The sequence below is a fragment of the Suncus etruscus genome, chromosome 4, assembly GCF_024139225.1.
Source record: "Suncus etruscus isolate mSunEtr1 chromosome 4, mSunEtr1.pri.cur, whole genome shotgun sequence".
NCBI classification, from domain to species: Eukaryota; Metazoa; Chordata; class Mammalia; order Eulipotyphla; family Soricidae; genus Suncus; species Suncus etruscus.
In genome coordinates this window covers 154,317,743-154,459,032 of record NC_064851.1, presented here as the reverse complement: position 1 = coordinate 154,459,032, position 141,290 = coordinate 154,317,743, and the positions used below count along the sequence as shown (strand labels likewise).

The following is a 141,290-nucleotide window of genomic DNA, read 5'->3' as shown; positions in this document are numbered from 1 at the left end:
AGGAGGGCCTCCTGAAGCCCCCCTGGGTTCCCCCTACAGTTCTGCCTAAGGGCTGGACACTGTATATATGTGTGTGAGGTTAAGCTCAGGAACATAGCAGTGCCCCCTGCCCACTCTGGCTCTTGCCTAGTGGTCCCTGGCCCTCCCCGACCCCAATTTACTTACCTTTGAGGACAGAAGTGGACCTGGGATTCAGGAGCCGCATGGTGTCCTGCAGAGTTATATGAGAGTCAGGTCCCAGCTGGGCAGAAGCAGCCCAGGCCTTCCAGTTTCTGTCTCGCATGAGGGGCACCCCATCTTTAGCTCTGCCTGCAGTTGGACTGAGCCCACACGCCTCTGGGCCTTGATCTCTCTGTATGTGGCATGTGGGTGGGAGACAGGAGGAAAATGGGGCTCAGAGACCCTCTAGCCTTCAAGACCGGCTCTCTGGATGACAGTCCCAATTCCAAACACTTATCTGCTGGACAAATATTGAGCAAATGTGATGAAAGGCCTGGGGAGGGGGGACAAGCTGGGACCCTGAGAACTCTCACAGACCCACAGGAAGCAGAGTAGGCTGTGGGCGGCTATGGGAAGGGAAGTGGGGAATCAGGGCTGTGGAATGTGGAGGGGGGCAGGTCTGCCCCCCTTGACTCAGTCTGAAGCTGCACAGGGAGGCCCTGGGGAGACCCCACTCAGCATGTGTCCTGAATTCCCTGGAGACTACTAGCCCCAAGCCCCCTGCCCTACCTGCAGTGTCGAGAAGGGTAAACTGAGTCTGAGAGAGAGAGAGAGAGAGAGAGAGAGAGAGAGAGAGAGAGAGAGAGAGAGAGAGAGAGAGATTTGACCAAGGTTACACAACAATTTTTCTAAGAGAGAGACAGATCTGGATAGAGGGAGACAGAGAGGCCAATACTTAGGATTAAGGTACTTGCCTAGCAAGGCAGCCCCATGGTTTGAATCCCCAGCACTGCAGATGGTCCTCAGGATGCCCCCTGGATCTCTCCTCAGCACTGCTAGATTCATAGACCCCTCCAAAATTGAGACAGAGGCAGAGAGTAGAGAGAGACTGACTGATACCACAGAGGGGCTGGTATGAAGCCAGAGCCCAGCTGAGGAGAGACAGGTGATTGTAGGGTCTCTACCCTGTTCCTACCCTTGGCTCCACCCCAGATTCCCACAGCAGTGGATGGTGGGAGATAAGGGTTCCAGAGCAGGAAATGAGGGAAGTGACCTGGTGTTTAGGTCACCAGGACCCCCACGGAGCTGTGTCTCTATTAATTTTCCTAAGGCGCAGTCTACACCTCACAGTGTGGTGTGCACCACGCCAGGACAGGGGCTACCTTTAAGTTCCGACAGGGTCACTTTGGTGACCTGAGGAGGGAGACGAAGAGACTGATGCAGACACTCTGGTGGTGAAGAGACACTGGCTCCTTGAACCCCCTGTCAGCTCTGCCAGTCCCCTCTAGTAACTCCACTTTTCCCCTCATCTCTTCAGATCAGCCTTTAAGAGGACCCTGTTTCCTTCCTTTCTGTTCCCCAGCTCCGCCTTCTGGCACACGCCAAGCACAGACAAGACCCCAACTCCATACTTCCACCTCGGGCCCTAGCAGCTGAATGTCAGGCGTCCCCCACCCACAAAGGAGCCAGCAGCCCTCACTGAGGCCTCTTTGCCCCTCAGTGGGTGCCCCTCTGACTCCCCCTCCCCCTTCCTGTCACAGATCTCAGCCAAAGAAAATCATTTGCAGCCAGGGGACTGGAGGAGGGGTCATGTGGGCCTCAAGACTCCCTCCCCTCCCAGCCACACTGTTTATTATTCTAAGGGAGGAATTCAGTCCGCTGGCTGCTGAGGGAGGTCACTGGGCCCAGGTTGGCCCAGCTCTGGAAGACTGACCGTTGTGGGCTGGGCTCCCTGGCTGAGGGCAGGCAGGCAGCCCTCCAGACTTCACTCACTGGGATTGGGGTCAGACTAGAGCCTGGGGACTGAACAGGAAGTTGGAGGAGACAGAGCAGAGTCACAGCCTAACTGCCTCTCACCCACTGAAGGGGCTTAGGATGGCAGATATGCTCAGAGTCTTAGGATGCCCAAGCCTTAGCATGCTCCAGGATGCCAGGGGAAATGCATGTGATGGCTCCCCCACAAAATAGTGTCTCACACCCCAGCTGCAGGGATGTAGCTCTTATTCCCACTAGGTCCATTTGGAGAGGGGGTGTTGGTGAGATTACCCTCAAGACTTGAAGCGGGGCAGGAGAGATAGCACAGCAGTGTTTGCCTTGCAAGCAGCCGATCCAGGACCTAAGGTGGTTGGCTCAAATCCCCGGCATCCCATGTGGTCCCCCGTGCCTGCCAGGAGCTATTTCTGAGCAGATAGCCAGGAGTAATCCCTGAGCACAGCTGGGTGTGGCCCAAAAAACAAACTCCCCCCCCCCAAAAAAAAAGACTTGAAGCAAGTCTTTTTTTTGTTTTTGTTTTTGGGTCACACCCGGCAGTACTCCCGTACTCCTGGCTCTACACTCAGAAATCACTCCTGGCAGGCTTGGGAGTTCATATGGAATGCCGGGATTCAAACCTCTGTCCTTCTGCATGCAAGGCAAACGCCTTACCTCCATGCTATCTCTCAGGCCCCAAAGCAAGGCTTCTTATATCCTATACCTTGACAAACAGATGAGCTGTGGTTCTTTCTGTCTCTTTTGGATTTTGGTTTTTAAGTCACACTCAGCTGTGCTTAGGGTTCTCTTCTGGTGGACTTGGGAGATTATATACAGTGCCAAGGATGGAACCTGGCTCAACCACTTGATGGGCAAGCATCTTGCCCCCTGTATGATCTCTCCAGCCCTTCTCTATTTTGGAACCCCTTCTCTGTCCTTAGATGACTTCCAGACTAATGGACCATCCCTGCTCTGTGGATGTAGAAGTCTGGGGAAGCAGGGAAGGATGATGTGCATGGATGAGAGTCTCAATGGGCCTCCAGATATTGCCTTCCGGATGTCTTGGCTTCTTGACACTCAGCATGGCATCAAGGATTTGGCAAACTCCTGTGATGGTCCTAGAGCACTGATAGGTCAGGCACCAGGTTTGGGGACTTTTCTTTAATAACGCCAGCACAAGGCAGAGACCCCAGAGACAGAGTGGGTGTAACAGAAATCTGGCACCCCTACATGCATATCCTCCTGTCTGGATAGACCCTGGGAGGTTAGGGCCCCTCAGAAATCTCCCCTGGCCCATGACGACAGTGCTATGAGCAAGTAAGTTTTCAAAACTGCGAAAGGTATTGCAAAGATGGGTTAATAGCTCAGCTCCAGACAGCAGAAAGGGTCCTGACCTTAGAGGGGCTCTTGGCAGAGCCAAAGGTGAACTGAAGCCCAAGGGACAGCATGCTTGGAGAGCCATTCTCCAAACCCAGCCTCCCCTCCTCTCAGTACATCTGAGCCTCCAGACTTTTCCCACCGCTGTAATATAAATAAGTTCAGTCCATCTTGGCCACATCCGCCAGCAGCGGCTTCCCTCCCGCGGGGTCCCAAGGCTCCCACGACACAGGCAGGCTAAGGAGGGGGGCTTGTATGGCTGCCAACAGGGAGAGGCCTACACTATGAGCACATGTATCCCAGCACACGCTCCTGCCCCCGCATTGGCTCCCACACGGCCCACACAGCCGCCGTATCCATGGGCCATATGCATGCTGAGTCCCCATTAAGGCATGCCACGTGTGCTTGTCTACACACACACACACACACACACACACACACACACACACAAATGCACAGGGCTTCTCTGAACTTGCCCACATGTCCATGACAATGCCTTTGTGGCACAGTCAGATCTGGCACAGCTCCACTTAGATTCGGTACAGAGAAATCCGTGCACACATGGCATATGCACATGGATCCCACACACACCAGAACACATGTTAGCCTGTGAGTATAAGTCAGGCATGTGCTTTTCTCTAGAGCACCAGGTGCTACTCTGACACTGGCCATACCCAGGTTCCCCCGCCAACTCCATTTAGATGGAGAAACTGAGGCAGGAGCACTTGTGAAACTTGCCTAGGCATTCAGAGAAGTGATGGAGCTTGGAGGTTCGGGAGGAAGGTCTGGAACGATTGTATAGGGGGTTTGTCTTGTACATAGCCAATCCCGTTCAATCCCCAGCACATATATGGTATGATTCCTGAGCACAGAGCCAGATGTCATCCCTGGGAGCAACACGTGTGTGCCCCCAAAACAAAATAATAAAAGAGATCTTGAGTTTGGGGGATGCTCTGCATCCGAGCCCAGGTCCTCACCCTCTTGCCCCACTTCTCTACATCTCTGCTTGATGAGGAAATGTCAATGGGAACAGGGAAAAACAGTGGTGTGAGATTGAGGTTTCAGTGATTAGATGTTAGAATATGGAGAAAGAATGTAATACATGAATCCCCAACTCTGCTTCTGACTTGGAGCATGGGGCTTGGGGGTGGTGGGCAGGAAAACACATGCAGCTGTCTGAAGCTGGTTTCTGAGGTGGGGCACAGGACTGTTCTCCGGGACAGAGCTGGCTTAGGATATGGTAAGGTTGTGGTTAGCAGCACACAAGGGAAACAGACTAGGAAAAAATGGCAGCGAGATGGAAAGAGATCTTCTGTGGAGAGGAAGGGGTGCCTGGAGCAGGCTTCTGGCCAGGGATGCTCTGAATAAACAAGATGCCAGAGAGAGGAGGAGGCTTGGCCTTGGGTCACAGAGTTAGAGCCTTGGAATGTCTGAACGCCAGTGGCCATCAGGACCATTTGCTGTCCTTACCCCCATTGTATAGGTGAGAAAACCAAGGCTCCAAAAAAGACAAAGACAAGAGCCAGTGTTTTGACCTTGGCGAACCCCTAGGATCGCCCTGAATGAGCATACTGCCTCAAATAGGAAGCACATGTCCCTATGCCCCTGTCCCCTCCACAGGCCCTCATTTCATCACAATGCTTTCCATGTACTCCTGAGTGGGCAGGGAGGCCCCAGACAGGGACTTATTGAGGAAAGTGAGACCAAGACCTCCCCTCCACTCTAGGGCCCTTTCCAAGACTTGGTGGCAGTCAGCATGTATGGTTTTGAACTCAAAGTGCAGTCCTTCCCTCTAATGCCTCAGTTTCCCTGTGCACACACAGGGTAGGTGAGCTCTGAGCTCTGGGACCCCGAGCCCTGCTCCTCTGGAAGGTAGCTATGCTGAGTTGGAAGCAGGGTGTGGGGCAGGCCCTGGCCTGAGTGAGAGTCATGACTCAGCTCTGAGAGGCCAAGGGCTCCAGGCCAGAGAGCGTGGGGGCAGGAGGCAGCCACGGTCAGTACAAGGCCTCCCACCCATTGGGCCGTCTGCTGCACCACTGGTCCGGACTCAGCCTGGCACTAAGTGGTTTGGGTGGCCTTGTCCTGCATGGTAGGCTGATTAGATGTCATCCCTTTCCAAATGTGTGTGTGGAGGCCATCTTGGAAGTCAGGGTGGACCGCAGGGTCAGTTAGGTGAGGACAGTTCTGGGTGGGGAGTAGAAATCTGGAAGGGGCTGAGCTCTGGGGTTCCCACCTGCTGCCCTAAATTCTGTACCTAGCTTCAATCTGTGTGCAAAGGCTCAGCTCCTTAGCTTGACAGCAGGTTTTCCATTTATTTTGCCTCTGCCCACAACACCCCAAGTTCACGTCTGTCCCAGGTTGTGCCCAGAGGCTTCCTTGCCACAGGCTCCTCCAGGGCCCCCAAACAAAGTGGCAGAAGAAAGTTGAGGTTTAGCATGGGTTTGGCTTGTTCAGAAAGGCCAAGGGGGCAGAAGGCAGTGCCAGTTCCCTGAATGTAATTCAGGGGACTTTTGCCCCTACTTCTCAAAACAGGCATCACCCAGCTTCCCTTCCTTCACTCTCCCTCCTCACTTCCTGTCTCCTCATCTGCAGTCCAAGGACCCTTTTCTTGGTTCCTGGTGGTTTCCATCCCCCCAAAGGAAGTAGCGATGTAGCTGGGACCCCCCCACCTCCCAGCAGCACAGAGCAACAAGCTCTCTGAGTCAGTCACTCTGTGTTCCTTTCCCCCCAAGAACCTCCCCAAAGGCAACATGGAAAGAAAAATTCTTTTTTCTGGAAGTTCAAGATAAAACAAAACATCTGGCTGGCTAGGAGCCAAGCTGATAAGAGAAGGATCCCCCTGCCTGCCTGCACCCCTCACTCATGGCATGTGCCTGTGATGGGCCGCGGGGGGGGGGGGGGTCCCTAGTTCCAAGGACTGGGTTGTGGAAAAGCATTGTGTGTGTGCCTCATTTCTGCTGTGGACTGAGGGGAGGGGAGGGACTGGTGCCCCCCACAGGCTGGGAACTGTGAGAAGCAGGTGGGGGAGGGAGGCCCACTCCCTGCTAGCCACTTCCTGACTGCCTTGGGCAGGCGCCTCCCTGCCTCCTACATACACCTCCCAGGCTCCATTGGGCCATATGGCTTCACTCTACCCAGTCAGAGGTCTCAGACTGGAGTCCCCTGAATTCCATCTAGTTCTGCATCAGGGACTCGGGCCTTAAGAAGTACAGTTGAGTGACTGCCCTGTACTTCTGTGTTCAGATTTACCCACTGCCTGTGCTAAGCCCTTCTCCAAATGATCTCCATGAGTCAATGCCACTCTCCCATTTCTCAGACAGGGAAATTGAGGCAGGAGGGATGATGTCATCCTGAAAGATAGTTCCTGATAACTGTCCTCCTCTTAGGAGGAGGCCATGCCTCCTCTCCTACGCTGTGTCTGAGCTGTGATCTCTGTCCTGTAAATAGGAGAGTAGACACTCATGACAATCCCCTGTTCACACCTTCCCTACCTTCTGTGCAGCCTATCATTGCTTACCTGTCTTGATGGGGTTCTCACCACCACCTGACAATCTGCTCCAGCCTGGAGAGCAGCAGAGTTTGGGCCATCAACAGTTATACTGCACTGAATATGATCTACTCTTTGTTTGTGTGTGCGGTTTTATTTTGTATTTGGAAGTGGGCACACCCGGTGATGCTCAGGGGTTACTCCTGGCTATGTGCTCAGAAATCACTTCTGGCTTGGGGGACTATATAGGACGCCGGGGAATCGAACCGCAGTTTGTCCCAGGTTTGCACATGCAAGGTAGATGCCCTACCATTTGCGCCACCGCTCTGGGCCCCAATCTGCCTTTTTGTCTCCTCAGCCAACTGGTCCTGTACCCCAAGTGTCCCAGGGCCCCACCCCAGCCCAGGACATCTTTCTTCCTATTCTTCATTCAAATACCCGAGCAGACAAGAACCCCAGCTAGCTTGAAGCCAAGCAGTGGGATAGTCTGGGGGGTTCATTTTCTAGGAGGGAGTGGTTTATATAGTCCCACTGCACAGAGAAGTAAACTGAGTCTCCAAGGGACTCACCCAATGTCACACACCAGCACTGGGACCCTGCTGAGACCAGTCTGACTCCAAACCCACTTTCAAAGCATTGTACCAAAAGGACCTCCACAGTCAGCCTACCCACTCCTCACCTCCAGGCCTGCTCTGTTCCTGCAGAGACCAGAAGTCAAGCTTGGGCTAGAACTCAGAAACTTCTGGAGATTGCAGCACCCTACTCCCACTCTGCAAGACTAACTGAATGAAGAGAGAGTCCCTGCAGAACTACCCAGGGCTGCGGGGAGGGACCCATACATGGGGTGGAAGGCTGCTGGCCAGCCTTGCTACCTTTTTCCAGGGCTTCTAAAGACTTTCAGGTCGCAGCTATGTGGTGAGCTGGGTTCAAGTGGAGGCGACCCTGCCAGGCCCCCAACACCAATCCCTGATTGCAGAGTCTCTCTGCTTCCCCATGCCTGGCTGCTCCCGCAGTCCCCATGGGCTAGTGCCATGGCAACAAACAACACCAACTCCTGGCAGCCAGCGGAGCCCCTGAGGGGTCCTAGGCTGTAGCTGAGTATAGGGGTACAGCAGGCGCAGACAAGTGAACCTTCTGTTCCCTGTGCTGCTGCCAGCCTGGGATCAGCCCTGGGCTGGGTGGGGGCCATACAGAATGGGTTCTCAGAGCCAAGGCGGCAGGGGGCAGGGAGGCTGGGCCTGTCCACTGACCCCCAGTTCTTGCCTTCCCAGGCTCTAGCTTGAGCCTGCAATCTCATGGAGGGGCCAGCTGAGGAAAAAACCTGCCATTCACTGCTGCCAACCCAGGAACATTGAGATTCCCCTTGGGGGCTTCTGGAAGACCTGAGTACGTCAAGGTCCACTTCCTATTTGCCTCTCTCAGCATTTGCTCTCTTACCTGTCTTCCACCTCTGACTCTTCCATTACTGTCTTACAGTTTCCCATACCTCAGTTTCCCATCTGTAATTCAGGGCTTGTAATTGAGTTGCCAAGTCCGCTGAAAGGCTGCCTATAAATCAAAGGCTTGGAGCAGGGGTTGGCATGGAGTGGGGGTCACGTTCTATCTGAGTCACTCACAGGGTGAGGGTTGTGGTGAAGTTATTTTCCTCAGCCCGGGTCCGGGTGTGCATGTGACCAAGTGTGACAACATTCCCCAGACACCTGGGAACTATTACTGATCCACAGACTTGGCATGGGGGGATGTCCCACCCCAGACTCCTCAGACATAGGGACCAACCTAGGACTGTCTCCAGTAACTCCAGGCCCTGGTCTACTCTGCCAACCAGGGTTCTCTCCTGCACCTTTCTTTTAGACACTTTGATTCCCTTGAATGGGAAAACCCACCTCACAATTTGCGGGTTCACTCCTTAAACTAAAAATAAATCGGGTTTACAGTAGATGAGTATGAAGCACAATACAAAAGGCTGTATAGGGTCAGCTCTTCTGGCTTTCAGTTGTCCCCTCATAACTTAAATTCACTCGATGTCACATATCCCTAATGACTCTAATATGCTAGAAAGGTAGTGGCAAAACACTCTGGGGAGGAGGCAGAAAAGGCACAGAAACTCTGATACCAGCAAGCTGCATCAGTGCCACATGGGCAGCAAAACACAGGTAGGCTAGGGCAGAATTCAGTCTGAAGCTACTTCATGGGGCCTGCAGTTCCAGTTCTGGTCTCAGACCCATGGAACTGAGTCTAATTCCTAGAAAGCGATTCACCCTTTTTCCTCTCAGAGAGTTAGGTAAAATGCACTGACAGATACCTCACAGGGACTCAGAAAATGGGAACTTCTACAATTACACATCATCCCTGCAGCTAGTTTAGTTGGTTTACCGTATTTGCCGGCGTATAAGACGACCCATAAAAAAACTTCCTAAAAGTCGGGAGTCATATTATATGCTGGTATACGGCATGCTGAAACTTGTTCCAGCTTCAGGGACGAGTGATCCGCACCCCTCTGACTTTTAAGAAGTAACTTACTTTTAAGACTTTTAGGAAGTTTTTCATGGGTTGAAGGGTCGTCTTATACACCGGCAAATACAGTAGTTGGGTTATGGGTGGATAGTGCCAGGGATGGAGGTTCTCAAGAGTTTGTGAGACTTAGGCAGTGGATATCTCAAGGCTTTGGAGTGTAAGAGCAAGGAAAGACCTCATCAACCAGAGACCAGGACTCTTCAGAAGGAGAGGAGAACAGCCTTGTTTTGCAAAAGGTTTGTGCTACTAAGAAAGGATCTAGGTTTGCCGTGGTCATGTGGGGAGGCCAACATGGACTAAGTGTTTCTCTCATTTTTTCCAACCAAAACCCCTTCTGATCTGGTTTCTTTTCTGTGTCTCCCTGTCCTATTAGTTGGCCCCTTCCTACATGTTTCACCTCTGGCTCTCTTGGAATACCTTGTAGGCCCACAGCTGACCATACACACACACTCTGTTGAGAAATGTTGGGCTTGAGGACAGTTTCAGGAAGAAGCCATCTCAAACCAGCCTGAATCCCTAGCTAGACTAGCTACATAGCTGTGAGAATGACCGCTTGTTAAAAAATAAACAGGAGGGCAGGAGAGATAGCACAGTGGTAGGTTGTTTGCCTTAGATGCAGAAGGATGGTGGTTCAAATCCCAGAATCCCCTATGGTCCCCTGAGCCTGCCAGGGACGATTTCTGAGCGTAGAGCCAGGAGGAACCCCTGAGTGCTGCCAGGTGTGACCCAAAAACCAAAAAAAAAAAAAAAAAAAAAAAAAAGATCAGGAACTTCAAGAACTTCAAGGGCCTCCATGACTTCAAGAGGATGAATACTTGTGAAGTTATTCCTGGTTTAACTAAAAGAGAGACTGTTCATCTATCTGGCTGTCCATCCATCCATACATCTATCAGTCATGCATCCATCAATTACTTCATCCACTTCTACATACATCATCCATTCTCCACTAACCTGTTTTTTCCACTTTGTGTGCACATATTTGTTATTATTACACTACCAATCAGCAGACAAAATCCAGCCTGGAGACCAATAGGTTCATAAATACACTTAATTGGGGAGTAGCCAAGTGTTCTGGGTCACATCTAAGGCTTTGCCTGAAAGCTAATGCTTTGGACAAGAAGATTTCTCTAACTCCTTTCCTCTGGGACTGATGTCCACTTGGATACAGCCTTGGGAGGGGAAAAGTGGGCAAAATTATGGGCCCCATGATTTGTCATCCCAGAGGTAATCAGGGCAGCAATAGGGCATGATTTGTCAGGTGCTCCTGGAGACTGAAACAGGCTGGAGTGAACCCCTACAAAAAAATACTACCCCTGTCCCTATCCCACACTTTCTATATAAAGAAATTGTGGCCACATGGAGAAAAGATCCAACCACAGTCTCCTGGTTCATAATACTGTCCAGAGAGGACTGGGACTGAGCCCTGGGAAGGATGTGAAGCATGAAGATAGTGCTTGGAACCAGGCCTGCAGGCTGCTCCTGAGCTTGGTACTGTCTACAATCCACCTACACCCCATTCTTTGCACCCTAACCCTAGATTTATACCCATGTATACAGAGGTTAAACAATTTCACCTGAGAAGTCACCCTCAGGTCACAGAGGTAGTATGGTGTGTAGGACCTTTGCCTTGCATATGGCCAACCCAGATTTGATCCCTGGCAACCCATATGGTTCTCCCAAGTCAAATAGCCCTGCCCTGAGGAGGGGAAGGGAAGAAGGGCGTTGAGGAGCAAGAGCAATACACTTAATGTTCAAGCACAAAGTTGGGAATGGGATATGCCAGAAAACATCTGGAAAGGGTGCTGGGGCCAGGACCAAGGAGTCCAGAAATCCTTTGGCTGTGGGTTCTTGACACCTGGAGTAAGTAACAGAAGGGATGTACTGTCATTCCACACTGGAAGGAACCAGGGTGAGTAGTAGTGAATGACCCTTTCAGAGGTGGGGTGCCTATGCCTGCATCCCTTATCTGTGCATCCCTCTGTGCTGAGTGAGATCTGGTAACCAGATCACACAAGGCTCCAAAATACCACAGTTGTGAGGAATCGAAGGGCCAGTGTCCACACATACTCTAACAAGCACCCCACTTGGTCCTTCTTCCTTAGAGAAATGGAGATAGATGGACATTTGGTTGCAGCAAGGGTCAGTCTGGCAGCCGGAGCACCCTAGTAACTAGAGTGCATTAACACTGTCAGAATGCTCCCCTCATTGTTCTCCATTAGTGATCATCGATTCTGGCCTTTCCTCATAACGTGTGGGAATGGGCAAGAAAAACCCTTTCATTGTGAAGTTAAATATGCATGATTGCTGAGTACACAACAGGGCTTGCATGGCTGCCAATCCGGGCTTGAATCTGAAATTGTTTTAGGACGAGAAGCAGTTTGGAGTTCACACAGTTCAATCTTCTGGTTTTGCTGAAGGGAAAACATTGCTCAAGGAAAAGGACTGGCTTGGCGGGTGTCACACAGGACGGACTCTGAAATACCCTTCAAATAACACACAGAGAGTGCTCAGAATTGAGGCCAAACCCTCTGGGTGGCTTCAGTACCCACAGAGCTCTCTGGAGTACACGACACAGGGTGCGAATTGCAGTTCCCCCCAGCCTCACTATGGGATTTTGGGCAACTGACTTAACCTCTCTGGTCATTTCCTCAACCATAAATGGGAGAGTGTTTATAGCTACTCTCAAGGTTGTTGTGATGATTAAATTAGCTCAGCAAATATTGATGAAGCACTTATTGAAGGCCAGCCTGTTCTTGGGTCAAGCTCCATGGGCCTGGAGGTACATGCAATGGAAGCACTCAGAGAGCGCTGGACTTACTGCTCTGTAAGATGTTCAACAATCTTTGACCCTTTGATTGGGGAAATATCCTAATCTCTCCTCCTCCCTGCCCAGACTGGCCCAGGCTAGGCTATACACAGAAGTGGGCAAAGATTTCCCCCACTGAGATCTACAGCCTCAAGGTTCTGACAGGGAGGTAGTTCAGAATGTCAGGGGACATTCTCATTCTTTACTCCTTACTCACCATGCTCAACAACCCATCATGAGCAAAACACTACAGATCTCCTCCTTTGGACTCAGAGATAGCTGATCTCAGAGCAAGCCTATGCCTGGTTGTTTATTTTTATTTTTTATCATTTTAAAGTAAAAATAGATTTTATTTGGAAACTCTGACGAAGGGGAAGGAGAGGAGAAGAGAGAGTAACATGTTCAAGAGAGAGTGCAAAGGCTGAGACAGAGTGTACACATTCCCGAGTTAAGGTAGGAAAGTAACATATCTTAGTAGGGGAAATGCAGGCAACATGTGTATGCAGGTGCTACATGCATGGATCAAGGGAGCACATGTGTGCAGCCTTCTCCAATGGCAGAGTATTAAAGTATGTATCTCAAGAGGAAAGATGTGGGTGACATGTGCATGTGGGTACCATGTTCATTGGCCCAGGGAGCAAGGCTCTGCCCTGCTGTGATCATGGTCCTTTTAGGGGGGGAAAGGGGAAAACCACAACTGGCAATGCTCAAGGCTCCCCTCTAGCTCTGTGCTCAGGGATCACTGCTGGTGGGCTTAGGGTACCATAAGGGGTACTAGGATAGAACCTGGGTATGCTGTGTGCACGTTAAGTTCCCTACCCACTGTACTATTGCTCCAGCCCTACAATCTTGACCTTTGAAGGTTACATACCAAGCTCACAGTCAAGTTATACCATGCAGGAGGCAAGAAGAGTGTCAACTCTCTTGGTTAAAGGCATTAATTTTAGCCTGGAGCCAAGTGTTTGACATACCCTGTGTCCTCACCATTATTACCAGTGCTAGCTGGTAATAATGAGTGCTAACCCAGACCATTCAGCAAGTGTGATTGCAGCAAAACTAAAATGCAACTAAAATAAAAACTAAAATCAAATCAGGTATTTATGCATAGCCCCCGATGCCTCAGACTGTGATGCTTACTTTCAATGCAGAGGCTCCCCAGAAAGGATCAGGAACCTGAAAACTCTTGAATCCTCCATGCTTTCTGTTGCCTCCACAGCTGTGGGCAATTCTGTCCCTATGTTTCCCCACAAGATAAGGTGTCCTTTGAGAGAGGATTCCTTCCTTATTCAGGGTCCAGCCAGGTGGGAGCCCCAAGTTTGCCTAAATCTGAAATTTGCTTAGCACAGTGCTAGAGTCAAGGCATGGACTCTAAGGAAGTGAATGGAAACTTTGCCCTCTTGTCAGGGCTCCTAACAGCAAGAATAGACATTACAAATACCCTCTACTGGGAGATCGAAGGGAAGTAACTTAGCCTTGCTGATCCTTAGTCTCCCTGTCTATAAAATGGGTCACAGCAATGCAGGGTCCAAAGACCTGTGGAGGGGACAAGTGTGCCAAATGCAGGGGGAGCAACCAAGCATGGTGCATGGCCAGAGGACACCTGACTTTACAGGAGGGCACTTGAGGCTGCTAGGTGCTTTGGGCAGCCACTCACTGTCTGGACTGGAGTGATGTCCGGAGCCGTGTGGTGCTCTGGATGGGCGCCCAGCTGCTGGAAGGCTAGAGTATTGGGTGTTGGTCTTGTTCTTGGGTGTGGAAGCTCTTCATGGAGCCCTCCTTCTTTTCACTAGCACGTTCTCTCTGCCCCACTGTCTGCCTGGGGTTCCTTGGAACCAGCACAGAGATGAAGGCTAGAGGATAACAATGCAAGCAAACTACACACAGAAAAGAAGGGCCCAGTTACAGACTCTGGTACCCAAAGCAAGGCAAATAAAAGATGGAAATAACCAGGAAGGTTTTTTGGAGGAGGTGGAGTGAGGCAGATCCTTGAGAATAGAGTAGAAATATGAAGAATATGGTATTCCAGGGAGAGACAGAGGAGGCTAGTGCAAAGGCTTTCTGGAATTCTGAGCTCTGACTGGCAGGAACTCAATCTCCACCTGGAGTGATCAAACAGGGAGTGGCTTGTTCTTGAGTCCAGTGGCAAAATTTTCAGACTTCTGCGAGTCTGGGATTCCTTAAGCTACAGACGCATATAAAAACCAGCCCTGTTCTACCATGCATCTTACATGAAGTCTCCTGGTGAGGTATCCCCACCTCCACCACCACACAGACACACACACCTCCACCACCAGTAGGAATCAGTGGCAGCCAGAACGAGGAGCTGGATCAGATTTCTGCTCTAGGATGGAGGAGAAAGCTCAGCATCCCCAAGGAGGAACCCTTCCAGGGGGCCTGAGAGAGCAGCCTGGCACAAGCCCTGATCTCCACAGGGTGCCCACAGATGTGAGGGAAACAGAGAGAACCTTGCTCCTGAAAATGTGTCTAAACTAGTCCTGCCCTGAACCCCCACAACCACCCCCAACCCCGGCCACTAGGGGTTTGGAAGGACATCTTAGGAATCTGGAAAATTTGCAAATCCATTTAAACCCTAGAAGGTTGCCTGGCGGCAGTGGCCTAGAGCCAGATTCCTAGGACAGGCTTGGGCTAGGGCTGGGTTGGGGGTTCTAAGCCACCCTGTTCTGTGCTAGGACCCTTCCCCTGTCTGATGCATGCCTCACGCCTCCTGCTCATGCTCAAAGCAGTCCCTCAGAGGGCACCCAGGAACCTCTAGGATTTGATGAGAGCAGCGGCAGCAGGGTTGAGGCGATCTGGCCTTGGGCTCCAAAAGCAGCCTGGGCAAGAGAGGGCTGAACTGGCCCAGCCAGCCCTCAGCCCTGCCATAGCCTCGGGGCCTCCTCCCATCTGGTTTTGTTAAAAATATTTTCCGTTTTGTGGCCTATTAGAAGGTACAGCCTGGGGTGAGAGACAGGAGAAGGGGTCAGGGCTTGCGCCTTTTCCAGCATTTACCTTATCTCCGATGCTTGGCGTTGTGAGCATGGTCCTCAGCGCTGGACTGGACTGTCTGTCACTCCCTCCAGGAAGTCTCCCCGCAGGGAAGACCTCTCCCTTTATGGGGCAGTGGTTAGAGGGCTGGAAGAACTGTGGCCTGAGTCTGGAGCCTTGGGGTAGGGGGAATTGGGGCTTTGGGGGAAAGGAAAGGACTCACTCCCAAAGCATCCCTGGGAGGAGCAGAGGTGCCCTAGGTCGGGCTTGCAGCGTCCAGAGTATGCTGCCAACCACAAGCTGTGCACAAGGGTCTAGGCTCTCTTCTCCTTCCAAGTTGCTAGCAGAGATGCTGGACCCAGACTGGCGGCGGGCGGGCGGGACTGAGCTCTCTCTCCACAGTGGCTTCCCGCCCCACCGGGGGAAAGGCTGCAAGGAGGCCCCTGATTGGCCCAGTTGGGAGAAGGGGGGCAGTAGGGCGGGGAGGGTGGACGCATGTGTCTGTTTTCAATTTCGTTCCCCCCTTTTCCCTTTTTCCCCCAAGTTTCTTGTTTTTCTTCTCTTCCCTCCGCTTGCTCCCTCCCGTTGCCTGCCCTCTCAGGATGTGAGGGATGTTTAGAAATTCCATGGCCCACGCCAGCCAGCCGCTGAGTCGCTTTTCTAAGAGTGGCCCAGCCTGTCTTGGGTGACAGTCCTCCCTGCCCATGGCACCTAGAGGTGGAGGGAAAACAAAAACAAAACGCTCTATGCCTCAGTTTCCCCAACTGTCTGACCAAGTTAATTCAGCCAACATTCACACACTGCACTGAGTATTGGACTGTGGTCCCCAAGAAGGGAAGAAACCAACAATTAATAAAGACAGGGATCCCCCCGCTCAGAAAGCAGGGTCATGAGGGCACCCAGATGAGAAGCTTGAAGGACTCTAGGAGTGCTCCCAAGAGAAGAATTGGGAGTGCTTGAAATACCTTCTAAGACGATCCATCTCTTTTAGGGGACATCGTATATCATTCCCTCATTCAGTGCATATAGGCCTTATCAGGGACCCAACTCTCACGTCACTCTTGCAAGGCAGCACTTTTCTACTGGCCAAAGAAAGGACTTTTGTTTTTCATGGGGGGCGGTCACACTCTTTGGTGCTCAGTAATCACTCCTGGTGGTGCTTGCTCAAGAGGCTAGGGATCAAATAGGTCAATTGTGAGCGAGACAAGCTCCTTACCCGCTGTGCTCTCTGGATCCCCGGGAAAGGGCTCTTCCCCCATTCTCCAGACAAGAAAACTAAGGTCAAGAGCAGAGTTGTGAGTTTCTCCAACTCACACAGCCCTAGCGAAGTCAATGACCTGGCCCCCACTTAACTCACTGACATCTCCATGCTGAGACACTATTTTAGAAGGTCCTAGAAGGGAGGATTGGGGGGGAGAGAGAGGGAGAGAGAGAGAGGGAAAGAGAGGAAGAGAGAGAAAGGGAGAGAGAGGGAGAGAGAGGGAGAGAGAGGGGGAGAGAGAGAGGGAGGGAGAGAGAGGGAGAGAGAGGGAAAGAGAGGGAGAGAGAGAAAGGGAGAGAGAGGGAGAGAGGGAGAGAGAGAGAGAGAGAAAGAGAGAGAGAGAGAGAGAGAGAGAGAGAGAGAGAGAGAGAGAAATCACTCCTGGCTGGTTGGGGGACCACCACCTGGATTCAAACCACCGTCCTTCTGCATGCAAGGCAAATGCACTACCTCCATGCTATCTCTCCGGCTCCATTACAGTACATACTTTGCACACTAAAGTCCAAGGTTCAAACCCTAGCTCCTCATGATTCCCAGTGTGACCCCTGAGTACTGATCTGGGCATGGCCCAGAACATCACTGGCTGTGACCCTCAAATCAAAAATAAGTGAGATAAATAAGTGAAGTCAACCCACTCTCGCCAGATATGCACAGGGAAACTGAGTCTCAGGACAAATAGAACAAATTGTTGGGATCACACAGGGTGCACTCCTTCTGTCCTGCTCTCTATGGCTTCTTTAGCCGTGGCTGTGCCTTAGGGCCTGTTGAGGCGATTCAATGAGTTGACATTGGTCATCTTTTGTCTTATCCTAGTGGAGACTGCTCAGTAGAACATCTGGCAGGGGTGGGAGCCTCCAGGGATATACTGGCTCCCACTGGCCCCAGACCTCAAGATCTGAACGATCTTGTCAATCTGAGACAGAATACAGTGGGGTCCAAGAATGTGAAGGCCTGTGAGGAGCCAGGTCAGGCCTACACGGGGAATTGTGCCAACAGACCCCACCCATCTTCGCAAGACTCCTCCTAGCATTTGCCCCTTTAAGCCTTGACCCAGTCCTAAGGACCAGAACAAACTGGGAGTGGCAAAGAAGCATCTTGAACCTCAGCCCCCCATAAAACTAATCAGGGGGTCAGGAGTCAGCATGAACTGCTATGTGAACTTGTCCTCACTGAACCTTAATTTCCCAATCTGCACATTACAGGATGTGCTGGAAGGGCTTCCTGTCTTCGAGTTTCCTAAAGCTGGGAGCTGGCTAGAGAGGAGGTTGGTGAACCCCAGAGCAAGGGACCGCTGGGGGCCAGAGGTACAACCCAGAGAGGAGGGGGAGACTAGTGGTGGTTCCCCGGGGAAGCTGGCAGCTGGCAGTTTCCGGCCAGCCCAGTCATTCGCTGCCCCATCTGGAACCACTTAGCCCCTACCACCATTAACCCTTGGCAGGCACCAGGGTTCTTCTGCCTCTTGGTTGACATGACAGGGTAGGTAGGCGGCAGAGCCTCTGGGGCACCCAAGGGCACTCGAGGCACTCACAGTTTGACAGGAAGGTCATGATCTCCAGAGCAGGGTCAGAGCAGAGAAGATGCTGGGCTTCATTCCCAGTTTCTGCAAACCCTTGCTAGCCTTGGGCATTACGTAAAGCCTGAGCCTCAGTTTCCCCTTGAGAAAGGTGCTGTCATTTGCAGTGCACTTCCAGGGCACCGCAGGGCATCTAGAGGGTCTCTCACGAAGGACTTCGCCCAGAAGCAGTCTGTTGCTATGATACTCTCCCCACCACCACCATGACCCAAAACGGCCTCTTTGGATCTCCATTCCCCCGTGCCTACTGAAGGTGTGGGCACAGCTCAGAGCACAAAACATGGGGGGGCTCCTGCCTGAGTGAGGATTGCAAATAAAGAGAGATGCCCAGATCTCAAGCTGGGCCACACACTCAGGAATTACGTCTGCTCTAGGGTGTGAGCAATCTTGACCTACCTGTGTGATCTAGATAGGCCCAATCTGATTCCCAGCATGCCCCCAGCTTTCAGTTGTCAAGTGGGGACCTGAGGACCAGCCCCCTAGAGTGTCAGGGGCCTGGGCAAGCGCTATTCAGAGCTGTCCTGCGTGAGGTCAAGAGCCAAAGAAGAGAAAGGCGTGACCTAATCTGCTGTGTGAAGTCTTGCGTCCCCCCTTCACCTCACACATCATTTCTGGGATTGAGGGAAGTTTTTCCAACTGAGGCCAGTGCTGGGAAGCAACTCGAGGGGTTTGTGCAGCTTTAGACCAGGACTGTAACCAAGGCATCTGCCTAAACTCTGAGGCCCATATGCTTCCCTGGAAGAGTGAATCAGGCTGAACTGATCCCCAGACCCCCTCCCACGCAAACTCATCACAGCCGGAAGCCACAGCTGGGGGGGGGGGACTAGAGAGGGACTAGAGAGGGGCGTCCGGAAGGGCTGCTGAGTGGGAGAATTCCCAGTTGGCCTCGGACACACTCGCATCTGGCTCTCCCACGCTCTCAGTGACTTCTCTCCAACTCCCTCAGGCCACAGGGGGAACTGTGTGCGTGTGCATGTGTGCGTGTGTGTGTGTGTGTGTGTGTGTGTGTGTGTGTGTGTGTGTGTGTGTGTGTGTGTGTATGTGTGTACGCGCTCAAGGCATCCCAAGCCAGAGGCTTGGTGTCCCAGGCATCCTCAGGCTCTGGATTATGAGGGTCCATGGTCTCCTCCCCTTCCTGTGCTCCCCACGAACAGGCAGGAAACTCTGTAGCCCAGAGTGTAGAGGGCACATGCCTGAGGCCAGCAGAGAGGGAAAAGAAACTTGGGGAGCCTTTGCTTCTAGAGAGGAAGGCTGCAGGCCGCAGCAGATTCAGAAGAGTCCATAGAAGGTTCTCCTCCTTCCTCCAGGACATAGTGGAGTGTTCTCCGGTTGGGTAGGAGGGCCTGTGGGGACTTTGGGCTCGAATCTTGACTTTATTTCCTAGGGTCCCTCTGTCTCTCCCAGGCCCCTCTGAGCTCAGTCTCAGTGCTTGGAGCTGCAACTGGAGAATCCAAATAGTTCAAGATCTTCAGAACAGAGACCAAGAGAGACCACATGTCCCTCGCTGGGTGTCCCATCTCCTAAGGCCAGAACCTGGCACTATCTAGCCCTGTGACAGAGCACCTACTATATGTCTTGCTTTCTAGATCTCACAAGTACACAATCAGTTACCAATCCCCACTGTCATACTGATAGTGTAAGTCAGGAGACAGTGAGAATAATGGCCAGGGAAGTTCTGTCTTTGGGGATTTTTTTTGTGAGGGGGCAACACTTAGCCGTGTTCAGGGACCAATCATACGGTGCTCTGGAGACCATCTGGGATGCTGGGGACAAAACACATGTTAGCTATGTGCAAGGCAAGTGCCCTATCTCCTGTATTATCTCACCAGCCCCCCTATTGTTGTTTTGTCCACATCAAGTGGCAGTACTGAGGGCTCAGCAGGGCTAAGGATTAAACCCCAGGCCCAGAGAGAGCAGAATGACTGACATAAGTGGGACGCACGCAGAGAGGAGATGTGGAGGGTGTGACCAGAGCAGGCGACTGGAGGCAGATGCCAGATCCTTGTGGGGAAGAGTCTGGTTTCCATCTGTGGACTTCAGGGGGCTGCTGAGATGGAATCATTGTGGTGGGTTAGCTGGAATGAGAGGTGGGCAGGGGCTTGGCAGGATTTTTGCAGACGAATTGTTCCCACCCTGACTTGAGGATGGAGACATCAGAGGGGATGCAGGAACACACCCAAACAAGGAGAGGAACTTCCAGGCCCCAGTCCTTTAGGGACCATTGATGGACAATGTGACCTTTTATTCCTTTTCCTAGCCTTGGTGTCTCCTGGGACAAGGACATTCTGTGCCTGGGTCTCTGGTCTAGTGTGTCCTCTGCTCCCTAAGATGCTTTGTTTGAGGTTCTGCCTTCTATTCCTGCAGGAAATGGGCCTGTATGGAGGGGTTGGGGGTGAGGGCACAGAATAAGAGGCAGCCAGAAGCCTTCCAGTAGTACCCCTTAAGGTCAGTAGAGGGCGCCCCCAGTATCCAGAGGGAACCTAGGAGAGGAACTGGAAATGGAAGGAGGGATGGGGAAGTGGGGTCTGAAAGAAGACCCTCACAGAGGCCCTCACTCAGTATCTGCTGGTCCTGAAAATGTGCAAGGGAAGAGCAGGATTAACAGCCTCACTTTCTGGGACTTTGAGATGGGGAGTTCTGATTCATTCACAGAGAGAAGTGAAGCTTGGGAGGGACCAAACCTGCAAAGCCTTTGGGAGTTTCAAGAAGGCTAAAGGTAGGACCCAGGTGGAGGCCAGCTGCTCTTTCCTTTGTGTGCTCATTTATCGAGCCACACCTGGCAGTGCTCAGGGGCTACTCTGGGCTAAGAAATGGCTCTTGGCATTGCTTGAGGACTGCAAGTATCTTCAGGCCTCCCCCCCCCCACACACACACACACAACCTGTACTACCTTGACCCTTTGAGCTCATTCTCCATAGCCTATTCAGCCAACCCCATTCAGCCCAGCACAAGGACCAGAGTGTTTACTTTGCTGGTTTATGAGCCAAGTTATCACCAAGATCTTTATGAGGCCATTGCCACCAAGCTCCACCTTCTGAGCCTGGTAGGGTGTGTGAGGGTGGACTTCTACAGGGAAGAGGGTTTGGCATAAACAGCTGCTTCCTGAGAGAAGCTACCTTCAGAGGAAGAAGCTGGGAGCTGGGCAAACAAGGAGCTTGCCCCCACTTAAAAGCTCAAAGCCACAGCTGTGGACCCTGAACTCAAGGAGGCAAAGGCATAGGTCCTATCACATACCAGAGACCAGAGTGAGGGAGGGAATCAAAGAGGGGGCTGTGGTTTCAGGGGCCCAGCTCTGAACTCTTAGCCTGGGTTTGAACATCAGCCTTGGTTTTTTTTTTCAACAGGTTGGCTTCAGTCTCTGACAAAGTCCACCAAGGTTGGAGGTCCATGGGAAGATTGAAACACTTTTGCATGAAGAAGTCAGAGGAGGAAGAGAAACCCCAGCTGTTTGTTTAAGAAAAACGAATGTTGGGAGAGGCACGGGGCTCTCTTCCTATCTATACTTTGTCGTCGTCTCCCCCCCCCCCATACACACATATATACACCTCTGAGAATCGGGCTCAGAGGGTGAAGGAAGAGGAACTTTCTCACAGGCTGGCATGAAACTTATTTCAAAAACTCCCAGGACAGCGCCACTCTTGCTGGTGGTGCTGCAGATTAGTTGAGAGACTGAGACCATGGCCCTGGAGACAGCACAAGACACAGAGCTGGCACCAAGTCCAACATAGATAGACTCAGTGCAGACTTTGTTTTGGGTCATACTTGGCTTTGTTCAGGCCTTACTCCTGGCAGTTCTCAGGGAACTATATATGGTGCTGGGATCAAGCCTGGGTCACCAAACCTGCTGTACTTTCTTTTTAGATCCGGACTCAGAAACTACTTCTGGTGGGGCTCAGGGAGAATTAGAGTTGGCAACATGCAAGGCAAATGCCCTACCTGCTGGACACTTGCCCTGTGCTAGTATATATCAAATGACTAAACAGATGAGCAAAGACATTTCTAGAGAAATACATTTCTTTTCTTTTTTTTTTTTTTTTTTTTGTGGTGTTTGGGTCACACCCGACAGTGCTCAGGGGTTATTCCTGGCTCCAGGCTCACAAGTTGCTCCTGGTAGGCACGGGTGACCATATGGGGTGTCGGGATTTGAACCGATGACCTCCTGCATGAAAGGCAAAAGCCTTACCTCCATGCTGTCTCTCTGGCCCCAGAAATACATTTCTTTAGATTTTCCACCTGGATCTGATTTGGTGTCTTCTTGGAATCAGAAGACACCAAGCTTCCCAACACCCTCACAGAACAGGCAACCCTTTTGCAGAATCTCTGACAGCAAGGTGCCACTTGTGTGGTATCACTCCTGTGATGGTAAGCTCATTACCTCTTTAGTATCAGCCCAGTTTATGCTGGGAAGCCTAATAGAGAATTGATTTTGTACCTACAGATCTCTCAGGTACCATTTTTTATTTCCTCCATTTTGAGCAAACCCAACGGATGGACTCAAGAAGAGAGCCAGCACTTGGGGTTTCTTCCATTGCCCATGTGCCTCTCAGTGAGAGTGAGGCATTTAAAAGGCTAGTCCTGCAGGGCAGATCGCTCTGCATTTAATGGTATGCTGAAACTAGAGGATGCTCCACATCAGCCTGACATCGATGAATCCAGAGTCTTTAAATATAAGAATCTGATACCAACAATAGCTAAAGTGTGAAAAAGTTTCACCGGGACCTTGAGAATGACTGGAGTTGGATGAACTGGTATGCCTGGAACCCAGAGTCTGTCTTATGCCAATAAACTTCTAGGGTGATGAGGCCTTTTTGTAATCAGGTCAAGGAGTTTTTCTCCATTTTCCCATTTTTCTGGACCTATGCAAACAATGGCGATTCCCACTATCACGCCTTTAATATTTTTTTTTACTCTTATCCTTTAAGGAAAAAAAAATACAACTTACTGAACTTAAAAACAAATAACTATAGTAGAATGCCTGTCTCGAATACAGGCAGGGGATGGGAAGGGGGAGGGGGTAATGTTACACTGGTGAAGGGAGGTGTTCTGGTTATGACTGTAACCCAAATATGATCATGTTACTTAAATAAAAATATATTTAAAAAAAAAGGCTAGTCCTGGATGCAAAATTCCTGATGGTTTCTATGGGGAGCGCTCAAAACAGCCCTGAGGACGGAGATAGTATGGAGGTAGGGTATTTGCCTTGCATGCAGAAAGAGGGTGGTTCAAATCCCAGCATTCCATATGGTCCCCTGAGCCTGCCAGGAGTAACCCCTGAGTGCTGCCGGGTGTGACACCCCCCCCCAAAAAAAAAAAACAGAACAGCCCTGAGCTAGGGAAGAGGCATCCCCTGCTGAGACAGTCATGTGTTTGCCATGTCCAAGACCACCCATGTAGCCTCTTCCCCCTCCCCCCTTGCAATCAACCCCTCTTTTTGGGCTTCAGTTCTTCCACCTGTCCAAAGGAAAGAGTCCCTCTGAGCAGGAGGTGGGTGGGGAGGCTGGGTTATCTGTGTCAGCTCTGTCCCTCTTCAAGCTTCCCTACCATTCAGTTCTGGAGCAGTGACACTGGGCCACACTTCACTGAAGCCTCTTCTCGCACCATTGTGAAATCCTGGGTAACTTCTATTTCTCTTTTTTAGGGATTCACACCCAACAGTGCTCTGAGGTTGCTCCTGCCTTGATGCTCAGGGATTGCTCCTTATGCTCAAGAGCCATGCAGGGCCCTGGTGCCTTGAATGCAAATGATAGACTCAGCCGGTTGCACTGTCTCTCTAGCTCTTTGAATCTTTTTTTTTTTTTTTTTTTTTTTTTTTGGTTTTTGGGCCACACCCGGTGGTGCTCAGGAGTTACTCCTGGCTATCTGCTCAGAAATAGTTCCTGGCAGGCACCAGGGACCATATGGGATGCTGAGATTCGAACCAACCACCTTAGGTCCTGAGTTGGCTGCTTGCAAGGCAAACGCGGCTGTGCTATCTCTCCGGCCCCCTCTTTGAATCTTAATACAGATCTCAGTAGGCCCAAATCATTGTGTCAAACTCTGAGATGATGTTGATCTGCCTTTGCTCATGTATGACCCCAGGGAGGGAAAGATTAAATAGATAAGACCCTAATTGTACCCACTTTCCCCCTGGAAAATGTCAGAGGCTCAATTCCCATGAGGGAATTAATACTTAATACTGTGGGCTGGGAAGATGCTAGCCTTGCTATGTGCATCCTTCTCCTGAAGCCCCAATTTGGATTCCTACTCCTAGCTTACTGATGGCCTCTCACCTGTATCTTCCACCCCCAACCTGGGGACTCTGCGTGGTGCACTGACATTTGCTAGAGCAAAGGACCCCAGAGAAAGGGGTTGGGGCTGTGGATCTGATCCATCCAAACCAAGAGAAAAAAAAAAGGCATCTTGAGTTGAACAAAGTTTGACTTTGAACTGAGATAATAGATAGGAACTTGTGTTAATTTTGTTGCAGTAATAAGGTCATATGATGTAAGAATATGTCCAACTGCTTAAGAGATGTACTATAGGTGTACTATGCAGGGGGATAAGACAACATGATGTTTGGATTCTATTATAAAATGCAAAAGAGAAAGAGGTCAGCGAATGAATGAAATACAGTGGGCAACCAACTTGAATCAATACTTGGAAGCTGCGTGGAGGTTGGAACTCGAGAGCCTACCGTTGTACCTTGGTGTTTGAAGTTCTCATGAGCTTTCGGGGGGGTCCCCGAAGGGAGAGAGTTTCCTAGAATGTCCCCGCAAATAACACCCCTATCCTCGTCTTGGCTTTCTCCAGAGAGCCAATTCCCCAGCCGCGTGTAGACTGGTGGTTGGTTGAGCATCCTTGCATTTATTTCCAGAGGAAAACATCCCGGGGCTTTCGCGGCTACCCGAGGGGTCGTGACCTGTCCCGTCCTGTCCGCCAGCCCACCCCCTGCGCACCCCCTCCGCCAAAGACTCGGGTTCGAAGCCCCGTGTGCGCGCGTCGTGGCCCAACGGCATCGCACCGGTCCTGATGCCCAGCCGGTGCCCAGGCCCAGGGGCTCACCTGCAGCATGCGCTCCCGGGGCGCCCCGCACTGCGCCTACCTGCGGGCCCGGGCGCAGGGCTGCCCCTCGCCCTCACCCCTCGGCCCACCTCCCACTTGGGGCGGCAATTTGTCTCCTTTTGAACCCCCGCCCCGGACGAGGCTCCCGTCTTTGATTCCCGCCGGCCGGGAGGCTCCCCGGCTTTGAAATGCAAAGCCGCCCGGGCCGGGGCCTCGGGGCCCGGGGCCATAAAAGGCCGGGGTGGGGCGGCGCGGGCCGGCCCGGCGGGTGCAGGTGAGCCGGGCTGGCTCGTCGGGGCGTCCAGCATGCGCGGGGGGCCCCCGCCGCCACCATGTACGTGGGCTATGTGCTGGACAAGGACTCGCCCGGCTACCCCGGGCCCGCCCGGCCCGCGGGGCTCGGCCTGAGCCCGCAGGCCTACAGCCCCGCGCCCCCCGCGCCCCCGCAGTACCCCGACTTCACCGGCTACTCGCACGTGGAGCCGCTGCCCGCGCCCTCGGCGGCCTGGAGCGCGCCCTTCCCCGCGCCCAAGGACGACTGGGCCGCCTACGGCCCGGGCCCCGCCGCCCCCGCCGGCAGCCCGGCGCCCCTGGCCTTCGGGCCGCCCCCGGACTTGAGCGCCGGGCCCGCGCCCCCGGGGCCCGGCCCCGGCCTCCTGCTGCAGCCCCTCGGCGGCCCGGGCGCGCCGTCGTCCCCCGGAGCGCCCAGGCGGACGCCCTACGAGTGGATGCGGCGCAGTGTGGCTGCTGGAGGCGCTGGTGCCGGCAGCGGTAAGGACCCTTCCTCGCCCCAGTTTCTTTCCTCCAGGATGCCCGGGGTCCTCCCTGCAGGTGCCAGGGCGGGAGGCCCTGGGTGTCCCCGGTCTGACCTTTGCCCTGGCAAACTTGCTTGGTTCCAGCTTGGGGCCCTCTGCCTCTATCCCACTGGGGCTGTTCTCTCCATCTATCTATCTCCCAGCCTGAACCCCTCTTCTGGTGCCCTCATCTCATCATGGCTTGCTGTCCGACTTGCTCCACCATCTTTCTCCCAGCCTGAACCCCCTTTCTGGTGCCTTCATCTCATCATGGCTTGCTGTCTGACTTGCTCCAACATCTATCTCCCAGCCTGAACCCCTCTTCTGGTGTCTTCATCTCATCATGGCTTGCTGTCTGACTTGCTCCGCCAACTATCTCCCAACTTGAACCCCCTTTCTGGTGCCTTCATCTCATCATGGCTCGCTGTCTGACTTGCTCCACCATCTATCTCCCAGCCTGAATGCCCTTTTTGGTGCCCTCATCTCATCATGGCTTGCTGTCTGACTTGCTCCACCAACTATCTCCCAGCCTGAACCCCCTTTCTTGTGCCCTCATCTCATCGTGGCTTGCTGTCTGACTTGCTCCACCAACTATCTCCCAGCCTGAACCCCCTTTCTGGTGCCCTCATTTCATCATGGCTTGCTGCCTGACTTGCTCCACCATCCATCTCCCAGCCTGAACCCCCTCTTCTGGTGCCTTCATCTCATCATGGCTCGCTGTCTGACTGACTTGCTCCACACACTGGAACACAGGCCCGCAGGGGTGGAGAGTTGCCCCCTTGGGTTAGAACACAGACTGTAGCAGCATGCAGCGCAGCGCACCAGCCTTTTATTCCGGGGCTTCCAAAGTCCTGCAGGCCCCGGTGGGGTGGGTCATCCTTCGACACCAGGCTAACTTGACTAAGCCTCCCCTGGAAGGCCTCGCCCACCCGTGTGTGAAGCTGGGGTCACTTTCTCCCAGCCCCCATTCCCTAACGGTGCCTGGAGAGGAGCTGGCTTCTCGGGGAGGAAAGCAAGCCCTCTTCGCTAGACTAGGAGAGGGTTTCTATCTTGCCATCACCCCCCCTGAACTCTTGACCCTGGGGGAGGGGAAGTAGCACTTGGGAAGGTGGCTGCCCGGTTTGGCTCCTGCCTGCAGGCAGAGCTCTCTGATCCTCACTCTTCAAAGGCAGGGGAGGGGACTGACAAAGACCCGGCTCTCATAAGGGGTGGCATGACCCCCCTCTTTATAGGTGTCCCCTTTGTCATGCAACTGGCTGTGCCTGGGCTCGATAGTGACCCCTGATGGTCAAAAAGTGAACAGGATGTGCCATTGCCTGGGTTGACAAAGGCCACCTGGCTGTGGGGCGGGAAATTGGCCTTCCTACTCTTTTATGTTGGTCCTCCCTCTGCTTTCTGCAGCTGGGAGCACCCAGGAATCCTTCACCTCCTACCTACCCTGTCCGTTCTGCACACACCTATCTGGCTCCTGCTCAGTCAGCAGCTCTCCATTTTCTAGCTGGGAAACACCAGTTGTTATGGAAGACCCCCAGGACACAGAGCTTCAGAGGACTGGCCAGGGCTTAGTCCCATTCTGACACTCACTTCTGACATAGTGTCCAAATAGTCTCAAGCCACGGTTATGGACCACAGAGACCCACCCAGCCCACACACTTCCATTTGTTGAATCCATAGCCTGGCATAGACTCTGTGGCACAAAGAGTGTCAGTCGTTCCTTGTGCAAAGCTGTGCAAGCAGCAATAAGGGACTCGGGTTTGAATCTCGGCAGATTGTTCACCCAGACCTGTCTAGGCTTCAGTCCTGGAAACATTGACTTCCTTTAAATCTGTGGCACGAGTGGGAAGGTTCTGGTACCTTTGTTTTCATGACTAAGGACCCCTTTGAAAAATCTGCTAGTAGTATAAATCTTTCCTCTAGAAAAGACTGTGCACTGGGTTCTGGAAATGCTCTAAGTTTTACCCACATAGATTAGTTAAGAATCTAGCACTAGGTGCTATGAGAGAGGTGTGTGGATATAGCATCCTGGGGATCCCATACTATTGTCTGGGGGTACCCAGACAAGAACATAGTTCTGCTCCTTAGTTTCAGTTGCTGCTTTGGATGGAGAAGGTGATTTGGGGAATCCCTGGGGAGGTTTCCCATGGGGGACATTTGGAGAGTAGCCATCGCCATGCGGGTGTGGGCTAAGGGGCCTTCAGAACCACTAAGAGACAGAGGGGGACATCTGATTCTCTCATATTTGAGGACATGATCTGTAAAACCTGTCCACCTCTAGTCATTAAGGTCAGTTGAAAGCCCTCAGAGAGCAGGACCCTGTCCCCAAGCAAAAACCTCTCCCCCTTTCCTCTCAGAAAAATAGAAAGAAATTAAGAGAGGCGTGGGGGTCCCCAAACTCCAGGAAAGATGCCAGATTGGACCCACACTGTGGAGGATTAGGGGACTGAGCTCCTGAAAGCTGCTGCCTGTTTGCTACAGTCTGTCTGGTCAGGCTGACCTCCAGGGATGGGGCAGAATGGGGAGTGAGTCCCCAAGCCTCTTCCCTCTTTGGTCTTGATTTTATTTTTCTGAGCAATGAAAATACTGGGTGTCCAGAGCTTATCTTGTGTTCTGCTGTTGCCCAGAATGACAGAGGGAAGACTACAGCAAGCCAGCCCCCAAAAGGTGTTGACTCCTACGTCATATGATTCCCCTCATGGCCTGCCCCTTCTTCCCCACTAGCTGCCCTAGCATTCTAGAATATCAAAACTGGACAGTTAAGAGGCCAGGCATAGAAATGAGAACCGAAGCTCTGAGAGCTTAGGAATGTTCTAGTTCACACAAATAGAAAGGAGAGATGTGGGATGAGTCAGTTTCATATTTTCCAGTGGTTTTCCTTTTGGCTGAAGCACCATTGACTCCCCTCCCGAGATATGCAGACTGCATACTCAGCACCTTGCCCTGTTCCAGCTCCTGCACCCCAACTTTCTTTCACTCTCTTAGACCTGCTGTGGCCACTGCAGGCTCCATGCACATGTAGCTTCCTCTTGGCAGGAAACTTACCTGGACTTTTGGTTGGGCCTAATTCTTTCCCACCTCAGTCTTTCTTGTTTGTTTGTTTTGGGGACACACCTGTCAGTGCTCAGGGGTTACTCCTGGCTCTGTGCTCAGAAATCGCTCCTGGCAGGCTCAGGGGACCATATGGGATGCCAGGAATCAACCCCACGCCATCTCAGATCACATGTCGGCTACATGCAAGGCAAACACCCTAACACTGTGCTATTGCTCTGCTCCCCACCCCTCAGTCTTAACTCCATGTTCATCTCTTCAGAGAGGTCTCCATGAGTTTGTAGAATAGGCTCCTCTGTGTCCAAACATAGTTTCCATCATGCCTCCTGGGTTTCACTCATCGGGTCTGTCTGTATGTTGCTTGTAACCACCAGTTGCACCAAAGCAGACTTGCAAGGAGCCCAGACATCTGCTTGTTCCATCACTGTGTCTCAGACACTACTAGATCCTTCTTAAAGGTCATTTAGTGTGCTTTGTTGAATGAATGAACAGGGCACATCGCAGGACAGTAGGACAACCCTAGAGGAATAAAATCTTGGCTTTGACTCAGGTTTCAGGGCTTCAGACTACCTGAAGTGAGGATCTATCATTATGTAGCCAAGTTTTTCGTGCCAGTGGGGCAGGTCTGGTCAACCCTCTGCACCCAGGCTCCTCTATCTTGGGAAGTGGACAGTGAAATTGGTAAAGAGGAGGGGAAGCCACTATGCTCCTCTCCATCCCCAAGGATGGCTGGGCTTGAGAGAAGCAGCAGAGAGGATGGCACAAGAAATCCCAATGTTCTGCCTTTCCCTTGTGGCTATGGATATTGCTGCTTCAGTAGGGACATCATTAGGCTGGGTCATAAACTTCTCCAGTGACCATACAGCCTGTTTTCCTCATGAATGGTTCAGTAATTGGCTGAGGTCCTTCCATGAGGGATATTAACCTAGATGACTGTTGCTGCAGGGTTGTTTATCCATGAAGAAACTAAGGCTCAAAGAGGAAAGGGGCCCTTCACCCCTTCACATTCCAGACCTTCCCTAGCCTTTGCTTCTTCTACAGCTTCTCCTGGCTCAAGAGAGACATATCTCTCCTCTAGAGGATCCCATTGCCAGGAGATGACCACTGCATCCAGTTTATTTCTGTGGCATGCAAAGGCTTCTTGAGAACTGGGCATCATCTTCTCCCCTTATTTGCAAGGTACAGAGTTGCCTACTGGGAACTGTTAGGAGCCAAGCAGAGCAGTTCCAATCTGTGATGTATTTCTGTTAGAGACTTCATAGAAACTGCACCTCCTTTTTTTCTACTGTGACAAGAAGCTTATAGTTGGGTTGTACCTCAAGGTGATGGTGACTGGAGGTCATGCCCCTGAGTCAGACACAGAGAAATTGTTCTGTGTGCCCATGACTATGGCTCTGTTAGGTTTTGGAAGTTTATGAGCACACACCCCACTCCTCTATATCTCCTATCTGACTTCCCCAAGCTGAGCTGCTCTCCTGCCTCTCTCCTACAGGCTACCTGATTCAAATGTTTCCCTTTTCCCAAGGCCACCTCCTCTAAAAAGTTCTCCTTGGTTTCTTCCCTTCCAATCCCTTTATGAGGTCCCATCCCAGAGGCAATTGTTTAGCTCTGCCAGCTACAGTCCATTAGCCTTTAAGGTGAAGCCCTAATTCCTTCCAACTTTCTCTCGGAGGATGCATATTATGGGAGCTTGTTGGCAGGCTGGTAACTACGCTGACCAATGCCATGTCCTGTGCCAGGCACAGTTGGGTGATCTCAGTAAATCACAGCGTTTCTAAGCAGTGTGAGGCCCTGTGATCAAACTCATTGTACAGATGAAGGTACGGAAGCTCAGAGGGGCTGAGCTGCTGGCCTGTCTGCCATACCCCAACGCACAAAGATCAGACAGAGTGAAGTGGAGACCCCATCCCAGGAGGGAACAGGGCGGCTCAGCGGCTCAGCTCAGGATGCTTGAAGCTGGTTTCAAGGCAGAAACTTGTGTGACACCTCCTCTCTCAGCTGCTGCAGGAAGGAGTGACCCAGTTAGAAGGTAGCATGAGGCTTTTTTTGGCTGGTCCTTCCCCTCCTCCATTCCCCCACCCCACCCCGCATTGACAGATATTGCTGCTGCAAGCTTGGGGCTCACTTTAAAGGTCCCAGCTGCTAGGTGAGCCTCAAGGAAGATTTTTTTTTAATGGGTCTCTCTTGAGCTCTGTCCTGGGCACCTGGGAATTGGGAATAAGGCTTTGATCCTAAATCAGGTCCATAGTCATGTGAAATGTCAAGATTCACCCCTTGTGCTTGTAGGGGGCACCCTGTGTGGAAGGAACCTTCTGCACAAAGAGAGAAAGAGGAACTGCTAGAGAAAACACACGCTCCAGGATTACCCCAGACTGCCCTTTGCTTCTAAAATCAAATCCTCCCTTCCCTCTGTACTTAGAGCTGGACTACTCCCACCTGCCTCCTGCCTTTCCTTCATGGATGCTGTGCCTCTGTGATGCCATTCTTCTAGTTTCTAGAGAATCTGTCCAGAACCAAGTAAACAGGCTACTTCAGGTCACTGGCTCTGTCCACAGCTCTGCTACCTTGTGCTCCCGTGCCCACATTATTCTCTTTGCCGGGCATAGTTTCCCCATTCAGGACTCAGAAACCTTCTCAACTTCAGGCCTTGGCTTAAGTGTTACATTCTCTGGGAGAGCTCCCCAGATAAATACATTTCCCTTCTGCCTCCCCATAATTCAGTCTTCTCTCATTCTATGCTTGCTTCACTTTATATGAATCAGCATCTGGGACTTCATTCTCACCTGGTTTTCAATCTCACCTGCCCTCCACCCTCAACCCCCCATCTGCCCTCCAGTCCCTACCAATGAAAAGTGAATAGATGAGTTATCCAGCCAGCCCAGAATCTTTACTTTAGCAATATTGTTGGGTTTGGGCTCACTATTGTTTCCAAATACAGGTATTTATGACCAATACACAATCCCATTAGACTAGTGGTCTTACCCAAGGCTTGGCAGCAATGGGTCTGGACAGATGTTAATGGACCACAGAATGGGTACCAGGCCTCTGGCTGGAGCCAGGATACCCACTCATAGAGATAAGGAAGAGTTTTCAACATGGAATCCGTAGGGTTTTTGGTGTGTGGGTGGGTGGTAAGATGACATGGATCCCACTTTCACAAGTCATGCAACAGCCAGGAGCTGAGAGAGGGGACTTATCTGCCAGTGTCTTCAGGGATAAGACCAAAGTCCAGACCCTCTGCCTGCCACCGGGGGTAGGACTCTATGTGCAAGCCTGCATACCGGTGCCCTGACGCTTGCTTTCCACACTCCCAGAGCAGCATGACCAGAGGCTGGAGTGGTCATGCTGACAGGAAATTGTTGAATTTAGACAAGACTTGCAGAAAGTAGGCCTCTGAGAGGCTGTTTTGGGTCAGGGCAAGGAAACCCCTTATTTGGGCGTCCTCTGAGAAGGAAACCAGGAAGATATGGTGAATGCATTAGAAAACGTAAGTGTGGTCTGTGGGCACTGCCCTCTGGGTGCTCAGTCTATTGGGGTCAGGCATTGTCAGGGATGATGGCAATGTCAGTGTTCATGTTGTCCAGCCTCAGTCAATGGGACCTTACACATATCAGTATGACTTAAAATCCAATTTACAATCTTCCTGAACTAGTTCAAATTGAATTAAATAGTCACTCATGACTAATAGCTGTCACAGTGGGAAGGCAGGGAAGTTCCACTCAAGAACTGCTGAAAAGGTTGGTCCCTCTGGAAGCCTCTTCATTTCCAGAATGAACTTCTTACAGCAGCTTCCTTGTCTCTGTTGATACCTTCATGTTCTTCATCCTCAAGGTCACTATTAGCTCTCACAAACAGTGGTCTTACTTGGTGATCACAGGAATTTGTCCAGTTCTCAGCGAAAAAAAAGACGGCTTCTTGTCCTAGTTTTGCCTATGAATAAACTGGAACATTCACATCCTGTGAGTTGCCTGAGTCCATGCATAGGCCAGGCAGGACTGGCTTAAGGAGTGGCCCTGCTGTGTCTGATATCCCTGCCTCCAGAGCCACATCAGAGTGGGGAGCCCCAGGAAGAATATGTTGCAGAGTTGGCCTGGGGATATAATGAAGTCAGAGAACTTGCCCCAGTGTGACAGTGGGTCTAGAGGTCTACCTAAACCTATGGGTTCCTGTGAGTAGCTAGCTCAGCCTTTCTCCCTAAGCCTCACCCCACATTAGCCACACTCCAGCTCAAGAGTGGATTGAGGACTGGACTGGTGATTCACCACAATAGAATCGAGCTATAAACCAACAAAATTCCTCCTAGGCTAGGGAGAATATCCACAAGCACCCAGCCAGCCATTACAGAAAGTGCCCGCCCATCACAGCACAGAGATGCAGACAGACACGAAGTCAGAACATCACATGTCCCCAGCTGTGGCTCTGGGTGATCATTCCTCTGCTGGCCAGCGTCCTTTGTCCCATGGCTCCTATCAAGCGACATTCCTTTTTCTCCCAAGAGATTCCACCAAATTCCACTTCTGCAAATAGCCCACTTCTTCAAGTTGTTTCCATGGTTGCTTTCCGCAAACCTTGTCACACCCAAAATTCAGAGAAGTACAGTTATTTGTCACGTCCTTCAGCTGAGGAACACATGGGTCTTGTGGGAGGGCTCATACCTGCTCACATAGTTCAAAGTTTTGGGGTGCTTATAGCTAGCTCTCCTCTAATGCACAGGAGCAAGGAAATGAGTTAGAAAGAACTATGGCTGGCACACAGGGTGTATGCCACAATCAGATCATAGATTAGCTGGTATTTCCAAGTTTCATGGTGCACTCAGCATGCATAGACAAGGTAGAGCTTAGAAACAGATGTTTTTATCAAACTTCTGCATGTAGATACATGTGTAATTTACCTGTGTGTTCTGGGGCAGAGTTTCAATCCATAGCCAAGATGATTAGATCACATGGGATCTCTGCTGAATTAGCACCCCAGGGGGCTCTGAGGGCCACAGAGTCAACAGGAAGAGGGTAAAGGAGATGCCCTATTGATTTTTCTTGAAGCCACCCACCGAATCCTGGAAGCAGAGGTTGGATTCTGTACTTGCCAGACTGGCTAAGGGAAGGCCCACTGCAGGCAGTTGACCTCTCTTCTCCAGTAGGACAAGCCTCTAGAGACTCTCAGGGAAATTGCTCTTAAAATTCTTTTTTTGTGCAATAATAAACATAAGCAAAGAATCAACAAACAAGTGGGTGCATCATATTTCCAAACTGGAAGGAATCTTATAAACAAACAGTTTCATCCAACAGATCACATGGCCAGACTCACTCCCAGCCTTCTTGCCTGCCATGCTCAGAAGTGGAAAAGTTCCCTTTCCCTGAGCACCCACCATGTCCCAGGCATCTCCTTAACTGGCACTTGTAATGCAATTTCTGAAGCTGGCAGACAGGGCTGAGAGTCCTACTGCCACTTTCTTGTGTGGGCCTTCTGGCCTGTACTTTCTCATCTGAAACACAGGTCAAGCTGAGCCACATCAGAAGTTGCAGAGGGTGGGTGGGATTGTTGGCCTTTACTAGAATAACACAATCCTCATCTTATAGATACTGAACATGAGCCCATGTGGGTCCCCCTGAGTCTGAAGTTCTAGACTAGAATATGTCCCTTCTAGGCCTTGGCTGTGCAGATTTGGGAAGTGGAAGTTTGTGTCTCCAAAACAGCCTGACTCTGTGAGTCCCCAAAGTAGAGCAGAGAGAAATTCTGTCCTTTGGGTGAGTTATACAGAATATTTTCTTTCTGTGCTCTCCCTGGAAAAGTTGGGGACTCCCACAGTCTCTTCTATCCTACCTCCCATCAGTGGGCCCTGGGATGGGCCCTGAATGTTAGTCATTAGATGACTGGGAGTGTCCTCACTGTACACCTGTTACAGGGGCCTGGCCTTCCCGCTTTAGACCTGTCCCAAGACCTGTCAGTCAGGCATCTGGGTGTCCTTCCTAGGTGAGCTCAGTCACTCACTCATTGGCTCTCATGCACTTCTTTTCTCTCCCTCCTGGGATCCCTAAGTGACCAGTTGCTCACAGGGAAGGGAGAATCCCCACACTCCTGAATGTCCTTAAAAATACAAACTCTCACTGCACTAGGTACATTAGGCTTCCTACACAACTTCCCAACTTCCGGCTCCTCTCTGGAGGTGGCCCCTGTTGGCTTCCTCTACCAGCTCTCAGGCCAAGCATTAAGGGTTAACAAATAGCTGTGGGTTCACAGTATTGAAGCACTTGCTTTCCCCCCCCCCCTTCACAGCATATTAGAAATTGCTTCACATTGCTTATAGTGCTTGTGCATGTTTGTTTATTTGATTTTAGTCCGTACCTGGCAATGCCTAGGGGTTATTCTTGGTTCTCTACTCAGGAATTTCTCCTATTGGTTCCTGGGGGAACATATGGGATGCCAGGGATCAAACCTGGGTCTGCTGTGTGCAAGGCAATTGCCTTAAATGTTGTGCCACCATTCCTGCCCCAAGTCCTTGAAGTCTGTGCCATCCTTAGTGAACCAGCTCTTGCCTGTGAACATGTACTCATATGTAAAATAAGTCCATGAGTTGTGAGAACACCCCAGTTATTTTATTTCTAAATCCCATGCAGCCAGATCTGAAGAAATGGTAGGCTCGAAGAAATAATCAACCAAGCCATCTAGGAAAGAGTGATCATGACATTCATGGCCTTTTTTTTTTTTAATGCTCTTTGCCTCAGGCAAAAGCCAGAACTGCTCTTTCTTTATTAATACCAATTCTCAATACCAGGAGGGGGGGAAACTGAGAGAGAGAGAGACAGACAGACAGACAGACAGACAGACAGAGACAGAGACACAGAGAGAGGGAAAGAGAGAAAGAAGAGAGAGAGAGAAAGAGAGAGGGAAAGAGAGAAAGAAGAGAGAGAGAGAGAGAGAGAGAAATACTTTCCAGTGGGCTTTTACATATCAAAGGAAGAGGTTTAAGAAAGAAGAAAGTTGGGATAACAATGTGTTTGGGATTGATAGCTTGGTATCATCTTACATTTTCACCCTTTCTGTTTATAACAAAACAAAAAAAATGAGAAAAGCTACAAAAGTTTTATTCTACTTTTCTCACCAGAGATGGGGACCCCAGATCAGAACTTGTAAAAATGTTATTTTGCATAGACACAGTAAAAATTGGCTGTAATAGCATCAAAGTTTAAATTGTATATATCATTGTCAAAACAATCAGCTTTTTCCATATCTTTTCATCTCTTATACATATCACAAAATTTTTTCATAGACTTCTCTGAACATAAACATTAGAACCTTTCAGCAGATACACTTAATTTGAAAATTCTTAAACATTCTTACACTGAGCACTGTAATATGAGTCTAGAACATCCAAGTTTCTTTTCATAAACTTCCATAAATCACAAGAACATTTCTGCGTCTATATAGATCTATATGTATACAATTTGAAAATAAGTTTGCTAAAAAACATTCTTTTAATGAGCACTGTAATAAGAGTCTATAACATCCAAGTTCATTTTCCATTGACTTCTGTAGACAGACAGCACATATTTGCTGACATAATTTGAGAATAAGTTGCTAAATATTTGCTGACATAATTTGAGAATAAGTTGCTAAATAATATACACTATCAAACATCAGAGCAATGGGAAACCTTCATTAGGATGGCTGAGAACTTTTAAAATCTAACAATATTATGCATTTCCCCAGAACTGAACAAACTAACATTGAGCCACTAAAATTCACTACAAAGTTTTCTGTTTGCAGTAGAGCATAAAATAAAACGGTAGCTATAAAATCTAATACAGGTAGAACATACAGTTTTACCAGCAATATAATGACCAATGCAAATAGAATCAATAGCTTAATATAGATTGCAGGAGGTTCTGAAAGTAGCTTCTTCTTTATGGAGCTTCTGCTGGGCTTGGATCCTCCATGGATCTTTCATCTTCTCCATTTTCTCCTTCTATATTAGGCTGCTTAGGCCATCTAGGACAGAAAAACCTTAGGTTCCTGACCTGAAATCTGTGGGGTGGACTCGCTTACCTTTTTGCTGTTGGAACCCCTCCAAAGGAGCTTTCTCTTTGGCTTCTACTCCATCAGTGACCTCAATAAATTGTTGCAGGTTGGGGGGTGGGGGGAAGGTCCTTGCACAGAGCACCTTTGGTAGAAGAAAGGCAGTGGTCCTTGGCCTCTGGGATGATGCTCAGTCTCTTCAGCTCTCTCCCCTTCACTGCTTGCTTCTGTCCCACCTAAGGGGGCCTCTACCACATTCAGAACAGGGGTCCTTGTGCACCAATGTTTCAGTGAAGGGCACTGCACACTCAGTCCAGTTTAAGGAGACCGTGATGGTGATTATCTACTGGAAGGTCAAAGAGTCACCATCATTGGGGTCTTCTTGGGTCTTCTTCTCTGGGTCTCAGGTCCCTGTTTGGGTGCCAGTTGTAAAATAAATCCATGAGTTGTGAGATCACCTCCAGGCACCGTATTTCTAAACCCCATGCAGCCAGGTCTGAAGAAGCAGAGTAGCAGTGAAGAAATAAATAATCAACCACGCCAATCAGGAAAGGATGATTGTGGCATCTGAGACTTTTTTTTTTATGTTCTCTGCCTCAGCCAAAAGCCAGAACTGCCTTTTATTTATTAAACCAATTCCCAATACCAGGAAGGTTGAGAGAGAGAGAGAGAGAGAGAGAGAGAGAGAGAGAGAGAGAGAGAGAGAGAGAGAGAGAGAGAATTACTATCCAGTGGCATTTGTGGCATTTACATATCAAAGGAAGAGGGTTTTTTTTTTTTTTTGGTTTTTGGTTTTTGGGTCACACCTGGCGGTGCTCAGGGGTTACTCCTGGCTGTCTGCTCAGAAATAGCTCCTGGCAGGCACGGGGGACCATATGGGACACCGGGATTCGAACCAACCACCTTTGGTCCTGGATCGGCTGCTTGCAAGGCAAACACCGCTGTGCTATCTCTCCGGGCCCAAAGGAAGAGGTTTAAGGCAGGAGAAAGTTGGGGGAACAATTTGTTTGGGGTTGATAGCTGGGTATCATCTTACTCTGGTAGGCTTGTACCATTCAAAAGAGCTTCAGCTTTGGGCATTTGTATATGCATCAGTTCCTGGAAATGAGATTTGTGGGTAAAAGCTAGAGGTCACAAAGTTGGGCTCTAAAGAGGTTATTTTAGGTACCCTTTCCTGGACTACACATGGGGCTCCTCATCCCTAGACCACGTAGTATGGTACTCAAACATTTAGTCTTTTCCCTAAGCCCTTTTCTTAGTAATGAAGTCATGTGCTTTGAGCAGCTCCACTAGATAGAGGTTGACTAAGGGCTTCCTGCATTTGCTCATACTTTTCATGTGCCGGGTAGGGGGTAGTAGGGCCCTTGGCAAGGTCATCTCTGACAGCCATCCCAGAAGGAGAGGGACAATTGTGCAGTTAGAGCCTTCCTCACCATTCCCATGCTCAGCTCTGAGAAGAGCCTGGGCAGGAGGCAGCCATGGGGTAGTGTTCATGCCTACCCAGTCAGGTTCCCCGTATGCTCAAAGACTGGGAGCAGGGTGTCTAGGGAAAGGCTGTCTTCAACTCACTACTTCTACCTCTGGGCTGAACAGTGGGTGGACTCCTTCTAGGCCCACTTGTGGCCATCCAAACCCACCTGCACCATGGTCTGGCCCCTTTCCCTCCCAGTCAGAACTGGAAGAAGAGGTTCGCTCTGCTGTTTTTTCGTTTTTTGGTTGTTGTTTTGTTTTTTGTTTTTTTGTTTTTGGGTCACATCCGGTGATGCTCAGGGTTTACTCCTGGCTCTGTGATCAGAAATCGCTCTTGGCAGGCTTGGGGAACCATATGGGATGCTGGGATTTGAACCAGGTGGCTGTGTGCAAGGCAAATGCCTTACCACTGTACTACCTCTCTGGCCCCTCACTCTGCTGTTTGAGTTTCTGTTATGTACGCTTTGGAGTCTGTGGTGGACTTTGGACCATAAACAAGGAGGCCTGAAGATTTGTACAGGAACAGAGTGACCCCTCCTGTGCTGGGCTCTGTCTGCAGTCTGAAGCTCCCTGAGCCCCCTTGTAGGAGGAGCCGTGGAAGGACCATTAACTGTCTGGCTTTGATCTCTTCATCAAAACTTTGATCTCTTCATCAAAACAATAGATATGCTCCCATGTTCCCTGCTGACTCTGGCACAGTGAAGTCACAGGGCTGAGGGCTCAGAGTCTTTGAGACTAACTTGTATTTTTTAGGCCAAAAAGGGGCCACATCTGGAGCCAAGGTCTCAGCAGCCACTCCCTGTCTCTCAGCTGGGCCAGGCCTGGCCGAGGGCCGCGGCTGCGCTGGGCAGTGGGCTGAGGTCAGTTTATGTGGAAGTGTCCATGGCAGGAATCCCCGGGAATCAGGCCCAGGAAAAGCTGCTGTGTCCTGCCCAGCACAGACTTGGGCTCTCAGGAGCCCGGTGGCTGTCCTGGTATGCTGTGTGGGCTTGAAGATGGGGCTAGTGAGAGCAAAAGGCTCCTGAGGGACAGACAGGACCAGAGCTGTCCTCTCCGGACTGTTGTGGGGGGGCTGTTGGCTGAGGCAATATTAGTACAGAGACATCTATGCCTGATGTGTTACATGTGTGCGGCTGAGTGCTTGCGTAGCCTCCTATTTATAGCCCATGTCCAACATCTTACTCAGGAAAAGTGCTTAGCCCACCCCTTCGCCAGCTTAGGCCAAGCAGGACTCAGGCCCTGGCTGATGGTGTCTGTCTACATTTCCTGTCCCCTTGCCAATCACTTCTTCAGACAACAGCAGAATAAGACTAAACTTCACTGTCAGACCTGTCTCCTGTCAGAACCCTGCCAGGATAGCCATCTCAGATGGAGGGAAAACCCAGTTCCTTTCTATGGCCTGGACGGCCAGTACCCTCTGCAATCCTCACTGCTCTCCTCGTGGTTCCTCACATACCGCATAGCCCTGCCCTGTCTCCTCTCACCTCCTTTCTATTTCTGCTTCAGTTTGCCTCTCCCCAGGCCTTCATGGGCTGGCCACACCACTGAAAAATCCCATTCTCTTCCTTTAATTTCCAGTCCTCCCACCCAGTCTTCCTTTTTGTTCTGAAATACTTATCACCAGCAACATGAAATATTTCCCACATTTCTTGGGCTCACACCAAAGGAGCCTATTCCCAGTTTGGTGCTAGTATGTTGCTTGCCAGAAGTAATCAGGGGGCATGTGGTCCCCTAGATCAAACACAGGGCTCCCCCATGCAAAACTCCACACTCATTTTATTTCTCTACCCCAGGAGTTGGGGAATTAGGTTTGGCCCACAGCTGCAGCAGTTGCTGGGTTATAGCCCAGGATCTATTTGGAGATTGTCTAGCAGGGACTCTCAGGCCTGGGGCTTCGGAGGCACATCTTGGGGCCTCTACGCTTTCTGTTTGGGTTTGAAGTCAGTGGTTCCCCAGCACCTGTCAGAGTAGAGGCACCTAGTCCCTACGCTGCCTGTGAGTATTTTTCCCTGTTCTCCTCTGCAATATGGCAGATGAGAGTGGTAGGTGCCCCTTTGTTCTGAACTTCCCTTCCCTGTCAGGTGGCTTCTGTAGCATTCATTCAAACATGTGGCTTAAGGAACTGCCTGAGAATCTTGTTAAAAAAAATGTATGTTCTGGGCCCAGAGTAACAGTACAGTGGCTAAGGTACCTACTTATAACTGACTAGTTCTGAGTCCAGCAACCCAAAATGTTTCTCCACATCTTACCAGCAGTGATCTGAGTGCAGAAGTAGGAGTAAGTCCTGAACACCACTGGGTGTTGCCCAAAAGGGCAAACAAACAGCAAATAACCAAACAAAAACCCATATTCTTTTTTTTTTTTTTTTTTTTTAGTTTTTGGGTCACACCCGGCAGCACTCGGGTTACTCCTGGCTCTATGCTCAGAAATCACTCCTGGCATGCTTGGGGGACCATATGGGATGCCGGGATTTGAACCAATGACCTTCTGCATGAAAGGCAAATGCCTTACCTCCATGCTATCTCTCTGGCTCCAAAATCCATATTCTTGCCAGGTTTTCCAGCTCCCTCTCTTGGAGATGGCCTGGAATCTGTTTCCACAAGGTCCTTGTGTCTGTTTCTGAAAGCCAAGCAGGGAACCAATGATCAGAACAGGGTTCAGGGGCAAGAGGTGTGGACTGAAATCTGGTTCCAAAGCAGTGCATCCCTGAGCAAGTGACTTCTGTTTCTAGCCCTCCAATGCTTCTGACCCAAGTTAGGGTCACCTTTCCAAGCCCCAGAACGCCTGTAGCGACGGGGTCTTCCTCTCTCCTCCCCCACTTAGGGTCCTCCTTCAGGGTTCTGGATTGCTGATCTTCTGGGGGAGATTGCCTGCACCCTATGTCACCTCTCCCTCAATCCCCATGTTGGCCTGGCTGCTTCCCAGGTAAAACCCGGACCAAGGACAAGTACCGCGTGGTCTACACTGACCACCAGCGTCTGGAGCTAGAGAAGGAGTTCCACTACAGCCGCTATATCACCATTCGGCGCAAGTCAGAGCTGGCTGCCAACCTGGGACTCACAGAACGGCAGGTATGTGAGTCCCCACTGTAGTCACAGGAACAGTGCTGAGTCTCTTCTTTGCTGCCAGGAAGATTTTCAAACTCAGCTGAGGTAGAACAGAAAGGTTAGCTCTCCTGGCCATAACCACACAGCACAGCAGAAACTGAGCCAATGCCAAAACCATTCCCCCTCCAAATCTGAGATCTCTGGCCCCAATAGGAATAAAGGGACTCAGAGGAGCTATGGATTATAGTAGTCTATTTAAGTATAGAGGGATCACTTATCAGGAGAACAGAGAGAGCTTCCTGGAGGAGGAACTTCGGTTGTCCTGGGAATATGGGGAGAAGAAAGGTCACAATAACACAGTGTCCTGAGATAGGGGGACAACTACTTTCCAGAGGAATGACTTGTACAGGGTCCAATATCTGGGTTGGCTGGAGCTGGAGAGATACCCAAAGCCCAACTAGAAATGAGGACTCAGCTAACCCCACTTCCTTAGCCTGTCATTTGCTCTCCCTCCCCCGCCCCACACAGGTGAAGATCTGGTTCCAAAAGCCGAAGGGCCAAGGAGCGCAAATGTGAACAAGAAGCAGCAGCAGCACCCCCAGCCCCCCGCCACAGCCCGCTGAAAGTTTCCTCCACCCCAGCGGGCCCCCCTATGGGCGGCCTGTGCCCCAGTTCTGCTGGCCTCCTGAGGGCCTCTTCCACATTGTCAGTCAGGAAGAATATCTGTCATAGATATTCTCTGCATGGCTGTTGCTGGAGAGCCAGGTGCTGAGAATGTGGTTCTACTGTGGGCCCCAGAGGTCTGGTCTCAATCCATTCCTGCGCCCCTGACCTCAGGTCACCTCAGACCAGTCACCACACAGGCTCCACAGTCATCGCCCATCGTGCTGGTGTGGGAGCGCTGCCCAGAGATGGCCCCTGGCTACCTGAGCTCAGGTAGTTGGAGGGAGATTGGGAACATGGTTGTGAGGTTCCACTGAAGACCAAAGAGAGATGAAAGATACAATCTCCTTTGCCAGAGGTTCCTGGAACTGATTCTGGCTTTACACAGGGGTCCTTGGGAGAAGGCAGTGCTTCCAGACCAACACCTGGGAGTCTCTGGGTATATAATAGGCCCCCACCACTTCACCTCTCAGCCCTGGCTTTTCGACTTCCAGTCTTCTCAAGTCTGTTCCTACCTGACAAGGAGCACCCTGTTACTCATATGATTGGGGCAGATTCACCCAGTTAGGTGTCACCACCTACCAGGCCCTTAGGCAAGCCCCAGGGAGGCCACGGAGCAGAGTTTGTAGCTGGCAAGTGTTGCATATAGAGTGGAATCTTTCAAATGCAGCTTTGAGAATAAATGTTCTACTTTTTACAAAGTGTATACACATTATTATACATCACACTAGACAAAATCTTAAAGTAGGGACCAAAGTGATAACGCAGTGGTAGGGCATTTGCCTTGCATGTGGTTGACCCAGGATGGACCTGGGCTCAATCTCCAGCGTCCCAAATGTTTCCCAAAACTAGGAGAGATTTCTGAGTGTATGGTCAGGAGCAATCCCTGAGCGTCACCGGGTGTGGCCCCCACCAAAAAAAAAGTCTTAAAGTAGTTTATATCATCAAGGCCAGAGAATGAGTTAATACAAGGATTTAAGAGCTTGCCTCTGGGACTCTCATAGTCATCTGGGAGCAAACGCCAAGCTAGAACTAGGAGTAGCTTTCAGTACTGCCAGGTGTAGCTCATACCCCCATCGCCCAAAAATGTATAGAAATGAAAAAATTTAAAAATGGATAGTCTCAAATCCCTTATAGAGGTAAGAAAGTCTCTACCTAGGCCTTCTTCCTGGAGTGCCACCTCACCTGCCTAGACCAAACCCTATATTTACTGTTATGGGAGAAGACCCATGAAGTATGTAACCCGCCTGCCTTTTACTCTTGGAGCCTATGACAACCATGTCTGAAGGGCATACCTCCCATACAGGGTCCCCAAACCAAGCACAAACGCTCTCTCATTCTGGTGGCCTGAGGAACCTGCTGCCATTTCACCTTTGATGGTAGACATGGAAGGCAGGGTCAGCAGGCAGAGATGGGTTGCCCACAGCAAAGGTAGAGAGGCCTGGGGTGGGAGAGGGGCTGCAGCCAGCCAGCATGAGTTTCCTACCTTCTAAAACACTTGTTTCTGTGTCTGGCATGGTGACTCTCCCTGGACCTGCCCTTTCCCCATTCATCAATCTGGGGAGTTGTTCAGCATGAGGTAGTGCCTCACTGGTCTGCTAAGTTTGGGGAACCTGTATATACTTCATAGAGGCTTTCCTGATACATCAAAGGATTGACAAGTCCTGCAGTAAAAGACACCATGAGTTTTCTTCATCCCAGTATTCTCCATGCTTCACAATTCAGGAGCCCCTATTAATGTCTACCAGTACCCTACTGAATCCACAGCCCCTACAGTGTGGGGTGTTGAAAGTCTAGCCAGTTGGTCCATGAGGATCCTGCTCAGGGGCAGGATGTGCTGTCAAGTTCCAACATGATTTCTTCCAACCTGTGAAGCTTCAGGTCAGCACAGAGCTTCACTGCATACCAGTCTCTCTATATGGGGAACCATGAGGAGATGTACTGTTCTCCCTCAGAACTATTGCCCAGTTCACAGGTAGAGGCTTTGTTTTAATATCCTGTACCTAGTCTGAAGAACCGGCAGGTAGGTTGATACTCTACTATGGATTGGTTTGAGGACCACATCAGGTTAGGCTCAGATCCTTCTCAATGGGCACCATGCAGTCCTGAGCATGGATTCTTGGCCTCCCATTTGCAAAGCATGTCCTCAGCCCTCTGAATCACCTCCTGGACCAGGGCAAATGCTTTAGCTCACCTCCCATCTCTCCCATTTATGAAGACGTGAAGTATATAAAGATCTGAGTGGGACACCCCTGTTCGCAGGAAACCCTCTGCCTAGCAGAAGGTCATAGGTCAGGTCTGTCAGGCTGGGAAAACAGCTACCATGGGCTTGGGTAGGGCTACATACTGGGCTGGCAATCAACTATTCTAGAAAAGAGAGGTGGCTCACTATCTGTGGGGGACAGAGTTTCCTGCCAGCAGAGTTCCCCCAGAAGCTAGGTGTTGTATTGTTTTTTGTATATTTTGTTTTGAGCCACATCCAGTTAATACTTAGCTCTGGTTCTGCCATCAGTCCTGATGGGGACTTTGGACTATTTGGTATGTCAGGGATCAAATCTGAGTTGGCTACCTGAAAGTGAGTGCCTTATCTATGTACTATTTCTCTGACCTTGAAACTAGGTATTCTAATGTCTCAAAAGGGAACCATGCTTGTCCCATCTGAACTTGTACCTACCTTTCTGCTCAGAACAGTTCTGCTCTCCTGTTGGGGCAGCCATCACCGTTTCTGTTGTGCATCTAATGGATTCATGTTTTTCTTCTGAGGCACAGGATCTGAACCGGTGTGACGACCAGGAGTCCAGAAAAAAATCTGGTCCTCAAAGGCTTTTAGCCTTGAGCAAACAGACACATACACATAAGCACTGTTTTGTATACTGTTTCAGAAGATTTCCAACCTGGTTCAACTGAGGAACCTCAGATCGTGGAGGAGCCAATTTCACTGTTGCTTGCCAAGAGATGGTCATGAGCAAAGCAGAGTGAACCAGAGCTCAACTCTACTTAGAGATAGCAGGAGTCAAAAGTGTGTGTGTATGTGTGTGTGTGTGTGTGTGTGTGTGTGTGTGTGTGTGTGGTGTATAGGTGTATAGGGGAGACCAAATTGATATCCGGGCTATAAAGAAAACAACCTGATTCTGGGGTACTGAGAAGTCCTATTAGTAGGGTACAGAACCTAAGGACACAGCAGGATGGGTCACAGTGGCTATGGGAAGCACTTCCACTCTGGCCTGACTGCTCCGGAACAACTTTCTCTGAAACACTCCAGATGGATTAGCAGTCTGGAACTTCATTTTTTACAGCCTCTCCTCACTGGGGTAACAAAACACATGCTCTGCAGTGATAAAGTCTGTAGTCGAAGCAAATTAAAAATGTTTATTTATATGCATTTAAAAATATCTCTCTATATACCAAAAGGAAGGACATTTTCAACTCACACCTGCCTTAAATCAGCATGCATTGCCTTTGCACCTTTGATCTGATGTGAGACCAGAAAAACAGCGAGAGGGAGAAAGAAAGGAGTGAAGAAAAGAAGGGAGCTAGAGCCAGGGTTACTGGGCAGGATCCTAAAGGAGTGATTTTGCCAGCAGTACTCGAATTCCCAAGGCCTGTGCCAAGGGGAGCAGTGGCAGAGTGTCAGCTATGCTGGGCCACTGAACGCAGTCAGCTGATATGAACAATGTTGTTTAGAAAATCTTACTTGTTGCGTGAAAACACAGACTTGGCCAACAAGGTTGTATGGAAGGGAAAAGGAAGGCCAAGCTGCTGGTGGAGCTGACTCTAGGGCCGGTATCCCTCCCTGCCACAGAGATCTGACAAGATGTGGCACTCTGCCCTTAATGTCCAGTGGCTGTTGTAGATATCCAGTGCTCACCTGTGACACATTTGTGCAAGGAAGGCTAATGTCCTCCGTGTGTGTGTGTGTGTGTGTGTGTGTGTGTGTGTGTGTGTGTGTGTGTGTGTGTGTGGTGTGAGGGATCCTGCCTCCTCACTTCCCCAGGGCTACATCTAGACCGGAGCAGTGCTGTGGGAAGACCAGTGCTTAGGGCCCCTAAGCAATGTTCTGTTCCTGTGGCCGGTTGGCCTGACCTAGGGTTGATGAAGGAAACCCACTCACCAAAGCCAGGGAGTTCAGTGAAGCCGGACTGTCCCCATCTAGAAGAGGACACAGGCTGTGGGAGAGCATGACCTTGGGCATGTGGCTTTAGCCCTCCGAGATAGTTTTTCAGGTGCAGAATGAGAGACACCACGTGTCTCTACACGGGTGGGCGAGCTGAAGAGTGGGACCTTCATTGAATGCAGCAATAGCCGGCCAAAGGGATACTTCTCTGGGTCTGGAGCATTGTCTCTCCTGATCACACTGTGCAGTGCTTGGGGGTGGTGGGGGCTCTATCCAGGATCTGCCCCCTCCCTCGGGTACCCCATACAGATCAGTGCACAGGTGAAAATGCCCTTTCCTTTCATGGGCAGCCTGAGCAAGCCTCGAATCCAGGTCTGTAATGTGAGTGGAGACCCCGCACTTAGCCATGGGCTAGCTGTTTTCTTTGCACAAGCCCCTGACATTTTGCCCCTTCTGAGAGCGGCTCACTCACGTTCAGTCCATTTTGCAGATGAGGAAGGTCGCCTCCCTTCCAAGCTAGGAGACCTTCTTGAAAAGTAGGCAAGGTCACAGACACACACACACAGACACACACACACACACACACACACACACACACACAGTGCAGAGGTGGAGAAACTGGGGTTGCTAAGAACCTGAGTGCATGGCAAGGCATGCAGGGTCTTGCTTGTCTGCATCCTAGCCCAAGAGGCGACAGGTGACTTGCCCAAGGTCACTGGCACGGTGGCCAAGGCCTCCGGATCTCCCGGAGTCCCCATCACGGACACCTCCCACCTCCTCCCGCCGCTCCAGCCCCTCCAATCCGCAGCTCTGCGTGCGGGGGCGCGCAGATCCCCCCCACCCCACTCCCGGTCCATCCAGACGCCGGTGGATCTGGGATCTCGCTGGGGCGCAGCAGTTCGCCCCTTTCCAGCCCGGGGTCGGCCACGATCGGATCGGCCCCTGGCTGGGCTCCCGCAGCCCGGCCAAGAAGAGGAGGCGACGTCTGCGCCCGCGCCCCCATCCCCGCTGCTGGTGGCTCGCTCGCTTCTCCTCCTGCTCGCTCCCTCTTGCTCGCTTGCCCCTTGCTCTCCGAGCCCCGGGGAGCCCTGCGAGACGCCCCGCGCCCAACCTCCAAGATGAACAAGCTCCAGGGACCTCACCTCCGCAAGGTAGCGCGCGGGCGGGCGAGGGGGGCTGCACCCCCTGGCCGGCAGGCCTGCGAGGGTGGACGGACGCGCAGGGGTGCTTCCCGTTGCTGGAGGGGCGGGGTGGCGAGAGCCTCACCCCACCCCACCCAGCTCCCCATCTGGCCTTGGGGGGGTGTCGCCAGGTAGTATGAGGGACCAGGTTCATGCACAGGTGGCAGTGGTCCCTGGGGAACGGGGGGGCGGGGAGGGATCTGGGGATCCATGCAGACACCTCTCTGTGTCCTGATCATTCCCCCACTTCACCCCCCAGGGGCTGCCCTAGAGGCTGGGGGCATGCATCTGGCTCTCCGCTTTGCACCCTTCAATGGAGCAGTCTCCTGAAGCAGCAGAGGGGCCCTTAGCTGAGGGCGACTCCACTCCTTTCCCACCCCTTCCTTCTTGCAAACAGCTTAATACCACCACCACCACCACCCCATCCCCTAAGACCCCAGGCAGGGCCCTGAAGGGCAAAGACAGGGAAGGAGAAAATAGGGGAGTCACAGAATACGGTCAAACTTGAGTGTCTGGGACCCCAGGCCAATGCTCAGCCTTCCTCATCAATGGGGTTGGAATCCCCCTCCCCCCCCCAATGCAGGTGTATTTATGAGAGGGAGGGAGAAAATTGGGGCAGTTTCTGGCATTCGGCATAAAAGTGTCCATTCTTGCTGGGACTGGGACTCCTCCATGCAGTTTCTAGAGATGCCAACCACCTTGTGACCAGGCTGTCTGTGCCCACTGTGGGCACCAAAGCAGGCCTTGTCAATTCTGGGAGGGCGTCAGATTTGAGGTTGGAATCAGTGAGAGAATTGTTGCCAGAGGCAGTGCCGTGGACTATCCAGTCCCCCACCCATATCGGTTCCCCAATCTCTTTAGTCCTGCCCCCAACCTTCTCCCTGTCACACACTCATTCATGTTGGCTGCCCTGATCTAGCCGGGCACCAATGTGGTTAAATAATCTGTCTGTGTGTTTTGTTTTTGGAATGGGGAACACATCTATCAATGGTCAGGCCTTACTCCTGGATCTGTGCTCAGGCTTAATTTCTGGCATTGCTGGGAAACTGCATTCAGTACTAGGGACTCAAACCCTAGTCTACTGTGTGCAAGGCAAACACCTAATCCGATGTACTCTTCACTTCTAAAGAGTGTTTTTATTTGTTTGTTTGTTTGTTTTCAGCACCTAGTGGTGCTTGGGGGTTACTTCTGGCAGGCTCAGGGGGCCATATAGGATGCTGGGGATCGAACCCAGGTCAGTCACCTGCAAGGCAAACTGTATTACCCACTGTACTATTGCTCCCGCTTCCACCCCTAAAGAGTTTTTAATTTACTGATCCAAGTGACTTTGGGGGTTACTTGTGAATCTCTTGGGTCCTCTGGAATCTGTCCCTCCATTTTGGTGGGGGGGCGTTGGGCCACACTTGTGATGCTCAGGGGTTACTCCTGGCTATGTGCTCAGAAATTGCTCCTGGCTTGGGGGACCAGGGGATTGAACCGAGGTCCATCCTGGGTTAGCAGCGTGCAAGAAAAATGCCCTACCACTGTGCTATTGCTCCGCCCCATCCCTTCCCTGCACTTTTCCCTCCCTCCTACATACCATTCCCACCTCAGGACCACACAATAGATATGAGCATAACTGTTTTGTATAGCTGTGTGTGTGTGTGTGTGTGTGTGTGTGAGAGAGAGAGAGAGAGAGAGAGAGAGAGAGAGAGAGAGAGAGAGAGAGAGAGAGAGAGAGAGATTGGGTGCTAGACCTCATCATCCCCCACTAGATAAAACAGGAAACCAAGACAGAGAGGTGAAGCCATCTAGGACCAACAAGGCAGACACCAACCTCAGAGAGCCCTGGTTGGTGTCCAGACAGCTCCTCTCCCCTCCCAGCAGCTGTTTCCTCTCCCCAAAGCCTGAAGAAGGCTGAGGACTTTGGCTAAGGACCATTCTCCGTCTCCTAGTCTTATTCCTTAGAGATGGATTCTTTAGAGCTAGGCAGACTCAGTGGCGGGTGCTCAGGTGTGACTCCTGCTGGGGTGCAGGGCCCAGGGTAAGGGGTCCCCAGCCAGGCAGAATACTGAGTATCTCTAGCTCCCAGCCCTGCCCCTTCATCCAGCTCCAGGGACTAACCCTGTGAGGTTTAAATGGACTCAGCTTTGAAGTCCCCCAGTCTGTCCCTGGAGGAGGGGCCGGCAGTTAGGGGAGAGGGGGACAGAAGAGCTGGCAGCATCCTGCTCTTGGAACTCTTGTCACCATGGAAACAGTGGGGACTGCTCTGCCAGCAGAGAAAGGGCAGCAGAGTCTCTTCTCCGAGGGATCAGAGGAACCTCATTATGGGCCCTTCTGCCATCTGGTCCAAATGGGGATGGGGGGTGGGGGTGGCCGGTCATCGGTGACAGGCCTGTCACACCATGCAACACCCAGGACCATTGTCAACTGGCTGTGAACCACCCTTCAGGGGCTCACCTGGGAGAGTGGTTCCAGGGTATTGATGCTCACCTAGCTAGAGCGAGACCTTGGGGACTAGATGAGAGGGCTAGAGAGATGTGGGATCCATTGCGCACCCCACCCTAGCACCCTTGGGATCACCTTTCAGCACTGCTACATCTTTGCCTCAGCCCTAGGAGCATAGTGATTGTGAAAGCAGCTTTTTCATACTCTCGTCACAGTCACCGTCACTGTCACCCAATGCCGTGCCAGGCTGTCTTCTCATCACAGCTTGGTAGCCAGCAGGATCTCCTCTCTGCTTATCACTATCACCGAGAGTCATCCAATAATCACCCATTCCTGAGCCACTGTACATAGACCCTTCTGTTTTCTGGCCCCCTCCCTCCTGGTCACATGACCAGACCCCCCATAAACCTCTTCTGCCACGGTGGAGGACTGCACCAGGGAAAAGCCTGATCCAGCCACTAGCTGAATCCCTGAGCTGGAACCTGATTTGATTCCTAACAGCTTCCAGTGTCCCCAGAATATTTTTCTTCCTTCCTTCCTTCCTTCCTTCCTTCCTTCCTTCCTTCCTTCCTTCCTTCCTTCCTTCCTTCCTTCCTTCCTTCCTTCCTTCCTTCCTTCCTTCCTTCTTTCCCTCCTTCCTTCTTCCTTCCTTCTTTCCTTCCTTCCTTCCTTCCTTCTTTCCTTCCTTCCTTCCTTCCTTCCTTCCTTCCTTCTTTCCTTCATTCTTTCCTTCCTTCCTTCCTTCCTTCCTTCCTTCTTCCTTCCTCCCTCCCTTCCTTCCTCCCTCCCTTTCTCTCTTCCTCCCTTCCTCCCTCCCTCTCTCCCTTCCTTCCTTTCTTCCTCTCTTCCTCCCTTATTCCCTCTCTCCCTTCCTTCTTTTCTTCCTCCATCCCTCCCTTTCTCCATCCTTCCCTCCCTTCCTCCCTCCCTCCCTTCCTCCCTCCCTCCCTCCCTTCCTTCCTTCCTTCCTCTCTCTTTCTCCCTCCCTTTCTCCCTCCCTCCCTTCCTTCTTTCCTTCCTCCTTCATTCCCTCTCTCCCTCCCTCATTCCTTCCTTCCTCCTTTATTCCTTCCCTCCCTCTCCCCCTCCCTCCCTTCTTCCCTCTCTCCTTTCTTTCCTTTCTCCCTTACTCCCTCTCTCCCTTCTTTCCTTCCTACTTCCCTCCCTCTCTCCCTTCCTTCTTCCTTCCTCCCTCCTTCCTTCTCTCCCTCCCTCCTCCTTCCCTCCCTCCCTCCCTCCCTCCCTCCCTCCCTTCCTTCCTTCCTTCCTCTCTCTTTCTCCCTCCCTTTCTCCCTCCCTCCCTTCCTTCTTTCCTTCCTCCTTCATTCCCTCTCTCCCTCCCTCATTCCTTCCTTCCCTCCTTTATTCCTTCCCTCCCTCTCCCCCTCCCTCCCTTCTTCCCTCTCTCCTTTCTTTCCTTTCTCCCTTACTCCCTCTCTCCCTTCTTTCCTTCCTACTTCCCTCCCTCTCTCCCTTCCTTCTTCCTTCCTCCCTCCTTCCTTCTCTCCCTCCTTCCTTCCTCCCTCCCTCCCTCCCTCCCTCCCTCCCTCCCTCCCTCCCTCCCTTCCTTCCTTCCCCTTTCTTTCTTTTTTTGTATTTTTTTGGGGGGAGGGTCACACCCAAGAGGACTCAAGGATTGCTCCTGACTCTGCACTAAAAAATTGCTCCTGGCAGGCATGGGGACCACATGGGATACCAGGATTCAAACCACCATCCATCCTGGGTTGGCTGCATGCAAGGCAAATGCCCTACCTCTGTGCTATTTCTCCTGCGCTTCCTTCCTTCCTTTTTTCTTTCTTCATTTCTTTCTTTCCTCCCTTTCTTTTTGTTTTGGTTTTGGAGTCATACCTGACAATGTTCAGAGGTTATTCCTGATTCTGCACCCAGGAATCACTCCTGGTGGTGCTGGGTAGACCCTATGGAATGCTGAGGATTGAACTTGGGTCTGAAACAAGCAAGTTAAGCACCCTACCCACTTTACTACCTTTCAAGCATCTTCAGGGACATTTCTTTAGTGACATTTGCCTTATAGCTATTATAGATGGTCTAGACACATTAACTCATTAAAGTCCTTTTTGGGGGACAGGGATTGGAATGTAGGAGTTAGGATCACATCTGGAAGTGATCAGGGCTTACTCCTATTAGGTCTCTGGAACTATATGTGGCACTTGTATGTGCCAACTATGTGCACCTCTATGTGCAAGGCCCTACATGTGCAAGCCATGCACCTTACCCCCATACTATCTCTCTGGCTCCTGACCTTTGCACTTATTTCTTTTGGGTTTGAGGCCACAACTGGCAGTGCTCAGTTCACTTCTGTCAGTGGTTGGGGCGAGGAAGGGGCTTTTGAGGTACCTAGGATCAGACTCAGGTCTGCTGTGTGCAAGGTAAACATCATGCCCACTGTAGTGTCTCTCCAACCCTGGCCCTGTTAAAGCTAGAGCTAGACAACATGGTCTAGTCTAGGTTCTTTTAGAGACTGGTCCAAGTAAAGTAAGGTCCATGAAAGCAAGTCCATGAAAGTCCAGATCCATGAAAGCAAATCCTGTAGCAAAGACTTTAAATTTTGTGTTAGCCTGGCATTTCCTGGGGCTGGAGTGATAGCACAGCAGGTAGGATGTTTGCCTTGCACGCAGCTGACTCGAGTTCTATCCCTGGAATCCCATATGGGCCCCTAAGCCTGCCAGGAGTGATTCCTGAGCACAGAGCCAGGGGGGGCCCCTGAGAGCACACTAGGTATGGCCCCCAAACACACACACACACACACACACACACACACACACACACACCAGCATATCCTAATTTTCTTTTTTTTTTTTGTTTTTGGGCCACGCCCAGCGGTGCTCAGGGGTTACTCCTGGCTGTCTGCTCAGAAATAGCTCCTGGCAGGCACGGGGGACCATATGGGACACCGGGATTCAAACCAACCACCTTTGGTCCTGGATCGGCTGTTTGCAAGACAAACGCCGCTGTGCTATCTCTCCGGGCCCAGCATATCCTAATTTTCTCCCAGTCAAGATTCTTCATTCCCACTGACATGTATGAGCATATGATGCATTTTTGGAAACACTGATTTACCCAATGTGCCCAGTATCCACCCAGAGAAATCATGGTTCAGAGGACTCTTCTGAGCCAGCCTGGGACTCAGATATCTGCAACTTGATTCCCAGCCCGAGGTCTTGCCAATGGGGAGGTCCGGTTTGAGAGCCGGGCTTTGCTGGACCTTCACCTCCAGGACCTGGCACTATCGAGCCAGGCAGGACAGTGCGCCTGCCTCTTTATCCAGATCCTTTCCTGTAGTGATTTGCTGATCCTGACTCTGAGTTTCAGACAGTTCTGGAAACTTTAGCTGCTTTCCAGACCCTCAGTCCAGACAGCCCTGGACATGCCAACTCACATCCTGTGGCCAGCCTTTTCTATTCACAGGGGTGAGGCTCCCTCTCCTGGCCCAGCTGAAGGGAGGAGGCCATCAGTTCCATGACCTGACAGGGCCCCATAAAAGGGACAGCCACCCAGTTCCCTGCTATGCCAGGGGCAGAATGGTTGGGGCTTTTCTGAGACCTGTGTAGGATTCTGAGCTTCATGCTACCAAGATCTAAGTCACAGTCTTTGTAGACCTCCATGAGCTGAAATCTAAGACCTCCATCATGGGGCCCACAGTCCCCCCCAATTACTCTTTTCTATGCCGTGACCCCACTTCTTTGTCCTGTCCCTAACAGCCTCTTTCCTTGGCCTTCTATCCTCTGGGCATGCTCCACTTACATTTGCTCTTCTTAAAATGTGGCAGCCAGTCTGTACCTGGAGGCTGAAGATATGGGCTTTAGCAGGACATGGATCTGTGGACTGTAACAGGCATTCGCCCACCACTTACTGCAGGGCTTCTAGGAACTGCAGTCTCGTCTAATAGAAATGAAATTTAGGGGCTGGCGAGGTGGCGCTAGAGGTAAGGTATCTGCTTGCAAGCGCTAGCCAAGGAAGGACCGCGGTTCGATCCCCCGGCATCCCATATGGTCCCCACAAGCCAGGGGCAATTTCTGAGCACTTAGCCAGGAGTAACCCCTGAGCATCAAATGGGTGTGGCCCAATAAACCAAAAAAAAAAAAAAAGAAATGAAATTTAGCAGGGGTCCAGAATAATAGTACAGTGGGTAGGGCACTTGCCTTGCACACAGCTGGCTCGAGTTCAATTCTCAGCATTCCATATGGCCCCCCATATTGTATACTACCAGGAGTAATTTCTAAGCTCAGAGCCAGGTGTAAGTCCTAAGCACTGCCAGGTGTGCCCCACCCCCAGTAAAAATAAGTTGAGCAGGTACTTTTCTCAGTAAGACTGTTTCACAAATGAAGCCATGTCCTACAAGCAGATACTAATTGCTCAGCATGCAGTAACTATTAATCCTGGCATCCTCCTCCTCCTCCTTTTCCTCCTCCTCCTCCTCCTCATTTTTTTTTTGAATTTTGGGCCACACCTGGGGGTGCTCAGGGGTTACTCCTGGCTATTTGCTCAGAAATCGCTCCTGGCAGGCACGGGGGACCATATGGGACACCGGGATTTGAACCAACCATCTTTGGTCCTGGATCGGTTGCTTGCAAGGCAAACGCCACTGTGCTATCTCTCCCAGCCCCATCATCATATTTTTGTCATTGTCATCAAGATAGGACCAACCTTGCACTGGACTTCTGTTAACTTTACTAAAATCAAGGCAAATTTTTGGATGGGCAGGAATGGGGGGATTTTCTCAAGTAATAGCTCATCAGAAATTCTCAAATAGTGAGGTTGCACAGTTCAGTGATCCGTGCTAGGACTCTGTAGTGCTAGGGACCAACAGGGCCACACCCAGTCATGCTCGTAGGGCCTCCAGGTGCTGCTCATGGGACCATGCGATGTCAGGGATTGAACCTGGGTTTCGGGCATCCCATGCATGTGCTCCTTATCCTTGTGCTGTCTTCGTGGCCCCCAGAGCAACTTTCTTAATGTCTGAGCCACCTGCTGACCCCTTTGTATGTTAGCTAGATGAGTGCAGTTAGTGACCTGAGCCAACAACCATTGTTTAATTCCTGTTCTTTTGAGGGGAAGAGTCGTGGTTCCAACCTGACTTCACCTTCCCCTCCTTGCCCTTTTTGTCTCTTCCTGGTAGCCGGTCACCCCAGACCTGTTGATGACACCCAGTGACCAGGGTGATGTGGACCTAGATGTGGACTTTGCTGCAGACCGGGGGAACTGGACAGGCAAACTGGACTTCTTGCTGTCATGCATCGGCTACTGTGTGGGTCTGGGCAATGTGTGGCGTTTTCCCTACCGTGCCTACACCAATGGAGGAGGTAAGCATAATGCCAGGCCTGCTGGAGGTGTCCAAGGGTGCTTACACACACACACACACACACACACACACACACACACACACACACACACACACACACACTCATTCACTCACTCCTCCTCCAGAACCTTTCTGCCTGGCATGGTCCTCTCTGGGCTCTTCCATTCTGACTGTCCTTGGTCCCATCTTTTTACATTATTTTTTTTTTTTTTACTTTCAAGCCACACTGTAGTTCAGACATTACTCCTGACTGCATTGAGGGATTATGCCTGACAGGCTTGAGGAGTTATATGGGATGTTGGGGATAGAACCTAAGTCAACCACATTCTATGCAGGTGCTCTGTCCACTGTACTAGCTCTCTGGCCCCATGAAGTGTTGTTATTTATTTGTTTTTATTGGGGTGAGGGCACATCTCCAGTGGTTCTCAAGGCTTACTCCTATCTCTGCACTCAAGGATAAATTCCAGCAGACTTTGGAGACCATATGTGGTGTCGAGGATTCAACCCAGGTCAGCCACATACACTATCTGCTATCCCTTTCCATATCCTATAACTCCAACCCACTTCCTCCCATATTAACAGGAGTCTGTGACCCTGTCTCCCTATTGAGTTAAATAATAAAATTCTGCCTCTCATAGAGTGGGCTGAGTGCTAACCATCTGACAGGGCCAAACTATACCCTCCATGCCCAGCAGCCCATTTAACCCCGAGGACAACTGAGGGGGCATTGTCCTGATGAAGTGGATAGTGGAGGGGCAGGTTTTTACCTTGTCACAGTGTGGCTCTTTGGATCCTCTTCTCCAGAGCCACTACATGCCCCTCAAATCTCCACACTCTGTGTCTCCTCAGATCATTAAAGACACACACTGGCCTAGTATCAGGAATTCAGGAAGAAGCAATGAAGTCGGGAAGTGATGGACAATGGAACAGGAGCTGGTTTCTGAGCATGCAGAACCCCACACTTACACTCCTCCAACCTCTCTCATTTGGTGCCCCCTGTGCTGATCTCCTTTTGCTGAGGTGCCTTAAGGCTGCCTTCTTCCTCAGCAGATTTATAGGTGAATAAGGACAGAATTGGGGGACAGGTCCCTCATCTGCCTGGTTGGGAAATGTGTGCAAGGCACTAGAAGGCACTAATAGATGTCTTTTCAGAGCCATGGTAGTGAGAAGGTAGAGGGAAGCTGGACCCCACAGACCACAGGGACAGTCATCTGCATCAGAAGTGGAGGGAGGAAAGGAGGAGACAATTGAAGCCAGACTCTTTGTTGTTTATTTATTTGGGGTTATACTCAGCAATAATTAGGGGTTACTCCTGGCTTTGTGCTCAGAAATCACTCCTTGCAGTGCTTGGGGGATACAGGGGGATAGAACCTGGGTGGGCTGCATGCAAGGTAAATGCCTTATTCACTGTACTATTGCTCCAGCTCCTTGGAGTGAGGTTCTAAAGGGTATGGATGTCTAGATTTGGGGGGCAAGGACTTCATTTATTAATTCGTTCCTTTATTTCTTCACTCAGCAATCAGCACTGGTATGGGCACGAGGCTATAGAGATGTGTCCTTCTTCATCCCATCCTTGGCCCTCAGGGCCTGTAATCAGGAAGAAGTGTTCCCTCAAGTTGTAGGTGTAAGCCAGGTGTGGAATGCAGCTTTCTGCTCTGTTTTCCCTGTAGGAGCCTTCCTCGTGCCCTACTTCCTCATGCTGGCTATCTGTGGCATCCCTCTCTTCTTTCTGGAGCTTTCTCTGGGTCAGTTCTCCAGCCTGGGACCCCTGGCTGTCTGGAAGTTCAGCCCGCTCTTCAAAGGTGAGGCCTCCGTGGCAGTTTCCCCCGCAAACCACAGCCTCTAGGCAGAAAGGGGGTGCCTTCCGGAGGCCTGAGGCCCTCTCCCCTCAGGTGCCGGTGCGGCCATGCTGCTCATCGTAGGCCTGGTGGCCATCTACTACAACATGATCATCGCCTATGTCCTCTTCTACCTCTTCGCCTCCCTCACCAGCAACCTACCCTGGGAGCACTGCGGCAACTGGTGGAACACAGACCTCTGCCGGGAGCACCAAGGCTCCCGGAATGGCAATGGGTCCCTGGCCCTCAACCTCAGCAGCACCGTCAGCCCTAGCGAGGAGTACTGGAGGTCAGGAGGCGGCCGGCCATTGTGCAGGGGCAATGCAGGGAGCCTAGGACAGGTGGACTCAGCTTCTAATCCAAAGTCTATGCAGGACCAGCCGTGTGACCTTGAACCACTCTTTGTTGAGAGTCTATGATTCACAGTACTGTTAATGATGGTTTCTCATGCACATTATTCTAATACCTCACTCATCGCCAGTATATGACCCCCTCCTCCCATGTACACCCACCTCCCTCTCAACCCCCCCATCTCAGTTGTGTGGATCAGTTCTCTTGTTGTGTCACCTTGTGCTCTGTTACTACCTTGAAGTGTATCATTAAGTCCCACCGATGAGAGATATCATTCTGCATCTCTTGTTTCCTGCGCCTGATTTCACTCAGCATGAAAGCCTCTGATTCCAGCTATGTTGCTATGAATTGCATGATTCCGTTCTTTCTTAGAGCTGCAAAGTCCTTGATCCTTTCATTCGTAGTTGAACATTTGTGTTGTTTCCCTTTCTTAGCTATTGTACTAGGTGCAGAGAGGAACATAAGTGTGTTTATAAATAACCTGTCAAATTAATGTTTTGTGTGTGGAGGATAGATGCCAATAAGTGGTATTTCTGGGTCATACGGCAGTTCTATTCCTAGGACTGTGTACTGCTTTTCACAGATGACATTTCCAGTAACAGTGGGTGAGGGCTCCTTTCTCAGCACAGCCCTGCCAATACTGGCTGTTTGCAGGCTTTTTGATATGTTCATCCTCTTCTTTGATGTGAGCATGATAATTCTGAAGGGAAGGCAGGCAGGGCTATGGTCTAATTGGCAGTGAGGCCCAAATAGTGCTTCCGGGTATTCTTAGCAGTAAGACCCAAATAGTGCTTCCGGGTACTCTTAGCAGTGAGAAGCATGAAGACAGAAGTTATTGGGAGCTTTGGGGGCCCCATCTTCTCTACAGATGGTGATGATAGTCCTGGCTCCACAGGCACTTTTCCACCCATTGTCTTAGTAATTAGAGTTGAGCACCACCTTAGTCCAATCCATGACTAAGGATGTTCTCTGGTTAGTTGAAGGAGAGAGAAGATCAGGCAAAGGGGGAGAGCACGTGTCAATCTCTAGTACTGCATAGACTCCCAAGTACCACTCACAGGACTAAGTTCAGTGGATCCCAGGCTCCCAGTTCACTGCCCTGGGGCTTTTCTGGGGGAGAAATGGATTATAGCAGAGATGGCTAGTGCCAGGCACACACCTTAACTGGTGGCTGTCTCACCGCCTGTCCTGACGCTCTCCTTTGGGACTGTGAAGATGACTTAGTATTTGGTAGAAGACTCCTTTTCTGGGACATTCCAGAGTAGCCTTTTCCTAGGTAGAGATTATTGGCCAACCAGAGGACACAGCCCTGAAGCTTTATTGTTCGAAGGGAGCTCTTTGGAATATTCCTCCAGATGGGCCCCTTGGCCTGAAATATTTTGGCCTCTTGCCTGAACTGATGATGCAGTTCATTCATCCACAATGGATTTTACCATGGGCAACGCCAGGTGGGTCAAAAGCCAAAGGATATGACATAGTCATAGGCAACTCTGGGAGTCTCCCTGCTAACCCCACACCTACTGTCTTACGGGTGCAGGCAAAAAGCAAGTATCCTACCAGAGAATTTCCTTTGAAGGGTTGATGGAGGCAATTTACAGAGACAAGGGAATTCATACAGAGAAAGGAGGCACTGCCACACCAAGCCAAATTGGGGGCCTCTGTTGCCAAAACCAGGGATGCTGTCGGATATACGGGGACTGTACCAAAGACAAGGTCCCACAGGGAGTGCATGTATGTTGGTGTGAACATGCTATGGATGTGAACACGTGTACAGACCTGACTCCTGCTGTGGAGGCCAGTCCCCTCACCCCCATACAAACTGAGCAGAGGCAGGTAGATGAGTCAGTGTAGAGAAGTCAAGGAGCCTAGCCACGGCTCCCTCTATGTCATGGAGTGTATGGGAGAGCAAGACTCAATTAGATTTCTGTCTCCACAGCCGCTATGTCCTACACATCCAAGGAAGCCAGGGCATCGGTAGTCCCGGTACCATCCGCTGGAATCTCTGCCTCTGTCTGCTCCTCGCCTGGGTCATTGTGTTCCTCTGTATCCTCAAGGGGGTGAAGTCCTCTGGCAAGGTGAAGCCGGGAGGCCTTGGAGGCCCAAAAGTGGGGATGTGGGAGGGTTTTTTGGAGAGGGTGTGATGGAATAGAGTTGAACTGGAAGAAAAGAAAGGGGGAGACATGGAGATTCAGCTGTGCGTGTGGGAGGTTGCGGGGAGGAGGGCTCTTCCTGAAGGAGGTGGAGGAAAAGATGGACCATGGCTAAACTATAAAGGTACCAAGAAAAATATCTGTTATTTAAGATGGAATTTTTAAGTGAGCCTCCATACTTAGAAGGGGCTAAACAAACAAGTGTGTGTTAAATGCTTTGATAGTGAATATAGAAGTCAAGCCCTTTGAGATGTAAGTGACCTCTTCCCAGCTCTGTTAGGAAGTGCAGAGGGTGGGTTTCAGGCACATCTGGGCAAGGGGCTCAATTGATTTTATCAGGATCTGGGCCTCTTGGGGTCTCAACAACACTCTCTCTGGGCCGGAGAGATAGCACAGCAATAGGGTAAGTTTGCCTTGCACGCAGCGGACTCAGGACGGATTGTGGTTCAAATCCCAGATTTCCATATGGTCTCCTGTGCCTGCCAGGAGTGATTTCTGAGCGCAGAGCCAGGAATAACCCCTGAGCATTTCAGGGTGTGACCCAGAAACAAAACAAACAATAAAACCCCAATACTCTCTCCAGTTTGGTCCTGCTCAAGGCTTCTTGAGGTTACCCCTAGCAGCTGCAGATCCTCTTGTTTAGTGACTGAACCTACCTTTTCCCAGTTTGCAGAACTGAGCTTCACAGGGGCTGAAGCACACTCCAGCTGGGCAGGGTTGTGTGTCCACCCATGGAGCTGAGAACATTCAGTCCCTGCAAAGAAAAGCTGGGTACTGTCCCTGAAGGATGCCACTTTGGAGCTGGAGACAAGGCCACAGATGCACAGTGTCAGCTGAGAGGGTCTGAAAAGTCATCCAGCTGCTCTGGAAGGACTAGACTTGCATGACTTACACTATCATTTACAAATGAGAACATGTCCCTCTGCAAAGTGCAGAGAACTGTTGTCTGTAAGGAAGGACTAGTGAGATATGGGTGGAAGCAGTTAGAAGGCAAGGAGAAGTGGTGATGTTAAGATCAGGCAGAGAGGGGCCGGAGCGGTGGCACAAGTGGTAAGGCATCTGCCTTGCCTGCGCTAGGCTAGGATGGAGTGAGGTTTGATCCCCCAGCGTCACCGGACGTCGCCCCCCCAAAAAAACAAAAAAAAAAAAAAACCTCAAAGATCAGGCAGAGAGGACTCAGCTGGCTTGGGAGGCTCATGCAGAGGATGAGAAGGCTGCCAGACATCAATGGCCCTGGGAGGGCCATTGCAGGGCAGGTTTGGGTCACCCTGGGCAGGTCCTGATAAGAAGAACCCGATAAGCCCTATGGTGGTACTGCACAGTGGGGACAAGGTGGGCCTCTGAAGCCCCTGCGCTGGTTGCTCCAGCATTGGGAGAAAACCTGGGGGTCTGGGGACTCGGAAAGAGGAGTGAGGTGGGAGGAGTGACCCCCTCTGTGCCACCTCCCACTGCAGGTAGTGTATTTCACGGCCACATTCCCCTACCTCATCCTGCTCATGCTGCTGGTGCGGGGAGTCACGCTCCCAGGGGCCTGGAAGGGCATCCAGTTCTATCTCACCCCCCAGTTCCACCACCTTCTGTCTTCCAAGGTGAGACAAGCACAGAGAGGGGCAGGAGAAGCTCCTCTGGGAGGGGAGGGTAAGGGGGGACCGGGACTCCCCTGAGGAGCCATGCACCGTGCATTTTCCTTTTATTCTTTGGGACAATCCTGGGAAGTAGATACCATTCTCCCATGAAACACTGGTGGTCCCAAAGTGTCCATGACAAGCTTAAGTTTACACAGTAGGGGAGGCAGGGTTGGGGGTATCTGGAGGCTCTGGGCCGGTCTGTCTGACCCCAGATACCCAGGACTGCCTCAGTAGCCACAAAGGTGCCAGCATTCTCAGTCCTGGTATGCCTGCAGTTATTTAACCCTTACCTGTCAAGGTAGGGGGAAGGGTGCACAGGCTATATAGCTAGAAGGATAGAGCTGGAGTCCCAGGCCCTCAACTCCACAATGAAAGAAGGATTTCAGCAGGATCCCTGTCTCTATGAACCCATGGAGGGTGGGCCTGAAGTGTTACCTCCTTTAGAACTGGACCAAGCTTAGAGTCTACCCAGTTCCTGGGAGGGGAAACTGAGCTGCAATCTAGTGACCAGTCTCACCTCCAGGTGTGGATCGAAGCTGCCCTTCAGATCTTCTATTCCCTGGGTGTGGGCTTCGGAGGGCTCCTCACCTTTGCTTCATACAACACATTTCACCAGAACATCTACCGGTGAGCGCAGCCCTCAGACGTGGGGAGGAAAGCTATGGGGGAGGAACAGGGTTCTGAGGCTCACTTGGCCATGCCTGGACTTGCTACAGAGACACTTTCATCGTCACCCTGGGCAATGCCATCACCAGCATCCTGGCGGGCTTTGCCATCTTCTCCGTGCTAGGCTACATGTCTCAGGAGCTGGACGTGCCTGTGGACCAAGTGGCCAAAGCAGGTGTGTGGCTGCTGGGCATGAGGGACTAGCAAGGTGACAGGGGCACAGAACCATGTGGAGTATGCAGTATACACACACGTTGGTATGCACATTCCTCTCTTTTTTAGGCCACTTGTGAGCTGTTACCTGAGTGGCTTCTTATCTGTCCAGAGACTGTGTCCTGTGCAAGTGAATGGAGGGTGCCAGTATGTGTGTCCAAGGCACTGGGTGTGTGTGTGATGGCCAGTTTAATAATTTTGTACCACATGTATCCCATGAGGCTTTGTATTGGGCCTTGTGTCCGTTTGTGAGCTCTTCATCTGTTGCATAATGGCCATGTTCACCCTCCTTAGGAGTTAGGTGGGGAAAGTGTGCCATTGGGGCACCTCTGAATTTGGCAGTACCTATGTGCCCAAAGGGCATCAACACATGGGGGTACCTGCCACGTGCCTCCGGCTGCTGACCCTGTGTGCTCCGGCCCAGGCCCTGGCCTGGCCTTTGTTGTCTACCCACAGGCCATGACTATGCTGCCACTAGCTCCCTTCTGGTCCTTCCTCTTCTTCTTCATGCTGCTGACTCTCGGCCTGGACAGCCAGGTGGGCCTAACCCACCTCAGTGTGGGTGTGTTGGTGTGGGGTGCTAATATGTATATCCATTTGTGCATGCTGTGTGAGATATGGGATTGGATGTATGCATGCGCATGTGCTTCCTTGCATGCCAGATGAGAGGAGAGACTATATGTTAGTTTGGGTAATACTAGCTCGACCCAAGTGAAATCTAGAACTATCGAGGCTAACTTTTGACTTGCTGTGCATGAATGCCATGTGAGATTGTGTACATGCCTTATGCGTGTGCAATGTGAGACATGCGACTTGCGGTACATGTGTGTTATGCAGGACAGGGGACTACATATGCGCATGCTTATATGTATGTGACCGTGTTGTCCTGTGAGAAATGGAACTGCATTGTGTGCATGCTAATATGAGACATCAGATTTTATGTGTGTTATGTGAGTTTACATGTGAATTTGCATCTCAATCTGTGTGCGTCCCATCTGTATGAGCTGTGGGACTTTGTGTCTGTGTGTGATGTGTGAAGCATGGGACTGCATTGTGAGCATGTGTGTGTTTGTATGTGCTCTGTGGAATATGGGACTGCATGTGCTTGTGTGAAACATAGAATTGTACTGTGTGGGGGCCAGAGAGATAATACAGCAATAGGGCATTTGCCTTGCAAGCGCTGACCCAGAACCAATGGTAGTTCGAATCCCGCCATACATAATGATCTCCTGAGCCTGCCAGAAGTGATTTCTGAGCAGAGAGCCAGAAGTAACTCCTGAGCGCCGCCGGGTGTGACCCAAAAACCAAAAAAAGAAAGAAAGTAAGAAAGAAAAAAAGAAAAAAAGAAAGAAAAAAAGAAGGAAGGAAGGAAGGAAGGAAGGAAGGAAGGAAGGAAGGAAGGAAGGAAAGAAGGAAAGAAGGAAAGAAGGAAAGAAGAAAAGAAGGAAAGAAAGAAGGAAAGAAGGAAAGAAAGAAGAAAAGAAGGAAAGAAAGAAGGAAAGAAGAGAGAGGGAGGGAGGGAAGGAGGGAAGAAGGGAGGAAGGAAGGAAGAAAGAATTGTATTGTGTGCATGTGTGTACATTTTATATGTCTCTGTGCTGTATGAGACATAGGACTGCATGTCTGTGTGTGAGTGTGTCCATGCATGGAGCACTCAGATACATTGATTTCCCCCCCGACACCAGTTTGCCTTTCTGGAGACCATTGTGACAGCTGTGACAGATGAATTCCCTTACTATCTGCGACCCAAGAAGGCTGTGTTCTCGGGGCTCATCTGTGTGTCCATGTACTTGATGGGCCTGGTCCTCACCACTGATGTGAGTAATGCTCAGGGTGTCAGGGCTGGGGACAAATGGACGGGTGTGTAATCAGGCTGACAGCTCCAGCTTTGACCCTTCCCTACCAGAGACTCACTCCCGAGGGCAGCTTATTTCGCCTGTGTCCCAGTCTTGGCTTTCAAGACAAGAGACCAATGTCCTTGCTGAGTGACTTTATTCCTGAATCTGCTCTCCTGCCCTCGAAGGGGTGGGGGAGACACAGATGAGATGTGATGGCCACTGTCACCAACCCACTCCCCCCCCCCCCCTCGTCTGGGCTTCCTGCATGCTTAGTGCCACCAAGCAGGGACTCAGAGCTATATGCCTTGTTCTAGGGGGGCATGTACTGGCTTGTTCTTCTGGATGACTACAGCGCCAGCTTTGGCCTCATGGTTGTGGTGATCACCACGTGCCTCGCTGTCACCAGAGTGTATGGTGAGCAGGGCCCTGGGCGTGGGGGCCGAGTTCCCTGAGGTGGGAGAGTACAAGTTTGGGGACGCCCCACCCTGGGTCCCAATTCCCGAAGGCCAGGCTGGATCTCCAGGACTCAGGTGGTGGGGAGCTCTGTGCGGACCTGCAGGGCCACCTGCTCCCTCCCACAGGCATCCAGAGGTTCTGCAGAGACATCCACATGATGCTGGGCTTCAAGCCGGGCATCTACTTCAGAGCCTGCTGGTTGTTCTTGTCTCCGGCCACTCTGCTGGTAAGGCAGGCAGGGTCTGTGGGGTGGAGGGGAGTTAACTTCTCGGGATCTTACTGTGCATCCCAGAGATCCTTAGTGCTTGTAAACTCTGCATTTAGCTGCGTTAGTGGGGTGGGGCACCTCTCAGGCTTCCTCTGTCCTGGGGTTGGACCATTCTGGAGATGCTGTCTCAGCTCAAATGCAAGTCTGTTCCCACCCTGGCTGTGGGGTCATCTGAGAGTGGGGTCTAGACCAGGTGCTAGTGTTGCAGATTCTGCGCAGAGTTTCGAACCCCCTGTGAGTGTAGGAACCCCCCACCTGCAGGCCCTGCTGGTGTACAGCATAGTCAAGTACCAGCCGTCGGAGTATGGCAGCTACCGCTTCCCCGCCTGGGCCGAGCTGCTGGGCATCCTCATGGGGCTGCTGTCCTGCCTTATGATCCCGGCTGGCATGCTGGTGGCTGTGCTGCGAGAGGAGGGCTCGCTCTGGGAGGTGAGTCTGTCTGCCTGCCTGTCCCTATCCCTGGCCTGGAACCCCACAGGACTTCCCCTCCTTGCCAAGGCCTCAGTCAGGTCCTGTCGTCCCTTTGAACCCCTCCAGCAGTTTGTCTCACTGGTCCCTGAGTTCACCAGATCTGCTTGGGCAGAACTTGACTAGGGTTTGTGAGGGCATTCAAGTCCTGCCCTGTGGCTCTTCACCGCAAAGGGCTTCTAATGGACAGGAGGAACACCAATAACACTGGAAAAACTTGAGTGAACAAAAGAGTGAGCCAGACCAAGGCCAGGCCTGACCCTCCTCTAAGTCCCTAGGGGAGGGGGCAGTACCCTCTCCTGTACTCAGAAGGCAGATGGAGTCAGTGACAATAGTACAAGTTCTGGCCAGGATACCTAGAAAGCACAGAATGCAGCAGTGAGCACCAGCAGGCTTCAGAGCAATCTTGTGTACAGGACGGAGACCACCAGACCCTGCCTCTCTCTGAGCCTCCAGGACCCCCAGGGTGACAAGGTGCTGCACAATGAGGAATACTGAGTGAGCCTGGCCCATGGCAGAGCCTAAGCACCTTTGCTCCTGACATCCTTACAATCCCCTGCACATTTCTATACAAACTCCAATGCCTCAACTCACTCCTATACACTCACTGAAACACTCCTATATACCCCCAACATCTTGGCATACTCCTATACACCCCGACATCTCAAAACACTCCTAAACACTTCTGATACCCCAACACTTCAACATATTCTTATATATCCCCAATATTCCAACACAGTCCTATACATCCCTTGACAGGCTCCTAATCACCCCCAACTACCCAACATACACCTATAAATCCTTTAACACCCAACACATTTCTATATATCCTGTGATACCCCAGAACACTCCTATGCACCCCCATGATACCCCCAAATACCTTCATATTCCCTACACACTCTCATATCCCCACCCCTACAGTTCCCACACACCTCTTTATACCCTTATGACCCCAACACATACCTACAAGCCCCCTACTCATTCCCTATACCTTATAGTCCCTAATGTACTCTCATATCCGCTCACTGCCCCCACATACTTCAAATATACTCCTATAGTCCTCAATACAGTCTACATACCCTCAACACACCCACCAAATGATCCCCTATTCTGCATACCACCATATATCTCTACATATTATCCAGACATCACACCCCTGGTACACACCCTACACTCCCGTAGCCCCACACCCCCTTTTAGATGCTGTGCTCCATTAATCACTCATCTGGGACACTGTGGCCCATGAAATCACAGTGAGCTGACACTGACATTGGTCAAGAGTTGCACCCCTGTACCCACTTCTAACCTGTCCTGTCACTGCACAGTCCTGTCTCTTATTGGACAACTCAAAGTACTTGTCTACATGTCCCGTCCCTGTGTGGTCCATGAGGCAGCCTTGTCATTTCCATCCACTGTTTGACAGGCAGCACCTTCCCCTCTTCCACCTTGGTCCCTCCAATCTAGTGCATTGGAACATGGTATCTGTGAGGCAGATAAAGGCCGCTCTTGCAGACAAAGACTAGGGTCCTGCACCCCCAAAAGTTCACCCTCAGCTTTACTCTGCCTCCCTCCTTCCCTGCAGGCTGTGCTGTTGGGCATGGTGAGCAATGTGGAGAAGGCAGGGGTCTTGAGTTCTGGGATGCCCTCAGAAAAGAGCTTCCACAGAAACAATACTGGCTCTGCCTACTACTTCCCCTGTGCAAGTGAACACCCCTCTCAGGGCTTTGGCTTTCCTGTACTTCACTTAACAGGATGTGAGGAGAGTGGTACCTCCCTAGCCATAGGATGAGAGGAAGTGCAATTCATGGACAAATGTACTTGGTTCTATCAAAGGCTGCAGAGCAGAAGGTTTGAGAGTTCAGATGGGGCCAAACTGCCTCCTTGGGACCAGGGAAAGCTGGAAGCCAGCATTCTCAGTGCCCTCTAGGGAACACTGGCAACTTCTGCAGTCTGGTTTTGTGATAAGAGAAGTGCTAGATGTGGCACTCCCTGCCCAGAACCTTCCTGGTCTCCCCACTGGTCTGACCCACTGGTCAGTAGCTGGTAGGTGAGAAATCCTATCCAGGCATTACTGTACTAGAAAAAGCCCAAGTCCTTGCTCCTAGGACTCTGATGTTAAAAGAGGAAACACCAAAGAAGTAAGTGTATATAGATAGTGGCAGTGTTGTGCTTCAGAGTCAAACCAGAGCAGAGTGCAAGGAAAGAGTTGGAGGATGGCAGACATTTCTAGAGAGGTGACAGATACCTGACCCAAGGGCTAGGTGACTTGAAGAGATACCTTCAGGTGTGAGGATGGGGTTGTCACTGAACAGAGATGGAAGAGTGGAGACAGCTGCTGTAGTCAGCATGGTAGGTTCTTACCAGTGACACAAACCCTGGGCAGGCACCAAATGGGTACTCACATGCACTGGATACATTCAAGCTATGTGTTGGGTTTGAGTGTCTGGTGCTATGCATGGGGCCTACTGGAATCTGCACCTGGAGGCGTCATCTGATGTGAAGGGTCTGGGGTAGACTCGGGGCCTCAGGAATGTCCCTGGAGAAGGAAATGCTCTAGAACAGCCATGTTGTGCCCTCACTTTAGTCAATTCCCTCCTCTGTGGTGATGGAGAGGCAGTGGAGGAAGGTGAGACCTCAGAGGCAGGAGAGAGCAGCCAGTTTGTAGCAGTGGTACCTCCCCTCTCTCAAGTTCTCAACTCTCCCCACCCTGTCAGAGCTTCATCTCAGAACCTCACCACAGCCACACACCAGAGAAGGAAGCAAAGAAAGCAGCAGCTGAATCTGTGACCAAAATGTCCACACATGGGTGGTTTCTGAGGGCGGAGGACAGCACCTGGGGAGGCATGGAGCATTCTCTGACCTTCAGCTTTCCTTGTTCTGCTGCAGAGGCTCCAGCAGGCTAGCCGGCCGGCCATGGACTGGGGCCCATCACTAGAGGAGAACCGCACAGGCATGTACGTGGCCACGTTGGCCGGGAGCCAGTCGCCCAAGCCACTGATGGTGCACATGCGCAAATACGGGGGCATCACCAGCTTCGAGAATACCGCCATCGAGGTGGACCGAGAAATGGCGGAGGAGGAGGAGGAGGAGGTGGAGTCTATGATGTGAGGCAGGAGGCGGGAGGACAGGATGTGTGGCTGGGTGGGTGACAGGGCTCCTGGAAGCCCACGATGGGTGGGGGGTGCTGTGGTTGACCCCTTCTCTGGGCTTGTCATGAATCTGCCTCCCCTCCACACACTACCCCTACCCAGGCCCAGCTTAGCTCTCATCATGCAGAGCAGCTAAGACCATCTTTGATCTCTGCTGAGGGCCCAGACCCTCCTTTTCTGGGGACACCTGCCCTCATCGAGCCAGAACACAGTGGGAGGCTTAGGGCAACCTGAGACCCTAAAATGGAGGGTTCGGAGTTGAGTGAGTCTCCAACAGGAAGGCCCCCAGAGAAGTGGCAGGTCAGGAGAGGAGGCATGTAAATGACGGTCTTGGTGAGGGGCAGAGCCAATTTAAGTGCCAACCATAGCCCTTGCCCCAACCTGAAAGCCTCAGGCCGTTAGGAATAGTGGCCCTTGGGGACCCAGATGCCAATGAGGTCAATTGGGAGGGGGGCCAGGGGGCTCTTCAGGTTTGGTTGTGTTTTAGTTGGAATATTCTGGGTCAGGGCACAAGGTGGAGGTGGGACCCCCTGTTGAGGAGGATGACACAGAGCAGGGTTGGGGACTCCCAGTAACTGAACTAGGGTGGGAAGTAGGGAAAAGGGGGGCCTTACACTTTCTAGAGGTGCCCACAGCTGCCCTCATTGACTCCAAGCCCCTAGTGTCATGCTAGGAGCCTTGGGCCTATGAGGGGTGAAAATGAGGGGACACAATCAGGTTGCAGGTCCCTTCTCTTCCCCTCTCCCTTGCCCTGGTGGCCCTTGCTATCCCTTCCAGCTCCAGGCACTGCCAGGACATTGGTGTCGGCTGTGGACGGTCCAGGGTGCGGAAAGAGTCACAGGGGGCCCCTACGCACGGCTCTCTGCTCCAGGATGCATCCTCGGTCCACTGGAGGGCAGCGGTGCCCCGGCCTGAGCAGGGTGGCCCCAGAGCCTCTGCTTCCCTGAGAGAGGGGCTGGAGAATGACAGTGTCTGAGTGATCTTCTGCACACGTGTCAGTCCCCGTTTCTCCCGGTGTGTCCTCAACCCCTTTGTGTTCTGTTGGGTCCTTGTTAATAAACTCCAGTGACACTGCCCTTTGGTCCTCTCTGCTCCTGCTGGGTGGGGTTTGGGGGCTAGGCCCCCTCTCTTCCTCTCCTGGCTGCTCTGGTATGGGGAGATTAGGGGCAACAAAGAAGCCCGTTAGAGACCCCATTTTCAGGCAAGACATCCAGAAACAGACCTCAGCTCATCTGGAGCAGAATGAAGGGTTGCACAAGAGCAGTGTGCCCCACAGAAGTGACTCCTGGGAATGACAGAAGCTCTGTGCCCCCATTCAGTCCAGCCTCTCCTACAGCCCAGACTATGGACAGCTCATGGCCTATTGGGTGTTGGATTCTGGTGGGGAAAAAAGCTCACTCTTTTTGCAAATGAGCTGGAGCCCAGCTGGTTTCTCCTGCAGTGGGGGTGGGGAAGCAATAAAATCCTCTGCTCTCCCCAGCCCCCAACTCCCTGCAATACTTTGACCTTAACTCTCTGTCCTGGGGACAGACCTTTAGAGTTCTGGGGGCCTTGGCAAGAGTAGGGGTGGGGCCAATGACTCAATATTGATGGAGCTGAGTCAGATAGTGCTGAGTTGGAGCTTCCTGATAACTGGTTTTTTTTTTTTTGTTGTTGTTTTTTTGGCTTCCTTTGACTGTGGGAACTGGGGAGGGGGTGCTTCCAAACATGACAGATGCTTGGAGCTCTGCCCAGCCCACTGTGTCCTACTTGCTGTGTCCTGTCTGCTGAATCCTAAAAGCATTTTGACTCTACTGCAGCTAGACCTGTGCTCTGGACCCATGTTCAATCTAACCATCTCCATGACGTTGAAGAAACTAGGTCCAGGGGGCCGGAGAGATAGCATGGAGGCAGGGCATTTGCTTTGTATGCAGAAGGACAATGGTTCAAATCCCAGCATCCCATATAGTCCCCCGAGCCAGCCAGGAGTGATTTCTGAGTGTAGAGCCAGGAGTAACCCCTGAGCGCATCTGGATGTGACACCCCCCCCCAAAAAAAGAAACTAGGTCCAGTAAGAGAAATGGCCTTGGGAGACTGGCTCTAACTCCTCCTGTATCTATTAAGGATAGTCCCCTGAAAAGGGTTCAAGCCACCCTCAGTGGGTTTAGGGCCCAGGAAAGGAAGGAAGGGCTGCATTTGACTGCCCTGAGAGAAGTGACCAGGATGGAGCACAGAAGGGCAGAGAAAGGGCTGGTGCCCTAGTGCAGCAATGGCGAACCTATGGCACACGTGCCAGCGGTAGCACAGGAAGGCCTTGCAGCTGGCACGCGAGAAGGTCCTCAATTAAGATATGCGGGGCGTGCCGCATAGTTTTTAGATACAAAAATCTTGTTGTCAAGGTTTAATTGATGTGCTGGCACTTTTGAGGAAATTGTTTGGTTTTGTGTGGTAGTTTGGGCACACAGGCTCAAAAAGGTTAGCCATCACTGCCCTAGTGCAAGCCCTTGGCCCAGGAGGCTTCCTAAACCGACCAATGCTGATTCCATGGGGAAACTATTTCCAGGACCAGACCCTATTTCCAGGGCTACACCTCACTCAGGGTGCCTCAGTCCTCTGACCTGCGCCGCCTCCAACTACTTCTCTAGGCATCCCTGCCCTGGACTAGGCCCCACAGCTCAACCTGCCACTTAGCTGCAGAAAGCCCTCACTTCCCCAGCCCCATTAACACAACTGTAAACCACTTTTCCCTTCCTGCTCCCACACACTCTATGCCTCAGGCTGAGCCTCAGCATGTCTGTTCCTTGCATGACTCTTGCTCTTTAGGGCAGTGTCAGGAGCACTGAGGATAGGGCATAGATGTGGCTTATGTGGCATTTCCGAGCACAGCTGGAGATCACCGCCCTCCTCTGTCTGCCCACCCAAGAACTGCCAGGGAGAGAATACAGTGGTATACTCAGGACTGTATAAATGTGCCTAATACCTGGGGTCAGTAGAATTATGGGGGCCACTGCCAGGGCTTAGGTCTTCTTCATGAAAACACAGCTTTGTGGAGTTTGTTTGGGGACCTCAGATCAGAGAGCACTGCAGCACATGCAAACCCCTTGGGATTCAGCCTGCATGTGTTTGGGGCATTTTCTTGGAGAAAATACCAGAGTGTGTAGGAAGTAAAGCACTCCTGTTGCAGGAGAATGGGAGAGCCCTGCCCTATGGTGCGTTTGAAGTCATAAGGAGGCTGCAGTTAGGCTGCAATCACTGGGAGGGCTTCTGCAGAATCCCAGTCACATTAGGTCAGTGGAACAAGGGGCCTATGGACTGTCCTAGGGGAATGGCTATACCCACAGAGAGCCAATCAGGTCTGGGCACTACAGGTCTGGGTCAGGAGCTCTGGTCTTCATCTTTAGACTGGAAACTGGGACATGAGAGGTGATGGCACTGAGAACTCTAAAGAGCTGTGCTGTGTGTGGCCAGTGCTGTGGGAGAGGGACTGGACCTCCTGTATGCTGGGATTCATAGTGAAGGCCTCCTGTGGAGGCTTCTATGTTGCAGCTGCAGGTCAGTGTCTGAAATGCCCCCTGGCAGTGGTGTGGGGCCAGGCTGGAACTTGGCAGGCTCTGGGCCTAGAGAGCAAGAGGCAACACAACACACAAAGGACCTTGGCCTTGGCCTTTGCTGGGAGGGAGACAGCAGTACCCCAGCTATGAGGGTGCACCCTAAGTGGCATTGCAGGTGGATGGCTCTGGAGCACATATTCTCGATGGGACCCAAGCCTCTGAGATGGAGAAGTGTCCTGTCATGGGGTCTTCTATTTGCCTGGGCCTTCTCTGAAAGTCAATATGCCAGGGCTGTATGGTGTCTATGTGACAGCCCTGAGTTGGCCTAGGTGGGCCCTCATATGACTGCAGCCCTTGTGGCCATCAGACACCACCCCCTTCTCTAGCCACAGGGTCCAGCATCAACCACGTGGTCTACAGAGCGACTTTTCTCCCCTCACCTCATTTTCCAGCCTGGGGGCTGCTCTGTGAGACTTCTGGGACCACCTCTCTCTCCATCATTTATGGAGAAGATCCATGCCTCATGACCCTCTCTGAGGGTAATTGTGATGGCAATTCCATGGCATGCACTAGGCTGCCCACAGTGACCCACTGTGACCTGTTGTCTCTCTGGGTTCAGTCGGCGTAGGACCTTTGCCCACCAGAGCTTTGCCCTGGTGAGGAAGAGGCTATAGAACAGGACCCAAGGAAAACTTCCCAGGGTCCTTGCTTGGCGACCAAGGCAAGGAAACAGCGAGTGCACAGATGTTTGTAGCTATTTATTGCACTGAAAACACTAAGAATAAAACAGACGTCCCTTTCCCCCTCCCCCCAGTAGCAGAAAGTTTGAGCAGTGGTCATTCAAATTCACAGCCACATAGTTTTTAGAAAGGGGAAAAAAAAAAAAAGAAACAAAACTCTAAACAAATAGTAACAGAGAACCAGCATGGGGAGTCTGGCATATGAATTCCCCCCAAAGAGTCTCCCTTTACAGGGAGGCAGGAGGCCATGGGCCACTTAGGATTCAGGCCTTGGTGGGCACAAAGCCCATTCGACACTTTCCGGTAAACATGTTTGCAAGCTGGGGCCTAGCTTTCATCTTAGGTTTGGATTTTTTTATTATTTTATTATTATTATTTTTTGCATCTGCAGGAGGTGTCGGAGGGAGCGGAGTTTGGCTATCTTATGTTTTGTTTGACTGTCTTGTGTCTCTATTTACTGCCTCATGGTTGCCCAGTGCCTGTGGGCTACACTGGCTGACTGCCACCTCCAGGCGTGGCCTTCACAGTGGGGCCATCTCAGCCTGGGAAAGGGACCTGCTACTACTTCTCTGGCTTGGAGAGGGACAGAGTGAGGCAGGAGGCATGTCAGCAAAGGTGAGACAGGTCTGTGGGGTCCTTAAGTTCAATTTCCTCTGATTGAGAAACTGAGGGCCAGAAACGGAAAAGGATTTGCCCAGAGTCACACAGCAGGTCTAGTGAGAGCTGGGAATGGGATCCTAACTTCCAAGCCATGCTCTTTCCCCCAGTCACTGCTGATATGCAGTTGACAGGCACCACAAGGGGGAATGAGGGGCTGACTAGGCCCAGAAGGAACAAGAGTCCAGTGCCTAGTCCAATGAGGCGCCACCGTGCCTCTCACAGCCATAAGCCTTCCTCTCACCATTCCCCATCGGTCCTGCGACACAGCCAGGCAGGAGCAATAACTGAACTGATGGGGAAATTGAGGCTGAAGAGGTCTCAGGTGGCACTTGCCCCTTGGCTTAGGGAGAACAGTGGGGAAAAGGCAGTTCACAGGGAGGTGGCAGTTTGCTGCTGGCACACAGAGGTCCCTGGGCCTTACTGGTGCCCACTGCACCCTGGGCATGGCTCCTGGGCTTCTGGGAAGGACCCAGCCCATGAGAGGCTGACCTGAAACCAGGAGGTATGGCGGCCTCTACTTTGGCTGCACTCGGTCTGCCCGTGTGCCAGGGCAGAGCGGAGGAGCCCAGGGATCAATATGTAGCTGCTGAGGAGAACAGGAAGTTCCACACCCACAGCTTCCAAAACCCAGGACTCTGCACAGGTTTGGGAGATCCAGGACTTCCTCTGAATCTCTAGGGATATGACTCCTGCTCACCAGAAATCCTGCAGTGGATAGTACCTCATGCTGGCAAACATGGCCACACAGAGGCCAGAAATGTTACAGGAGGTGGCAGCCGGGGTCCGAGATGGACACTGAGAGCACGACCTCTAATATATTTTTTTTTGTCCAAAACATGTAGATTGTTTTTTCTGAGTGTTTTTCTTCTTTTTTTTTAACATACATACTGCATATAAAGTCATGCAAAGAAAACAGTGCAGATAGTAGCTCCTAGTGGGTGTGCTATGGCATTCACATCCCAGTCAGGCCCGGGGATGGAGAGGGTTGGGGTTCAGAGCTGTGCAGCCTGAGCTGGACACAGGGACATGGCATCCACGGCATGTCTGCCTCGTGATGTGTGGAGCTGCGAGCCTGAGGTGCCCAGGGAGCAGCAGTGAGGGCACATGCTAGTGACCCCACAGGTCAGGGTATGGGGCACACGGAGCTGTGGGGGGGTAAAGCCATGAGAGACGTGGAGGGAGGACCCCAGTTTGGGAGGTCAGCGAGGAAAAGTACAGCTGAGCCTCCGCCATGCCTCCCCCACCTGCTCCAGCAGTTTTCCAGCACACCCCACTCCTCCCCAAACTCTGAGAGCTCAGGAACCCAAATTCAGGAAAGCCCAGTCCCAGGGGCTAAGTCCTTGAGTCCCAGGAACTCAGGAGCCAGTCCCTGTCTGAGATGACTGAAGGAAGACCTAGAACAGAAAAATCTGCCTGCACCCTCTACCACCCCAGCCCACCCCAGCCCAGTCCTTGCACAGTCGTGGGAGAGCCCTAGAGATGACACATACCAGGAACTCGAAACCCGTTTACAAAACACGAAAGTTTGGCTAGAAAAAGGCATGCGGGCCAAGTGGAAAGGGACCTGACAGTGCTTTCTTTGCCCCCCCAGAGCACGATCTGGTTCTCTCCCTCAGATGAAGCTGGAATTCTCCAAGCCAAGGATGAGGCAGTTGGAATGGGTGATTAGTAATCAAAGGGCAAGTGGGCAGGGGGAGGGAGGAGAAAGTGGGGACACCCTGGGAGGCTGTGGGCCCACACTGAGGGAGAGAGCCCGCCGGACCCCTGGGGAGGGCAGAATTGTCTGGTTGCACTGAGGGGCAGGCGGCTGAGGGACTACTTTCCCCATCCCAAGGGAGAGGAATGAGCAGATGGATTCCTCACGTTCCAACTCTGCCCCTTCCTCTCCCTGGCCCCAGAGGAGTACACAGTTGGGGTACTCTGGCCTCTGGCCAAGCAACAGCAAGTCAGCAGCCAGTGTAGGGTCTCTGCAGGACCAGTTCCCAGGGCCCCAGCCTAGAGAGCCCCGCACTGGCCTGGCCAAGGAAAGAGTGAGATCTGCCATCTGGTGAGTTTTCCCGAGGTCTGGGTAGAAAGAGTTGGTGGTGGTGAGGAGATGGGGTGGGGGATTCCAGCAAAATCCAAGCAGGAGAAGCCAACAGTCAGTGTGTATGGACCAGGAAGCAGATCTCTGTGGTCCTGCGCCCCAGCCTGATCCTCAACTGCAAGACATGGGACAGGGGCACAGTGGAGCACAGTGGGACACAACCCCTTTGGGTTGTCAGAGCCCATCCACTTGCTTCCTCCCAGTGGTCCAAGCTCCTCTAGGTTCCCCATATCAGCACCCACCCCACCTCTCCTCTAGACAGGACAGGGAGGAAGAGCTCTTACTGAGGCAGCACGGATGGTGCTCCTGATCTGTGGAAGTGGACGATCTGCCACTTGCCATCACGGCGGTGCCACACGCGGGTCTCCTCCGACTGGGCGGTGCGCGGGATGCCCCCCGCGTCCAGGTACTGTGTGATGCGGATATAGGCGATGCAGGCCGACTCGTCACCCATCAGGTGGATGTGGGGATTCAGGATGGTGGTGTGCACCGGCTTGCTGTTCCGTGACCACACTGGAGGTGGAAACGGGAGGGGCAGAGGAGATGCGAGGGCGGCCTCTGCCCCCTTCCTTCACGTCCCCAACACCCAACACCTCTCTGTGGAGCACCTGTGCCTGCCTCATTTCTACATCAGGGCCGAGCCAGTGGATCACAGGGGGAGAGGGGCTTTAGGGGAGCAAGGTCACAGGACATTGGTGAGATCTGTAGAATCAGATGAGTTTAGAGCAGTTACAACTCAGGTTCCTCCAGGGGTTGCTATGCCAGGATCAGATGCTAAATGACTCTTTGCCTCTGTGAGGAAGACCAGGGAGCATGGTGGGTCTGGAGAGGGGAACTTGGGTCAGCACTGCCAGAGAGTGCTCTGAAACACAGCTTCCCCTGTGCCCAATCCTGAGTTTTCAAGAGAATCTAGAAGTCTAAAATTGCCCATTTCCTTTCCTTTTTTTTGGGTGGGGGGGGGGTTGGGTGGGAGAAGGGGAGGAGTTTGGAACTACACCATTAGTGCTCAGGGGTCAGACCTGGTGGTATTCAGGAGATCACTGGTACAGGGAATCAAACTCGGGCCTTCTACATGCAATGCCTGTGCTCCAGCCTGTTAAGTTGTTTCTCTGGCCCCTGGAAAGTCTATAGTTTTATATGAAAACTCACTCTTTTTTTGTTTTGTTTTTGGATCACTCCTGGTGGTGGTTGGGTCTTACTCCTGGCTCTGCACTCAAAGATCATCCTAATGAGTCTCAGGGGACCATGGGATGCCAGGCATCAAACTTGGGTCAGCCACATGCAAGGCAAGTACACTACCCACTATATCATCTCTCTGGCCTGAAAATTCACTTTTAACTGAATGACATCTGGTTGCACTCTTAAAACGTTTCAAGTTACATGACGTGTATCCAGATGTACCTTCAGAAGCTAATTTACCAAATCATGATAACCTGGGACTATTACAATCATGGCATTTCCACACTTTGGAATTATGGGACATCATTGATGGTCACTGGATGTGGTCATAGAACTTTCCAGAATTAAAGGGAAAGGCATATCAATGGGAATCATGGCAGAACTTCAGACATACCTGAGACCAGCCCCTTCTATGTGAAATGTAAGCCACCATTTTTATTGTTGCTGTTATTATTATTAATATTACTTGGTTTTAGGAACGCTCCATTATTTTCAGCAAGCTAGGAAACAAAAGCACAGAAGGACAATGACCCAAGGCAGGGCTGCACAGAGCATACCAGGGACCTGGGCTGCAGAGCAATCAGCCTACAGAGAAGCTGATTTCAATATACATTGCCTGTCCCCACTCCTAGAGATGGGGGTCCCTGACTCTGTCATCTCATAGATCCCTTCCCACCCCTGCCCACATCCCTTTTGATGCCTAGCCACAGTTATAGTCCACTGGTTTCCTGAGAACATAGAAAGTGTTGTTCTGGATATTTAGGGCTACAGAAAGTAAATGACAATATTTGCCCCTCAGAATCACACTATGACCTTCCTGGAGGGAAATGAGCCAGAATTCTGAATCTTAGACATATGGACAAGGAGACTGAAAGTTTTAGGCTTTGAGACAGAGGGGATGTCAGACTGTTGAGTCTTAGGCTCAGGAATGACACTGAGGTGACACTGAGATCAGAGGTCACTCAGGGCCTCTCTACAGAAGCAAGGAGACCTCCGTAAGTGACAGCATGCAAGACTGGCCGGTGCATCCATTTAGAAGACAGGGAGACTGAGGTCCAGAGAAGCCATCTGACTTGTTCCAGCTGGGCCTATTCCTGAAGGAAAGGCAGTGGAATCAACAGAAGTTAATCAAGAGAGTCCAGATGAGACTGCAGAACCCAGAGCAGTCTAGAGCTTAGCACTATGGAGGCACTGCCTTGCTGTTATCCCTAGGGGCATTTGTAAAGAAAGGATCACCACAGAGTGGGGCTTTCCTCCCTCACTCTCAGGGTAGAGAAAAGCCAGCAGCAGAACAGGGATGCAACTGAGAGGACGATTTGTGAGTCTGGTTTGGTGAATCCTTTGCTCTGACCTGCTCTTCTAGCCTGGAGCCCAGGGAACCAGGGGAACTTTATGCCTTCTGATGATCCCTATTTGTACCCCCAAATCATAGAGATGGCTCTTATATGGCCTCTGCTGTTCATGGAAGTTGTTGGGGAGCTTGCTGTGAGAACACCAGTGTAAAGGCGGTCACAATGAGCAGTCAGGGAGCTCTGGGACTCCAGAGGGCAGCCACCTCTTGCCATAGGAGAATTCCTTGTCTGTGACTAGCCATGGCAGATCCAAGTGGGACTCATCCAGAGAAGACAGTTCCCTGGGGGAGCATCTTGCTGCTTAAGATAAAATTGACCACAGGAATAGCTGGCTGAATTAGGGCTGCCCATGAGCAGAAGAGAGGCACCAGGAAGGGGTGAGAGTTGAAACTGGAGTCAGCCAGATTCTGCCATCAACAGTTTGGATTCCTTTGAGCAAGTCATGTCTCCTCTCTAAGCCTCAGTTTCCCCTTCTGTATGATGGACAACTGGATTGGAGCCCACTTGGGTTATTAATATTTTTACTTTATGTGTCACTTCTACTCCTCTTAGGAAAATATTTCCTGGTCTTGTTTGCTTTCCATAAATGCATTTGAAAAAGAAAAGCTTCTAGCACAGTATCTCAAACCCAGTTCTCCTAAGCCAGTGACCAGAATAAAGGCATATAGCCCTGGTCACACCCTTGTGCTGCCCAACACCCTCTATCACATGTGGCCTTCTGTTGGCAAAGACAAGATCAAAACTGCAGAGGGTCTGGATCAGCAGCACCCCTCAGCCTCTCCTCTAGGTGACATATAGAAAGAGAACTTAGAAAGGGGTTGACTTGCTCACCATGGAATCCCCTCGGTGGCTCCCACCCTTCCCTTTCTGGGACCCTGGGTAGAACCCCCAACCCTTCAGTTCTGCCAGGCCTTTCTTTGGTTCTGATTCTGCTTCTACTCTGCATGTGTTTTAGCCCATGTCCTCAGAGCCCTGGCCTAAAGGTGACAGACACAGGCAGAGGAGCTTTGAATGCCCCCAAGCAGGCGTCCCTGCGGGGTCTCTCCTCCAGAGGACAGACACGCGGACAGAGAGCTGGACACACAGGCAGGGACAGCAGAGTGAGCGCAGGCCCCGTCCACCCCTGACACTCCCTCAGCAGTGATTGCCCGAGCACCCACGAGCCAACGTGTGGCCCAGAGCACCTGGGAGCCCCGAAAACCAGGTGATGACACCCAGTGTCAGAGCTGCCTGGACAGTGGCCTCGTTGACACACGGAACCCCAATGTCCACCCAGGGCCAATGGGGCCTACAAGCTTATTCTCCATTCCTAGAGCCCTTGGTATATAGTGTCCACTGTGCCACAGTTAGAGGAAATCGAGATGTTACCCACCCCATCCTCACGGCATCTTCCTCTTCTGTGTCTCCTGAGCCGCCCGGGGCCCCGCCGTCACCCTGCTGCGCCACGGGGCAGGACACGCACGGACGCACGAGAGCAGACAACAGGCAGCCCAGAGAGAAGGGATTGCTCACGGTTTTCAAAATAGAATCGATGGAAGTCCAGGCCCTCCACCAGGTTCCCCAGGGCCTCAGGTTCAAAAGCCGTCATTCCAGGGTCACACATCTTCCTGAGGAGAGGAAGCCAGAGGAGAGGGGCCCTGAGCAGGTTTGCCCTCTGATCCCCAGATCCTGCGTGCCAGAAGGCAGAGTCTGTAAATGGGGCTGGCTTCCTCCACCTTGGAGCGCAGGGTTTGGACAGGAAAGCCCTGGAACAAGACCAGTGGGGCCTCACCAGCATCTGTGGCAGCCGCTTGGAGCAACCGCCTGGTCAGGAGACCCCAGAAGGTGGCGCTCTCGCCCAGAACCTGAAGGGAGGTGCTTGATCCTGTGCTGTTTACACAAACAGGTTGTGGTGCAGAGCTCTCCCTGACATGTCTTCCTGCAGGCTGGGGTCCCTTTCCCATCACATCAGACACACTATGCGCACCAAGCAAGTCTTTCCTGGAGAGGTCTCACGCTGCTCATTTAAACACAGCTGTCACTGTCTGTAGGATCCTAGTTGCAAACCTGCTTCCCCTTTTACAAGTAGCCTCGGTTTTGCTTTGGGGGAAGCACAGATCGGGCCTACCCAGATCTGACACCTGGCAGCTGAGTGAGGCAAGGGGAAACCTGCCACCCCCTCTCCTGGGTCTCCAAGATATTCTCTGGCACCATTTGGGCCTTGGGATAATGGTAATGAAGCCAGGGACAGGAAGTGCCCCGGACAACAAAGACCCCAAACAGGTAAGGACTGGAGGTAGAGGACAGTGTTCTGTGAGCCTATGTGGGGCGCTGTGGCCTGCGCAAGGCATCTCTCTCCACCCTGTCCTGTCTCTCCCATCTCTGGGACTCTACTCAGAACCTCAGGATTCCCAGCTACTCAGACAGGGGCTGGCCATGATTAGACATCTGGAGTTGACATCTGAACTAGGGAATCCATGAAGGCCACTGTGCATAGGGTTCCCTTTGAGCCTCAGAGTCCTCTCTGTGTACAGGGCAAAAGCTGTTAGGAAGGCTTGCCCTGCTACTCAGTACTGAGTCTGGAGGTCTCAGCCAACGTCAAAAACCAGAGTCTGCCACAGGTTTAGACTATTGCAGGACATGACATGATCCGGCACCCACAGGGGCCTTTGAGATAGTAGATATGCTCTTCTTTCCCTCTTCCCATGGCTGGACCCTTGCAGCAGCATTCTGGGCTCTCTGTGAGAGATTTAATTGGGATGGGATCCCAAACAGTGATTGGGCCCTGTGCAGCCAGAACTTGCCCTGGTCACCTTGTCAGTATTTCGGGGCTTCCAGGACCATACCAGAAATATCAGATGCCTCCAGAAATGCACCTGGTGATGTTCAGGGGTCTATGTGATGCCAGAGACAGAACCTGGGTCTGGGCCATACCAGGTATGTGCTCTAATTGCCATATTATCACTTGACCCCTGATAGGTTTAAGTTTTTCTAAGGTTGGCCGCCAAGACTCATTCTACAGCACACACATTTGATGCCATACTCAGGTGAGCACGTGCCAGCCCTTGTGCCATCACAAACACACAAACACACAGACAAGTGTTGCACAGGTGGATAGGGGCTCCAGGCTCATATCTTCCAGGGTGCCCCTACCCCCACCTCAGAGCTGCTTGCTGCTGCCACTGCCAGCATCACAATCCCTGCCATTGCTGGCCTGCTAAGTCCTAGAGATAAAACTTAAGCTTCTGAGCACAGTGGATACCAACAGGCTGCCAGGGAGCAAACCCCAGTCACCTTATTTCCACTTTGCCTTAGCCCAGCAAGGCTCAAACTGCCTTAGTTGGCAGCTTCAGTCAGAGAGAGAGCTCAGATTCAGACCTTGTCAGCCCTGAGGCAAATATGAACTTCTCAGCCAGAAGATGCTGAGGGGTCAAAAGTCAAGGTCTTGGTGCTGAGGCCTGCCTTCAGGGTCAAACCAGGGAGGTTCAGTAACCATTAGGAGGTGCTGCAGGCTTAACTTTTGCCTCCAGGTTCCCTCCAAGGGCTTCTTCAGTAGCATGATGACTTTCTAGGTCCATTTTTATGTTGATTTGGGACATTTTGCCTATGTCCTCCCAACCCTGCTCTCTGGGAAACAGGGACCTGCACTGCAGGGAGACCAACCCCTCTTTTCTGGGATGGATGCAAAGGAGCCTTGTCTGTATGAGGAGGAGAGGAAGAAGAGGAAAAAGGAAAGGACTGTGGCATTCAGAAGTGTTTGGAACAGAAGCTACATCAGAGCATCAAGTTCAAATGCTAAACAGAGACTGGAGGTCCATTTGATTCACAGCACATGCAGCAGGAAAGCAGGGGTGCTCTGAGCCAGCAGCCCCAAAGTCATCCCTGAGCAGCCAGCCAGGCAGGACATGCAGCGTGGGCCCAGCCGACTCACGTGTAAGACTCAAAGTCTCCATTGCTTATGGCTTCGATCAGCTGCTCTGTCACTTTTATAATTTCCTGCTTCCGCACTGTAAGGCAGGAACAAAGAAGAACAGTGGTGATAGTGAGGAGGTGGCAGCCTGGTCCCAAGTCCTAGCCAAGAGCCGGGCCCTGGCTGCACCCCTGTCCACAACCAGGAGCCTCTGCACCCACACCTCAATCCTGGCAGGAATGTGTCACTTCCCTCATTTCATGAAGGAAAAAATGGAGGCCCAGAAGTTGGTAACCTCCCATAACCATGGAGGCAGGTGGGCACAGCATATCGGGCAGCCCTTTGTCTTTTCAGAGGTCCCTTGATGGTGTTCTTACTATGGCCTGACACTTCCTTTTCACCTCTACTATCAACCCTGAGCATGAACCTGGGGCTCCCCTTTGACTCAAACTGGAACCACTGAGACTTTCTCCTCCCTGGTCTGACAGGCTCCTCACTGCTGTGTGGGGTTTGCAAGTGTCAGGCACTAAGCTGGATAGAATTTTCGAAGTATAGTGAAACCCAGTTTCCAGAACCTCACCTCCCCATTCACCACCACTGAACACCATGGTCCATGGCCTTCCTGAGAGTGCTGTATATCAGTTTCACTAGCCATAGGTGAATGAGATGCAGCTTCCCCATCTCTAAAATGGACCCAACACTACCTCCTGTATTCAGTGGTTAATGTCTAGGAAAAAGCCTGACTCAGACCAGACTAATTCCATTTAAGTGCCTGCCTGGTCCTGCCAGCACTGTGCCCTAGTATGTCAGGCCGAGGGGGTGGGAGCTATTTGCTCCAGGTGAGCAAGATGACATTACCGAGCTTTCAGTCCAGAGCCTGGTGTATGCTCCAGAGAGTCCACTTCCTGTTCCCCACAGTGGCCCCACACAACAGCAAGAGTGAGGTGAAGAGCTCTGCCTACCTGCCTGCCCAGTGAGGACCACATCTAAACATGCCTCTGGTTCTGGGCCTACCTGCCAGCAGCCTTGCTGGGGGCAGAGGAGTCCAGTTACCAGCCTGTAGAAGGTGGTTGTGGAGGGGAAGGATCACATCCACTCCTATCCTTCTAACACACAGTTGTGCCCATCTACTTGCCTTGCACAGGGCATACTGCAAACCCAGAGGACACATACCCAAGAGAATCAGGTGGGAAGGGCGGTATCAGCCTCCTGACCAAACTTTTTGGGAAAGTTTGAGATCATGAGGGACTGTGATTTGCCTAAGATCATGGTAAATTTAGTACCAGCTCAAGGCCTAGGGGGCCAGAGTGATAGATAGTACAGTGGAAAGATCAGGGTTCAATCCCCAACATCCCATATATCCCCTGAGCACCATTAGGAGTGATCCCTGTACACTGTCAGTAGAGATTCCTGAGCACAGAGCTAGGAGTAAGCCCTGAGCACTGTTGGGTATTGTCCCTTTCCAAAATAAACAAAAATCAGCCCAAAGCCTACAAGACATTGGCAACAACATGCTACTGCTGCATCTGGGCTCTAACCGTACTCAGATCAGTTCATGGACAGGATATATGTGCCAGTAGTTGCTGGACCCCTGCAGCCTGGCCCCCAGAGTCACTGCTGCAAAAGGTTGTGTGGATTAGACATTGGATGGGGGGGGGTGTCCCATGGAATCAAGGAGACTTGTAAGGTCTCTTCTTAGTGCAACTAAAACCTAGAGTCAGTGGTCCACTCCCCACCAAGCTCTGAGCAGTGTTCTGGGACCCATGGGACCCACATAGTCCATGAAACACATGGCCTTAGAGATTGGACGAGGACCCCCTTTGCCCTGTGCCCTGGTGACTGTTATCCTTTGAGGCTCAGGAATCTAATCTGCCTCACTGGAAGCTGAGGCAAGATGGAAGGCCTTCCCCAGCAGAACAGACCCATTCCAACTGCTCCACTGAGTGTCAGCTTCAAATGCAGTCCCTGCCTCCACAGCTGTGGAGACTCTGTACCCAATAGGGTTCAAAGGTCTTTCCAGGGGCTGGAGTGATGAAACAGCAGGTGGAGCACTTGCTTTTAACTCTGTCAGCCCAAATTGGATTCCTGAGCACCCTGAGGGATTTCTGAGCATTGATCCAGGAGTAAGCCCTGAGTGCTGCTGGGTATATCCATAAAATAAAATAAAATAAAAAATAAAATAAAATAAATAAAATAATAAAACTAACTAAATAAATAAAATATAATAAATAAAATAATGGTCTTTCCAGCTGCCTTGGACACAGCCTCTGCTGCTTGCCTTGCTCCTCAGCCCTTTTCTCAGCAGTAGCAGCCAAGTGTCAAAGGCCTGGACAACGGTCTCCTATTAACAAATGTGAGTCCTTGGGCAAAGGAAGATCCTTGCTCCAGTCTCTCCACAGTACTTACTTACCACATTTGGCGATTCTGGGGATGAAGTGAGTTCCACCTCTCTCAACACTCTCTCTCTCTCTCTCTCTCTCTCTCTCTCTCTCTCTCTCTCTCTCTCTCTCTCACACACACACACACACACACACACACACACACACACGCCTCACTAAAGTAGGAGTCAGCTGGTACCAAAGCCCTTCATGACCACCAGGGCAAGAGAAAGACTGAGCTAGTGAGCAGTGATCACGGGCCTCCCACATAGCTATAGGAGGGTCCTCGACCAGTTAGAACCTTCTCAGGGGCATCCGGTTTCCAGGACTGCCTCAATCCCTGGCAATAGCAGATCCCTGCAGCCCCCTGTTAAGCTCTCTTCTCCCTATAGGGCTCCCCCTCTCCTGCCCCACTCCTGGGCTACACAGTCTGCTCCATCATCTCCCCTCCTTGGGGGATCCACTCTGCATGGATCCTTGAGCTGACCTTGAGAGGGGCAGCACTGCCCCTTCCCCAGAGGTGGGCACCAGACCTTCAGCAGAGCAACCTGAGATGGCACCTCACAGGCCTGTGCCAGAGAATGGCCCAGTTGGCAATCATTGGCAGTTCTCTGGGACCAAAGATCTGAGGTCTGGGGCTCCTACATCTGGAGAAACTCACTCTGACTCTGGGTCCCTCTAATTCCCTTAGCAGCACCTGGAGTGTCCACCAAATACTGCATTTCTCATCTTTCAGGTGTTCACTCAAATGGGCTCCCCTGGAGGTGGCAGAGCTGGACTCCCCCACAAACTCACACAACATACCAAGGACAAGATGGGATTGACATTTCTAACTGGTATTTTCCAGAAAATTGCAACCACCCTGCCCTTCTGTACCCATCCCATAACTACTCTTTTGGATGAAGAAAAATTAATTTTTCATGAAACTGAGCAGAAGGGGGTAGTGGTTTGAGGAGAAAGCAGTGGAGATACATGAAGTTGGATGTAGCTTAGGGGGAGAATGACTGGTGCTTTCCTCTGAAGGGCCTCTGAAATATTCATGTCCCGTTCCTTGCTCAAGGGAAATGTTCCCTGGATGATGACATTTCTAATTAACTTTAATGTTCGGTCAGAATCTACCCCACCCGCTGTTATTCTCACTTAGTCAGAGACTTAACAAATTAACACCTTAAAATGGTTCTTTGGAAACTTTCTTAGAGGACTGCATAAGTCAGGGGTGCTCGAGGGGGTAGACAAAGATTCATTTCTCCTGTCAAACATAGGAGGTACTCCGGCTGAGCCAGTAGCTCTGCCAGATGTGCCTTCTACATTGGGGAAACTGAGGCAAAGTACAGGGTTAATAGCCCAGAGGCACCTTTCTTCCTGGCTGGATGCCCCAGTCCCCTCTAAACAGGGATTAAAATGTGTCTCTTCTGCTCTCCAAGGCCAAGGAGCCATCACAATAATAGGTCCTCACCCAGCCAGTAGAGGCCCCTCTTGGCTCATAGTCAACGGTAAAAGTGCATCTATAGTGCACTTGAGCCCAGTTCTCTGTTTAACAGATAATATTTTCTGGGAAAGAATCTGAGTAAAAACTGATGCTTCAAGAAAATGTTGGTTGACTTTCTGCTATTTGGTCTCTAGATCCACATGGGGGAAAAAAAGAAGTTAAGATTTATTAAACAATCACCAGAGCCAGAGAGGCAGTAGGTTGGCACACATATTTGGAGCAAGCAAAAGGCCTGGATTTGATCCCTGGAACAGAAAATGATCTCCTGGGCACTACCAGGATTCACTTTTGAGTACCAAGTCAAGAGTGAGCACTGAGCACTGCCAAGCATGGCTTTAAAACTAAAACTAAGAACAAAAAAATGATCAAGTGATTAAACAGTGTCATTGTTTCCTACACAGTCTCCATCAGCACAGCAGTTCTCTGAGATGGCTACTATCAGTAACAGCTTTCCACAGTTATGAAGACTGGAGCTAAGAGAGATCGAATAAGTTGTCCAAGGTCACATAGGAAATAGACTTCAGTAAAGAAGTTCAGAGCCAGTTCATCTCCACAGACCCTGTCTGTTATGAGACCAGGATTATAAGGCCAACTCCTAACTCCTACCATTGAGATGGGAAACCTTAAATATGAATAAAATTACATTTCAGACCCAAGACTGAGAATCCACAGGCTAGAAATTGGATGAGGAATAATATTGAGGGTCTGAGAGTACAGGTTTGGCCCTAAGAGGACTTCAGGTTCTGTTTTCCATTTTCCATGCTATCTCCAGTGCCTTCAAGGATGGATCTCTGATCTACCCTGCTTTGAGGCTAGAAGAAACACAACCCACGGGAGGCTCAGGAGGGCCACACACAGGGCAGACAACTGCCAGGGCACTCCAGAAGTCAGGCCATATTGGTGTCTAGAGTCTCAACACTTTCTGAAGGCCTGACTTGTGGACATAGTACAATGGGTAAGGCACATGCCTTTTATGGCAGATTTCAATGTCAAACACTGACTATGATTCCTAGAGTTCATTAGGAGTGATTCCTGAGTGCTGAGCCAGGAGTAAGCACTGAGCACCATCAGATGTGATCCCAAAATATAAATAATTAAAGCCTGATTTGTAATAATTAAGAAATGTGGAGGCCAGAGCGGTGGCGCAGCGGTAGGTAGGGCGTTTGCCTTGTACATGGCTGACCTAGGACAGACCACGGTTCAATTACCCCGCGTCCGATATAGTCCCCCAAGCCAGGAGCAATTTCTGAGTACATAGCCAGGAGTAACCCCTGAGTGTCACTGGGTGTGGCCCAAAACCCAAAAATATATATGTAAAGAAATGTGTATTGGACAATGAAGTGCTCTTTGCTCTATCACTGTATTCCAAATTATCTAAACTCCTGAAGTGACTATTGCAGTGAGCACAGCTGCCTTCTGCCTGGGTCAGCTTCTGGCTATCAGAGCCTCCAGGGGTATCTCAGGCACAGGGAGGGGAGCAGACTGAGGAGATCTGTGCCCAGGATCAGCTTGTCCTGGGGAAAACAGGGGGGCAGTTTAGTTTAAAGACAGAACAACAGCTTCACTGACTCATTGCAGCAATGAGGACCTCTGAGCAAAAGTCAGTGCTACTCATGTGTAACCCCAGGACCTTGAGCATGACCCCATGCTGCAAACCTTGCTGCCTAGGGTTTACTCCCTGACTCTACCCAGAGCAGGGTCCTCACACCCATAGCTCAGGAAGCACTTAGAGGTCACCAAGAAGGCCCCCAACTATCACTGTTTCTCCCTCTCTGCACTCAGACACCAACTTTGCAGGACTTAGGGTTGCCAGCAGGTGTACAAGTGCCCACCCAGCTGCACAATTGCAGAATATCAAGGTGGCAATCAATGCCCCCTCTCCAGAGCTGGGCACCAGACCTCCAGTAGTGCAGCCTGGAATGGCATTTGCAGTCACCCTCCTCACTGTTCTCTGGGACTAAAGATCCGGGGTCTTGGGCTCCTATATCTGGGTTCCTCCCATTCCCTCAGCAACACCTTGGAGTGTCCAGCAAGGATCAAACCCTGCATTTCTCATCTTCCAGGTGTTCAGCCCAATGGGGCTTCCCTTGAGATGGCAGAGCTGGCCTCCAAAGAGGATTTTATACCATCCCCCACAAGCTAGCACAGCTTGTCAAGATTGAAATAGGATAGGATGGGCAGCTTGGGTCCCGGTATTCTGGATGGGACTTCTTATTTATCCCAGGGCCTTTGAGGTGGCCATACTGATAGGATTCTCAAGCTATGTTTGCTACTTCTACTGGGTTTGGAGATTTCTGCCTTCCCGTCCTTTAATGGTTTAAAAATCTTGAATCAAAAAATGGAGGTGTAGGGAGGACAAATTGGTGATGGGAATCCCCCCTGATTTTATGTAAATATGTACCTAAAATGTTATTGTCAACAATATGTAAGACACTATGATCAAAATAAAAATGATATATATTAAAAAAAATCTTGAATCATTCAAGATTCATTTCTAAAAAAAATTTCGAAATAGAAATCATCCTCTGTTTATGACTTGAATCTGTTAAATTCATCCTTCCAAGATATCTTGAAATGAATCACCTCTAAAATAAGTAAACTAGGTTCAGAGAGAGTACTGGAGACAAGGCTTACATATGGATGACCCCATTTGAACCCTGGCACCCCTCATAGAGTCCCCCAAGCACCACCAGTGGTCACCCTTGAACACAGAGCCAAGAATAACTCTTGAGCACCCCCAGGTATAGCCTTCTAACCCAAAATATAAAATAAGAGAAGGAAAGACCACCTCTGACTGAGGGCCCCACACAGGAGGCTGTGAGGGCAGGACCTGTCTTGGCAAAGAGATGTGTTCAGTGTGGGGAAGACTCATGCTGAGAGGCCTGTGAGATGATTCCCCCTACCTTTGGTGTCTTCATCCTCGATGGTAGTGTTGGTGCTCTCTGAAGATTCCTGCCAAAGAGAACACAGGAGAGCTGAGGATTGCAGGGCCAGCAGTATGGGTGGCGGCCAGTTGGGGCCTGCCCTGGCGGCCTGGTGCATGGCCTGGTTTCTGGAAGCCCCAGCTCTGCTGTCCAGGTGCTGCATTGAAAATTCTGTCAGAATTTTGAGCCTAAGGAGGGGACAGGTCAAGGGGTTGGTGAGAAGGAATTCTTGCAAGGAGAACCCTGGCTTTTCTGGAAGGGTGGGGAGAGGGGTACTGGACCTGTCTGCTCAGGGAAGTAGAGAGCAATTGCAGTCACAGAATGCAGAGAGGAAAAGATCAAGAAGGGAGGTGGCCTAGGGATGAAAGAGGGAGGGCTTTGAGGGAGAGAGACCACACAGCTGAGTGAGACAGCAATGAATTAGAAGAAAAAGGCCACCATCAGATCCTAGACAAAGGCAGGGGCTTGTGGCACTCCTGCCACTGGCGAGCCCTAGGTAACCTTGCAAACACTCAAGCGGGGACTTGGAGGCATCCACTCCTCTAGCCACACCAAACCCCTCCCTCACCACAACTGGTGCCAACCAAGGCCTGAGATGAGTTCCAGAGCAGAGGACAGGGAGAAGCTAGGATCCAGGACTGGATGAAGGAGGGAGGCCGTGCCAGGTGTTGGCACTCCTTGGGGCTTTGAAGTTTCAGGTGTCAACAGAGACACGCAAAACAACACACCACACGCGCACACACAACACACATGTTGTCACACGAGGCACACGCTCCAAGCGCGCCCGGAGCACCCGCTCCCCGCCCCGGGTTCCCGGTGCAGTCTGCAGGAGGGAGCAGGAGCAAGGGTTTCAAGGCCCAGCATTTACCGGCGTTTGGGAGACGGCAGACACTCACCATTAACTGAACGCTGGAACTGGACTTTCTTTTCTGGAAAAACAAGGAGAAGAGATGGGACAGGAAAAGACACAGCGTGAAAACGGCAGGGAGCAGAGGAAGAAGGACAGGGAGGACTGCAGGAGAATGAACCTCAGGGTCATCCTCTGGGCAGTAGAGTAAGAGGCTGTGGTGAGGCGCCCAGGCCTCTCTCAGCCTCAAGTCCTGGTGCCCAGTTAAGGCAGCCTGGGGCTGAGTGATGTGGACACTAAGTTCCAGGCCAGCTCTGCGGTGCCAGCTGCCTGAAACTTCCAGAACACAGCACTCTTCGGGAACAGAGGGGTGCTTCTATCTGCAGCTGTGATTCTCCTAGACTCTGCAGGCATCTTCTCCGAAGGAACTCACTCCTAACTTGGTGGAGTGTCTGAGTCAGTTGGAAAACTGGTCAAAAATAGGCATAGCCAGGAGTTTGAGAACTAGCACTGGAGTGGTGTCTGGGCATGTCCTTTTAGATTTGTTTTGTTTGGCCACACCTGGTGATGCTCAGAGGTTACTCCTGACTGTATTCAGAGATCACTTCTGGTAGGCTCAGGGGCCCATATGGGATGCCAGAGATCGAACCTACTTTGGGCACACACATGCAAGGCAAATGCCTTCCCTGCTGCACTATCACCCTGGCCCCTGGACCTGTCTATTTATAGCAATATACCCAAGCAACCCCCCAAACAGGGGGGCCGGGCATGAGGACCCTATTCGACAGGGGCCTGTAAAATGCTGTTTTCACTCCCAGCTTCTAGGCTGGTGGTAAGAGAGAAACTGAAAGCAGGAACAGCACAATATAAAGCTAGCCTGGAACTTCAGCCTATTCTAGCTTGGGCTGGTTAGTGTGGGAGGAAGGTAGGCAGGGTTTCCTATTGAGTTTGGAAACAGGGGCAAGAGAGAAAAGAAGAAAATTCAGGTTCTTTCTTTCTCAAATCTGAGCCAAAGTCTTAAAGACTCGCCTTCATAGAAGGTTGCAAGGAGTTGCCCTATGTGAGAAACTAGGGCAGTCATGAACAGAGCTTCACTGAAATCATTCAGCTGAGTTTAGCTCACCATGGTCAGGCTCTTTCCTCTGTCCTGTCCACCTAACTCTCCTCAAACTCAGCCACCTGCTCAGCTCCTAGGGGAGAGGCATGAGTGACTGTGGATGTCCTGGGGCAGTTTTTGTCTAGGAGATGCTGACCATCCCCTGAGGGTCCCAGAGTATATTTCTGGACCTTCTGACTTTGGGCCACTGAGGGCTTCTGCCCAGTGCTCACCACTGAGGCCTCTCAGACACAGCCGCATGACCCACGGGGCACTCTTAGTGCTGTAAATCTCTTAGCACTGTCTCTATCCCTGGCAGAATGGGACTTAGCTAGAGGGGACAGGCCACCCCAACTCAGTGGGCAGCAGAAAACTAGGAAGTCTTTCAGAGGCCGGGAAGTTCCAGGTGGGACATAAAGAAGAAACATAGAGCAAAGACCGCAGCAGAGTCGGACGCACAGTGACGGATGGGACATGTGGAGAGCAGTTAGGACGGCACGGATGGGACACCAACAGTGGTCAGTGAGTGGGCTGGGGGGCCGAGGGGAGAAGGTGAGTAGCCTGTTGAGGCTGGAGTGACTAGAAGGGCACCGATTCCTGGTGAGGGAAAGACTTTCTTGAATGATAAGCAATCACACTAATGAGAAACCCATGCTAAAGGGTGCCAATGAATGTTTTGTTTTGTTTTTAACCATCAGGGGTGCTCAGGGCTTCTGGTTCTATACTCAGGAATTACTTCTGGTATGCTCTGGGGACCATATGGGATGATGGAGATCAAACCTGGTCAGCATGTGCAAAACAAATGCCCTTTCCACTGTACTATCTCTCCTGTCGATGGTGGCACCCATGTTTCATCTACAGGGGCTTTTTGTGTTTTGGGGACACTTGTGGAGCAGGACTCCAAGTTAGGAACAGTGTGCAAATGAGTGTGCTCAAAACTGGGTGATGACAGCACCTGAAAGCCCACGCAGCTCTGCCCTGTCACAGCTCTGTGGTTCAAGAGGCCATTTCTCCCTCCAGTACTGGACCAATATCCTAGCTCTTTTGTTAGGACCCAGGAGAAATAGTGGTTTGTCTCTCGCACAAGGTTGTGGGCAGATGTGTGCCAACAACTGCACAGGCCATGAAATTCAGGACCCTTGGAGGCCCACACACAAACCCACAACTTCTGGGCCTATGGCCTGTGTCCACTCACAACAGGAAGCCGAGTGTAGGCCAGGCAGGGCAGTCAGAATCACCACAGCTTTATGATGTGTGATCGTTACTACATTTCATGAGCCTTCGTCATTCATTGCCCATCTATGCCAGGGCTCTTTTCAGCATGGAAGGACCGCTACCACTCATGGCTGTGTCAACCAGACAGGAAGGCAAACAAAAAGTCTTTTCTAAGTTCTGGCCTTCTCTGCTTCCTCTACACATGGTGGGAAACCCAATAGGGACTTTTGAACAGCAGCAGTTTCTGTTCCCTCACCCATAGAATAAGATGCCAGGCCAAAGTTCTTTCTTCTGCCTGGACACATCTGGTGGTCCTGCCATTTTGAGGCGACTCCCCAAGGTTTGAGAAAATGACTGGGCCTCTGTTCAAGCTTATGGACCCCTTGGCTCGGAGAAATAAAAATTAGCTTTCTCAGCCTAGCACAGTGGGTCATCAAGAATGAGAGCATCAACTTTGGGAACCCCCCACAAGCTCTTTCCAGGTCATTGGCCCTGTCTCTGCTCCCAGGAAAGGAAGTCAACCAGGAATGTCCTCCTTGGAGCATCCCTTCAATCACTTACTCCCAGGTTACCAGATCGCCCAGAGGGACCTGTCCTGTGGAGGGGGGCATGCTGGTTCTCTAGCTATGCCCCCCAAAAGCCTTGAGTGACCAGGCACAGCCCCACAGTGTAGGATGGTTAGGCCCACCAACAGCCTCCATTCCTGACCTGATCTCCCTGAAGTACTGCCCTGAGAGCTGCCAATGGGAGGCCAATGACAATGCCACAATTTTTGCCAGGGTTGGTCCTGTCTGAAGACAGGGCCTTAAGCACATGTACAGACCCCTTCTTTTCCACTAGCCTAACCACAGCCCACAGCATCAGGCTCCACTCTTCAAACCCCCACATTTCTCACAGGGAATCTAGCGCCATTATAGGTGGTGTTCAGAACAGAGAACACCTCAGCTGGTCTGCCCTAGCTGCCCTTTGTCTCACTTTTGAATGGATAAATGGGGTCTGACTCAAACTCAGTTCTGGATTTCATTCAGGATTTGCATGGTAACTTTATAAACCATTGACTTTAGATCTGTGGTAGCCAGATATTTTCTTGAGCAAACTTTGCTTTCAAAAGAAATCAAAGAAACTCAAAAGATTAATGTATAAGCAGACAAGAGAATTGTGCGCCAATCTCAAGAGCTTATATCTCATGCCATGTACACATAGTTTCTTGGTTATTCCTTAGAAAAAGACCCACCCCCAACCCCACTGCTTAGTCACTCTTCAGAGGAAGACTCTTCATTGCTAAATTATTCCTCAGATGAAAGATGCCACCCACTGCTGAATGAAGAAACACAAATGTTGGAGTGTTGAGCTACAGAGGTGTCTGGCTCCCAGTCCACCCAGGTTTTTGACACCAGACTCCAAGATAGCTGAGGCTCTGAGCCACTCAGATTGAAGCATACCTGAGAGGCCCTGAACCTTCTCTCGCTGCTTACCCTTTCAAATCCAGACCCATCCCACCTGATGTACAGCTGCAAGAGCCTCCCTCAACATGTGGGACTGAGATCCAACTGGCTGGTAACCAAACCAATGGCAGCACCAAGTATTCCTCTGACCTCCAGGGTAGGAGCGCTCAGGCTAGAGTTTTTCCTGCCATTCTGTTAGTCTGTTTTTAAAGCTTAGATATCAGGAAGTCAGTCCCTATTCCCCCTAACTTATAAAACAACTCCAGCAGAAAGGAATATAGTCCAGAAGGGACCCAGTCCCAGGCCAGGACAAGCTTAGGCTGCTCCTCAAGCTCACAACAGGGAGTGGAGCTGATTCTATAAATGCTGCTACACGTCACAAAGCCGAGCTAGGGGCTGTTTGCACAACAGCCCACCCCTCTCAGGGTCCAGGCCAGCCCTGCAATCCCAGTAAGGCAGTGCTCTGAGTCTAAAGAAAGGCAGGTCTCAAGAGGAGAACCCAGAGGCGAGCCAGTGGCAGGGAGGAGGAACTGCAGAAAGAAGGGCCAAGCCCCAAGAGTAAAGGGAGAGAGAGGTGGGAAAAGGTTTGGTGGGTTTAAAGGAAATAACTCGGGCATGAGTGCAGGGTAGAGGCTGGCCTGGACTTGGGCAAGATGGAGTTCTCAGCATTGAGCCGAAGGCCTTAAGTCTCAAAGCCATGAAGCAATGTTGCTCACCCTCCAGGCCTCTGTGGACTGAGCTAGGGTGCAGTGGGACAGGAGCTACCAGTCATAGCCAACTGGATTCCTCCCTTGTACCCTTCCCTTGCTCCCCTGCCCTTTCACCCCAGAGAATCACAGGGGTTCTTTTTCTTGGGTCAGCCCCAAACCCAGGCTATTACCCTCTCATTCTCATTTCCCTGGCCCAGATGTTCTCCACAGAACCTGGGGCGAAAGGTCAGGGGACCATAGAGAAGAGCACCACCGAGAGGCCCTGAATCAGGCCTGTGGGCAGTAGCAGGCCCTGGTGGGCTCCTGGGGCCTTACCTTCACACCATCGTTCTTCTTGTTCCCTCCACTCTTGCCCCCTGCAGAGGAGAGAAAGTAGAGGGTTAGGAGCACCAGGCAGGGCACTAGGGCCCACAGAGCCAGGAAGAGCAGCATCTGCAGGCAGCCAAGGGGCCTCCTGCCCCAGCTCCACTGCCCTCCTTGGTGGTGTGGAACAGCTTCTGGCCCTTGGATGGGCTTGGGTTCCCCACTTCTCAGCAAGCTTGAGTGTGAGTAGCTGGCTCCATGGGTGGAGGGAGGTGCCCCAGTGTCTTGGGACGTGGAGTTGCTGTTTCAGTCCAGGGATTCCCTCTGGATCCCAGTCACCTCCCACCCTGAGGCCTGGCTGCCCAGCCGTGGTCTGGACACGCCCTCCTGTCTGCTGCCAGGCTCTAATTTTAGCCCTATACTGCAGGGTTGTCATGTGTCAGTCCTGCCGACTGGCTCTGGACAGCTGCCGGAGACATCTTCCAGTGACAAGAAGCAGATGCCCAGTTGGGGTCTGCCTCTGAGGAGTCCCCCTATCCCCCCAGCCTCAAACTACAGGGCCCCACACAGGGACTGGTGGGAACCTGTGGCACAGGAAGGCTGAGTCACAACTTCCAGGGAGGCCCCTGCCCTGTCCATTCCTCCCCTCTGCTGGCCAGAATATGGCATGAACAGTGACAGGCTGGCCCAGGCCTATGGCCTCCAGAGAGAGAAAAGGGCCTGAAAAAGGGCAAAGGGACGGGCACATAGCACAGGCCACCTGCCTGCTACAGCAGCAGACCACTCTGGTAGCCCCTCAATTTTTTCCTGAGGGTCTGAAGGGATTAAGCTGAGAGTGATGTCTAGGGTTTTGGTGGCCCCACAGCTTCCAGCTACCACTGTGTTGCTCTCTATGAACCCTTGTAGGCTCCCACCCAGTTGTCCTCTTACCAAGCCAGTTTGGGGGTCAGATACCTCTGGGTTCCAAAGTCCAGAGGCAAGGGTGTGACCCTGACTTTGTGCAATCCTAGGATATACAAATTGCCTCTCAGTGTTCGGGGAACCACTTTGTACCTGCTCTTTCTGCCTCTTTTTTCAGGAGTATGGGTCCATATAGGCCTCTTACTCTGATTATGAAGAGAAAACAGAAGTCTGGGTCTTCCTAGGATATGTGTTTGGTTTTCTTCGATTTGGTTTGTTTTGTTTGGCTTGGTTTTGAGGCCACACCCAGTGGTGCTCAGGGGTTACTCCTGGCTTTGCTCAGGAGACCATATATGGAATGCTGGGGATTGAACTTGGATAAGCTTCATTAGGCACATACCCTACCTGCTCTCTGGTCTTGGAAATTTGGTTTTGAAGTATTGGAAATTCCCCACCCCAATTTTCACTTCCTTTATTATTTTGTTGTTAATCTTTGCACTCAGAACTTGACCCTGGCTCTGCTCAGGAATCACTCCTGATCATACTCAGAAAACATGGGTCCAGGATCTGCAAACATTTTACCCTTTTAAGGTAAAATGGTTATTCCAGCCCTGTGATTTTTTGTTTCTATTTTTGATTTGTGGCCACATCTGGCAGTGCTCAGCGCTTACTCCTAATCTGTACTCAGGGATAAATCCTGGTGGTGCTCAGGGAAACATTTGGGATGCTGGGGACTAAACTCATATTGGCCAAACATCTTGTATGTAGTACAAAAATCTTGAACTAACAATCCTGAGACAATGAGAGGTGGGCTGGAACTTCCAGCTCACTTCATGAAGCTCACTACAAAGAGTGGTGAGTGCAGCTATAGAAATAACTACACATCGAACTACCATAATCATGTGAATGAATGAGGGAACTGGAAAGCCTGTCTGGAGTACAGGTGGGGGTGGGGTGGGGTGGAGGGAGATTTGGGACATTGGTGGTGGGAATGTCTGCACTGGTGAAGGGGGGGGTGTTCTTTACATGACTGAAACCTAATCACAATCATATTTGTAATCAAGATGCTTAAATAAAGATATTATAAAAAAAGAATAGAAATAAAAATGCCATTAACTATTTAAAAAAAATCTTGCACTGTTTCTCCAACCTCCCTCCACTTTTTGTTTGTTTGTTTTGTTGTTATTGGGTCTTTTGGGGGGTAGTGTTGTTTGTTTTTTGTTTGTTTGTTTTTACCATTCACGGACATACTGCAGGAACTATGTGGTTCTGAGCAGATGGAACCCTGGCCACCTGGTGCAAGCATGTGGGTGGAGCACTCTCTACCCCCACTCCAACTTGTTTCAAATACTGTACATCTAAGGTTGGATCTGACCCCCAGGCACTTTAATAGGAGCTGGAGACCTGAGTTCTCGAGGGGCACCAGTAGCTATAAACAGACTCTGACTGGCCGGCTCGTCTTTCAGTTGGAGGGGAGCAAGTGCAGCAGATGGGAGGGGGCAGGTCCCCCCTCCGGATGTTATTCCCAACCCTTAATTGGGTTGCCAGTCTAGGGCTACAGCTGCCTGACAGCGCAGCATGTCCCAGGCCAGAGGGACCCCTCAGTGGGCTCTGCTCAAGCTGCAACTGGATGGTGCTGTCCCAAGCCCTTCAGCAGTGCTGGGGAAGCTTCCAGAGAAGCCCTGACACTGATCCCTTCCCTTCTCATAGGGCAGAGTGCTCCCTGCCTGGACTTCCTGCTGACCCTGGGTGCCCTGTAAAGCTGGTGTAAAGACAAGCTGGCCACAGGTGGAAAGCAGGAAACCAATTCACATACCCAGGATCCTGTGATCTGGCACACTCAGAGTTCACCCCTGAGGCAGAGATAACTATCCCACCACTGCCTGTCCCAGGGACTACTGTGTTCCAGGATGCAACACCCCTACCTAGAACTGCCACTCCATACTAGGGAGTGCGTGAGAACCCCAGTCTGAGAACCCCAACACTGCCTGGAGCTAGGGGAGGCAGAATGAATCCATCTTTTTTTTTTTTAGGGACTCTGGACTTGCTGCTAACCTTTGGCATCTCTTTCTTCCCATTCCAGGTACAGGTTTGAGCTAAGGCCTGGAGTCTACTGTAGCTCTAGTCCCCAGGCTCCCTAGCACCCCACCCTCCAGGCCTCCCAGGCCCAGTGTCCAAAACGTCCCTTCTCCCCAACTCCTGCAGACTACATTAGCAACTTTGGAATCCCACCACCTACCTGAGAAGTTCCTGGTGGCCAGCATGGTGGTAAGAATGGCCCCCTGCAACACACAAGAGGGGAGAGGTGGACAAGGGAGAGGGGGTACCCATCACATGGCAGTCCTTCACTGCCTCCCTTGGCCAGAGACTACCCCCCTGCTTCCGAGAAGAGGAGAGAAGAGGATAAAGGTCAGTCAGGAGCAGACAGGGCCAGACTCCTCTGACCTGACCGAGCAAAGTGTAGGTTTTAGATATTGGGCAGGAGCAATGTATCCCAGATGCTTTCAGTTGACCCCATCCCAGCCTGACACCCCTTATCCTTGACTTTAGCCCAGAGTCTGCCAGGCCTATGGAGTGCCTCTGCAGCCACCATGGCCTGGTATATTGATAGATACCCAACTAGGGCCAGAATCCATGAGAAGATCCCCAGAATCCTACATGCTGAGACTTTCTCTATGGCTGCTCAGCTTACACTGGATCCCCTAAAATGCTGCTAGTCACATGTCCTAGGCCATTTTCTTGTGAACCACCAAGATGGCAAGGAGAGCTGGTGAGGATGAATGAGTCCCCATCAGTGTCTGTCACTCAACACTGCAGCCAGCTCTTCAGCCAAGTCCTAGAGCCCCATGAACCTTTCCTCTCTTTTCCTCTCCCCTCTTTCTGACACACCTTTTCTCTCCCCATCAACCCCTTCTCTCCAAGGAGACCTCTCTCCTCTTCCCATGAAACTAACACCACTCTCATTTCCCTTGTCACTATCTTCCCTCCCTATGAGATCCCTCTTTTTTCCCCCTCACATACCCTTCTCCCCCAGCAAGACTCCTCTTACCTCTCTCTGAAATCCCTTTCCCCTTACTCTGACAGTCCTCTCTCCTTACCCTGAGGCCTCTCTTTCCTTCTCCTTAAGGGCCTGTTCTGGCTGGGCCAGGATTTCTCTTAGCCCTGAGAATATAGGATCTGCAGAGAGGTGCCTGCTCATAAACATCCGGGTTCCCCCACCCCAGAACTTTCTTGGAACTACAAGGAACTTTGTTAGTTTTCATGGCAATTTATCTGCAGCCCTTCACCTGAGTCTCCTGCCCAGCCATCCCACAACATTCACATTCCCTAAGAGGCATGTTCAATTCAGCAGCTATCTGCTCAGGTCCTACTCTCTGGAATATGTGTCTTCTCTTCCTAGTTTACCCTTCTTGCTTTCAGCTCAAGTGTCACCTCTCAGAAGGAGGGCTTCTGAGATCTCCCCTGGGTTCTCACAGAAATAATGCACCCCCAGACTGAGAGTACACCCTGTGACAACACTCACTACTGCTCTGTAGTGTCCTGTTTGTCTCTCCACAAACCATCCCAACTCCATCAATGCTCAGAGGCTCACTGAGTAGTGGAGAAGAAGTGGAGACCACTGTGGAGATGCAGCCAAGCTGCCCTGCCCACGTATGGATTACCTTCAGTTTTCTCCTGGCGTTGAATTTCTTCAGGCAGTCGACGGTCTCCTGCCTGTGCATGCAGGAGGCCACTGTGGAGCGGTGCTGTGGGGAGAAAGGTGGTTTGAGAGTCAAGCCAGTCCAGCAGGGCCCTACAGGTAGTCTCTACAGGTGTGGCTGGCATTTGCCTCAGCTGAGGAAAGCCAATCTTTGTTCTCAGGGATGTGAAGTTGCTGTGCTGGTCCAGGGAGAAAGCTTACAGAGCCGCAGTGTATGTACGCCTTGTGTGATAGAGCCCCCGAGTTCCATTGTTGGTAGTACATGGTCAAATGCAGCCTTAATAGTTCCTTTAGCACCACATCATCAAATCATGGGCATGAACCTGCCTGCCAGCCAAGTAAGCGAGGCATGCTTTTGGGTCTCCAAGCACTGCTGGGAAGTTGACTTCCAAAATCATCCCAGACACTGATGCTGCCAGCACCAAAACTATTACACCAGCCCAGAATATTCACATCACCACATTCCCTTCCCTCTATGAACCCAGCAGGGGAATAAGTCTTGTGGGCCCCAGGTTAGGCAGAACTCTATTGTCTAGACTTGAGGCCTGGATAGGCTTCTGGGAAGGGCCCCAGAGAGATAACTCACAGAAATCCAGGGGTGCTTGAGGGCCTCGGCAGCTGTGATGCGTTTGGAGGGATTGATGGTTAACATCTTGTTGATCAGATCCTTGGCTTCTGGGGTGACAGTGTCCCATTCTGGAGATGGGAACTGAAAGGGGCAGAGGGGCCAGGTTTGCGCAGCCTGCCCCCATACAACCCCTGCGATCCCCCAGCCCCTGACTGGCAGGGGAGCAGGCAGGAGTCCCACTGTCTGAGCATTTGGACACTCACACCAGGAGGAACTGGAGCTCCTCCATGTTGGAACCCCAGGGGCCAGGGAGTGAGGGGATAGGAAGGGTATCTATCTCAGGAGAAATGTGAACAGGGCCAGCGGTAGAGGACACTGTTTCCTGAGAGGTTCTGGTAGAGGCAATTCAGAAGTCAGAACCAGAAGGCATGAGACACAGTCCCATCTCTATTAGCACTGTGACTCTGGACGAATCTCATGGCCCTAAACAGGTTGCAAGGATTACAGACATCAGAAAACAAATGACTTAGAAACAGGCAGACAGGCAGACCACCAGAGGAGTTCTCTTTGTGACTCAGAAGGGCCATTTTCACCCCCAGGTTAATGTGCCCTAGAAGAAGTCAACAAGCCCCACTGCAACATATTAAAAAATAAAACACCACATTGCAAATATCTCAATGGAAAAGCAACACATAACCCCACATCACTTAGTGAATGAAGATGGTAGTTCTAAAGATCCAACTAGTATCGGTCATCTCTACAACCTCTCTGAATAGGACTTTATAGAGGAAATGCTAAGGATAGTCAAGGAACTCAAAGAAATCATGGAATGGACAGCCAGTAAGACTCAAGAGGACATGAGTAGAAATTAGAAAACTTCAAAATAATGACAGAAATGAAAAACTTGATAGGCAAAATAAAAACTCACTGGTAGGCTTCATGAGCAGAGTAACAATTACTGAGGACAGAATTAGTGAGCTCAAAGATGAGCTGTACAACATCTCCAGATAACAGCAGAAGATAGAAAAGAGTATTAAAATAAATGAACAAAAGGTGAAAATAATTATCAGAATTAATAAACAGATATCAATAGACAAATTCACAGAAACAATGTAAGGATAACTGGGTTCCCAGAGAGTCAGAAAGAAAACCCCTATAAAAAAGTAACAATCGGGCCCGGAGAGATAGCACAGCAGTGTTTGCCTTGCAAGCAGCCGATCCAGAACCAAAGGTGGTTGGTTCGAATCCCGGTGTCCCATATGGTCCCCCGAGCCTGCCAGGAGCTATTTCTGAGCAGACAGCCAGGAGTAACCCCTGAGCACCGCCGGGTGTGGCCCAAAAACCAAAAAAAAAAAAAAAAAAAAAAAAAAAAAGTAACAATCAAAAGAAAAAAAAAAGTAGGGTAGAGGCTGGAGTGAAGCAATGGCGCAGCAATAGGGTATTTTCCTTGCACATGGCTGACTGAGGATGGACTACAGTTTGATCCCCCAGCATCTTATATGGTCCCCAAAGCCAGGAGCGATTTCTGAGTGCATAGCCAGGAGTAACCCCTTAGTGTCACTGGGTGTGGCCCAAAATTAAAAAAAAAAAAAGTAACAGTCAAAGACATCATTGCTGAGAAGTTCCCAGAGCTTCAGCAGAGTACAAGCACCTACAGCCTGCATGCCTGAAGAGTGGCCAGCTAAAAGAAATCCCCCCCCCCCCCCCCCCCGGCCCCCCCCCCCCCGGGGCCCGGAGAGATAGCATGGAGGTAAGGCGTTTACCTTTCATGCAGAAGGTCATCGGTTCAAATCCCAGCGTCCCATATGGTCCCCCATGCCTGCCAGGAGCAATTTCTGAGCACGGAGCCAGGAAAAACCCCTGAGCACTGCTGGGTGTGACCCAAAAACCACAAAAAAATAAAAAATAAAAAAATAAATCCCTCCCAAAAAAATACTCCAAAGCACATTCAAGCCATAATGATGAAAACGATTGATAAAGATAGAACACTGAAAGCAACAAGATCAAAAAATAAAATTATGTACAAAATAGCATCCTTAAAATTTATAGCAGATTTATCACAAGCAATCCTTTAGGCCTGGAGGCAGTGCTGCAGTGCTGGGATATAGTGAAGAAGAAGAAGAAAAAAAAAAAAAACCTCCAAGAAATGAATGCCTCACCCAAAATACTTCACCCAGGCACTCATTCAGGTTTTTTGTTTCGTTTTAGCTAGTTTTTTGTTTGTTTTATTTTGGAGTCACATCTGCTGGAGTCCAGGGGTTATTTCTGGCTCTGAGTTCAGAAATTATTCCCGGCAGGCTTAGGGGCACCATATGGGAAGCCAGAGATTGAACCCAGGTTGGCCCCATGCAATGCAAATACCCTACCCACTGTGGTATCTCTCCGGCCTCTTATTCCAGCTTAAAGGAAAAATTCACAGCTTCATGAATAAAAGCTCAGGAATTTTACAAACTCAAAGCCAACTTTAAAGAAGAATTGAAGGGGGTACTTTAAGGCAAGACAATCCCATCAAACTTCCACAAAAAGATGGCATAAAATTCTATGACAATAATCTTTATCAATGTCAGTAAATTATCAATTAAGAGATACACTTCGGCAAAATGGATCAGAAAACTTAATCCAACATTTCCTGCCTGCAAGAAACACATTTGAATCATTATAGCAAACACAGACTCAAAATCAAAGATTGAAAGACAATCCTTTAAGCAAACAACTCCCTAAAAAAGGGAGTGACCATACAAAGGTAAGACAACATAGATTTCAGGCTCAAAAGGTTATAAGAGACTGAGAGGGTCATTTCTTAATAATCAAGGGAAACTTACATCAGAAAAAAACACATTGGTACAGCTCATGACAGAAGCTCATCATCACATAGAGTGATGAGTGTAGTTAGAGAAATAACTACATTGAGAACTATGTTAACAATGTGAATGAATGAGGGAAGTAGAAAGCCTGTCTTGAGTACAGGTGTGGGTGGGGTGGGGAGGAGGGAGATCTGGGAAATTGGTGGTGGAAATCTTGCACTGGTGATGGGGGGTGTTCTTTACATGACTATAATCATACAATTACAATCACATTTGTAATCATGGTGTTTAAATAAAGATAATTTAACAATAAAATAAAGAAAAAACACATTTCTAAGTATATATACATCCAATGAGGAGCTAGAAAAATACTTCAAACAACTACTAATAGACTTGACAAAAAATATCAATAGCAAAATAATAGTAGTTGGAGACTTCAACACTGCTATGTCACTTCTTCTTTTTTTTTTTTGGTTTTTGGGCCACACCCGGCAGTGCTCAGGGTTACTCCTGGCTGGCTGCTCAGAAATAGCTCCTGCCAGGCACGGGGGACCATATGGGACACCGGGATTCGAACCAACCACCTTTGGTCCTGGATCGGCTGCTTGCAAGGCAAATGCCGCTGTGCTATCTCTCTGGGCCCGCTATGTCACTTCTTGATAGATAAACCAGGCTAAAACTCAACAAGGATATACTGGCTTTGAAAGAAAAAATGGAAGAGAGAGTTGGTAAAAAAAAAAAATTATGTGTGTATGTGTGTGTGTTTTCATTCCCCAAAAGCTGAATACACATTCTTCTCCAATGTATATGAAACATTCTTCAAGAATGAGCACATACTAAATTATAAAACATACCTCCATAAACTCAAGAGGATAAAAATTATATCAATTATCTTCTCAGACCATGATACATTGAAAATAGAAGAAATAACCCTAACACTTGGAAAATAAACACCTCACTACTAAACAACCAGTAGGTCAGAGAGGAAAGAAAAAGATTCCTGGAAACAAATGAGAATGAAGACACAAATTATCAGAATTTATGAGACACAGCAAAAGCAGTATTAAGAGGAAATTTTATAGCTTATCAAGCATTCATCAGGAAGAAAGGAAGGGCCTCCATAAACAACTTACTCTCACAGCTTGAAGTTAGAAAATTAGAGCCAGAGTGATGATATACTGGGTACGGCTTGACTTGCATGTGGCCAACCCAGGTTTGATACCTGAGCACTGCCGGAAAATGATTCCTTAATGTCACCCAAAAACAAAATTGGAAAATGACCAACAGAATAAGCCAAGAGCAGGCAGAAGGGAGGAAATAGTAAAATTAGGTCAGAAAATAATAAAATGGACACTCAAAAATTACCTTAAAGAGCCATTAAAGCAAGAGTTGGTTCTTTGAAAATAATAAACAAGTGCAACAAACCATTAGTAAAACCCACAAAGAAAGAGAGAACACTAATAAACTAAATCATAAATGGAAAGGGGATGTCACATTGATATTACAGAAATTGAAAGGATATCAGAGATTACTTAGAGAATTTTTGTGTTTTTTGTTTTGGTTTGTTTTGGTTTTGGTTTCTTTGGGTCACACCCAGCATCGCTCAGGGGTTACTCCTGGCTATATGCTCAGAAATCACTCCTGGCAGGCACAGGGGATCATATGGGACGCCGAGATTCGAACCAACCACCTTAGGTCCTGGGTCGGCTGCTTGCAAGGCAAACGCCACTGTGCTATCTCTCCCGCCCCTACTTTGAGAATCTTAGTACCACAAAACACAAGAACCTAGAAAAAAATGATAAGTTATTGGATTCCTATAACTTCCCAAAGTTGAACTAAGATGAAGTGGAATATCTTAACATATCTATCATTGTTGAGGAAATTGAATAGTAATAAAAAGGCTTTCCAAAAATAAAATACCCATATGGGTTCATTAGTCAATTCTTTCAAGCTTTTAAAGAGGATCTACTGCCAATCATTTTCAGACTCATCCAGGAAATTAAAGAAACAGAAACACTCCTGAATATTTTCTATGAAGCTAATTCACCCTGGTACTATAAGCAGACAGGCAACCACTAAAAAAAAAAAAAAAAGATGCAAGGATGGGAAATTATATCATCATATCTAAAGATTCAGAGAAAGCATTTGACAAGATCCAGCACCAATCCGTAATAAAAACTCTCAACAAGATGAGAATAGAAGGAATTTTCCTCAATATAGACAAAACCATTTACTACAAGCCCAAGCCCATGGGAAACATGGTGCTCAATGGGAAAAAAACTAAAAGACTTTCCTCTAAGAACTGAAACAAGACAAGGTTGCTCACTCTCACCACTTCTATTCAATATAGTGATGGAAGTACTGGCTATAGCAATTAGGCAAGAAAAAAAGATATTAAGAGCATCCAGATAAGAAAGGAAGAAGTCAAACTCTCACTGTTTGCAGAAGACATGATACTACATTTAGAAAACCTTAAAGACTACAAAAAATACTTCTAGAAACAATAGATTTGTATGGTAAAGTGGCAGTCTATTTAAAATTATAATTTAAAAATTCATGGTTTTTCTATATGCAGATAATGAAAGAGATATCATTTGTTTTGTTTGGGGGACAATCCTGATGATGCTCAGGATTTACTCCTGGCTATACACTCAGAAATTGCTCCTGGCTCGGGGACCATATAGGATGCCAGGGGATTGAACCATGGTCTGTTCTAGGTCAGCCGCTTGCAAGGCAAATGCCCTACCACTGCACCACTGCTTTGGCCCCAAGATATAATTTTTTTAATCCAAGTTGCCATGTCTGTGACCAGCTCCACAGACTCACTCTATTCTTTTCTTTTTGGGGGGGGGTGTTTGGGCCACACCCAGTGACACTCAGGGGTTACTCCTGGCTATGCGCTCAGAAGTCGCTCCTGGCTTGGGGGACCATATGGGACGCCGGGGGATCGAACCGCGGTCCGTCCTAGGCTAGCGCAGACAAGGCTGCGCTACTGAGCACTGCTGAGCACTGCTGTGTGTGACCCAAAAACCAAAAAAAAAGAAAGGAAGGAAGGAAGGAAGGAAGGAAGGAAGGAAGGAAGGAAGGAAGGAAGGAAGGAAGGAGGGAGGGAGGGAGGGAGGGAGGGAGGGAGGGAGGGAGGGAGGGAGGGAGAGAGAGAGAGAGAAAGAAAGAAAGAAAGAAAGAAAGAAAGAAAGAAAGAAAGAAAGAAAGAAAGAAAGAAAGAAAGAAAGAAAGAAAGAAAGAAGAAAGAAAGAAAGAAAGAAAGAAAGAAAGAAAGAAAGAAAGAAAGAAAGAAAGATAGAAAGAAGAGAGAGAAAGAGAGAGAGAAAGAGAGAGAAAGAGAGAAAGAAAGAAAGAAAGAAAGAAAAGAAAGAAAGAAAGAAAGAAAGAAAGAAAGAAAGAAAGAAAGATAGAAAGAATGAAAGAAAGAAAGAAAGAAAGAAAGAAAGAAGAAAGAAAGAAAGAAAGAAAGAAAGAAAGAAAGAAAGAAAGAAAGAAAGAAAGAAAGAAAGAAAGAAAGAAAGAAAGAAAGAAGAAGAAAGAAAGAAAGAAAGAAAGAAAGAAAGAAAGAAAGAAAAGAAAGAAAGAAAGAAAGAAATAAAGAAAGAAAGAAAGAAAGAAAGAAAAAGATAAAGAAAGAAAGAAGAAGAAAGAAAGAAAGAAAAAGAAAGAAAAAAGAAAGAAAGAAAGAAAGAAAGGGGGGGCGGTGGCGCTCGAGGTAAGGTGCCTGCCTTACCTGCGCTAGCCTAGGAGGGACCGCGGTTCGATCCCCCGGCGTCCCATATGGTCCCCCAAGCCAGGAGCGACTTCTGAGCGCATAGCCAGGAGTAACCCCTGAGCGTCAGTCACCGGGTGTGGCCCAAAAACCAAAAAAAAAAAAAAAGAAAAGAAAGAAAGAAAGAAAAAGAAAGAAAGAAAGAAGAAAGAAGAAAGAAAGAAAGAGAAAGAAGAAAGAAAGAAGAAGAAAGAAAGAAAAGAAAAAGAAAGAAAGAAAGAAAGAAAGAAAGAAAGAAAGAAAGAAAGAAAGAAAGAGAAAGAAAAAAAGAAGAAAGAAAGAAAGAAAGAAAGAAAGAAGAAGAAAGAAAGAAATAAGAAAGAAAGAAAGAAAGAAAGAAAGAAGAAAGAAAGGATAGGCACATGGGAGCTTAGGTCACTAATAGGTAGACGGGTTGGACTTAGAGCCCAGTTCCCTGGGTTCAGATCCCAACTCTCCTCTTCTCAGTTAGAGGGTCTGTGCATCTCATGAACGGCAATCTGCCTCTGTGAGGAGGACTGGTACCAAACATTGAGTGGGAGGGGCAGACACATACAAAGCATCAGACACTCACTGTCAGTGACGGCTGTTCCATTGCTCTGGTGATTGTACAGAGACTGATGAGTATTAGCACGTAGGAAATGCATTGTTTGTGTGTGGGTGTTACATATATAACACATTATTGATCTGTGGGACAGTACATACATAATACATTGTTGATGCATGATCATGTGAGATATAATACATTATTGATTTGTGGCATATGCATCTATGCATCTATGGCACATGGAGAGAAAATGTGCCCTTGCTTTGGGGTTCTGCCCTTCTGTTCCCTCACTTCCTGCCCTAAAGCCCCCTCAGAAAAACCCCATCCCCAGCATGCTTTCCCTAGGTGGGGCTGGTTCCTGGGCTGCGTAGTCTGTCTTCAAGTGCCATCTGCCCTTCCTCCTCTGTCTGTGATAGAGGAGGAAAGAGGCCCTCTCCAGTCTCATAAGACACAGCCTTTATGAGGGCCCAGGGGGACTGCCACGGGAGAGAGGACACACTCACATCATATGCGCCGGCTTTGATCTGCTGGTACAGGCGGTGCTGGTCCTCATCCCAGAATGGGGGATACCCAACCAGTAGGATGTATAGGATCACCCCTGGGGAAAGAAGGGGGAGCCTCAATCACTGCAAGCAGGAGCTGTGATGGGTGCAGTGGGTGAGGGAAGGGAGTTGGGAGACAAGTGTCCGGGAGAACCACCAAAACTCACCACAGGCCCACAGATCCACAGGTTTGCCATATGGGTCCTTGCGCAGAACTTCTGGGGAGAGGTATCCAGGTGTCCCTGCGAACCCTGTTCACATGCACAGAGAGAGAGAGAGAGAGAGAGAGAGAGAGAGAGAGAGAGAGAGAGAGAGGTCTGCCTGAGTGACTTGACAAAAGAGAGGTGAGGGTTCCTGGTGAGGGAGGCCCCCTCCCCTAAGTCCTCCTGGCACAGTGCACAGGACAAGTACCCAGGACACCATCTCTTCCACCTTACAGAGCCACCCAGATCCATCCCAGGTAGTCCTGACCCATATCAGAAGTGTCTCTGCTCAGCTTGCTAGCAGGTCAGCCCTGATGACCCATTGCAGGTATTTAATATGGAACATGCTGAAATTATCCCCAGGCAGTTCCCTCAGCTGATACAGAGGGTTAGAGCATCCTGGCCAAAACACTCTACAGTGTAGAGCTGGATGGGAGGGTCAGCAGGATTGCACAGGACGTTGATGGAAGAATCACTGCTATTCTGGAGCATGCTGAGCTCTAAGCATGGAGCTGAGCAACTCTCATGCCTCATACTGCCCCAAGGGACATCCAAGTATCACCCCTATTTTGCAGAGGCAAACACATTGGCTTATAGAGGTGAAATGACTCTTCCAGAAGTCACAAAGCTCCTAACCAACCAAGTTATGTTGCCACCCAGAGCTCTGCTTATACATCACTGACCAGCAAGGTCCATGAAATAGTATATTTACTAAGGTGGAAGACCACATCTCCCCATGTGGCAGATCATCTGAGCTAACTCATGGTCAAGCCTTGGTTTTTCCAAGTTTCTTAGCCTCATGTACAGAATCAGAACAAAAAATCTGACCAGGCCAGAGCAAGTACAAAGATAGAGTGCTTGCCTTGCCGAACTGAGTTCCCAGCATCCCATATGGTCCCCTGAACCCACCAAGAATAATTTCTGAGGGGGTCGGAGAGATAACATGGAGGTAAGGCATTCATGCCTTTCATGAAGAAGGCTGGTGGTTCGAATCCTGGCATCCCATATGGTCCCCTGTGCCTGCCAGGGGCGATTTCTGAGCCTAGAGCCAGGAGTAACCTCTGAGCACTGCTGGGTGTGACCCAAAAACCAAATAATAATAATAATAATAATAATAATAATAATAATAATAATAATAATAATAATAATTTCTGAGTACAGAGCATTGTTGTGTGTGATCCCAAAACAACAACTATCTGTGACCCCCAAGCAGTTCTGAGAGTTGCTGGAAGCCATAATTATATTCTGTTATTGGGGAGACGACAAGGCCAGTGTCCATGGGCAAAGAGGCAAATGGGTGAACCTGCTTTCTGAGAGTGCAGAGAGCTTTCCGAGGCCTGTATGTGAGACAAGCCCATTATCTCTGCCTCCCCTGCCCCACTCACCGAACCAGGCTTGCTGCTCCCCTTCCACCTCTATGGCTAGGCCGAAATCCGCCAGTTTCACTGCTGCGCCCTTGAGCTTGGAGGCCAGAAGCAGATTCTCCGGCTAACGGGGACCAGAGAGGAAAAGGATATGAGGAGGTGGGCAGACTAAGAGCCACCTATGGCAAAACCTCTATCTTCTGCCACCATCCCACCTTCCCCTCTCTTCAGGGGCTGGTGCGCAATGGAGCAAGGCAGCGAATAGGCTTCATAGGATGAGGAGAGCCAAGCTAAGTTGGATCTGCTATGTGCCAGTCAAGTAATTTGCAAACATCACCTAATTTTCCTTCTCTACAGTCCTTGGATGAGGATTCTTGTCCCCATCTTAACAGTGACCTTCTTACTGGCCCTGAAATAGAAGGATGCATATATCCACCATAGGGTCTCTGCTCCATCTGTCCTCTAAAACCAGGTTTGCTCTCCTTAGCTCCTTCTCTCAGAGGCCCTCATGAACAGTTACTATCTGAAGCGAGGCTCGAGGCAAACTCTGTCAGCTTCTGGTTATCACCAAGTTTGTAATGCTTTTTCTATCTCCCTGTGTGTGTGTTGAAGTGCGACATTCTCTAGGAGATTGGTTGAGGTTTGATTCCCACCGAGCTCCCAGACAGGAAAGGCAGTTCCCATTCCCCTGTCCAATTAGGTGAGGGGAACAGTTTCAGTTGTAGAGATCCACAGGAAATAATTCACAGTGTAAAGGTACAAGAATGGGTTTAGGAAATCCAGTGCTCGAGCAAGGAATTCAAACCACAAAAGCTTCCTGTTCCTAAGATGGAGTGCAGCTCAGTGGAAGAAGACCAAAGAATGAGACCCAGCCTTCCTCAAACCCTTGCTGTTATTGACAAGAATCAGGTACCAGGTGGGAGCAGAACACCAAGTAAGGAATAATCCAATATACTTTCACCAGGTCACACCCAGGGTGGTGGAGTACAATTATTGATTAGGGTAGGATCCGTAACCCAACATGTGTGTCAGCCCTGAACACATGGTCTTCTTATCCATCCTGCCAGCACCAAGGGTATGGATGCACATGGCCAGCATCAGTAATTGCCAGTCGAGGCTCAGGTTCAGGCAACCTGACTGTAGGGCTGTTCTCTTAACCTCTCTGGGCTGAGATGGGATCTGAAGGGTCCTCTTGTTCCTCGGGTATCACAGAGAAGCCCCTCATTTGCAGAGAGGGGGTGGGCATGGACTCAAAGTTCAGTGTAGTTCCTCCTTCCACGCTGTGGGGGCACAACTGAATTCTTTCTCTTCTATGGGAAAATGAGGTGCTTGCTCCCTTACTGAGGTGATGTGACAGCCCATATGACCCGTGTGGTGCTGCAACAGGACCATTGTGAAACATACTAGGCTTTCTCAAGAAGAGGACCAGCAGGATTTCCAGGGGGGTCACATCTGGCCTTTCAGGGACCAGAGCTAGGCAGCCCCAAACACCTGAAGCACCTACACTCTACCAGAACCTTTGCCGTGGGATGCCTTCCCAGTGCCCCTGTATCCCAGCAGCAGTCTTGCCCTGCTTTGAGGGCCATGCCACTAATTAATCTCCCTACAGTGGCCTACATTGGCACTCTCCCCCTCCCTTGGCTGTGGCAGAGCTGTGGTGACAATGAGAACAGGCCCGCTGGGAGAGGCCCTATCCAAAGGATATCGTCTCAGCTCAGAGCTGCAGCCCAGGGACAATGCTGGACCACCTGGAATGTAACCACTTTGGGGTCCACAATGGGAAGCACACTCCTCCGGGTGTGATGGAGAAGGCCTTGAGAAACTGGGATCGCCTATGTGGGCCTGAGGTTCCCCCACAGCTGGGAAGACAGAAGATCCCACCCAGGGTCAAGGAGAGAGTTCATGTCCCCAAAAAGCAAAGGGTTAAATTCCTTGGTTCCCCAGAGCCTACTGCAGTGTCTACTGCTCTGGCACAACGGAATTATCATTCTCAGGCCAGTCCCTTCAGTTCCTTCAGCATCATTTGAGTCTGTGAAGCAGAGGGCAGCCTTGGAGACGTGTGGTTGCAGGGCAAGTGTAGGTTATGGTCAGTATTGCTGCTCTTCCACCTAGTCTGCCTCCTCTTCACCCCAAGTTCAGCCTCCTCCTTATCCTGTGCCTTGCCTGCTCCTCACCTGGAGTCTAGCTTCGACCTCTCCCTGAACCTAGCTTCCTCTTCACCCAAGTCAAGCCTGCTCCTCACCCTGACTACAGCCATCACCTTACCCCAAGTCCTTCCTCTTCCTCACCTTGTCCTTATCCATCTGGCTCCCGTCCTATGAAAGGAAGGGAGCTGCAGAGCCCCAGGGCCCCAGTATATGTCCAATTCTGCAGTCTCTTTTTTCACTTCCTCCCTGCCAGTGGGCTGGCTAGTTCTTGTCCCCTGGGGAGCCTGTATTTCTCGTCTAACTATCTGCTCTCAGGACACCTAGGTTTGGGAGAGCTGGTTCATTGGAAGAGTGGATGGCATGGGGAATGGGATCTCATACTCACCTATGTAGGAGGAATGAGGGCAGGGTGGGGGTAGGGGCAGGGGTGGCTTACCTTCAGATCCCGGTGGACCACCCCCATCTGGTGGCAATGCAGCACAGCCTCCAGGATCTGCTGAATACAGTGGCTAGAGGCAAAGAGAAAGGGAGTGAGGTTGGGTCTCCTTTAGGATGATGCCCTCACACCCATCACTGAAGCCACATTGGCCCTCACCTGGCATCAGCTTCACTGTAGTACTCCCGGGCTACGATGTCCTCAAACAGCTCCCCACCTGTGACCCTGGGGAGATAGGGGTGAAAATTTGTCTCCACAGATGGCCGTCCCTTCTCCCAGTAGTAGTTTCCAAGACTATGGGCAAGGCCCAGGGGCCTCAGATATAGCCTCAAAAAAAAAGGGCACCCCATGGCCAAAATTCCCTCCCAGCTTCCATCCCTTTTGGTGGTCTGTCCATCTCTGTCCTTTCTCCTCTTGGACCATGGAGACCCTCAAAAGTGCTCAAGGATTTGTCAGGCTCTTGGCACCTGTGGGGAGGGGTGCTGCTGAAGAGATTTTATAGACTCAGCAACACTGGACAGATAGTGTGTCCTCTATCCCATGTGGCCCTTCCAGGGCTGGTCTCACCAATGAGACATTGCCAGAATCTTTGCTAATCTGGACCCTGACAAGCCCAATTACCTCAAGGCCAATTCTTACTGCAGAAACCAATTTAGCAAACTTTAAACTTTTTCCGAGAGAGAACATTTTCTATTGCCAGTAGAGTCAGGGCCATCAGATAAAAGGCATATAGGTGGGTCAAAATGGCCGACCTCTGCACTGAGGAACTGTATCAGAGACGATGTGGCCAAGTGGGAGCTCTTGAAACCACTCCAGGCAGGGTCACCCAACATGGTACAGTGGAGGAGGCACTCACAGGTCGAAGATCAGGTAGTGGTGTCCCTCCTCAGAGATGCTGTCATGGAGTCGGACTGTGGAATGGGTCAGCAGCTGTTACCCCAGCACCCTGCTTCAAATGCCCCTCCTTACCCCTCCTGCAGCCACCACATCACAGTGAGATCAACTGGGTGTTGTGGCTCTTGACACAGACAGCACCACAGAGGCCTGGATTTCAGGTTGATGATCCCCAACATTTGGATGCTGTGTCCTCTCCCCTCTCCAAACCTCATTGTTTGGTGGTGGTTGTTTTGTTTTGGCTTGGGGGTGGGATTGGGGCCATACCCAGCATCTGGATTGGCTTCAAACAAAGCAAACACCATATCTACTGTGTTATTTCTCTGGTTTCAAAACCTCAGGTTTCTTAATGGGCAAGTGACATCACTGGACGCTCTGGTGGCCTCAAACCTCTGCCATTTACTGGCTGTGTGATTTTGGGTAGTGTCAACCTTTCTGAGGTCTCTCTCCATGTAGGGACAGTGTGGGATGGACTTACAGCCTGCTGATGTGTGTAATTCCACAGCTAGGGCTCTGCCTCAGGGATCACTCCTGGAGGTGCTCAGGGGACCACATGGAATACTGCAGATAGACCCCAGATTGGCCAAGTACAAGGCAAATGCCTTACCTGCTCTAGTCCCATAGCATATTCATGAAAGGCTGTTTATAAGCTTGTACATGGACTAAATAAGTCTCTGCACAAATAACTTTGGGAGAAGAATTGGAAAAGTAGGACTTCTGAGTACAGATTTGCTTCCTATCATAAACCCTAATACAATGTGAATTTTGACCATGTGCATCATTTCTGACTTCATATCGTGTCCCCTAAATTGCTTGTGCTTCTCATTTCTGCACAGACACTTTGGAGAAGCAGGTACAAAAGCAGGTTCCTTTGGGGCAAGAGGAGATAAGGAACAGAGAGAAGATCAATGGAACAAAGAATCAAACCCTTTTTTTTAATCTTGTTTTTTATTTATTTGGGGGTCATATCTAGCTGTGCTCAGGCCTAACTCCTTTCTTTGCTCAGGGATCACTCCTGGTGGGGTTCAGAAGACCCTATGCAGTGCCAGGGATAAAGTGCTTTAACTGCTATACAGGGGTCTCAACCTCAATTTACCTGGGGGCCACAGGAGGCAAAGTCGGGGTGAGGCAGGGCCGCATAAGGGATTTCACAAAAAAAAAAGTCCTCAAATGTCATTATTAGCAGTTTTAATTATTTCTTCTGAACATGAATAGAACATTGAGTGAAGATCATGAACAGTTCTTCTGAACATGGCATCTTTTGCCTATTCCTTGCTGCCACAGACTTGACAGCGCTTCTTCTCACAAATCTGAACCACATTTGGCTTTAGAGAGGAAGCAGTTGAGACCCTCAGTATGGCTTGAAGATGATCATCATTAAGTCTAGACCTGTACTTTGACTTATTGATGTTCAATGTGGGGAATAACTTTTCACACAAATATGTGCTCCCAAAAAGGCACATGGTGTACTTGAACATTCGGGAAAGCTCACGGATGCTGAGGGGCAATTCTCTCAAAAATTGCCCATGCATGTCTGCTTTTCCACTAATCTCCCTGAACTTGGCTTTGAGATCAGAGTTGCATTGCAGGTCAATGAGCTCCATTTGAAGCACAGGAGGGGCATCTTGCACATCAAAGGAAAAGGGGTCCACAAAAATTTGGAAAGTGGCTCTGTGCTTTTTGAAGTCTGCAAATCTGTGATCAAATTCCTTCTCTACTTAAAAATAGCATCAACATATTTCTCACCACTGGATGGTATGCCTGCATCCACAAGTTCCTTGCATGCTGGGAAATGGCAAAGGTTTGTCTGAGAGAGCTGGGATTTCCATAACACAAGTTTTGTGGAGAATGCTCTCACATTGTCATAGGCAGCACTGATAAGCTGCCCCGGACCTTGTAACATCTTGTTTAGGACATTCAGCTTATGTGTGATGTCAACAAGAAAAGCTAAGTCCATGAGCCATTTGTGATCACTCAACTCAGAAACAGCATTCCCATCCTTCTCCATGAAGGCTTTCACTTTTTCTCTCAACTCAAAAAATCTTTTCAGGACATTTCCCCTGCTGAGCCAACGTACCTCGGTGAAATAGAGCACATCTCCATATTCTGACTCCACTTCCTCTAAAAAAGCATTGAACCTCCTGTGCTTTAAGCCCCTGGATCTGATTTGGTTGATGCATTTCACAACAACAGACATCACATTGTCACACGGCAGGCATTTACTGCAAAGGTCCTGCTGATGGATAATGCAGTGAAGAGCAATGGCGTTCTCTACACTCTCCTCTTCAAGTTTTTTTTGAACAAGTGCCACCAGTCCATTTTTCCTCCCTGTCATTGATGGCACTCCATTGGTTATTATTCCAACAAACCTCTTCCGTGGCAAACCTGCATTCTCAATGTCATCACACAGATGCCGAAATATCTCATTAGCGGTGGTCTGGCTATGCATTGGAATGATTGTGAGCAGCTCCTCTGTCAATTCAAAATTGCAATCAACACCACAGACATAAATCGTGAGCTGTGCAGTGTCTGTTATATCTGTGCCCTCATCAAGAGCAATTGAGTATGCATCAAAACATTTGGCTTTCTCACACAGTTGATGATAAATGTCACTTGACATATCAGAAAGGCTGATTTTGCTAAACTGACCTTTCTTTTCTGGACAGATAATACTTGCAGCCTGTAACATGCATTTTTTAACAAACTCTCCTTCTATGAATGGTTTCCCTGACTTAGCAATCATCTCACTAACCATGTAACTAGCTTCAACTGATGCAACGTTCTCCGGTTGCTTTCTTGAAGAAATCTTGTTGCCTCATTAGGCATGCTTTAAGACTGGCAACCCGCTTGGCTCTCTCATTTCCTTGATATTTTGAACATTCCTAAGCATGTTTAGTTGAAAATGGCATTTCAAGTTGTTTTCCTTGTGCACTGCAACTTTCTCTGAGCAAATAAGACATGTGGGGATGCCCCTGTGCTCAACAAAGAAATACTGCATCTCCCACTTTTCCTGAAATTGTCTGCTCATCATCAATCTTTCTCTTCACTGCAGGCTTTGATGAAGTCATGATGAAGGTATGACAAAAGCTAATTCTGTAATAAACTTCTCTGCCTTCTCTCCCTTCTCTCCCTTAGGCCTCCGATAATGCAAGGGACAGCGGGCAGGAGCAGTGGAAATTACATCTGTGCTAGGCGCAAAGTATTCATGATTATTCGCTTACCGAATATTCGCAATAAAAAATCGCATTAGTGGGGCCCGGAGAGATAGCACAGCGGCATTTGCCTTGCAAGCAGCCGATCCAGGACCAAAGGTGGTTGGTTCAAATCCCGGTGTCCCATATGGTCCCCCGTGCCTGCCAGGAGCTATTTCTGAGCAGCCAGCCAGGAGTAACCCCTGAGCACCGCCGGGTGTGGCCCAAAAACCAAAAAAAAAAAAAAAAAAAAATCTCATTAGTAACAAAAAAATTGCAAAAAATCACATTAAACATTTGCATACCTGAACAGAACTGCTCGGGGTATGTGAATGTTTAATACGATTTTTTTCTTACTAGTGCGATTTTTATTGCGATTATTCGGTAAGCGAATAATCGTGAATACTGTGATATTTGAAGGCCGGCCGCGGGCCAAAAAATGTTGTACAGAGGGCCGCAAATTGCCTGCAGGCCACGAGTTTGAGACCCCTGCGCTATACTATCTCTCCTGTCTCACTTTTTTTTTAAAACATTCTTAAATCATGAGATATATTTATAAACAATGATCAAAAGATTTTTGTCTATGTTAAAGCTAAACTATATACAAGTATCTATAATATAATCCTGATCTAATTATTTGTCTCTATCTTATAAAAAATTTCAAACATATAATCAAGTGGGCACTTATATGCACATCTAATAAATTGATTCTAATTTTAATACTTGCCCGTCTTTGCTGCATTTCTGCCTGTCCTTCCACCATTACTATGATTTAACATTCTAAAATCTGTCTCAAAATAAACACAGTCTTAATTTTTAAACTTCATATGCTTTGGCTTAGAGAGATGGCTCAATGGACTAGATAGAGCACATACTTTGCATTGCAGATTCAATCCCAGGAACACATGGTTTCTGAAGCATCTCTGGGAATAATTCCTTAGCACTGCTGTGGCCCCCACACAAAAAGTTAAGAGATTCATGTGAGCATTTAACTGGGCTGCAGCCTGTATTCTTCTGTGTGAAGACTCTGGTAGTCATGGAACTCCCCAGTATGATTATGAAATACTGGGAGTTGGGCTGCCCCCACTCATAGCCCCTTTCTGGGAGAGCTAACTGCCCACTACCAATAGGGCCACCTCTCCCATCAGGAGAAGCAGGCTCAGTGCAAAGATCAATCTCTTTGCTGGAAGGAGAAACAACCCCAAGATGGGACTTGTGTCCCCCAGACTTCCCTCCTGTATTAACACTTGACATTAATTCAAAGTCTGCCTGCTACAGTGGTTCTTTTCAAGTCTCTATCAGGAGCATATTTTTGGTGGGAGACCTCTGCCTTTGGCTCTGCTTTGGTAAAATCTAAGAGAGTGGGAGGAGGGCTCTGCATAAAGTAAAGATGCCTCAGGTATGAAAGTAGCTATCATATAGCACTAACTTGAGACACAGAGGTTCTATAAAATACTTCTTAGATAAGAATCTTACCCACTGAAATATCTCTCCAGACCCCATTAAAAAAAAAAAAACCTGTTTTGAGGATCAGAATGACAGTATTGGGGCTGGAGAGATGGTATGGAGGTAGAGAGTTTGCCTTGCATGCAGAAGGATGTATGCAAGGTGGTTCGAATCCCGGCACCACATATGGTCCCCGAGCCTGCCAGGAGTGATTTCTGAGCATAGAGCCAGGAGTAACTCCTGAGCGCTGCCGGGTTTGATTCCCCACCCCAAAAAAAAAGATCAATTTTCTTTTTTTCTAATTTCCATAGCAAATAAAACCAGTTTTATAGAAGCCAGTGAATCTAAGGAATGTGTAACCTCAGAGCTCTATGGTCAATCTTGACCAATCATAGATTTGTTTGTTTGTTTCTGGGCCATGATGACAGGCTAGAGGACCATATGGGAGGCTGAAGCTCAAACCCAGAGACCACATGCATGGCAAGTGCCCCACCTACTGTACTATGACTCCTGTCCCACCCAAGCCTAAATCTTAATTCTATCCTTTTGACCTCTTCCATATTTTCCTTAGAGATGCGACATGGATATACCTTAGACAAATACCTGAGTTTGGGCTCCCTAACTTGCAAATATAAGACCCCAAATAAATACCACTGCTTTATTTTATTTATTTATTTATTTTATTTGGGGGCCATGCTCAGCAATTCTCAGGGATTACTCCTAGCTCTGAACACAGGCTTCATTCTGGCAGTGATGGGGACTATATAGGATGCTGAGGATCAAATCCAATTCAGCTTCATGAAAGGCAGTGCTATACTATCTCTCTAGTTCCCAAACACCACTATTTTAGCTTAGCTTAGCTCCCCCATTGTCTTTCTCAGTAGACATACACTCAGGATGGAAATCATGGTCACTAGAATCAGATCTGCAGGGTTTATCTTCAGGCTCCAGGTCTTCAAGCTGTATAGCTTCAGGTCAATGGTGCATCATCTCAGAACAACTCACAGCAGTAGTTTATTCCACTGAACTGCTATGCTAAGTACTCAGTTAGGTACTGGCACAAACAAGATCTTAACTAACGAAGACGTCCCAGGACTCATAATCCACCAGTCTCGCATCCATGGCCCACCTTAAATCACCAACCAAACCCAGAGATTGTCATCTGCTCCCAGAGGTCTCACTCCATCAACAGGGTGAAGAGAGCTGGGTTAATCTCACCTATGCAGAATCCTGGAGGTCCCCCTCTGGCATGGTACAGTTGGACCAATCTGTGCTGAACCAGAAACTCCCTGTCCTGGCCCACTGGGGGCTAAAGAGTAGCCACTTTTGGGCAGTACATCCAGACACCTCAGTAGGAAGATGGAAGGAAGGAAGGAAGGAAGGAAGGAAGGAAGGAAGGAAGGAAGGAAGGAAGGAAGGAAGGAAGGAAGGAAGGAAGGAAGGAAGGAAGGAAGGAAGGAAGGGAGGGAGGGAGGGAGGGAGGGAGGGAGGGAGGGAGGGAGGGAGAAAGAAGGAAGGGAGGGAGGAAGGGAGGGAGGGAGAAAGAAGGAAGGGAGGGAGGAAGGGAGGGAGGGAGGGAGGGAGGGAGGGAGGGAGAAAGAAGGAAGGGAGGGAGGAAGGGAGGGAGGGAGAAAGAAGGAAGGGAGGGAGGGAGGGAGGGAGGGAGGGAGGGAGGGAGGGAGGGAGGGAGGGAGGGAAGAGTAACTATGGTGGGAACAAGAACTCTCCTTTCTGAGATGGTACCATTTGCCAGATGTGTGTTAAGTACCTTACTTGCATTATCTCATCTAACTCTCCCTACATTTCTCGAAAATAGTTACCATTTTGGTTCCAATTTCAGAGAGATTTACAGCCTGCCCAAGCTCAAACACATAGTAAATGACAGAGCTAAAATGTTACTACTGCAAAGCTCTGCCCCAACATTGACCCCTATAACATAATATCAGATATGATATGTAGTGTCAAAGTTAAAGACAAGGGTATGTCTACAGGTAAAATATTCCATTGAGAGGTATAGATTAAAAATAAGTGGACAGCACAGTGATAATAAAGGACTCGCCTGGGCACAGACATCGTACTGTTTTATTTAGTCATCAATCCTATGAAGTATGAATCATTTTTATGTTCCCAAAGAGAACTTCAGAGTGATTAAGTAACATGCCAGGCTCACATAACAATTAAATAGCAAACTCAGGATTTGAGCTGTGGTCTGGGAGCCCAAGATCCAATAACTTATTACTCCCTATTGTAGCTGAGAGTAAGAGGGAAAAGAGGTACAAGCAGAAGAGGCAGTTTTTGACCTAAGACAGCTGCAATTCTGCAACACACACACACACACACACACACACACACACACACACACACACACACACACACACACACACACACATGAATATACACAGCACGGTTGCATCTCCTTCCTCCCAAGCTTCGTCTGGCAGCCAGAGTCCGGCCAGGGTCCCTCCCTGCAGAAGCCAAACTGCCTCTTCTCTGATTCTGGCCTGGAGGCTTGGCTGCAGCCGTCTTCATCTCTTCCTAGAAGAGGGTGGAAGAGGAGGTGCTTCGGGGTATAAATAGCACTAGAGAATCTTGTCTCCAGTAAAGAGTTAACCCTTGGGGCCCTGCACGAAAAAAGATGCTTCCTCCTAAGAAAGAAGGGGTGGTGGCTGTCAGGTTTGGAATATTTTTTTAGCCCTCACTCCTCAGAGTGTGGTTTGTTAGCTAGGTGAGGAACTAGAGTATCAGCAGACTGTCCAGCATGTCCGAAAAGAGAAAGATCTTCGGGGCCGGGCGGTGGCGCTAAAGGTAAGGTGCCTGCCTTGCCTGCGCTAGCCTTGGACGGACCGCGGTTCGATCCCCCGGTGTCCCATATGGTCCCCCAAGCCAGGAGCAACTTCTGAGCACATAGCCAGGAGTAACCCCTGAGCATTACCGGGTGTGGCCCAAAAATCAAAAAAAAAAAAAAAAGAGAAAGATCTTCACCATGCCCCAAGCCCTGAGTCAGAATCTACTGTTTAACGCGATGACCTTGTGATTCAGTCTGTTCTTGCCTTTGGGATGATGAGGGAGAGTGGCTCAGAGAGAGTAATGCACCTACCCAAGGGCACACAGCCATTCCCTGGTTGAATGAGATCTAAAATCTACACTTGATGGTAGGAAGAGAGCTGGGGGGGGGGTGGTGGTGGTGATGGGTTTGCCCAGCGGCCTCTACCTGCTGCCTGTGCTGCTAGTTCATCACTGGACTGGCCGGAAGGAGGTTAGTGGGTGTGAGTAGGGGCAGGACTTCCTCTATGCTGACTGCTGAGGGAGGAGTGTGCAATTGTGGTCAAGTCCAAGCTGGCCCTACTTTTGTTTCTTGTGTCTGAGGCTGCTTTGTTGAGGGGCCTTCACCTGCCTCCGAGTCTGGCCTTCTAAAGAACATAGAAACATTGAGCATCCCTCCCATCATTTGTACAGAGTGGTGGCAGCACAGCCATGACAGGAGTCACCTCATGAAATCCCTGTGTTCTACTCTTGAGCAGTGCCTGGCCCCCTCCTGTGGTGACCCTCCATGCCCACAGAGACCAACTGAGCATCCAGAACCACAATATGCAAGTGCAGGGCTGGCCTCAGCCCAAACCCCCCACACTTCCAAGACTCACCGATATTGGGGTGCTTCAGCAGGCGGCAGATGCGGGCCTCACGCTCCAGCTTCTGGTGGTCTGAAACACAGACACCCAGGTAAGCCCCAGGCCGAGGGGTAGCCATGGACCTTGCCTCCCTGCCAGTACCTCTGGGATTCCATGACAGAAGGGGGCACAGAAGAGGAGAGGCCTGGGCTGTGGGGACCCCAAGGGCCTCACATCACACATCACACTCAGCTGACCCCCAGGGATAGTCCCCACTTCCCCAGCCTGCTCCCACTCTAAACTCAGCCACACTGAGCATCCATGCACACCCCACTGTCTCCCACACCTCCCCTCAGTCACTCCCTTTGGGGCACAGACCCAGCATTCAGATGGAGTCTTCCCTTCTCTTCTCTTTGTCTCTCTCTTACTGATTCCTAGATATCCAAATGTCAAACCATCTGGGAAGCCTGCCAGAATTTCCTGACAGTGGAGGGTCCCTCTTCCACACTCTCAGGGCCTCTGGCCAGCACTTTTTTGCTGTATCCTGTGTTCTGCTTCTTCCTTCAGGATGGGGATTTGGTCTCCAGCATCTCCTCAAATCTCTGGGCATAGTAGGTGCTCAAGAAATGATGCTACGCAAGAACACTTGGATGAAGGAATCTTTTCAAAGATGTGGCCATGTTTTAAGGCCATAGAATCCCCCTCTCCTGAGAGAACTCAGGGACAAAAAGCTTCTAGCAGAGCAAAAGGGGTGGAAGACTTCCTCAGAGCTATGGAACCTGCTTTCCTAGATCCTAAACCTTTGGATCTCCTCACCCACCTCTCTGGGGGAGGCCTTGTTGGTGGTTCTCTTGGCACCTGCCTCTGATTGCTGGGAAAGGCACTCCCAACAGTGGCCCCATTGAGTCCTCCTTGTAACCTGGACTATGGAGACACTGTCTGCATTCTCAGGAAAGCAAGCCAAAGGCCCCAGGGCTGTCAAGGATAGCACTGAAAATGTATGTCCTAATTCACAAGTAGATAATAGCTTAAAAAAATATATGGTATCTCCAGAAGCACTAAGAAATGTCAACGATTTCCCATGTATATGGATCTAGGTCGGTGCATCACGCCCTCATGGGGACGCTGCGGGTAGGTGCACCACATCCTTGCAGGAACACTCTAAGTGCTGCTAATACACGAAGCCATGCAGCCTCACTTTGTGGTCCCATGGTCAAACTCCAAACCTGTCCTCTTCTTCCTTCCCTGGTTCCTCACCTCTACCTCCTCCTGTCCCCAGTTCTCAGGTTGGTAGCACTTAAAGCTTAGGTAAGAACCAGCTTTTTGAACAGCCCCTCTAGAGCAGAGAGTAGGAAGGCTAACTAGGAGGGAGAGAGGTCCAGCCCTTGTCCAAGGGCATCCAACAGCTAGCCTCTATCTGCACCCCTGTTAGAAGAATTTCTAGAACCTCCTCCAAAGGTTGTAAGAGCCAAGATCAATACCAAACCAAGGCCTTTCTATTGGCAAAAGAATGGAATTGGATTTTGTATTCTCACAGCAACTCCTCAGCTCCAGGAGGCAATCCTGCATTCCTGCTCAAAACAGGCTAGGAAATGGGCCCAGGATGGGTCATGCCCTTGAATTACCTCTCTCCTGTCTCCTTCCATATACTCTAGGGTAGGACACAGGGTCAGATTCCTCTGCAGAGGAGGGGCATCCCCATCCTAAGGACTGCACCCTCTCCCATCTCTGCTCCTAACCCCCCTCCTTACTCTGCCACCTCTCTCTCTTCCAGCAGAACCAGAAATTAGCAGGTCAAAGTCCACCTAACAGAGGGGGCAAGGGAGGGCTGGAGCTTTGTGGCCAGCTACACACTCAGACCCAGAGCCAGGACAGGCGCTTTGCTGTGCTTCCATGCTGCAGGATACTCCCAGTACTGAAGGAAAAAAATGTGGGGTTTGCACTTCACACTTGGATCTGGTCATCAGCCCCTCTCCTTGAAAGCTCAGGAACTAATTGTTCCCGTAAATCCTGTAATCATTTTATGCATACCACAACTACACTGCATCACAATTATATCTGCTAGAAGCATTAATTGGTGAAATGTAACTATATGCACACATGGACAATACAAATATTTTCACAAATCTAAAATATTTTCATTTACTAAGGTAGGGACCTTAGTTTCCCTTGACTTCTGAGGCCCTGCTCTGTTACATAGATGGAGAAACTGAAACCCAGTGCTAAAGGAATAGTCCCCTTATCAAAATCATTCATTCATCTGGTTAAGCCTTATTCTACTCGGCAGTCACTCCTAGACTTTCCTCCACACCCCACCCAGCTGGTGGTCAAGGAGCCTTCATTATAAATTGTATGAGATCTCACTCAATGGCATAAAAGTCTTCAGTGACTTTCCTAGGTAGAGACATCTCCTGGTCCCAGCAGGATAGGTATCAGGACCTCTGAGTAGGCCGAAGTCCCCAGATATTTAGGTTACTTAAGATGGGGAAGTATCTGCATATAACCTGCACAACCTTCTTTACATCATCTTTAATGACAAATCGCTCCCGGTACACTGTGACTGACCAGTCAATCTTGTCATACTCTGAGTGACAAGAAAAAGCAGTCTGTGTTCAGTAGAGTTGTTACTGCAGGTGCAGCTATGGAGGCCTGTAATTTCCCAGCCACGGTCACTCTGCTCTGAAGACCACTTCGCTTCAAAGCATAAAGACTAGAACCCACCTGCAGAAGCTAAATGCTCTCTCTGGTCCTGGTAGCACAATCCAGGCATCTTCCTGCATGTAAGGCCAGGGGGAACCCCCCAATGGCCCTCAATGGTCTCCTCTCAGGCTCAGGCTCAGCCAGCTCCTTCCCAGCTGGAGCCTGCCACTGCATGGACTGTCCTGCATTGTCCTCAGCTTCCCTGTCTTGGGCCATGACGTCATTGACTCTTGGCACTGCCCTAGCACTCTGCTCACAAGGGGGCCTCCTGGGTAGGTCTCCCCAGCATCTTATTTCTAAAACTCTAAGCTTAGTCTTGTGATTAATGTCTTTTTCAGTCTGAGAAATGGGGTCAACTCTCTAACAGTAACTTCCTAGATCTAAGGCCTGACTCAGCCTCAGAACAGTTTGTCCAAAGTCCCAGGCGAGTAGGTGGGGTCTCAGTCCAGCCTCCACTTGCCACATCTCTCATTTACCACTCTAAGAATTTTTTAATGGAGAAATCAGTATCTCAGCTCTGGAGAAACCTACACTGATGAGGTTCTGGATGCAGGCTCATTCGCAGCCCCTGCTTTTCAGAGTGCGACAGAGTCAGAGAGCACTGGGACAGCCAGAGGATCTGGGAATTGGACAGATTCTGACCGCGGGCCCGGGAGCCACACAAGAAGACAAGAGCAACCAGAATAGATATGGGAACAGGAAACGCCCCCTTCCCTCCCTCTGACCAACTGGGCTCTGGATCTGGAAGATTAGAGAAATAATAAGCAGATGACGGGTACTAGGCAGGGCTACTAGGGATTGCTGGGGAAATGGGAAAAGCTGTGAAGCCACCTTGCCTATCCTTTGCAGGGAATGAATTCCAGGGGCAGCCTGAAGGGTTCAGCCCTTCACTGTCAGAGGAATAGGAGGACTATGAACTAACTCACTCTAGGAGGCACCGTTCTTATCCTCTGCAATTACCAATCCAATCTTTTGAGGATTGGAGGGGTCTAGCATGGAGTTAGCACTAGCAACTGAGTCATACCAGGCCTCACTGAGTCCAACCCTCCAGGTGAAACTCAGAAGCTGAATTTTAAAATGTTCTTTTTTTATTTGTATTTTGCTTTTATGACGCCCAGAGCAGAGGTCAGGGGTTACTCTTGGCTCTGAGCTCAGGGATCTCTCTTGGTGGGGCTCAAGGGATTATATAAAGTGCCTGGGATTGGGTCCAAAGTGATAAGGCAGCAGTAGGGCATTTTCCTTGCATGTGGCTGACCCAAGATGGACCTGGGTTCAATTCTCAGGCATCCCACAGGGTCCCCCAAAGCCAGGAGTGATTTCTGAGCGCATAACCAAAAACCAAAAATAAATAAATAAAATCAAGTGCCTGGAATTGAACCAGGGCCAGCTGCATGCAAAACAAGCACCTTACCTCCTATACTATTTTTTTGTTTGTTTGTTTGTTTGGTAGTCAGATCTGACAGTGCTCAGAGGTCATTCCTAGCCAAGCTACAAAGACCATATGCAAATTTGAACCAAGATTTGGTGAGATGATCTCTTATTTCCTGTCTATCTCTGGCTCCTTTTTTTTTGGGCCACACCCGGCGGTGCTCAGGGGTTACTCCTGGCTGTCTGCTCAGAAATAGCTCCTGGCAGGCACGGGGGACCATATGGGACACCGGGATTCGAACCAACCACCTTTGGTCCTGGATCGGCTGCTTGCAAGGCAAATGCCGCTGTGCTATCTCTCCGGGCCCTCCTTTTTTTTTTTTTTTTTTTTTTTTTTTTTGGTTTTTCGGGCCACACCCATTTGATGCTCAGGGGTTACTCCTGGCAAAGCACTCAGAAATTGCCCCTGGCTTGGGGGGACCATATGGGAAGCCGGGGGATTGAACCGGTGGTCCTTCCTTGGCTAGTGCTTGCAAAGCAGACACCTTACCTCTAGCGCCACCTCGCCGGCCCCCTCTGGCTCCTATTTTTAATTTCTGTTGATTTATATTTCCATTTTGGGGCCATACCCAGCAGTACTGAGGAGCTATTCCTGGCTAGGAGTCCAAAAATGATTTCCAATGGTGCTCTGGGAACCACAAGGCACCAGGATAGAATCCAGGCCTCCTGCATGCCAGGCATGTTCTCAGCCCCTGAGCTGGCTACCCAGTTCTGCTGCACTTTGTAAAAGACGACCAAGGGAGTTTGTCAGGGATCAGAGCAGCTAATGTTTTTCCTTTTTATTTCATGTCTTTATCACTTCTTTGAAACGTTTCTATTTTATTTAAAATACTAGTTTAAAAACACATATGAAAGAACCTCTCCTGAGTTTGGGAAGCTTGCTGAGAGGCTGCACTAGTGAAGCCAAGGAAACAGGGTTTGGGAGGGGAGGGTAACTTAAATATAAATTTATATTTATATTCCAGGCACTGGTGAGGTCTACCGAGAGTGACTGTACTAATCCTAAGTAAACCAGGAGAAACTGAGGTGGGCCTAACCAATAATCCACATCTGATGCTCCTTTATCCGACTCTAGATTTGCCACTGTATCTCAGAGATTCTGGCAGCCCCAGCACAAGAGCCACAAAGCTCAGAGGGCTCTGAATTGCCCTTAGTCACAGGTAAGAGCAGCCATGCAGTGTCAGCTTGGAATCCTCTAGCTCCTCCCAGCTACTGGCCCTGTCTCTATCTTCCATTGCAGCATTCACAGTGACTGTGCTCTCAAGGGCCCTGGGCCTTCAGGAAATCTTCACCCCATCTCTTATGCCAAACCTCTTCTCCTGGCAGGACAGGACGTAGTGCTCTGCGAGGGTGGGGAGATGGTAATGAGGAGAAATTGCTGTGCACTCAGCATGAAAGGCCGCAACACGGGATACAACATGGGGCCTGCTGAGAGGCTGGTGTGGGTCAGAGTGAACATGCTGCCCCAACAGCATGAACTCTACTCCTGCTGGGTCCTAGCCCAACACAGTTGAGACCTTGCCAGGCAAATGCCTGGTCTCTGGAACTCTTCACACCTGTCTCCTCTGCACGAACGGATTTCCCCTTACCTACTCCCCAAAACACTGTTTGCACTACACTGAACTATAAAGGCAGCCCCTGCCATCACCACCCCTACACACACACACACACACACACACACACACACACTCTGACCATGCCAATTGCTATTTTCTTAGCCACTTGCTAAGGACAGGAAACAAGTCTCCTGGACTTCCAGAGCTCTCCTTCACACTGGTGTGTGCTGAGGTACAGAGCTGATTGAGGCTGAATAGATTTGCATATCTAATACTCTTCTAGAGATGCTGCTGGTGTACTGGGCTTGACCTGGATCATTTCCAGATGACACCCACCTGGGGATCTTTGCCAAAATTCAGGTCTCAATAATCACAAGCTCTAGACAGGGTTCAGAAGCTAGGAGTAGAGTTCCAACACTCCAAAGGATTCAGTTTGGGATTAGACAAATCTGGGGAGCCATTGTCCCTGGGCGGTATTTAGGGAGCCAACAGCTGGTTCAGCTAAAGCAACATCCCAAAGCACAGGTGATCACAGAGAAGCACCAGGTGCTATCCCTGCTGCTGGCATGTAGCAGGATTAGACCCAACCCCACCTCCTGGGAGCTCAACTGGGAGGGGAGACTGTGTTCTGTATGGAGCATATGTAGAAATGGGGAGAAGTCCAGGCTGTGGACTTTATTTCCCTACCAGTGAAATAAATAGTACTGAGATACCTAGAATGGGCTCGCCTTAGGTTTGGGAATCAGGGAAGTTTCTTGAAGGACTGAGCTGGGACACAGAGGAGAGAGAGCCAGGTGAGGGGCTTTTGGGTATAGAGAGGGGGAGAGAAGGAACAAGAGAAGAAGTGAGGAAGAGCAGGGCCAGGGCAGATAGCACTCTATTGGTTCACAAGGCCCGTGGCTCAGCTGGGAGGACTCTAATCTCCCAATGCCCAGGAAGAAGCATCCCCCCTCTAGAGCCACAGACCCATCGTGGTGGCAACTCCAAAGAAGGGGCACAGCCACCCACCTCGAGCCGAGAGCTTCTTGGTATTGATGATCTTTGCAGCGTACTCTTGGCCAGCCAGCACCTTCACACAGCGGCGCACCACCGAGAAGGCTCCTCTGGGAATGTAAAAGTGAAGAGAGTGAGGGGATGCCAGGCTGTTTCTCAGAGACAGGGGGCAGTGCAGTTGCTCCCATGCCACAGCTGCACTCACACCACAGCTGTTCCCACACTACAGCTGCTCCCCAATCCATAGCTGCACCCAACACCACAACTGCTCCCACACCATAGCTGCACCCCACACCACAGCTGCACCCACACTATAGCTGCTCCCATACCACAGCTACTCCCACACCACAGCTGCTCTCTATGCCATAGCTGCTCTAGCTCCCAATCTGCTGCTGACCTTCAGGACAACATCACTAGTGAGGCCCAGATAACCTCAGGGGTCATGACCCGGTGCCTGGCTGCATAAAAGAAGAGGCTGCCAGCTTCATGATACCTACTACTCCCAGATAATAAAATCCAAAATGGGGGCCAAGGAGATAGCATGGAGGTAGGGCATTTGCCTTGCATGCAGAAGGATGGTGGTTCGAATCCCAGCATCCCATAGGGACCCCTGAGCCTGCCAAGAGCGATTTCTGAGCGCAGAGCCAGGAGGAACCCCTGAGTACTGCCGGGTGTGACCTCCCCAAGAAAACAAAAAACAAACAAACAAAAACCAAAATGGTCTCATGGTAGAGTCACAGAACTGTGCTGTTTAGGCTTTCAGTTTCATCTCTGGCTATCACTTCACAGGCGTGGTTCAAAATTTAAAAGGTACACAGACAATGAAAAGAATCTTTCTCTTTGCTGCACCCCAGTCTCTGAGATCTGCTCCTATTCATGAAGAATGCCATCAGCTCTTGGAGACTTTTTCCACAGACACTCTACATACAAAGGTTACCATTCCTTGCATGCTGTTCTGTGCCCCTTTCTTTTCAGTAAGCATTTTGAAAGTCCTTCCTCCTCCAATAACATAAGGAGTTTCTCTATATAGTATTTCATATGATTGACCTACTTAGCTGGTCCCTGCTGAGCACCAAGATTGCTTTCAATCTATAGCTTTTATAAAAAGTTGCATTTATAAAATGCTACCATTGGTGTCTTACCATGTGTGCATAAGAAATACATCTCCTACATGTGTAAGTATCCAAAGGTGAACTTCTAAAACTGGTGTTACTGGATCAAAGATTAGATGTTTAGTAATTTCCATAGATAACAAGAGATGATCCATGGTAGAGACGGTGCCAACTTATCCTACCATGGGAGGAAGAGACACTTACCTGCACTGTGACCACTAAACAAAGGCACCACCAAACTGTCCTTTCTTTGATGGTGACCTGAGTAGAACTTAGCAATCAATTTGATTTGTAATTCTAATATGAAGAGCAAGGCAGAGTGCAACTCTGTTTTCTTTTTTCTTCTTCTTCATTATTATTATTATTATTATTATTATTATTATTATTATTATTATTTTGGTTTTTGGGTCACACTCAGCAGCAGTCAGGGATTATTCCTGGCTCTTCGCTCAGAAGTCATTCCTGGCAGGCTTGGGGGACCATATGGAATGCCAGAATTCAAACCGGGGTCAGTCCCAGGTTGGCTGCATGCAAGGCCTTACCACTGTGCTATTTCTCTGGCCCCTCTTTTTATTATTTTTAATAAAATTAATTTTTAATTGAATCACCATAAAATACACAATTACAGAGTTGTTCAAGATTGAGTTTCAGTCATTTAATGTCCAACACCCATTCCCTACACATTTCCCACCACCAATGTCCCTATCTCCCTCCCACCTCTCTTCTGCCCTCTCATACTTGTCTCTGGGGCAGACATTCCCCCCCCCCTTTCTCTCTCTCTCTGTCTGTCTTATTTTCCTTTTAGACACTGTGGTTTTCAATAGTGTTCTGAAGGTATGTCATGCATATCATTTTACCTCCTTTCAGAATCCAGTTCTTGTTCAGAGCAATTATTTCTAACTATCCTTGTCAGTGGTCCCTTCTCTGCCATAACTGCATGCCCTTAGTATTTGTGGCAAACTTCCTACCATGGACTGGTCTTCCTGGCCTTCATCTCTATTTTCTTAGGACTTATTATCATCTATCTTGGTTTTTTATATCCCACAATGTGCACTGTGTTTTCAGCGGCACCCAGGCCTTCGTCCTCACAGTATCTGTGACTGGTGAATTAGGGAGCAAGGCTGTCGGTTTTGGAGGGGATATTGATAGTTGCCATGTTCCCAGATTGTTTGGTTTTCAGACATCAGACAAGTCAGAATATTTCTGTGAAATTTTCCAATTTTTCAAATGTTGGCACCTTATTCTAAAATAAATGAAATATTGTATTCAGCCAAACCAAATGATTTGAAAGGTAGATCTGGAGTGTAGGCAGCTCTGGTGCCCCTACCACCCACACTCTTTGGGCTCAAAGAGGCCCCTAAAAGCTGAACAGGGACTGTGGTCTGCAACCTTGCCGTCTTAACCATAGTTAGAGGCAAGAAGGAGTTCCCTCATCAGGCTTTCCATAATGCAAAGGCAGCCTCTGGATTCTTAGATTCTGGGCTCTGTGTTGCTCCCACACGTGACTCTACAAGTGAGAGATGAGGTGAAACCTTTGAAGTCATTCCAATATGCTCCAAAGATGAGACTGATAGGCTGGGAGGGCAGGAGGATGGAGTGGGAGTAGGGGAGCTGTTTTCACAAAACCCTACAAGCTGGAGGGAGCAACGAGGAACAGAGAAAGATGAGAAAGAATCAGGGACCAGCTTGAGGGCACAAACAGTGAAGCACAGGCTTTGTCTGCAAAAACCCTGGGTTTAATCCCCACTACCACAGGACCCCCAAGCTTTAAGCCATGAATAGCACCCTAACTACCTTAGGTACATCCCTGAAATCAAAACAAGCAAACGGGGGCCAGAATTCTAGTACAGCAAGAAAGGCATTTGCCTTGCACAAGACTGATCTCCTGCGTCCCGTATGGCTCTTCAGGCTTGCCAGGAGTGATTTCTGAGTGCAGAGCTAGAATCATCACTGGGTGTGGCCCCAAAATAAAAACAAACCAAAAAAGACCACAAACCAATTAACAAATTCTATAGCCTAAAATTAATGGACAAATGGACAGTGCTGCTAGGTATGCTTCCTGGACTCACGATCTGTCCCTCATCTGAGGAAAGTAATGAGGTTGGCCCTTTCCTGGGGAACTCCCTGCACTGGGCCCCATTGCTCCCTGCACTCCTACTGTGCTCTCATTGCACCCCCCAGCTTCCCATCTTGTCCAGAGCTGTGCCTCCTCATCCAGATCCTTCCCGATTTGAATTTTCTTCCCTGCACACTCAGGGACACACTGGCAAATGCCTCTGGAGGGTGAGGCAACAGCAAGGGGTAGAGCTTGGGGAGAGGATTTGCTATTACCTGTTAGAGGAAAGCAAAGCTCAGTCCTCTCCCAATAGTACCCCAGGGAGTAGAATTCTACAGATCCAAGCTAGGGGAGAGGATGATTTGTGAGTTATTCCTGGAAAAAATTCTAAAGTTCAGGTGCTACAAACTCCTTGTACAGGTAAAGTCTCATCGCACTGGTCTTAGCCCCATCTTGGTTCTGAGCTAGAGCTCTAAGAATATGTGGAGTGGAAACATCATGGGAGAAAAAAGAAGAGACCATGGGAATGAAGAGAAGGGACAAGAGGAATGAGGAATGGAGAGAGTTATGGAGCTAGGAATAAGGAGTAGAAGAGGAGAGATTAAAGGAAAGAAGAGAAAATGAACAGAGGAGGGTAGGAGGGTGGAAAAAGGGAAAAGGAGAGAGGTGGAGGGATGAAGCAAGAAGAAAGGAAGGAAGGAAGGAAGGAAGGAAGGAAGGAAGGAAGGAAGGAAGGAAGGAAGGAAGGAAGGAAGGAAGGAAGGAAGTAAGGAAGGAAGGAAGACAGCAAGAAATAAAGAAAGAAACAAAGAAAGAAAGAAAGAAAGAAAGAAAGAAAGAAAGAAAGAAAGAAAGAAAGAAAGAAAGAAAGAAAGAAGATGGCTAGAGGGCTAGAGATAGACAGTACAGTGGGTAGAGCACTTGACTTGCACTCAGCTGACCTGTTTCTGTGTCTTTCTGTTTTTGATCCCCAGAATCCAGTATGGTCCCCTACATACTTCTAGAAGTAATTTCTAGAGCAGAGCAAGGAGAAACACCTGAGCACAAAAGAGTGTAACCCAAATCCCCCCCCCAAAAAAGGGGTAAAGAGCCAGAGAAATAGCATGGAGGTAAAGTGTTTGCCTTGCATGCAGAAGGACGATGGTTCAAATTCCGACATCCCATATGGTCCCCTGAGCCTGCCAGGAATCATTTCTGAATTTCTGAGGGTAGAGTCAGGAATAAGCAACCTCTGAGCACCCGCCGGGTGTGACCCAAAACCCAAAACAAACAAAAACATAGTAAAGGGGAAATTCAGGGATTCAGGACGAGGTGACTTGAAGGGAGGAGCAGAAAGGTGGAGATACCAAATTTAGATACCAAATTTCATTAGAACCTCTGATCAACAGCTACCCACCAGTTTCTTCAGAATCCCAGGGATATTTTATAAAAAAAAAAAAAATCACCTATTTCAGCCCAAAGCAGCAGAAATTGATATGGTCCCAGTAAATCTGTATTTTCATTTGACAGGCAGTCCAGAGGGGCTGGGCAAAGTCTAGTCCATGTGGGCACAGCCCTGGCAGCCTTTAAGTCTGATTGCCTACCCCCAAAGACCATGTTGAGGAAACACAGGGCCCCATTACAGAGCAGATCTGACCCTCGAGGAGTCCAGGACCTAAGAACCACATCTGAAACAAAGAAAGGGGCCAGGAGGTGGTTTAAAGTGCTGTGCTTAGTGTGTGGAAACTTCAGAATCTTCCCTGGCACCTGAGGGTGATCCCCAAGCACAATTCTTTCCTCAAATTGCTAGATTTGGGGCTGGAGCAATAATATAGCAGATAAGGCACTTGCCTTACATATGACTAATCCAGGTTCAATCCCCAGCATCCCATATGAATAAGCAGGCTACAAGTGACCCCTGAGTCCAGAGCCAGGAGAAAACCTTGGGTGTGGTCTCCAAAACGACACAAAGACAAAACTGCTAGATGTGACCCCCCCCCCCAAAAAAAAGGCAAGAAAAAGCACACTTGCTCGACTTCTCTGCCCCAGAAGGCACCAGACTTGGGTTTAAGTGTTGATACCTAATCAGGATCTGGGCTGTGGATGGGGGCCCCTGATAGGCCAATGCTTGTGAGTGGGGCCCAGGCAGTTTCTGTAGGTGGAAGACGATGAGGCCTGCTCAGAACAAAGAGGACCCCATTTCCCCAGGTGCCTCAGGAAAAAAACTTAGCTCCTCCCCATTCACACAGTACAACTAAACTGCTTACTGACTCTCCACTGTCCCACCCAGTTGTAAATCTGCTCCCCACTGTCACCTCCTGACAGTTGTATACTGCTGAACTCACTCGTCATTCTGTGTCTTTCTGTTCTCCTCCCTCCTAGCTCGGGTTAGGGGGAGGAATCAAGGGATGTCATGCACCAAACATTGAACAAGGGGCCAGTCTGATGAACTGTTGAGAGGAACAGGAGCCTTAGGCTCTCTTTCCCACTCACACCTACTTAGGGGTTCATCCCCACCTCCCCTAGGACTGGACACCATCAAGATGAGGGGAAGAAGACTGAGGGCTGGCCTCAGGTGCCCTCCATGTCACCCTTGTACTAAAAGGCTCTTGGTGCATTCTTAAATGCTCAGAGAGTGGTGATCTCAGACTAGAGACTGGACAGTGAGGAGGGAGTGACGGGGAGCTCAGAAGGTGCTCTGGGAGGCAAATTCACAGGGGATTCTAGTGGGGATCGGGTCTACCCATAGAAGTGCTAATGGTTGTGTGGTATGTGATGGTGCCTTGGGGCCCATTGGGTGTGCATGTCTATGGGGTTACTGTATGTGGACAGAGAGGCGAGTGACAGGCTTAAGAGGGGCAGAATTCCAGACCTTGGCCCAGCTGGGAGGTTTGGGGCCAGGATGTGCCGCAGAGTGGGCCTCAGTTTCCTCCTCTAAAGTGCAGGTCCAAAGAGATGAGGCTCCCAGCACAGAGTCCATTCCCATATGCTACCCTTTGCCAGCTCCATGTGCCAGAGCATCCAGCAAGATGGGAATAGTCAAGGTCGTCTCACCCGGCAGCTGCAGGCCTCATACGCAGAACCTTTTTAATGTGGCTCATGAGATGGAAGAGCAGTTTTTTATTTCATTTCATCAAATCGCTCTCCAGTAGGGACATTGGAGAGTAATTACACAAACCCTAATGGTCTATCTACCCCACACAGAGAATAATGGAATGATGTGTCAGGAGTACTTCGGGTCTGTGGCTGTGGTTCATGACTAGCCAGGCAATGTCTGGGGATCTGTACCTGGGCTGGAGAAGACGGGCTGTGTGTGCAGAGAGGGTTCCTTTGAACCAGGCTGACCAACTTTCAAGACTATATTTTGTATTTACTGCAAGTTCCCTTTGGCAAAGCTGCTTCCTCCCTGGAAAAGGCAGATCAGAATGGAACACCCTGTGTGATTTTCTGAAGCAAATGCTGAGCTCCTCAGATAGGCGATGAATGAGTTTAACATGGTCCCCACAGCGGAGTAAACACTCTTTTATAGACAACATTACCCGTTCTCCAGAAGTGGTAAGAACAGCTATCTGTCATCATCTGTCACAAAATTAACCTGATTTAGCAAGTTCTGGGGAAGAACTGATCTGTGGGCGTCAGCTTCCCTCCAACTCCATCCCCACCATAGAGAAGCCTGCCCTGGGTTTGTGCAGGTAAGAATGAGCAGGCTCGAAGATGAGGCACACTCTGCAATAAACACAGGAAGAGAGCAGGGACAGTGGGTCCAGAGGGGCTGAGATTATGGGAATGTGTTAATGACCTGTGAAAAGCAAGCTTCACACTGGAAAATTGCTTCTCATCTTGCCTGGCAGCCTCAATGTCCTGAGTACTCCTGGCTAGAAGACTACCAGCCACTCACTACCTTCACCGGAAATACTCTCCAATGTCTGCCACAGCCAGGGCCAGCACAGTGGTGGCAGAGGTTGCATAGGGATCAAAAGATCTGGGCCTTCATGCAGCTTGGCTAACTATTCACTTATCCTTCTGGGCCTCAGTTTCCCCAGTTGAAAGAAGGATGAGAAACCACAGTTCCACTTCCTCCTGGGATCATTGGAGAAATCCCTGCAAGGTCCTAGCAAGCAAGACCTCCTTTATATGAAGTTCTAAGCCTAATCCTAGGGAGTCTTCCCATGGCTCAGCAAACAGGAGCGCTGCTTGGGGCAGCACAATCTAAACTCTTCTTTCGTTCTGGATTCTTGGGGGTCTGACTGACAAGCTTTGGGACCTTCCCATCATTAGTTGTTTCCTCAGACACAATCAGGTGTCCATCAGCCTTGTGGGGAAAAATCACCATCTTGCCATTTGCAAAAACTAGAACCCAAGAGCCTCTTCCTCGACCCAGCAGCTTGGGCCACTTCCTTCCTCCCTTCTTTGCTGCCAAACTTATAGAACAAGTGTCCGACATCTGCCACCTCCCTTTGCCACCTCCTACATTCCCAAACCCACCACAATCTGGCTCCCTCCCGCCCCCAGGGCTCACTGGAAGCAAAGCTGGTGCCAGGCTCAGCCCCTGCCCCTCTACCACCCCTCTGCCCAGTCACTGCCCAGAACTGCACCAACACCCTTAGGCAGAAAACCCCAGGACCTATGACTGAAACCCACTCTTACTCTCCCTCCCCGCCTCCCCTCTCCCCACAAAGCCACCCACTCCCAGACTCCAGAAGATACTCCAGAACGCCATGTCTCTGCTGTCCCTGCTTCCTCCCCCTCTACCTCCCAGGCCTGTCCATGCCAACCCAGCAGAAGTCTCGTGGGGGGACACAGAAGGCCTGGGAACCGGAAGATTCTGTTTGCTGCAGGGAACATGGAACCAACAGAAGTTCCAACACATTCCAGCTTGGAGCTATGTGTGCATGGGTTTTCTTAAATGCATTGCAAAAAAAAAAAAAAGAAAAAAATATATCCACAGGGTTTGGAGGCAGTACAAGAAGAGGGGAAAACCAGAGAGCTGCTAAGGGGTTAGACCTGTTGGCACACACACACACACACACACACACACACACACACACACACACACACACACACATACATACACACACACACACACACACACACACACACACACACACACACACACACACACACACCCCACACGCAAAGACTACAGAGAGTCCGTTACAGGCAAAAAAGTCTCCAAGCCTTCTGAATGCAGAGTAACAGACAGAAGAGGCCTAAGTGGCCTGTTCATGGGTCTCAGGATGGCAGCCAGAGGGGAAATGAAGGTTCTCAGTAAGAAAGAGCTCCCCCAAGGCCTTTGCACATGGGCTGGGGCAGTACTGGTGCTTAGTACTTTGGTAAAGCCACTTTTGGGGGGGTAGACTACACCTGGTGGTGATCAAGGGTTGCCATTTTTTACTTTACTGCACTCTACATGCTCAACCCCGCAATGCCTCCCAAGGGGCATTCAAAATTCCTAGGATCTTCCTGAGAGATGGGGTCAAACATGTTCCCCTGAGGCATCTCTTCTCCAAGAATCCCATGACTCTTCAGCTTTTCTCTCTTGATTTGGTCTCTACACCTTCATCACTCACAACACCCACTCACCCACCCATCCTGGCCTCTATGCTAAGCAATCTACAGTTTTTTTAATATTCCTTTTAGTTCCTTGGTATCCAAATGCCGGGGACAGACTGAGCAAGTCTAAAAAGATTCATGCTAGCCTGTATCCTGCTGCATTTACATCATAGTTTTTGAAGGCATTGAATGTCTACTTCCAACCCTGGACCTCCATATCATCAGACTACCTAAGTCATTTATAGTGTCTTGCTGGGCTCAGCGGAGGCTGGGGAACTGAGTATGTGCTCAGAAAATATTTAGTGGCTGCAAAAATCACAGGCATGTTTCCCCTTTCATATGCAAGCCATGAAGTCCACAACCTTCTCCAAATAAAAGTCCACCTTGCCCCGGAGTGGCCCTGAAGTCTTGACCTCAAGGACTGAATGCCTAGCTGAACCTCTGCAAATGAGACAGGCTCTGGAGACCACTGCAGGTGAGTCAGGGGTAGACGGTGTCCTGCAGAGTCACAGGGAGCAGCCTGGGCAGCAGGAGCAGAGCAGAAGGGTTGGCGACAGACCCCTGAGTCCAGCCAGCATAGTCTGCTCTCCCTGCACCACTGGTGAATTTGGACTCCCTGTGCTATTCGGAGGGGCTGACTTGCATGCATTCGTGCCATGCACGAGCATATGCACCAAAGGCCAGAATGCGAGCCTGCACTCCCATCCTCTGCCCTCTCCCAGCCAGTAGCAGCCTGGACTGCAGGGGTGCTGGCAGAGGTGCTGCTGTGCACCGTGTGCCGTGCTGGAAGCGGGCGGGCAGGAGGAGGCTCGCAGTGTCAGCGTGGCTCAGCCTGCGTGGGGGCGGCTGTGTGGGGGTGGAGGGCTGCGGCATGCACCAGAACATGTGCACGCCTGCTGCTCTGAGACCTTGTGTGGTGGAGGTGGGGAGGAAAGGTTGGTCCTCCCTTCACTCTGACACTCCCTCCTGGAGAAGCTGCCCCCAGCCCAAATCTCTGGCCCTGCACCTGGGCCTTGCTGTCACTTCTCTCTGGGGCCTGGAGCAAATCACTGCCTCTGGGCACTAGCTCCACCGTCTTCACTTAGGAGTAGACAGTGCATCTGGCCCTTCCGGTACATATGTTTTGAGAAATGACATTTTTCATGAGTGCCTCACTTACACAGAGTGAGGCTGAAGAAGCGGCAACTCCAGTGGGCTATTTCAGGCATCTAATGAGATATGTGACCCCCATTTTACAGATGGTAAATTGAGGCACACAGAGACCAGGGAGGCCCAATAAATCAAGAGACTTCGCCTGACTGGAAAAAAAAGAAATAGCTCTGCATCTTCCCTTGGTTCTCCAGACCAGGTCACTAACGGGGAAGAGTCCCCTCCATCCTCTTATCCACCAACTAGAGACCAACAAACACAATGCACCTCTAGGGCTGCCACTCACACCAGTCAACCTGCTACTTCCTCCAGCCTCAGTGTCTCCATCTATGAGGTTAATAAGTTGTCCGTTTCCCTAGAGTCAAAGGAAGGGTTGGGCAGTTTCTCAGTAGGAGCACTGTGAGTGGGAGAGGCTACCAAAAGTCAAATAAAACCCTTGATTCTTGGGGGGCCATGACCAAAGTGCCCTGCAGGAAAAGGTTTAGTGAGTGGCTCAGCACATCTTGCCAATGTAAGACCTCAAGTTCCAAGAGGAAACCTAAGCATCCCTGATGATGAGACCCCCCAGAGCAGGGAACTGTTTCTGGGTCACAGTTTCTCCCCAGCCCAAGGCTGGCTAGTGACCCAGAGCCTGTCACCTGCCCTCTGCCACTCCTGCTACCCCTGGCCAATTCATCTCATTTTGTTTGTTTTTGAGCCACACCCAATGATGATGCCTGGGCTTTCAGGGATTGTGTCTGGCATTGCTCAGGGGACCATATGGGATGCCAGGGATTGGACCAGGGTCAGCCCCATACACGACAAGAGCTCTATCCATTATTATTATCCCATGGGATAATCCCATATTATCCCATGGCCCTCCCTAGACCAATTCAAATCCCTATTTCTAGAGCAGAATGGGCAGCCCTTCTCAAGCCCCCACCACCACCATCACCACCATAAAGTGAAATCTCCTGGAAGCTGCTCTGTCCAGCCCAGCGATTCGATTACAATCCCTCACTCCTCAGGCACTCCCAAGACAAAGTAGACCTCCTGCCTCTCTGACTTCTGGAATAGACTTCTGTTGTGTCCTGAACTCCCACCACTTGCAATCATAAGCACTGGGGTCCAGCTCCCTCTCCATCCAGCCCAAATCTATGGCCTGCCCACAGCCAGCTTCTCTGCTCCAAGGAGGAGGATTGGGGTCAAAGTGGGAGGAAGGAAGTGAGCTAGTGTTAGGCTCTAACAAGAGGCATGCCTCCATGCTGCAGTCTGCTGGGGGCATGGAGTAGTGCAGACACTGGATACCCAGGGCCCTGCCTTCAGCCCAGCCCATAAGCCCCAGGAGGCTGCCCTGCCCTGGAGAGTGGCAGCTTCTCCTCCAACCCTACCCTGGCCCTCCCAGCCAGCCCTCCCAGCCATACTTCTCTAGGTGGGATGCCAGGGATCCTGGAGAGGTTGGCACCCTGTTCTTCAATTAGGCAGCCCCAGGGTCCCTGTGAGAACACCTTGCTGCCTCTACCAGGCCCTATGACCAGGCAATGATCTGAAGTGGGCTTCTAGGTGGTAACTATGGGGTTCCCACCCAAGAAGTTGGACCCAGGCACATTTTTATTGTTTCCCCTCCACAGTCCTTATGCAAGAAGCTCCTTCAGCCAGCTCGCCAGAAAAGAGGGCCAAGTGTCACAGGGTATGGGACATGGGTACCAGCCTGGTCTCCCTTTTGCCCCTGTGGTCTCTGGGGCTGAATTTAAGGAGCAGGGAAGGGGGACTTTGGCAACCTCAATTATCTACTTTGTTACCATCTCCCTTCCCTCGGGCATGGCAGTTCACCCCCTTTTCTAAAGCAGCAATCCTGAGCCTACCTACTGCCCCCCTGACGTTCCATAAGCTCCTGCGCTGTCCATAACCATTTATAGGCTGGCGCAGTTTTCCGGGGAATGTGACTTAGACTTTCATCAATTCCTGGAGGAATATGTGACCTAAAAAGGGTTAAGAGCACTGATAGTCCTGGCAGGGAGAAGTATGACATTGATTTGACAGCCCGACCATGCCCGCTGCCCTGATTTCTCCTGCCAGGGCCATAGCCAGGCTTTCTGTCACCTGCAGTCCTATCCTTGCCTGGTCTTTGCAAGCACCCAGGGTTGAGAAAGCTCCCAGGGACTCTCTGCCAAGTCCCCTCCGTAGGACCCAGCCTTCCTGATATCCATCTTCTCTTGGGACAAAATATCACTTTTTATTTTCTCTCAGCGCCTGAGTCACATCCTAACTCCATTTCACTGTGACGCAGTCCCCACACTGAACCTCGGCCAGACCCTTTCAGGCAGTTCTGGCTAATTAGGGAATCCTGGGGTTCCTGTGGATCTGCAGAAGACCTCTTTGTCCCCTCCCAAACATAGCAGCCAGCTTTGGACCTCCAGAAAAGCTCCAAACATTGTGTTCTGACCACACTCTTCACCCACTAGACCAGAAACACATTCAGCAAGTCTGCAGCCGAGAACAGATTCACAGGGGACCAACTGTGTGTGCAAGTGGGTGCATGTGCCTGCGTGCAAGCAAGCTACTTGTGCACATCGACAGGCCTACCTCCCACACGCACGCAGACACCAGCATGAGCTCACATATACCTCCAACACCCACACTCCCCCGAGCCTGCAGGCCCTTGGCCACACAGAGGCATGCACACAAAATCTGCCTCTGTACATACTGGCCCCCAGAAACTCCCAGATTGATGTGTATGGCCAAGCCTCTCTGGGGGACTGCTGTGTTCCACCCCATGTGTGCGCTCTTCTGCATTCTCCAGGCCTATTCCTGGGGACTTTCCATGAGCTGAGCATGCACATGCAATGATATATGTTCTCAATTTCACCCCCCTCAGACCAGCCATCAGCACCCCAGATGCCACCCACCACCAACCACCCTCATCGGACATCCTCGCATGTTTAAGCTCTGTAACTAGAACACACCAGCACCACCTTGTGTGCCCAAGCTAGACCCTTGCACATGCTGTTTGTGTACATGATACACACACACAGGTGTCCCTGGACTCGGTTTCTCAGGTGCACACCTGTATGCCTGAATTGGGCCAGTGCCCTTCTGCTTCTAATACCCCCAACCCCTGCACTCCATCTGCTGGCAGGGTACGGATGTTGCTCTACCCTTGAGGGAACCTCTACTTCCAAATTGCACCCTCCCCAGTTTATCCCTGGGACCTCCACCAGCATAACTGGAGAACCCAGGAACATTTCCCTGACCCTTCACAGCACCCTGGGCTCTGCTCTGATACCACCCACCCTTCTCTCTATACCAGGCAGCAGCAGCAAAAAAAAAAAAAAAAAAAAAAAAGCGCAGAGCTGGGCAAATTTTGGGGAGACAAGAATTGGTGACCCCTTTGCCCACACTAGCTCCTGCAGAGGCCCGATGACCCCTCCCCACACCCAGGAGCCACCCGAACCATTCACCCCTGACACCCTTCCCTGGAGGGAGGTGAAAAGGATGCTGAGGGGGAGGTAGCTCAGAGGCTCCCCACACAGCCTCTGCAGGGGTCTAAAGTTCTCTAGGAGGCAGAGAACTCTCGGTCCCCAGAGAGATCCAAGTTGAGAACAGACGGCCACCTCAGGAGAAACTCAATGGAGAATTCCAGCCTTGGACTCAGCTGACAGACAAGGTTTCCTTTAGAGCCCGAGTTTTCAAGAATCCATCCCCAGGGTCACATGCACGGTATGGACATGCTTGTGTTTGCATGTGTGATGTCTGTGTGTGTGTGTGTGTGTGTGCATACCCACCATCAGTCCTTCCACCCAGCTGTCCTTTGCATATCTGGGCACCCACAAATACATCAGCCTCTGCCTGTGCACTCTGCCTGTGCAGGAGCCCCGAATATGAATAGAGCAGCCCCTCCCTGAGTGTGCCTAGAGCACCGCAGCCAGCCTGCCTGCCGACCCGGGCACCACCCAGGACTCTTGGGATGCAACTCACTTTCCCAGTTCCTCGAAGAGCTGGTACTCTTCCGTGAAGCGGGTGCAGGTGATGGTGGCCATGCTGGCGCCGGGCAGGCAGCGGGGGGCTTGGAACTAGAAGACCAGGACTGGGGTGCTGTTGCTCTGCTCTCAGAACTAAGGGCCACTCACCCACCCAGTCTTCCGAGTGCGATGGGAGAGAGAACTGGCTTGACTGACGAGCCCCAAGCTTCTGAGCAGGGCACTGTGGCTGCTCACAGCCTCGCGAGCCTTCGTCAGCATCCAGGTCCCCATGGCAACCACCTCCGAAACGCCCTGTTCCCGTTGCCCCGGTAACTGCCTCCCCAACACCTGCCCGCCTGCCACTGCAAAACCTGCTTCCAGTTGCCCATCCCTGCCCCACTCAGCGCTTGGGGCCTGTGTGGGCCAGGGGCGGGAGGCCAGCACCCCAGAGGTAAGAAGGGAGGCAGGAAAGAACAAACTTAGTCCACATGTGAGCTCTCTTCCCACCTCCCCCACCACCAACTGTGGGGCCCTGGTACCCACAGGATGAAATAAAATGGGGCAAAGAGGCAGTCACCATGGTAACAGCCGGTGAGCACCACATTCTGGGATAGTCCCCAGGAAAGACAGGAGAATGCTGTTACCCTGGCAACTTGGTCCCCTCTGGAGAGACAGGTATTGCCCCGTTGCCCTGGCAACAGCTGGTTCTAAGGTTTACTGGGAACTGATGGCTAATCATTGGGGCTCTCTCTGTGGACCACTATAGTCTCTGTAACTGCCTCTCTGCTCCTCTGTGTGTGTTGGGGGGGGGTGTCCGCCTGT

General features: G+C 50.2%; 4 protein-coding genes and 1 long non-coding RNA gene across 9 annotated transcripts in view; 2 read left to right on the top strand and 3 right to left on the bottom strand.

Moving 5' to 3' along the window:
* PDGFRB (platelet derived growth factor receptor beta) overlaps window positions 1-15,468 on the bottom strand; it is a 35,281-nt gene extending 19,813 nt beyond the window's left edge. Inside the window, exons 1-2 of the mRNA XM_049771801.1 lie at window positions 15,102-15,468; window positions 166-352 (exon numbers count right to left, since the gene is read on the bottom strand). Coding sequence (XP_049627758.1) covers window positions 166-352; window positions 15,102-15,131 — 217 coding nt within the window. The 5' untranslated portion in view covers window positions 15,132-15,468. The remainder of the gene's footprint in view (window positions 1-165; window positions 353-15,101) is intronic.
* A 9,816-nt stretch (window positions 15,469-25,284) lies between these two features.
* CDX1 (caudal type homeobox 1) lies at window positions 25,285-47,609 on the top strand. Its single transcript, XM_049772728.1, is given in 8 exon segments — window positions 25,285-25,723; window positions 41,200-41,345; window positions 41,850-41,867; window positions 41,869-42,046; window positions 42,159-42,257; window positions 46,589-46,634; window positions 46,960-47,249; window positions 47,539-47,609. Coding segments are annotated over 8 exon segments (1,287 nt in total).
* A 7,214-nt stretch (window positions 47,610-54,823) lies between these two features.
* Window positions 54,824-69,125, top strand: SLC6A7 (solute carrier family 6 member 7). Of its 3 annotated transcripts, XM_049771823.1 has the most exons (14): window positions 54,824-55,027; window positions 56,697-56,828; window positions 56,919-57,153; window positions 59,152-59,290; window positions 60,820-60,954; window positions 61,517-61,620; window positions 61,710-61,834; window positions 62,297-62,409; window positions 63,558-63,689; window positions 64,025-64,124; window positions 64,292-64,392; window positions 64,696-64,863; window positions 67,789-68,006; window positions 68,829-69,125. In XM_049771823.1, the coding sequence occupies exons 1-14, from the start codon at window positions 54,865-54,867 to the stop codon at window positions 69,025-69,027; spliced, it is 2,064 nt and encodes a 687-aa protein (XP_049627780.1). In that variant the 5' UTR covers window positions 54,824-54,864; the 3' UTR covers window positions 69,028-69,125. The 3 variants fall into 3 exon arrangements, with proteins under 3 accessions (XP_049627780.1, XP_049627781.1, XP_049627782.1); XM_049771824.1 differs by lacking the exon at window positions 64,696-64,863; XM_049771825.1 differs by having other exon boundaries at window positions 54,825-55,027; window positions 67,789-68,961.
* Window positions 69,126-72,324: 3,199 nt separating this feature from the next.
* On the bottom strand, window positions 72,325-140,735 carry CAMK2A (calcium/calmodulin dependent protein kinase II alpha). Of its 3 annotated transcripts, XM_049771851.1 has the most exons (19): window positions 140,485-140,733; window positions 126,694-126,788; window positions 120,035-120,094; window positions 111,719-111,773; window positions 111,022-111,087; window positions 110,863-110,935; window positions 108,301-108,403; window positions 106,880-106,963; window positions 106,674-106,768; window positions 99,081-99,203; window positions 98,457-98,540; window positions 97,034-97,076; window positions 93,907-93,947; window positions 89,175-89,207; window positions 88,258-88,306; window positions 81,509-81,584; window positions 79,111-79,205; window positions 75,352-75,580; window positions 72,325-75,182 (listed from the first exon to the last, which is right to left on the bottom strand). In XM_049771851.1, exons 1-19 carry the CDS (start codon window positions 140,544-140,546, stop codon window positions 75,179-75,181), a joined length of 1,470 nt encoding a protein of 489 aa, XP_049627808.1. In that variant the 5' UTR covers window positions 140,547-140,733; the 3' UTR covers window positions 72,325-75,178. The 3 variants fall into 3 exon arrangements, with proteins under 3 accessions (XP_049627808.1, XP_049627809.1, XP_049627810.1); XM_049771852.1 differs by lacking the exon at window positions 89,175-89,207 and having other exon boundaries at window positions 140,485-140,734; XM_049771853.1 differs by lacking the exons at window positions 72,325-75,182; window positions 89,175-89,207 and having other exon boundaries at window positions 75,348-75,580; window positions 140,485-140,735.
* Window positions 76,655-79,081, bottom strand: LOC126006495 (uncharacterized). Its single transcript, XR_007494854.1, has 2 exons — window positions 78,971-79,081; window positions 76,655-76,746 (listed from the first exon to the last, which is right to left on the bottom strand). It is a non-coding gene; the product is annotated as an uncharacterized LOC126006495 (long non-coding RNA).
* Window positions 140,736-141,290: the final 555 nt, after the last annotated feature.

Coding starts and splice junctions, on each gene's coding strand:
- SLC6A7 (XM_049771823.1), top strand. CDS start 54,865: ATGACACCCAGTGACCAGGGTGATGTGGACCTAGATGTGGACTTTGCT. Junction 60,955..61,516: donor ACCACCTTCTGTCTTCCAAG/GTGAGACAAGCA, acceptor TCTCACCTCCAG/GTGTGGATCGAAGCTGCCCT. Junction 64,393..64,695: donor TGTCTCCGGCCACTCTGCTG/GTAAGGCAGGCA, acceptor CCCCACCTGCAG/GCCCTGCTGGTGTACAGCAT.
- CAMK2A (XM_049771851.1), bottom strand. CDS start 140,546: ATGGCCACCATCACCTGCACCCGCTTCACGGAAGAGTACCAGCTCTTC. Junction 111,088..111,718: donor CACTACCTGATCTTCGACCT/GTGAGTGCCTCC, acceptor CTATCTCCCCAG/GGTCACAGGTGGGGAGCTGT. Junction 110,936..111,021: donor TACAGTGAAGCTGATGCCAG/GTGAGGGCCAAT, acceptor CTTTGCCTCTAG/CCACTGTATTCAGCAGATCC.